Here is a 144,179-nt window from a genome sequence, read left to right on the forward strand (position 1 = left end):
CAGTAAAGGTAAGCCACAGTTTGACAACTCAAAGAACAAAAGAACAAAGAAAGCCTGAGCCAATCCAAATGTACTGTCTAAGCCTGTCAGTCAATTCCTAAGCATCTGTATCCCTCTGCTCCCCACCTACTCATGCATCTGTCCAAACACATCTTAAATGAATCTACTGTGCCTGCCTCTACCACCTCTGCTGGCAACGCGTTCCAACGACCACCGCCCTCTGTGTGAAGTACTTACCATGTGTATCCCCCTTAAACTTTCCGACTCTCACTTTAAAAGCATGACCTTTCGTTATTGAATCCTTCACCCTTTGAAAAAACTTGTCTCTATCCAGCCTGTCTATACCCTTCATGGTTTTGTAAACCTCAATCAGGCCCCCCCTCAATCTCCTTTTCTCTAGTGAAAATAAACCTAACCTACTCAACCTCTCTTCATAGCTAGCACCTGCCATACCAGGCAACATCCTCATAAACCTTCTCTGCACCCTCACCAAAGTGTCCACATCTTAATGTGGCGCCCAGAACTGTACACAGTAAAAACTCAGAGAAAAATAAATCTCATCTTTGTCTTAAATGGGCGACCACTTCTCCTGAGATTATGTCCTCTAGTCCTAGATTATTCCACAGGGTGAGACAACCTCTCAACATCTACCCTATCAAAACCCCAGAGAGTCTTATATATTGCAACAAGGTCTCCTTTCATTCCTCTAAACTCCAATGAATAAAAGACCAACCTACTCAACCTCTCTTAAGAAAATCCCCCTCTTATCCAAAATAAATCTAATGAACCTTCTCTGAACTGCCTGCAATGCCAATACATAAGATTCCTGAGGTAAGTGGGCTGAAACTGTACACAGTATTCCAGACATTCTCTGAATAGTGCCCTGGTATTTTTTTTTAGATTAGATTACTTACAGTGTGGAAACAGGCCCTTCGGCTCAACAAGTCCACACCGCCCTGCCGAAGCGCAACCCACCCATACCCCTACATTTACCCCTTACCTAACACTACGGGTAATTTAGCATGGCCAATTCACCTAACCTGCACATCTTTGGACTGTGGGAGGAAACTGGAGCACCCGGAGGAAACCCACGCAGACACGGAGAGAACGTGCAAACTCCACACAGTCAGTCGCCTGAGGCGGGAATTGAACCCTGGTCTCTAGTGCTGTGAGGCAGCAGTGCTAACCACTGTGCCACCATGCCGCCCACACGTATATTTCTGGCAAGACCTCCCTATACTACACTCCATCCCCTTTGAGTTAAAAGTGCCAGGCGATTTGCCTTTCCTAATGCCTGCTAACTGGATGACTAAAGAAGTTGAGGGTTTGGTTAAGAAAAAGAAGGAAGCATATGTCAGGTATATATAAGATAGATCGAGTGAATTCTTAGAAGAGTATAAAGGCTGTAGGAGTATACTTAAGAGGGAAATCAGGAGGGCAAAAGGGGGACATGAGATAGCTTTGGCAAATAATTAAGGAGAATTCAAAGGGCTTTTGCAAATACATTAAGAACAAAAGGGTAACTATGGAGAGAAGAGGGTCTTTTAAAGATCAGCAAGGCGGCCTTTGTGTGGAGCCGCAGGAGATGGGGGAGATACTAAATGAGTATTTTGCATCAGTGCTTACTGTGGAAAAGGACATGGAAGATATGGAATGTGGGGTAATAGATGGCGATATTTTGAAAAATGTCCATATTACACAGGAGGAAATGCTGGATGTCTTGAAATGCATGAAAGTGGATAAATCCCCAGGACCTGATCAGGTATACCCTTGAACTCTGTGGGAAGCGAGGGAAGTGATTGCTGGGCCCCTTGAGGAGATATTTGTATCATCGATAGTAACCAGTTAGGTGTCGGAAGACTGGAGGTTGGCAAACATAGTGCCACTATTTAAGAGAGGTAGTAAGGACAAGCCAGGAAACTATAGACTGGTGAGCTTGATGTCGGTGGTGGGCAAGTTGTTGGAAGGAATCCTGAGGGACAGGATGTACATGTATTTGGAAAGGCAAGGACTGATTAGGGATAGTCAGCATAGCTTTTTGCATGGGATATCATGTCTCACAAACCTGATTGAGTTTTTTGAAGAAGTAACAAAGAGGATTGATGAGGGCAGAGTGGTGGACGTGATCTATATGGACTTCAGTAAGGCATTCGACAAGGTTCCCCATAGGACACTGGTTAGCAAGATTGGATCTCTTGGAATACAGGGCGAACTAGCCATTTGGATACAGAATTAACTCAAAGGTAGAAAACAGAGGGTGGTGGTGGAGGGTTGTTTTTCAGACTGGAGGCCAGTGACCAGTGGAGTGCCATAAGGATCGAAGCTGGGTCCACTGCTTTTCATCATTTATATAAATGATTTGGATGTGAGCACAGAAGGTATAGTTAGTAACTTTGCAGATGACACCAAAATTGGAGGTATAGTGGACAGCGAAGAAGGTTACCTCAGATTACAATGGAATCTTAATCAGATCGGCCAATGGGCTGAGGAGTGGGAGATGGACTTTAATTTCAATAAATGTGAGTGCTGCATTTTAGGGAAAGCAAATTTTAGCAGGCCTTATACACTTAATGGTAAGGCTCTCGGTAGTGCTGCTGAACAAAGAGACTTTGGAGTGCAGGTTCATAGCTCCTTGAAAGTAGAGTTGCAGGTAGATAGGATAGTGAAGTAGGCATTTGGTATGCTTTCCTTTATTGGTCAGAGTATTGAGTACAGGAGTTGGAAGTTCATGTTGCGGTTGTACAGGACATTCGTTAGGCCACTTTTGGAATATTGTGCGCAATTCTGGTCTCCTTCCTCTCAGAAGGATGTTGTGAAACTTGAAAGGGTTCAGAAAAGATTTACAAGGATATTGCCAGGTTTGTAGGATTGAGCTATTGAGACAGGTTGAGTAGGATAGGTCTGTTTTCCCTGGAGCGCCAGAGGCTGAGGGGTGACCTTGTAGAGGTTCATAAAATCATGAGGGGCATGGATAGGGTAAATAGAAAAGGTCTTTTCCCTGGGGTGATGGAATCCAGAACTAGAGGGCATATGTTTAGGGTGAGAGGGAAAAGATATAAAAGAGACCTAAGGGGCAATGTTTTCACACAGAGGGTGGTGCGTGTGTGGAATGAGCTGCCAGAGGAAGTGATGGAGGCTAGTACAATTGCAACATTTAAAAGGCATTTGGATGGGTATATGAATAGGAAGGGTTTGGAGGGATATGGGCTGGGTGCTGGCAGGTGGGACTAGATTGGGTTGGGATATCTGGCTAGCATGGACGAGTCGGGCTGAAGGGTATGTTTCCGTGCTGTACATCTCTATGAGTCTATGATTCTATAAATATTTATGCTACATTTTGTACTCATGCACCAAGATGCCCAAACCCCTCTGTGCTGCAGCTTTCTCCAGGTTTTGTCCAGTTAAACTTTATTGAGCTCTGCTATTTATCCAGGTTATGTGTGTAACCACAGAATTCCCTACGTTATATCACATCTACCAAGGTTTTGCCCAATCATTTAATCTGTCTTTCTCCCTCTACAAACTTGTTATGCTATCCTCATTACTTGTCTTCCTGTCTATTTTGTGTCATCTGCAAACTTGGTGATATTTCATTCGTTCCCAACATTCAAGCCATTAATATAGATTGTAAATATTTGTGGCCTGACACTGTTCTTTGTAGCACTTCATCAGTTATAGATTGTCATTCTGAAAATGACCCCTTCATCCAAATGCTGTCTTCTATTACTTAGCTGATTCTCTATTACACCCTCAACACCATGTACTTTTACCTTATGTGTGGTGCTTTATCTAATGGCTTTTGGAAATCCAAATAAACTACATCTATTGGTTCCCCTTTATCTGTCCTATTTGTTACCTCCTCAAAAGAACTGTACAGAATTTGTCAGGGATGATTTCCCTTTCACAACACTATGCTGATTCAGTCTGGTTTTTATTATCATTCCAAATGCTCTGCTAATATATTCTTTAAAGTAGCTTACCCTCTGTCATTGGGAAATTGCTATTTTCCCAATGACAGAGGTTAAGCTAACAGAACTAGAGATAACTGATTTTCTCCTTCCCTTTTTAAACAAAGGTGTTACGTTAGCAGCTTTATAATCCTCTGGGACATTTCTTGATTCTAAGGATTCTTGGAAGTTACTGACAACTGCATCCACCGTCTTTGTGATTACTTCTTTTAAAATCCTAAAATACATCCCATCAGGGCCAGGGGAGTTATCTACTTTTAGCTTTATTACCTCTCCCAGAGAATGTATTTCAGAATATGTCATACCAATTCAACTCAGAAATTAAATTTTAAAGATGTATTGGTTACAACTTAAAACACTAAAGCCTTTAGCCACTATTAGGTCATCTATGATTCTTCAATGGCTTTGGGTGCATCAGGTTAAACCACCCTTCAATGAGAAAAATGAACTTATATCATGTTGGGTACTTGCACGACCAAAGTGCCTAATTTCCATCTCAGGTAAGAGTAATTTATACAAGATTATATATTCTATAACTATATGATTAGTGGCATTCCCTGGATTGAATTTCCAGGCGAATAGGTTGAATATAAGTAAATTTTAACAAGTAATGGAAAGAATTAATCGGAATTAAATTGACCAGGTCTACCTGAGTGCATGGTTTCCACCCCAAAGTATTGAAGCTACAAATGATGAAGTGTAGATGCACTGATTATAATTTTCCAGTGGTGTCTTGATTCATTTGGAATTGGAACATCACAAAAGTTATTCCTGAAAAAAAAGGAATGAGAATGAAAAATCAATGCAGGCGTGACAGTTTAGCATCAATTATTGGAATCTAACCTCAGAGCGATTGAGCAGTTAGTTATGATGAGCTGCTCAGAAACAGTTGGCTTGGAAATAATATAATCCATCATGAATCTCATTGAATATTTTAAGAAACTTAAACATGGAATTCCTACAATGTGAAAGCAAGCCATTCAGTCCATACCAACCCTCTGAAGGGTAATGCACTCAGACCCACCCCTCTACCCTATAACACTCATTCCCCAGGGCTACACCACCCAGCCTGCATTTCCCTGGATACTGTGGACAATTTAGCATGGCCAATCCACCTCACCTGCTCAACATTGGACTGTGGGAGGAAACCCTTGCATACACAGGGACAATTTGCAAACTCCACACAGTTACCCAAGAGTGGAATTGGACCCAGGTGCCTGGCACTGTAAGGCAGCAGTACTAACCAATGAACCACAGTGCCTCCCACTGTTTTGGTGGACAAGAAGATATCTATGGATCTTTTCGAGAAGACTTCAGGATAATATTTAATAAGGTTTCATACAAGAAATTATTAGTAAAACCAAAAATGCAGAATTGGAGGTAATCTTATGAAATGCTTGGAAAATAGGATACAGGGATTATTTTTAAAGGAAACTTACTCTTCAAGCATGTGAAGTGGCTAGAGCAGACGCAGACAACATTCACAATAATAGATCCAGTGTCGGTAGATTAGAGATAATGGGACTGTTCACCTTGGAGCAGAGAAATATTGAGATTTGATATATTAATAAAAAGTTATTAGTGATCTGGTTTGAAGATAAGGAAAAACTATTTCTGTTATGGTTCTGTTCGCCGAGCTGGAAATTTTTGTTGCAAACGTTTCGTCCCCTGTCTAGGTGACATCCTCAGTGCTTGGGAGCCTCCTGTGAAGCACTTCTGTGCTGTTTCCTCCGGCATTTATAGTGGCCTGTCCCTGCCGCTTCCGGTTGTCAGTTTCAGCTGTCCGCTGTAGTGGTTGGTATATTGGGTCCAGGTCGATGTGTTTGTTGATGGAGTTTGTGGATAAGTGCCATACTTCTAGGAATTCCCTGGCTGTTCTTTGTTTGGCTTGCCCTATAATGGTAGTGTTGTCCCAGTCGAATTCATGTTGCTTGTCGTCTGCGTGTGTGGCTACTAAGGATAGCTGGTCGTGGCGTTTCGTGGCTAGTTGATGTTCATGGATGCGGATCGTTAGCTGTCTTCCTGTTTGTCCTATATAGTGTTTTGTGCAGTCCTTGCATGGGACTTTGTACACTACATTAGTTTTGCTCATGCTGGGTATCGGGTCCTTGATGCCATCAAGACACTATTCAAAAGGCCCACAACACACTGCAGCACACCAGAACTGCAAAAAGAGGAAGAGGAACACCTGTACAAGGTATTCGCCAAAAACGGATACCCACGCAATTTCATCAACAGATGCCTAAGAGAAAGACAACGGAATGAGGACATGCCGCAACCCAAAGGACTAGCCACACTACCATACATCAGGAGCATTTCAGAACTGACAGCCAGACTACTGCGACCACTAGGACTCAGACAACAACTCACCAGAACGAAGGACCCGATACCCAGCATGAGCAAAACTAATGTAGTGTACAAAATCCCATGCAAGGACTGCACAAAACACTATATAGGACAAACAGGAAGACAGCTAACGATCCGCATCCATGAACACCAACTAGCCACAAAACGCCACGACCAGCTATCCTTAGTAGCCACACACGCAGACGACAAGCAACATGAATTCGACTGGGACAACACTACCATTATAGGGCAAGGCAGCATCCAGGGAACAGGAGAATCGACGTTTCGGGCATAAGCCCTTCTTCAGGAATCAGGGCTTATGCCCTGAAGAAGGGCTTATGCCCGAAACGTCGATTCTCCTGTTCCCTGGATGCTGCCTGACCTGCTGCACTTTTCCAGCAACACATTTTCAGCTCTGATCTCCAGCATCTGCAGTCCTCACTTTCTCCTCATTATAGGGCAAGCCAAACAAAGAACAGCCAGGGAATTCCTAGAAGCATGGCACTCATCCACAAACTCCATCAACAAACACATCGACCTGGACCCAATATACCGGCCACTACAGCGGACAGCTGAAACTGACAATCGGAAAGCGGCAGGGACAGGCCACTATAAATGCCGGAGGAAACACCACAGAAGTGCTTCACAGGAGGCTCCCAAGCACTGAGGATGTCACCTAGACAGGGGACGAAACGTTTGCAACTAAAATTTCCAGCTCGGCGAACAGAACCACAACAACGAGCACCCGAGCTACAAATCTTCACCCAAACTTTGAAAAACTATTTCTATTGGTTGAACATTTGAAAACCAGAACACTTTAATTCAAGCTAATTGACAAAAGGGAAATAGCAACATGAGAAAAGCCCTGTCTACACGCGGTCAAGAACTGGAATACACTGTGCGAGTGCGATGGATACATAGTCAACTGAGAATGTCAAAAGTGCAATTGGATAATTATCTAAAGAAGGAGAAATTTGCAGGACTAAAAGGATAAAGTGTGGGAATGGCTTAAGGTAGATTGCTCATTCAGAAGAGCAGCACAGGTATGATGGGCTAAATAGCCTCCTGCTGTAACCATTCTATGATTCATACTAATGACCAGATAACCCCATCCTATGATGTTGATCGAGGGTAAAATATTGGTCTGTACGAGAGATAATTCTCCTCCTCTCTGTTGTAACACTGTAACTTTTGTATCCATTAGAAGTGACAAATGAGGCCTTGATTTGTTTCATTAATGACAGCATCACTGACAATGCAATACTCCCTTGGTAGTGCACTGAAAAATTAGAACTGTTTTTTGTGTTTGAGCCTTGGAGTGGGACTTGAACTCAAAACCTTGAGATTAAAGGGTGAGTGTGAAATCAATTAAGTCACATGTGACACAAAATCTGGGATACGTTCTTGACGATGACAGATTGAATGCTGTGCAGGTAAAAGGTATATGGATATGCAAGTGTGTAGATGACTAAAATAGATATAAAAATTTTAAAAGCCAAGTAGAAAGCTGCCCTTTATTCAATGGGGTTGAAGTATGAATTTAACAAAGTGATTTCCCTGATCCAGGAAAGTCTCCTCTACTACATAACTGGAAAGAATATAAAATGGAGTGATTTCATCAATTTCAAAAATATGAACAAGTTGGATAGATGTGAAATTTTCCCACTTGAAAGCTGATGAGTAATTCAAAGTATTAAGGTTTTAAAAAGAGATGTCTAACATATGGAATCAGAACATTTTTGATGTCATGTGCAAAATTCTAGAGACAGGCATCAGTTAAGGTGAAAAATAGAAAATGGGAAATTCAGGCAACATTTTTTTCAATAATAGAATGATGAACATATAGGGCGGCAAGGTGGCTCCAGATTGAATTTCCCCCTCACACGACTGTCTGTGTGGAGCTTACGTATTCTGTCAGTGTCTTTATGGAATCCCTCCAGGTGCTCCAGTTTCCTCCCACAATCCAAAGATGTGCAGGTTAGATGGAATGGCCAGACGAAATTGCCCATAGTGTCCAGGGAAGTGCAGACCAGGGGAATAAGCTGGGGTAATTGCTAGGTTACAGGGATAGGCTAGCAGGGTTTGTCTAGGTAAGATGCTCTTCAGAGGATTGGTGTGGACTTGATGGGCCAAATGGCTTCTATGATATTGAGTGGTGTAACAATAGAATTGGAGGATTCAAAAAGTGCTAGACAAATCTTTAATAAGATCAGTTATAATATTTAGGCATGCAATGTAATATTGCAGCATGTTGAATAAATAGATATGTGATCTAATGTTCTATTCCAGACTGAAAATTACTATATTGAGGAATTTGTCCTAAATGTATTTTATTCCTAACAATGTACTGGAGAAGGAAGTTATACATGTGCAGTGCGGCTATCTTTATTATCTACATTCTCTACATATTTATACATTAATTTGGAATACCATTGGGTGAAATATTGACCAGAAATTGAACTGAACTAGCCATATAAATACTGTGGCTACAGAAACCAGACAGAAGTTAGGAATCCTGCAACAAGTAACTCACTTCCAGACTCCCCAAAGACTGTTCACAATCTACAAGGCACAAGTCAGGAATATAATGGAATATTTCCCACTTTTCTGGATGAGTGAGCTCGAACAACACTTGTGAAATGTAACACTGCCCAGGGCAAAGCCATCTGCCTGACTGGAGCCACACCCACTCCCTCCACCACCCAGGTCCAGTAGCAGCAGTGCATCACCTTCAAGATAATTTTCAGAAATTTAAAAGCCCCTTTACAAATCATCTTCCAAATCCATGACCACTATCATTTGGAAGGAGCAGGGTAGTAGATACATGGGAACACCATCAATAGCAAGGTTTCCTTCAAGCCTGTCACCTCCTGACTAGTAAACATATTGCTGTTCCTTTAATGTTGTTGGGATAAGATTCTGGAATTCTCTCCCTAATGACATTTTGGGTCTACCTGAGGCAAATTAACTATGATGGTTCAAAAAGGCAGCTCACTTTCTGAAGGGTAACTGGGGATGGGCAATAAATGCTGGACCAGCCATTGATGCCCACAGTCCATGAATCAATTAAAAGAAAAGAATTAGTTCATAACCATGTTTGATGCCACACGGAATTGGCAACTTTATCTATGAGGGAAGGCATAATTAAAATACCTTGTGACATTGACCCACTCACCTTTAAAATAGACAGCTCTGTACTCTGTACAATCATGGTCAATACATTTGGAAGGCCTGCAGTATATAACACATTCTGTGCTGCTGCTCAGTGAACCAACAGCTCCAGGGACACAACATCTGTGCTCAACTAGGCAAAGCTTGGAGAGATGTGCTTTGTGATGCATGCTGTCTGAACAAATTTGCCCTTGCTCACTTATAAGTCACAAACTGAAAATCAAGATATTGGTGGTAAGGCGTGCCAAAATATAAGTATCTGTGTGAGTGAACCATTTGCAATGCCCTTGCTCTCCTTTATGCTCACTGTTGTCCTCCTCTGTAAAACAGAGCAAAACAGACTCATGAATGAGTATGATGCCATGTGTTGGTCTAATGGATAGTATTTGTTGAAGATGAATTTCAGATGAGGCATGTTATTGTATTAGGATGAGGTAAAGGGACATGAGAGGTGGAGACTATTGCAAGTGCATAAACAAAGACGTTGAGTACCTGTAGGTAATGTGAAAGAATAGCTCTGGGACAGCAGAACAAGGTGGTAGGGTGATGCATGTAGCAGAATGTAAATTAACGTGCAACTTAATTTACCATTCCTGACCTTGTTAAGTCATTAAAGTACTACCTTAACCGCATCCTGGGATTTGCAGCTATATTCCTGCTGTACCCCTAATGGGAGAAAGCAAGGACTGCAGATGCTGGAGATCAGAGTCAAGAGTGTGTTGCTGGAAAAGCACAGCAGGTCAGGCAGCATCCAAGCCCATCATCAGGAATGAGGTTTGTGGGCTGGGGGATCTGAGAGATAAATAGAAGGGGGTGGGGCTGGGGGAAGGTAGCTGGGAATGTGATAGGTAGATGAAGGTGAGGGATGATGTTGATAGATCAGAAAGGAGAGTGGAGCGGATAGGTGGGAAGGAAGATGGACAGGTCAAGAGGGCGGTGCCAAGTTGGAGGTTTGGGATTGAGATAAGAGGGAAAATGAAGAAACTGGTGAAATCTACATTGATTCCGTGTGTTTGCAGGGTCCCAAGGTGGAAGATGAGGCATTCTTCCTCCAGATGTCAGGTGGTCACGGAGAAGGCCCACGTGTGAAGTGGGAGGGGGAGTTAAAGTGTTTGGCCACAGGGCGGTCGGGTTGGTTGTTGCGGGTGTCCCAGAGATGTTCTCAGAAATGACCCGCAAGTTGGCATCCTGTCTCCCCAATGTAAAGGAGACCACATTGGGTGCAATGGATACATTAGATGACGTATGTGGAAGTACAATTAAATTTAGGTTGGATGCGGAAGGATCCTTTGAGGCCTTGGACAGAGGTGAGGAGGAAAGTGTGGTGCAGGTTTTGCACTTCCTGCATTGACAGGGAACGGTGCCAGGAGTCAGTGGTTGTGTGAATCTGACAAGGGAGTCGCAGAGGGAATGCCGCCTGGACTACACCTCGTCCCACCATGTCTCCTGTAAAAATGCCATCCCTTATTCCCAATTCCTCCACCTCCACTACATCTGCTCCCAGGAGGACCAATTCCACCATAAATTGAATCAGATGGCCTCCTTCTTCAAAGACTGTAATTTCCCCTCTCACATGGTCGATGATGCCCTCCAGCACATCTCCTCTACTTCCTACACCTCTGCCCTTGAACCCTACCCCTCCAATTACAACAAGGACAGAACCCCCCCCCCCCTTATCTTCATCTTCCACCCCATCAACGCTCAGATATCGCATCATTCTCCGCCACTTCTGTCACCTACAAACAGACCCCACCAATAGGGATAGATTTGCCTACTCACCCCTATCTGTGTTTCGGAGAGACTATTCCCTTCATGTTCCCTGCACCCACACTCCCTCCCCACACCTCTGTTAAAGGCCCCAAAGGATCCTTCCACATCCGACAGAAATTTACTTGTACTTCCACACACGTCATCTACTGTATCTGTTGTACCTGATGTGGTCTCCTCTACATTGGAGAGGCAGTGCGCCAACTTGTGGATTGTTTCCGACAGCAATCCAAAGATGTGCAGTCAGGTGAACTGGCTATGCTAAATTGCCCATAGTGTTAGGTGCATTAATCAGTGGGAGATATAGGGTAGGGGAATGGGTCTGGGCGGGTTACTCTTCAAAGGGTCGATGTGGACTTGTTGGGCTGAAGGGCCTGTTTCCTTACTGTAGGGAATCTAATCTAATCAAACATCTGCCCAAACCAACCCCACCACTTCCTGGTGAAGGGCTTACGCCCGAAACGTTGATTCTCCTGCTCCTCAGATGCTGCCTGACCTGCTGTGTTTTTCCAGCATCACATTCTCGACTCTGCACCCCTTATGGGCAACGTCCAAACAATCCCAATGCAAATAAATATTAATAAGAATGGGTACTAAAGAAAGTTAGGAATGTGGGGATGGTGCAAAAGGCAGAATTGAGGTAGGAGACCAGCTATTATCATGCTGAAATGACAGAGTAGTCTTGAATGTTGGGTGGCCTGCCCATACTCCCATGACTATATTCTTATATTCATCCTGTCAGAGGTTTACTACTCCTACTATTGTACTTCACATCTTCCTCTTCACAGCTACTCAGCAAATCTAGGGGGTTGTCAATGCAGCAGGGCCCAGCCTTTGAAAATTGTGAGGAAATTCAAAATTTACTGTTCGTCAAAGTTGGGCACAATAGTTATATGCCATTGGATTAATCTAAGCATGAAGATATCAAATCTGACAATGGCATTTTCTGTGTCTGTTCTAAAAATATTGGAAATAAAATGAATTGGTATTAGAAAAAGTGGTCAGAACAGCATAGCTGGTCCACTAAGGGCATTTAAGAAGTAAATCATACCCTTTTAAAACCTGGTCTACCAAATGTTTGACTCAAATTTCAAGTTAATATGAGTATCTCTTATCACCCAATTATAGAATAATTACAGCACAGATCGTGGCCATTCAACTCATCATGAGAGCAAAAATGACACACAACTAGTCTCACGTTGCACTTGCCCATCCTTTCCTGGTAGCCTCTCATTTTTTAATATTCTTAAAATGTTAATCTAAGCATCTCTTTAAAATCTAAGATTGACCCTGCACTCAACATATTCTCAGGTGTTTCATTTCAGATCCTAACTACTTGATCCGTATATAAAATGTTTCCTCATGCCATCATCTTTTTTTTTTGTCAAGCAGCTTAACTGTGTCACCTGGTTCTCTGTCCTTCTAACAATGGAAACAGGCTCTCCCTATTTATTCTGTAAACCCCATCAGAATTTTGAACTCCTCTATCAACTTTTCCTCTCAACTTTTTCTCCTCTGAGGAGAACAGTTGCAGTTTATCCAATTGATCTTCATAACTGAAATTGCTCATTTGTGGAACCAGTGGGAGGACTGACAGTGAGGATTAGGGTCTCCAGGGAAGGTAAACTTAAAATCATACAAACTTACCTCGTGAATAGGTGGCACACACGCTGAGCAGGAATGGACACAGGACTGCTGAGTAAGTGAAGTCAAATATTAAGGTGGTTGCATTACCCAAAACACTATTCATTTAGTGTTTCCCACCCATTCTCTTCCACTAACCAAAAAAAAGGTGCTGTGCGCCAGATTGGTAAGGTAACTAATTTTTAAAAAAATTCTTTATTTTTCTAAAGTCTCACTGGGAATGGAGGTTAGGGCAGTGGAATGTTCCTCCTGCAGAATGTGAGAGGTAACGGTCACCACGAGTGTCCCTGCTGACTGCATATGCAGTAAGTGCACCCGACTGCAGCTCCTCGAAAACCACATGAGGGAACTGGAGCTGGACCTGGATGAACTTTGCATCATTCGAGAAGCAGATGGGTTATTGAAAGAAGTTACAGGGAGGAAGTCACAACTCAGGTACAAAAAGAGGCAGATGGGTTACTGTCAGGGGATGGAAAGGGAACTGGCAGTCAGCACCACTGTGGCTGTTCCCCTCAACAACAAGTATACCATTTTGGATACTGCTGGGCGGGGGGGGGGGGGGTGTGTGGAATCTTACCGGGGGTAAGCCATAGGATTCATGTCTCTGGAACAGAGTCTGTCCCTGTTGCTCAGAAGGGAAGGGGGAAGATGAGCAGAGGATTTAGAGGAGATTTCTTAGGATGTTACCTGATATGAAGGGAAGGTCTTATGTGGGCAGGCTGAGGGACTTGAAGCTGTTTTCTTTAGAGAGAAGAAGGTTGAGAGATGACTTAATTAAGACATATAAGATAATCAGAGGGTTAGATAGGGTGGAGTAAGAGTCTTTTTCCTCAGATAGCGATGGCTAGCATGAGAGGATATCGCTTTAAATTTCAGGGTGATAGATATAGGACAGATGTCAGAGATAGTTTCTTTACTCAGAGAATAGTAGGACCATGGAACACTCTGCCTGCAACAGTGGTAGACTCACAAACCTTAAGGGCATTTAAATGGTCATTGAATAGACATACGGATGAAAATGGAGTAGTGTAGGGTTCAGATTGGTTCTACAGTTTGGCACAACATCGAGTGCCGAAGGGCCTGTACTTCACTGTAATATTCTATGTTCTCTGGAATCATATTTGTAAATCCATCAAAGTCATGTTATGTTCTTTCCAAAATGTAACTCCCAGAATTGGATGCAACATGCCAGCTCAGATCAAACAGTGTTTGTTAAAAGTTAATCATAATCTTTTCACCTCCATTTCTGGAGAGTTACAATTCTGTATGTCCTATCACCTCAACAATTTTGTGCATATACTCTCTATTCAACTTTCCCTCTAAGGTGCGTAGAATCACAAGCATGGTCATTCGATGTTTTACACAGCATTGGGTTTTGGTTCTGGAAGTTGCTACTGCATGCGAGCTTCTGGGCCCCACACAGTTCAAAATAAAATGAGAGAGAATGCTGTCTACATTAGCTTTGAAATGGCATTGAAAGCTATTCAGCAATATTAAACCAAATCATCATCACCGAGACAAAATTTGGGATTGTCTACGTAGTGATATTGTGGGAGCTCCTTGTCTGGGTAGATTGCACTGGTCCAACTTTCTCACAGTGGGAGAGAATGGCCAATAAATGATGAACATACAGTGAGTCATACAGCATACAAATAGGCCCTTCAGTCCACCATGTTTATGCCAAGAAGCATCACACCAAAGTACACTAATGCTATTGCTGTGAAGTTGAAGTTGTGTACTGGAAGGAGAGTGAATGCTGTTCTGCACTCAGAGCATACAAGCATCTGTGTCATGTGACTAGATAACAGTCTTGGAGTGTACTAGAAAATTGAAAATATATAACATTTGGCTGTGAAATGGATACCTGAGTTCGTTGTTGTTTTGACAACAATTCAAATTTAACCAATTAGTTTAAATTATGCCCCAGGATACTAAAATCTAATCGAGTTTAAATTTATTGTTTGCCAATAATAAATCAATAAGATGATCCATTGTTGGCAATATAAAAAAGGCAGGCATTTTGAAATGATAGAGCAACTGCCATTGAAACAGACACAAGAAATTAGCAAAGGAACCTTTTCCTATGAAATGTATTCGCAGTAAAAAGAAAGAAAACAACCTTCAGCCAGAAGAAGACTGACATCAAGTTGACAGCAGCTCTATAGTTTTAAAAGTAAATTGATGAAATTATAATGAGTATTAAACATGCTTGTGATTCTATGCAACTTAAAGGGAATGTTGAATATTGGAACAGCACATTGTTATAGGGTTGGAGGCAGGTAATAAGCAGTTAAGAGAAAGGAGGGTTAGAGTTGTGAATAGTTAATATTCATTTTTAGAGTTAAAGAATAAATTGATCTTATTTTCTTTAAATAGTAGAATTTGGGAGTTCTCTGTCACTTGAATTTTAACAGATTAATAGGCGAGGTGAGCTTTTCTGGATGTTTGATTCAATTAACAGAGGGTTTCACTGCCGTGTCGTAACACTATTTATTTGCACTTGGTTCATGGCCTACTGAGCCTGGCAGTTTAAGTAATTGCTATTTTTAAGTACACTTGAAGACCACATTGTAAGACTGAATACTCTGATTGCCAATCTGCAAGCTGATTCTAAATGCCACCAAATGATTCGTAGAGTTTATGTTATTAAAATGCAATTGAGTTGCCATGGATTTAAGAATTAGATATTGCTTTTAAAAATGATTTAGAGCAAATGTTATTCATTAATTAAACAAAGAAATTTGCCTCCAATTATAATACAGTATATCTATTGTTTGTTGTTTCACAAATGAAAGAAATAACTGCTTACAAATTGAATAAATGGTAAACTTTAACACTGGGAAAGGTTAAGAATGCACAAAAGAAGCAGGATCAAACAATCTCATCTTCCGCCTCGGGACCCTCCAACCCCATGGCATCAATGTAGATTTCACCAATTTACTCATTTCCCCTCCCCCCACCTTATCCCAGTTCCAACCTTCCAGCTCAGCACCACCCTCATGACCTGTCCCACTGTCCATCTTCCTTCCCACTATCCGCTCCACCCTCCTCTCAGACCTAATACCATTAGCCCCACTTCCATCTACCTACTGCACTCTCAGCTACTTTCGCCCAGCCCCACCCATCTCCCATTTATCTCACCAGCCCCTAGGCTCAGAGTCTCATTCTTGATGAAGGGCTTTTGCCCGAAACGTTGACTTACCTGCTCCTGGGATGCTGCCTGACCTACTGTGCTTCTCCAGCACCACAATCTCGGCTCTAATATCCAGCATCTGCAGTCCTCACTTTCTTCTAATATGACCCATGTGACTATTCCACTATTCATTATAATCATGGCTGATCTTGACTTTCAATTCCATTGTCCTGCCCTCTTTCAATATCCATTGAGATTCCTTTAGAGACAAAACATGTCCGTCCCAGCCTTAAATGCATTCTATTTTTGGAGCATCTTCTTTGTGGGAGATAATTCCAAACGTTCACACCCTTTAAGTTAAGAAGTTTCTCCTCAATTTCTTAAAAGATTATCCTTTTATCCAGTGTCTAAAACCCTGTGTTTTAATCTCCCAACCAGTCAAAATAACCATTCCTGTCTCGCTTGTCAAGCTCCTTCACAATAGTGCACCTTTTAATAAGATTATACCTCATTCTTTGAAATTCTTAGTTATATGGGTTCAATTTACTTAGCCTCTCAACTTTCTCATCCCATGGGAAAAAATACTGGGTGAACTTTTGCTGAACAGCATTGTAAACAATATTCTGCTTCAAGTATGGAATCCAAAACTGCACAGAATATTTCAGATGTAGCTTATCAAAGCATTATACAACTGCAACAAGATTTCTTTTTACTCCTATACACGAATCCCCTTGCAGTAAAGGCCAATGTGCCATTTCCTTATTATTTGCTGTATCCGAATGCTGACTTCTTGAGTTTCTTGTATGATCATGCCCAACTCTCTCTGAACATCAACATTTAAAGTTACACACCATTTTAAAAATTATTCTGCTGACCACCAAAGTGAATAATTTCACACTTTCCCCAAGATATACTCTAGTCTTCATCTTTGCTTTCATTCTCAAAAAATCCATTTATCTATACATTTTGGAAGCCTCAATGTCTTCCTCACAACTTCTATTTGAACCTAGTCTTTAAACATCTGAACTTAAGTACATTATTTTCTGTCTGTCCTTCCAAGTTATTAAGCCCAGAATTGACCCCTGCAGAATTCCTGTATTTAAAGCCTGTCAATTTTAAAATGCCCAGCCTACTCTTTGCTTCTTGCTTAATAACCAGTCCTTTATTTGTGCTAATACATTATTCATAACTCCATCAACCTATATCTTGCCTTTTAACCTTTGGACCATGGTACCTTAGCAAATGGCTTTTGGATGTCCATATGCACCAGATTTCCTGATTACCTTTTATGTCCCACCCTCACTCATTCTATTCATCTATTGAAATATTACAAGCTCGAAGTTCCCTTCTGTATCCCATGCAGTTGAATGTGAATGCAAGAGGGACTTACATTAATCAACTGCTTACACAGTGCAGGCTTAAGACATCTGCAGTCTCGAAGTTCACGTGGTTCACTGTGGTTCACATGCAGTGATAAATTATGTCAAACAGCAAGCCCGGCCACAAATAATATTGTGCACATCATTGATCATTAAAGATTAATCACCAGCTTCTCTGTGAAGGAGAAGTATTCACAGGCGAACTAGCATTCCACAATTTGTAAACACATGGCTAGGTCTCAGACATTGCATAATGTGCTGAAGCTGATTTCCTCAACTGTAAAGTATTTCAAAATATCTTCTTATATGGAATGCAACTTTGCTTGTGTCATGTATGGAATGGAGTTGTGGAAGGAAGTATCATTGTAAATGTATTAGAAACAATCTCCTATTGTATGTGCATGACATGGCTTGTGCAATGGACAGCTGAAGAAGGTATGCGGCGTGAAAGCTCCCATCTTGAAGCATTCCATTGCTCTTCTTCTTGGATGCTTTCATGTCAAAATATATAGAGGATGATAGAAAATTGCAATTTATTGGGGACTGCTGACTGCTCACATTGTTAAGGAGCTGCCCATTTCTGATATATTCCCCATAAAGGCTCATTGCAACCATCACTTTTGGATCCAGACCTAGCAGATGGTATTTTCTCTGTGACCACTGCACTATGAGTAGCCATCAGAAGCGATGAGGACCACATGCGTCTGGAAGCTCAGGGCCAGCAGCGTATTTCCAGCAGTTGTGGAGCAGCCATCTAACGCAGAGTTTCCAGCAAAAGGTCCTCTCGTGATGCACAGAGTGTGCAGGAGGTCCTCACCCTTTCTTCTTCAATGAAAAGCCTTTCATATGAACCAGATGACCATGACAGAACTGTATCATCTACAGGAGCATTCAAGATACAGGAACTATAGATTATACAGGGGTAACAGTAAGAGCATCATAATTATAAAACAAGAAGCTTCATTCATTGGAAAATGTTCCATTCACTCAATGTCCAACTCAACTGCGATCATCATGACCATATCTTAGATCCCTATGTATTTCACAGCACTCAGGTTCCTTCTTCATTTCAAAGATTGCATGTCTTACAAGACCATCAAACCATAAGACATATGAGCAGAAATTAGGCCATTCAGTCCATCAAGTCTGCTCTACCATTCAATCATGGCTGATATGGTTCTCAACCTCACTCTCTCCCCTTAACCCTTGACCACTTTGACAATCAGGAACCTATCTAATTCAAGGATGGCCTCTGGGAGGCAAGGGCTATACATTCTCACTATCAAAGCTCCATTATGCATCTCTGAATTGTGCAAGTGTGTATATATAATGCAATATCTTCTTTCCAGCAGTCTCTCAAATGGTACAGGTACAAGTGGTGTCCATCTTTCTACAAAAAAGATGGTAAGTGGCACGTTAATCTGAGGACAGAGCTTGATAAGATGGGGACAGCATCAAATGTGAGGGATGTTATAAAATTAATTGAGGCATATTTGGTAAAGTATGGAGAGAAATGTTGCTGAACCATACAATATTTCATAAACAATGAGCTGCTGACATTTGTTGAACTTCAAACTGACTTGGGTGTCCACATTCATGAACCGCTGAAAAGGAACGTGAGAACATAACAAGCAATTAAAAGGCAAGTGGCACATTGGCCTTTCTTACAAGAAGACGTGAGTATAGGTGACTTATTGCAATTATGTAGAACATTGGGAAGATGATACCTGGTCCATTTTATTTAAATGTATTCAGGGGTCTGAGTATCACTAGCTGGGCCAGCATTTGTTGCCCATCTCTAGTTGGCTTTGAACGGAGTGGTGAGCTGACTTCTTGGTGTAGGTAAACCCACAAAGGCATGAAGGGTAAAAAGTAGTTTCAGGATTTTGACTCAGTGACAGTGAAGAATGGTGATATATTCCCAAATCAGGGAGAATTTGCAGGTGGAGGTATTATCATGTATCTGCTACCCTGCTATTTGGGTCCTTATCGGTTTGGAAAGTGCTGTCTAAGGAGCTTTGCTGAATTTTTGCAGCGTATCTCCTAGACTACTGCTATTTACTGTCAGTGATGGAGGGTGTAGGTGCCTTGCTGCTTTGTTCTGGATGGTGTGAAGCATCTTGTGTGCTGTTGGAGCTGCACTCGTCCAGGTAAGTGTGCAGTATTTCATCACAGCTCTGACTTGTGTATTACAGGCGATGGACAGCCTTTGGAGGATGTAAATGAATGAATGAAGACAAAAAAAGGTATAGATAAGGACATAATGTAAACTTCCAAGGTGTAATTCAGTCATAACCTTTAATTATCTTTAAAACAAAGTATATTAATGTGTACTGTTTTATTAAAAATCAGCAACAGTGCCAGATGGGGAATTGACCTGAGCATATTTATTACTTGTCAGTGTTCAGCCAAATAATTAGAGTCAGGTCACAGAAAAATGGGAGTTAGAAGTTGGCCTTGACCCTATGCTCAGACGAGGTAAAAACAATGACTGCAGATGCTGGAAAGCAGATTCTGGATCAGTGGTGCTGGAAGAGCACAGCAATTCAGGCAGCATCCGACGAGCAGCAAAATCGACGTTTCGGGCAAAAGCCCTTCATCAGGAATAAAGGCAGAGACCCTGAAGCGTGGAGAGATAAGCTAGAGGAGGGTGGGGGTGGGGAGAGAGTAGCATAGAGTACAATAGGTGAGTGGGCGAGGAGATGAAGGTGATAGGTCAGGGAGGAGAGGGTGGAGTGGATAGGTGGAAAAGGAGCTAGGCAGGTCGGACAAGTCCGGACAAGTCAAGGGGTCAGTGCGGAGCTGGAAGTTTGAAACTAGGATGAGGTGGGGGAAGGGGAAATGAGGAAGCTGTTGAAGTCCACATTGATGCCCTGGGGTTGAAATGTTCTGAGGCGGAAGATGAGGCGTCCTTCCTCCAGGCGTCTGGTGGTAAGGGAGCAGCGGTGAAGGAGGCCCAGGACCTCCACGTCCTCGGCAGAGTGGGAGGGGGAGTTGAAATGTTGGGCCACGGGGTGGTTTGGTTGATTGGTGTGGGTGTCTCGGAGATGTTCCCTAAAGCGCTCTGCTAGGAGGCGCCCAGTCTCCCCAATGTAGAGGAGACCGCATCGGGAGCAATGGATACAATAAATGATATTAGTGGATGTGCAGATAAAACTTTGATGGATGTGGAAGGCTCCTCTAGGGCCTTGGATAGAGGTGAGGGAGGAGGTGTGGGCACAGGTTTTACAGTTCCTGCGGTGGCAGGGGAAAGTGCCAGGATGGGAGGGTGGGTCGCAGGGGGTCGTGGACCTGACCAGGTAGTCACGGAGGGAACGGTCTTTGCGGAAGGCGGAAAGGGGTAGGGAGGGAAATATATCCCTGGTGGTGGGGTCTTTTTGGAGGTGGCAGAAATGTTGGCGGATGATTTGGTTTATGTGGAGGTTTGTAGGGAGGAAGGTGAGCACCAGGGCCGTTCTGTCCTTGTTATGGTTGGAGGGGTGGGGTCTGAGGGCGGAGGTGCGGGATGTGGACTAGATGCGTTGGAGGGCATCTTTAACCACGTGGGAAGGGAAATTGCGGTCTCTAAAGAAGGAGGCCATCTGGTGTGTTCTATGGTGGAACTGGTCCTCCTGGGAGCAGATATGGCGGAGGCGGAGGAATTGGGAATACGGGATGGCATTTTTGCAAGAGATAGGGTGGGAAGAGGTGTAATCCAGGTAGCTGTGGGAGTCAGTGGGTTTGTAAAAATTGTCAGTGTCAAGTCGGTCATCACTAATGGAAATGGAGAGGTCCAGGAAGGGGAGGGAGGAGTCAGAGATGGTCCAGGTAAATTTAAGGTCAGGGTGGAATGTGTTGGTGAAGTTGATGAATTGCTCAACCTCCTCGCGGGAGCACGAGGTGGCGCCAATGCAGTCATCAATGTAGCGGAGGAAGAGGTGGGGAGTGGTGCCGGTGTAATTACGGAAGATCAACTGTTCTACGTAGCCAACAAAGAGACAGGCATAGCTGGGGCCCATACGTGTGCCCATGGCTACCCCTTTGGTCTGGAGGAAGTGGGAGGATTCAAAGGAGAAATTGTTAAGGGTGAGGACCAGTTCGGCCAAACGAATGAGAGTGTCATTGGAAGGGTACTGTTGGGGACGTCTGAAGAGGAAAAAATGGAGGGCTTGGAGGCCCTGGTCATGGCGGATGGAGGTATAGATGGATTGGATATCCATGGTGTAGATGAGGCGTTGGGGGCCAGGGAAACGGAAGTCTTGGAGGGGGTGGAGGGCGTGGGTGGTGTCTCGAACGTATGTGGGGAGTTCCTGGACTGGGGGTGTTAGGACAGTGTCGAGGTAGGTAGAGATGAGTTCAATGGGGCAGGAGCATGCTGAGACAATTGGTCGGCCAGGGTGGTCAGGCTTGTGGATCTTGGGAAGGAGGTAGAACCGGGCAGTGCGGGGTTCCTGGACTATGAGGTTGGAAGCTGTGGGTGGGAGATCTCCTGAGGTGATGAGGTTCTGTATGGTCTGGGAGATGATGGTTTGGTGATGGGGGGTGGGGTCATGGTCGAGGGGGCAGTAGGAAGAGGTGTCCTTGAGTTGGCATTTGGCTTCAGCGGTGTCGAGGTCAGTGCGCCAGACTACCACTGCGCCCCCTTTATCCGCTGGCTTAATGATGAGATTGGGATTAGAGCAGAGGGATTGGAGGGCTGCGCGTGGTAAGGGTGAGAGGTTGGAGTGGGGGAGGGGGGTCGACAGGTTGAGGCGGTTAATGTCCCGGCGGCAGTTGGAAATGAAGAGGTCGAGGGCAGGTAATAGGCCAGCGCGTGGTGTTCAGGTGGATGCAGTGTGTTGGAGGTGGGTGAAGGGGTCCTCGGAAGGTGGGCGGGAGTCCTGATTGTGAAAGTAAGCTCGGAGGCGGAGGCGGCGGAAGAAGTGTTCGATGTCACGGCGTGTATTAAATTCATTGATGCGTGGACGGAGGGGGATGAAGGTGAGTCCTTTGCTGAGGACTGATCGTTCGTCCCCAGTGAGTGGGAGGTCTGGAGGGATGGTGAAAACTCGGCAGGGCTGGGAGCTGGGATCTGGTGTGGGTGTGGAGCTGGGAGTGGGGTCGGAGCCAGTACCCGGAGTGGGTATGATGGTGGGGGGAATGGGGGTGGAGGCATGAGCAGGGGTAATGTTCCCCTCGTGGTTCTGGGGGGGGTGGGGATAGTGACAGTGGGGTCATGGGGGGCGTGTCAGCAGAATGCAGGTGAGTGGCGCTGGTGGGTTCGGAAGTCATGGCAGACACAGCAGTAGGGGTGGCGGAAGTCACTGAGCGTGTGGCATCGGCGATGATGTGAGGGCCGGAAGTGGCTGTGGGAGTGGCCATGATGGGGGCGGAAGTGATATCATCAATCAGCGTGGGGGTGGTAGCTGCATCAGCCGCATGGCTAATGGCGTTATGCTCAGACTGCCCATTCTCAGTGATATTGTCTGAATTGAGAAGGGATAAAAAAATGTTGCTTGTTCAAACTGATAAGATATTAAAATGATACCCAAATTCAAATGTTATTGATTCTAATGACAACATTGCTTCTTTATATATAGTCAGTTCTGATATAATGCATGTTTCTTTAACACAAATTGGCTTTACACGATTGAAGAATTAAGACCGTTATTTGTAGAATGTGAACTCACCTTACCTGTATTGGCTATAACACGATTGCAGTCCCATCAGTTTAAATGGTACTGCTATTACACAACTTTCTTATAACACAGGGGAACGGAACTGTCGTGTTATATCAGAACAGATTGCATACAATTTCTAAAAATAAATCTGCAAAGTCTAACATTGGTGAATGCCCAGAGCTCAGATGTTCTTTCTCTTTTAAAGAAAAACTGTGGTTTGCAACATTCTTCCTCCTTTCTGCTTGTCTGCATTCTAGACAAGTTTCCCATGAATAATGTCCCCACACGGGAGATTTTTGGCAGAGTACTCAATTACAAAATACTGCTGCAATACGACACTTTCCCGAACGTGTCCCACCTGCTACGTCTTCTGTCACAATCAATTCAATAGTTAACAGTCAAAAAACAAAAATGTTGACACTTAGAATTAATTGTTGTCAAACAGCGAGACCTAGGGGTGCAGATACATAGTTTGTTGAAAGTGGCATCACAGGTTAACAGGCTGGTGAAGAGATGTTTGGCACACATGTCTGCACCAGTCGCAGCATTGAATACAGGAGTTAGGATGTCATGTTGCAGCTGTACAAGACGTTGGTATGGCCACATTTGGAGGACTGCCTACAATTCTAGTTGCCCTGCATTGGAAAGGATGTTATTAAAGTAGAAAGAGTGCAAAGAAGATTTACAAGGATGCTGAGACTGGAGGGTTTGAGTTATAACGAGAGGCTAGATAGACTAGAACTTCTTCCCTGGAGCATAGGAAGTTAAGGAGTGACTTTGTAGAGGTTTATGAAATCATGAAGGGCTTAGATAAGGTGGATAGCTAAGGTCCTTTCCTCAAAGTAGGGAGTCCAAAAGTAGAGGGCATAGGTTTAAAATGAGAGGGGAAAGATTTTAAAAAGGGACCTGAAGGACAACTTTTTCACAGAGGGTGGTGTGTATATGGAATGAGCTGCCAGTGGTAGTACAGGCAGGTATATAATTACAACATTTCAAAGACACTTGGACAGGTATATGGATAGATAAGGTTTAGAAGGCTATGGGCCAAATGCAGCCAAATGGGATTATTTCAGTTTAGGAAACCTGTTTGGCATGCACTCTTAGGCCAAAGGATCTGTTTTCGTGCTGCGTGACTCCAAGACTCTAAAAATGGAATACTGATGATTATTCTACTGGGAACTGTTGTGATGCAGCTGACCCTACTTCTGTGCCACAATGTCTCAATTCAAGCCCTACCTTTGTCCCAGACATGTGTCGTAACTTGTCTGAACAGCTGGATTAAATAAAAAGATCTGAGTTCTTCCATTTTAAGGGGAGGTGGTAGCGTATTGTTAATGTCACTGGTCTAGAAATCCAGAATATAATGTTCTGAGAACATAGGTTCAAATCACTGGTGAAATTTAAATTCAACAAACATCTGGGATAATATAACTCTGCTGATTTTCTTAAAAACCCGTCTGATTCTCTAATATCCTTTAATCCTTTTGCATGTGACCTACAACAATGTGTTTGACTCTTACTGGCCTCTGGGCAGTTAGGGGGCAGACAATAAATACCGGCCCAGCCAGTGACACCAACATCCTATAAACAGGTAAAAGAACATAAACATTTCAGAACAGAGTGACAAACATTCTTCCTGAAATCAGAAAATAGAAGAACCTGGTTGGCTGCAAAACCTCTCTCTTGTAAGCATTTATACGTAGCTACATAAAGCAAGGCCTTCTGGAACTATACCTCACAAAGTACGAAAGATTACTGAGCAAATGGGGGCAATGAAAACTTTCAAATTCTCCTTGATAGTGCTGTCTAATACACAAATCAGAAGCAAATTATAGATCCTCGCACTTGAAGTTTTGCACAGACTCAGAGAGACTCTCCATTTTGGTTTAAGTAGCAATACAGGCACAAATCCAGAAGTCTTACCTCCAGCCTGGCCTCTGCTGTTTTTGAATGGGAGTGGGATGGGAATGGAAGAATGTTCTAATTTGAATATCTATTGTTTTCAGGTGCAAGTATACATGTAGCAGTAAAGCTGCCTTCAGTCAGATTCAACATTCGTTAGTGACATGTCCAAGACTAATCATATAGTCATTGAGTCATAGAGATGTACAGCATGGAAACAGACCCTTCGGTCCAACCCTTCCATGCTGACCAGATATCCCAACCCAATCTAGTCCCCCCTACCAGCACCGGCCCATATCCCTCCAAACCCTTCCTGCTCATATACCCATACAAATGCCTTTCAAATGTTGCAATTGTACCAGCCTCTACCACTTCCTCTGGCAGCTCATTCCATACAAGTACCATCCTCTGCATGAAAAAGTTGCCCCTTAGGTCCCTTTTATATCTTTCCCCTCTCACTCTAAACCTATGCCCTCTAGTTCTGGACTCCCCCACCCCAGTAAAAAGACTTTGTCTATTTATCCTATCCATGCTCCTCATAATTTTGTAAACCTCTATAAGGTCACCCCTCAGCCTCTGACACTCCAGGGAAAACAACCCCAGCCTGTTCAGCCTCTCCCCATAGCTCAAATCCTCCAACCCTGGCAACATCCTTGTTAATCATTTCTGAACCCTTTCAAGTTTCACAACATCTTTCCGAAATATGAAGCAATACATTTTGCAAGGGAAAAGGTTATAGTAAATGGTAGGATCCTGAGGAACATTGATATACAGAGGGGTATTGTGGTGCAAGTCCATAACTTCCTGAAAGTGGTAACTCAAGTGGATAAGGTGGTAAAGAAGGTGTCTGGCATGCTTACCTTCATTAGTCTGGGCACTGAGTATTAAGGTTGTCAAGTCACATTGCAGCTGTATGGAACTTTAACTGGAGTATTGTGTGCAGTTCTGGTTGCCACACTGCAGGAAGGATGTGAAAGCTTTGGAAAGAGTGTAAAAGAGGTTTACCAAGATTTTGCTTGGATTGTAGAGTATTAGCCACAAGGAGAGGGTGAATAAAATTGGGTTGTTTTCATTAGAGCAGAGGCTGAGGGTGGCGTGATACAAGGTTTTAAAATTATGAGAGGCCTGGATAGAATAGATTGTCAAGAGTCTTTTTCCCAGGGTGGAAATATCAAATACTAGGGGGCATAGGTTTATGCTGAAAGATGGAAAGCTTAAAGGAGATATCAGAGGCAAGGTTTTTTTTATGCAGAGGGTGTAATGTAACAGTGAAGCTGTCAAGTCTTTTACATCTTTAGCTCTCTAAATCTTTGTGAAAAATATCTCTGTGGTTGGAAAAATAGTGCTTGCTATTTCACTCTGTGTATCTCATAACAAAAAATGGAGTTCACAAACCATCCGCATAGATAGGATCTTATCAGGTCACAATTTGATTAAGACCTCTAAGTACTTATAATGGCTTTGAGGTTGGCCTAAGGAAATTAAATGAATGGAATTTTCAAAGTGAATGACTTAAGCAACGAATTTATCACTAGTCATCTAAAAACTTTATTTATTCTCAGCATTGAGGTCTGCCTATGTCAGATACTGGGTGAGATAACATGGAAGATGGAAGAGCAAAGATGTCAAGCATGAATTGGCACTAAGTTGGCAGAGGGCCTACATATGGGTGTGCAGAGGTGCATAAGTTGGCATACAGTCATAGAGTTATTGTCATAGTGATCTGCAGCATTGAAAGAAGACCCTTTGGTCCATTGCATTCATGCCACTCTAAAACAGCCACATAACTATTCTAATTCCATGTGAAAGTACAAGGCCCAAAGCCTTGTATGCCTTAGCATCACAAGAGCACATCTGAAGACTACTTAAATGATACGAGGATTTTTGCCCCTATGAAATATTGTATAAACATAGGAACATAGAAAGAGAAGCATACCATACCATTGGGCTGTTCTGCCTTTCCACTAGCTCAGAGTAATCATACAAATTAGCAGTCAGCATGAAGATTATGAGTTGCATACATGCGAAATAATAGTATCAGTTAATTGCACATCCTGATCCAAGTTCCTGTTTTCAGGACTATCAAATGGATTTTGGTATGCAGTTTCATTCTGAATTACTTTCTGTGACATGCACTTCCTTCCACGATTAGAAAAGAAAATGAAAAAAGAGGTCTTTAAAAAACAGAAGTAAAGAGGTCACTGCTGCAACAAGCTTCCCATCTATGAGAATATTCGATATTATAGCAGAGGTGGAAGAAACACTTGCTGACCACGGATACTGAATTACTGCAGCAAACCAATGGAGAACTGATTGCTTATTGATAACAAATGAAGCAAAAGCATGCTTGAATTTTCTACATATCATTTAACCTGCCTTCAGATTGAAAAGCTTGTATAGTTTTCTGCGATTAACTTTAGCTTTCCTGCTATCATTGATGGTAAAGTATTAGATCCAGAGCATATCAGAGATCCCCTGATATGGCCTATTCAAATGACTTCCTCAGGAAGCTTAAGCATAAAATTAGTAAAACAAAATTTAACATTTAAAGGAGCATCTCACAAATCACATTGTTGCTGAAAAGATTGAGCCGTATTCTTGACACTTGTTATGAAGTTGAAGGCATGTACTGTATCTTAAAAGAGAGTGAAACCTGAAAGCTGGCAAGTACCTATCATGTGACTGACTAGCAGTCACAGAACGTCCTGGAAAATTGAAAGATGTATCATTTAGCTGTTACCTACATACCTCAGTTGTTTTCACTGCAGTTTGAATTTAACTGATTAGTTTAAATTATTCCCCAATATATTAAAATCTAACCTATTTTTTCCCAGGGTGAAGGATTCAACAACGAGAGGTCACGCTTTCAAGATGGTGGTGCTCACATACATCTACTGTCCCAGGCAGTAGTGTTCAGGGTTGGGAGATCATATCAATGGTGCCAAGGTAAGTTACTGCAGTGCATCTTGGATCTGTTCTTTACCATTGCTACTGTATGTCAATGAATGATGGAGGAGGCAAAATGTTTAAGACGTTAGATGGAGAGCTGATCAAGCAGGCCTCTTTGTCCAGAATGGTGTTAAGTTTGAATGGTGTTGGAGCTGCATTCATTCAGCTACATGGTGAGTATTTCATTACACTCCTGTCTTGTGTCTTGCAATGGTGAAGGATAGTGTATGGGTTAGAGGGGAACTTGTAGCTGGGTAGGATTTAGGAAGTCAGGAAATGAGTCAGTCACCATAGAATTCTCAGCCTCTGACCTGTTCATATAGTCATTGTATCTATACAGCTGGCCCAGAAATCATTCCAGGCAAAGGTAACCATATGGATGTTAATAATGGGGAAATTTAAGAGATGGTAAATGTCAAGGGATGATGATTGGACTCTTCGCTGCACATGGTCATTGCCTAGCTACCTCGTGTGGCATGAACATTCTTTGTTACTTAGAAAGCTTCAACCTGAAAGCTATCTAGGTCTTGCTGCACATGATCACAGAATGTTTCAGTAACTGAAGAGACATGATTTTTTAAAAAATTCATTCATAGGATGTGGGTGTCACTGGCCAGGCCAGTATTTCCTACCCTTCCCTAATTGCCCTGAGGGCAGTGAAGTGTCAATTGCATTGCTGTGGGTCTGGATTCTCGAGTAGGTTAGATCAGCTAAGGATGGCAGCTTCCTTTCTTGAAGGACATTTGTGAACCAGATTGGTTTTTGTGACTAAAATCTGAAAGAACTACGGATTCTGTAAATCAGAAACAAAAATAGAAATTGCTGGAAAACCTCAGCAGGACTGGCAGCATCTGTGGAAAGAAATCAGAGTTAATGTTCCAGGTCAAGTGACCCTTTGAGCGAAAAGTTCTGAGGAAAGGTCACGCAACCCGATATATTACCCCTGATTTCTCTCTACAGGTCCTGGCAGACCTTCTGAGCTTTACAGCAATTTCTATTTTTGCTTCACATTTTCTGACAATTGATAATGGTTTCACAAATATCATTAGATTATTAATTCCAGATTTTTATTAAATTCAAATTCCATCACGATGGCCCCCAGAACATTACTAGGGTCTCTAGATTAAAAGTCTAGCAATAATGCCACTAGGCCATCATCTCCCCAATAAATATAAATGAAAACTACACAGTCATCACCATCTTTACTCTGTTTTATGATAGAGCAGCTGAGGATGGTTGGGACTACACCTTCTGTAGAGATGACCTGGAAATAAGGTGACTGACATCCAACAATCACAATCATCTTCCTTTGTGCCAGTTTGATTCCAACCAGAGGAGAATATTTCTGTGTTTCCCACTGACTTCAAATGTTATTTATAATGCTGTTGATTAAATGCATCCTCGATGCCACTTTTCCCTCACACCTCGTGAGTTCAACTCTGGTCAAAGTTAGGATTAAGGCTGTAATGTAGTCAGGAACAGAGTGGTATTGGCAGAACACAGTGTATTGGAAAGTGTTGACATGCAGGTGTTGCTTTGTAGCACTGTTGATGTCACCTTCCATGACTTTGTTGATGGAGTTGTAATTTACCAGATTGAATTTTCATTCTTTTTGAGAACAAGCCATACCTCAGCAATTTTCCACATTAACAGGTAGCAATCCATTCTGTCACTGCATTGGCACAACTTGAATAATGGTGGGCAGCTAGTTCTGGAGCATGAGTCCTTAATACTGCTGTTAGACTGTTGTCAGGCCCTTGGTGATGACCCATGCCTTCAGCTGTTTCTTTATATTACATGAAGTTAAATAGATGAATTAAATTGATTAAAGACTGGCATCAGTGAAGCTGGGAACCTCAAAATGAAGCCAAGATGGAACATCTACTTGGCACTTTGAGATAAAGGTGCTTACAATTTTGCATGGGTGTGCTGAGCTCTCCAAATATTCATGTTGGAGATTTGTTGTGAAATCTGCTCTTCCATTTGATTGTTTGTACATCCACCTTTTTATGACCAGATGTGGCAGGACTGCAGAGCTTTTATGGTTCACTGGTCATGGGATAGCTTAGCTCAAGAGAAAGTGAGGACTGCAGATGCTGGAGATCAGAGCTGAAAATGTGTTGCTGGAAAAGCGCAGCAGGTCAGGCAGCATCCAAGGAGCAGGAGAATCGATGTTTCGGGCAGGAGCCCTTCTTCAGGGCTCATGATTTCTGAAGAAGGCCTCATGCCCGAAATATCGATTCTCATGCTCCTTGGATGCTGCCTGACCTGCTGCGCTTTTCCAGCAACACAATTTCATAGCTTAGCTCAATAAATTACAAGTTGTTTCTGCCACTTGGCATGTAAGTAGTCCTGTTTGGTAGCTTCACCAGGTTGACACCTCATTTTTAGATATGCCTGGTACTGCTTTGAGCATGGCCTCTTGCACCATTCATTGAACCAAGGTTGTTTCCCTGTCTTGATGGTAATGATATAGTTAGGAGATATGCTGAAGAGTGACATTTCAGATGATTGTTGAATACACAGTTCTGCTGTGTTCATGGTCCGCAGCAATTTACGGTCACCCATCTTTGAGCTGTATTGCATTGCCAATCAAAAAATGTACAAAAACAGGTTTCACCATTTTGTATAAATAAACCTAAATTTTACCACCATATTACAATGACAAAAAGAAAGAAACCAAATGGCCCCACTCCGGATTCATGTGTTCAGAAATGGAAGCTGCAAATATCCTCTGTCTATTTCTAAACTGAACCAATATTTCTGTCAGCAAACACACACGGATAACTTAAAGGAATATTCTCCTCCCACAATCTATCTCTATGGCAATATGGTGTGCCTTAGAATGGTTTCAAGCAAAAGTGTATACAAATTATTTATTTTATCTTCAATACAATTCTGATTGTGTAACCAATATAAATAATTTATGTGTCCACAATGATTTCTCCAGCTTTTTTGACTCTATCAAGCAACTCTTCAGGCATAAGTACCTTTTCTTTTTTCCTTGTTCATGTAATTTGCAGATGAGAAAATCAAATCTTTCATTGAATGAAGGATAGGCCTTTGATCTCCAATACAAGTCCAAAAATTGTTCTCTCATTTTTCAAGATTCACACTTCCAATTCTGATCTTGGACAATAAAAATAACATTGACTTTTAACTTTAATTTATCCAATCTTGACTGAAGTGCACTAATTTGAGATGTCTACCTATTTTGTAACCATACACTCATGCTTATCTACAGTGAAAACGGAATTCCTAAAACTATATGTAAAACATGTCAGAGTGTCGACATGGATATTACCATTACACGTGGGGACACCACCCAACATGTGCATGGCAGCTACTCATGTGGCTCTGCCAACATTGACGATCTCATACGCTGCAGGTAAGGATGCTGCCAGGCATGGTATATTGGCGAGACCATGCAGACGCTATGACAATGGATGAATGGACACTGTGTAACAATCCCAGCCAGGGATGTTTTCTCCCAGTTGAGGAACACTTCAGCGGTCAGGTTCATTCAGCCTTGGATCTTCAGGTGACTGTCCTCCAAGGCAGACTTCAGGATACACAACAATGCAGAGGCACTGAGCAGAGGCTGATAGCCAAGTTAGGAACCCATGAGGATAGCCTCAACCTGGATCATGGGTTCATGTCACACTACAGATGACCCCACTACACTATACACACTCACACATGCAAGTGCACATACACACACACACACTCTTACACACAATCACAGTCACACAGACCCTCTCGCATCTAGACGCTGTCTCTCAGATACACATACACACCTACACTCACACTCAAGTGCACACCCTCTCACAGGCATATACTCCATCACACCCATGCACACACTCTGTGAAGCACAAACACACACACTCTGTCACTCTCTCTCTCTCTATCACCCATGCGCGCATACACATATGGGGTGAATTTGCATTTTCGGATTGGTATTTGCAGATACATTTTATTTTGTTCAAAAAGCACACATAATCTACAGACAGTCAGTCCATGTGACATTTTATAAATTTCTACTTTGGAAATAGAACCAGTCTGACTCAAGATTAAAATACAGATTACAACTTTACAACTTTACAACTAACCTTACAACTTCAATGCATTGTCTGAGCTGAGATATCACTTTTTATTGAAACCTTAAGTAATCTCGGGAATGTGACTTGAAAGAAGTTCAGGAATTTATATATTAATGAATCAAAGCCTTCAACACCATTCTAAGTGATTAAAGACTTAACAGCAATCTAGAGATTTGTTCCACGCATTGCTTCAGTTTGATCTTCAGATTGATCTTTTACTATAAATTCTGTGTCCTATGATCCTGCCCCACTAGCTACCTGATGAAGGTGCAGTGCTCTAAAAGCTTGTGTTTCCAAGTAAATCTGTTGGACTATAACTGGTGTTGTGTGATTTTTAATTATTTCTAAGATAGGCATCCTTTTAGATTAAGTTTTTGACATTGTTTCGTGTAAAGCAACAGAAGAAGTCTGAACAAATATAACTGATGCTGTGCATAATAACCAAAAAGAATACAGATTCCAGATAGTTCAAACTTAATAAATATTTATTACCCCTGGTTTTGATCAATGGTGATCTTTACGTTGTTTTTATGGAAGTTTTATTGTCAGATAAATCTACGAGTTTCACCAATAAATAATTTTCATAAATTGTTGTGTATAAGAAAATCTGGGATATGAGACAACCCAATTTTTATGACACCAAAATGAACATTTAATATAAGTCAAGCCACATTTAGGACTATACTTTCATCAGAAGTTTGTTGCAACACCCTCCACCCCCATTTCCCGATGCAAAGTGGGTAAATTTCTACATAATGCAGATAGGTGCAGAACAGATGCAAAGTCAGGAGTGTTGTCCAATCAGTTATACAAGAAATGCTGGGAGGATTCACTTGACAGTGAAGATATGGGCATGATAAGGCACATGGGAGGCCCTGACATCTCTATTTAATTCAAGGAGCTTCAAGGGCCAGGCAGATGAACTTAGAGCATTGATCAGCATATGGGACTATGATACTATTGCAATGTTTTAAGGAAGGGCAGCTCAACATTCCAGGGTTCAGAAAGTCCAGATGGGATGGGGTTGGGGAATGTAAGAGAGATCGGTATTGCATTATTGATCAAGGAAACCATCACTGCAGTAATGAGGATACTTTAGAAGGACTGTCAAATAAGGCATCTGGGTAGAGCTAAGAAATAAAAAAGGTGTGATTACATTGTTGGGAGTATACGGCAGGCTTTCCAACAGTCTGAGGGAGATAGAGAAGTGTGAGGTGAAAAAGGTTATTGTTGGAGGGAATTTCAACTTTGCTAACATTAACCAGAATCACCTTCATGTGAAAGCATTAAGACAGGATGGAATTTTTAAAGTATATCCAGCAGAGCTTTTGTGTCAGTACATAGAGAGTCCTACTAGAGATGGGGCAGTGCCAGGCCTTATTGTGGGGAATGAAGCCAGTCTGGTGGCTGAAATTTCAGCAAACGAGCATTTTGGGGACAATGACACTATGTTTCGAAGTCATTATGGAATTGGATAAGGATAGTGCAGAGGTTAAGTGTCTAAATTGGAGTGAAAAGGTCAATTTCAATTTCATTCGACAGGGTCAGTCAAACAGACTGGGAGCAGTTGCTTACAGGTATGTCTAATTTTGGGAAGTGAGAATTTATTTTAGAAGTCGTACCATGAGAATTCAGGGCCAGTCTTTTCCTCTAAGAGTGAAGGGCAAGAGCAGCAAGGCCAGGGAACCTGGGTATCAAGAGATAGCAAGAGTTTGATAAAGAAAAAGAAGAAAGCATATGTCAAATATAGTGCATTAAAACAGGCAGCACCCTTCAGAAGTATACAGAATGTAGGGGTTTGCTTAGGAAAGAAATTAGGAGTGAAAAGAGGTGACATGAAACTCCAAGTATGTTAGGAGTAAGAGGATTAACAAGGAAAACGTGGCAGCCTATTAGAAACCAAAGGGTTAAAGTATGCATGGAGCCAGTGGATGCAGGTGAAATCCTAAATGAATGTTTCTAGTCTGTATTCACATCGGAGGTGTGATGTGCTCCATTTTGGAAAGGCAAATCAGGACAGGACTTATGCACTTAATGAGAAGGTTCTGGGGAGTGTTGCTGAACAAAGAGACCTTGGAGTGCAGGTTCATAGCTCCTTGAAAGTCGAATTGCAGAGAGATAGGATAGTGAAGAAGGCATTTGGTATGCTTTCCTTTATTGTCAGAGCATTGAGTATAGGAGTTGGGAGGTCATGTTGCAGCTGTACTGGACATTGGTTAGGCTACTTTTGGCATATTGTGTACAATTCCAGTCTCCCTACTGTAGGAAGGATGTTGTGAAACTTGAAAGGGTTCAGAAAAGATTTACAAGGACATTGCCAGGGTTGGAGGATTTGAGCTATAGGGAGAGGGTGAATAGGCTGGGGTTGTTTTCCGTGAAGCATCGGAGGCTGAGGGGTGACCTTATAAAGGTTTATAAAATCATGCGGGGCATGGATAGGGTGAATAAATAAGGTCTTTTGCCTAGGTTGGGGGGAGTCTGGAACTAGAGGGCATAGGTTTAGGATGAGAGGGGAAAGATATAAAAGGTACCTAAGGGGAAACCTTTTCACGCAGAGGGTGATGAGTGTATGGAATGAGCTGCCAGAGGTGGAGGCTGGTACAATTACAACATTGAAAAGGCATCTGGATGGGTATATGTATAGGAAAGTTTCAGAGGGATATGGGCCAAATGCTCGCAAATGGGACTAGATTATTTTAGAATATCTGGTCGGCATACACAAGTTGGACTGAAATGTCGGTTTTTGTGCTGTACACCTCTATGACTATATGAGGAAAGAAATATTGTAGTTGGGATTTTATTGGGATGTTGAGGTTCTAGACCATGTTAAGATTAACCAGGAGGAGATATGATGGCAGTTTAATGGGCATAAAGATGCATGAAACCCCAGGGCCTGATGAGATATATCCCAGGCTGCTACTGGAGGCAAAGGAGAAAATTATGTGGGTCCTGGAGGAGATATTCAATATTCTGATGGTTGCAATGTCGTTCCTTTGTTCAAAAAGGACAGTAGGATAAACCTGGAAATTAGAGACCAGCTACTCTGATGTCAGTGGTTGGGAAATTATTGGAAAAACTTCTGAGCGACAGGATTAATCAACACTTGGAAAGGCAGAGATTGGTCAGGCATAGTCAAAAGATTTATCATAGGGCGATCCATCTGAATAATTTAGTTGAGTTTTTTTTTAAATGATCATTAAAAATATTGATGAGTGTTGTACCGTTGATGAACCTCAGGAAGATCGTTGACAAGGTCCCACACGGAGGGTTGCTCCAAAAGAGAAGAGCCGATGGGATCCAAATCAAGTCGGTAACTGGATCCAAAATTACAAAAGGCTTACAAAAATGATGCAAAGGGTGATGGTTAAGGAATGCTTTTGTAATTGGAATCCTGTGACCAGTGGTATACCACCGGGATCAGTGCTGGGACCCTTGCTGTTTGTTACAATGACTTGGATGTGAATGTAGAAGGTATAATTTATAGGTTTGCATATGACACAAAATAGGTGGTGTTGTTGCTAATGATGAGGATGGTCTGAGGTTGCAAATGCAAATGGATTTAACCTAATTAAGTGTGCGGTAATGCATTTTGGGAGGTCTAATAAGGGAAGGATATTCTCAATGATGGTAGGTCAGATTAAAAGGACCTTGGTATACAAGTTCATAGATCCCTGAAGGTGTCCTCACAGGTAGACAGGGCAGTGAATAAGGCATATTGGATGCTTGCCTTCATTAGCTGTGGCGTAGAATATAACAGCAAGGAAGTGTAGTTATAACTTTATAAAATATTGGTTAGGGCACAAATGGAATATTGTGTCCAGTTCTGATTGCCGCACTATTGAAAGGAAGTGATTACACTGGAGAGGGTAGAAAGGAGATTCACCACAATGTTGTCTGGGATCAAAAAAATTCTGTTAGGAGAAGAAACAGGATAGGCTGTGTTTGGTTTCCTTGGAGAAGAGGAAGCTGAGGGGGGATCTGACTGAGGTATCCAACATCGTAAGACGGTAGATTGTGAGAATCTTTTTCTCCATGGCAGACATATCTAAAGCCAGACAGCACAAGTTTAAGGTGCATAGGAATTGTTGTAGAGGAGATCTGAGAAATGTGTTTTTCACCAGAGAGTGGTAGGAATATGGAAAGTGCTGCCTGAAAAGTTGGTGGAGTCAAACAGTCCCGCAACATTTAAGAAGCATCAGGATGGGTACTTACAATGCCTAGTGCAGATAGATGAGCTTAGTGCAGTTTATGTTGGTCAGCATAGATATGGTGGGCCAAAAGGTCCTGTTTCTACTCTTTAACATGGAAGTAAAGCTCTATCTACACTGTCTCCATCAAACACTCCCAGGATGGGGACAGAGGGGCTATTTCTAAGCTGTACAACTCTATGGCTTTCTAAGAACCTAGGTCTTTTCATTTTACCTTCACTTCAAGAAATGACTCAATTAACCAAATGACAGGGACAATGTCACCTTGGATAAAAAAAAGAAAGAACTCAGCTCCTAAAGCATCTTTTGGCACAAACAAAGAAAGAACTTTGGAGTTTGGGGGGGGGGGGGGGAGGGCACCCTCTTGTGGTACAGTGGCAGTCCCTTAACCCGGACCAGAGAGGCATTGTGGGGAATTCAACCTCACTCACAGGAAGAGGAAGATGGCTGGGAGGAAGGGGAGGGGGAGGAAAAAGAACTCAGCTCTTCATTTCATTATTCTCCCCATATAGTCTAATTAACTGCTTAAACAACAAATAAATATAACACTGTCCATTATGTACATAATAACAAAAAATATAGGTGCTAAGATTCAAGGGAGGGGAAAAATCTTTATTTTTAAGAAAATCAACTGCCAAATAAGTCACAAACCACCTTTGGAGCAGGTGGAACTTGAACCCAGGCCTCCTGGCACAGACAGAAGGACACTACCACAACACCCAGAACTAAAAGAAAAGTCAAGTCAGATTTGAATTTTCAACTCTTTTTCTCTCTCCACAAATGCTGCCAGACCTGTTGAGATTCTCCAACATTTTCTGTGTTGGCTCCAGATTTTCAGCACCATTGTATTTTGCTTTTAAGTTACAAGCACTGTCCACCAGGGGCAGTGCAACACTAAGAAATGAAGGAAAAGTAGGTGCAGAAGGAAGGGGATTTGAAGTGGTGTAGTAATGGGAGATAATGGATTTCACGCCCTGCATTTACTATCTCTCTCTAAAGACACCCAGATAACCAGAAACCTAGCTTTTTTGTGTTGTTTTTTTTTAGAAAGAAATAGCACACCAGGGAAGAAACCAGCTCCTTTTTTGAAATAAAAGTAACAGAACTAAATCAAAATTTTATTCAAGGGGAAATATTGCACCGCCTCCCCCTTAACGCTCAGCTATTGCAGAATGCTTCACTGCACCTTTTAAGAAGCCAGTTCTAATTTTTTTCCTTATTTTGGACACCCAGCACAAAATTATTAATGCATCTGATTTAATTTTAGCAACTAACTAAAACTGCCCACCAAGGGCAATACAATAAGTGACAAAAAAAAATTAAAATGGCAGGAGACAAGGGAATTAAATCAAAATGGAGTTGTTTGGTGGTAGAGGGAATGGGGAGTGGGGTGGAGTTGGAAGTAATGTAACCGAGTCTCCTTGGTGCCCACCTATCTCTAAAGGTTTCAAGAACTTAGCTATTCTAAACATTTTTTGAATTAACCTGTTTATATGTGTCACCTCAGAAGCACATGGGATTTGAACCCAGACCAGACCAGAACCAGTGACACAGGAATAGGTACAAGCTATTCTCCCCATGTCACTTTCTAAGCATTTCTAAGTATTCAGTGCATTTCTTTCATTTCTTTTCAAAAACCCACCACGAAAATCACTAAAATTAACAAAGCAACACAAACAACAATGAGCAAGTATTGCTTACCAGAATCAGTACAACTAAAATAAATAAAAAAACAGTTGGAAGAGAGGGAATGGACTGAATGAAAATGAAGTTAGAACGGGAGACAATAGATTCCAGCCCCTGTGGCAACCACCTCTGTCTGAAGGCCATCTGGGTGTGGATAATGCGATGTGAAAAAACTCAGATCGTTTTATTTCTTTTGAGAAACCCACCACCATATTAACTAATTCAAATACCGAAAAAGTGACAATTAACAAGTACTATGTGCTAGAGACACTGCAACAAATATAAGAATAAAGCAACTGGGTCACAGGAAAAGAGCAAGGACTAATGGAAAATGGTCCTGGAGGAGGAAATAATGGCAGTGCCCATCTCTAGTTGAATGCTTCGAGGGTGCTGCTGGTGGACATTGTATGCTCCCTTTTGTTATGGACTAAGCCAGACCACTCAAAACATTCTTAAGCAGGCAGCCCCAGACCATAACTTTGCAATTTGTTTTAGTAAGTGTACAGGGAAAATTACCCGGATTAAGTTACTAGGTTGACTACTAAATTTTAAAACAGACAAAAATTTATTCACAAAATTACACAATGAAACACGAAGAACTGAATAAAGAACCCTTACAGAACTCGGTCTATCCAACTGGACTTAATTATGCTGTTCCCAATATACAGAACAGTCCCAATAAGCAAACTCCCTTTAAAAACCAGAAGAATGGATCACATATTTGCAGGTTGAAGTTGAAGGGCAGAAAGAGCGAGAGAGTTTCCACACCGCTCCCTGTTGAACATCCAACCATTTCCAGACTGGACTAAAACTGTTCAGTTCAGCTCAGCTAGAGAGCCGACCATTCCCCTTTCATTATACAGGTCACTGCTAAAACATGACCACTTTGACCTGAAGTCTCATCTGTTTACATATAAACAAAAGGCCTCTCAAAATCCTTTTCATCTGTGTACTTAACTAGACTGATCAGAGCTGGCCTGGTTTATTACCCACTGAAAAAAAATCAAGGACTGAGTCTCCTTGAGACAAGGAACAGCCTTTAGAAAAAAAAAGACTAGCTTTTGTGACACTTTCCAAGAGCACCCCAGCACAAATAGAGTTGCAGAAGAGAGGCAGCAGTAAGGAACCATGACCTCCTCCATGACCTGGGCCCAGGAGCAGGCCCAAGAGAAGGTTCTCCCAGTTGCCCTCTCAGGCGTATGTTTGCTGCAGGAAGAAGCTGTCTTCAGTTCCAGCTTAAAAGTTGAAGTTACAAGTGATTTAAACTAAATTGATGTTAGGTACAGGGATTCTGCTATAAGAAGTGTTTTGGGCACTGTAACAGGGGTGTGTTTTTGGGCACTGTACTGGGGGGTGATTGAGCACTGTACCAGGGTGTGTTTTTGGGCACTGTACCAGGGTGTGTTTTTGAGCACTGTACCAGGGGTGTGTTTTTGAGCACTGTACCAGGGGTGTGTTTTTGGGTACTGTAACGGGAGGTGTTTTTGAGCACTGTACCGGGGTGTGTTTTTGAGCACTGTACCAGGGGTATGTTTTTGGGCACATTTCCAGGAGTGTGTTTTTGGGGATTGTACCATGGCGTGTTTTTGAGCACAGTACCAGGGGTGTGTTTTTGGGTACTGTACCAGGGGTGTGTTTTTGGGCACTTGTACTGGGGGGGGTTCTTGGGTACTGAACCGGGGGGTGTTTTTGAGCACTGTACCAGGGGTGTGTTTTTGGGCACTGTACCAGGGGTGTGTTTTTGGGCACTGTACCAGGGATGTGTTTTTGGGGACTGTACCAGGGGTGTGTTTTTGGGTACTGCACTGGGGGTGTTTTGGGGACTGCACCAGGGAGTGTTTTTGGGTACTGTACTGGGGGGTGTTTTGGGGGACTGTACCTGGGGTGTGTTTTTGGGGACTGTACCAGGGTGTTTTTGAGCACTGAACCAGAGTTGTGTTTTTGGAGACTGTACCAGGGGTGTGTTTTTGAGCACTGTACCAGGGGTGTGTTTTTGGGCACTGTACCAGGGTGTGTTTTTGAGCACTGTACTAGGGATGTGATTTTGGGCACTGTACCGGGGGTGATTTTGAGCACTGTACCAGGGGTGTGTTTTTGGGCACTGTACCAGGGTGTGTTTTTGAGCACTGTACCAGGGGTGTGTTTTTGGGTACTGTAACGGGGGGTGTTTTTGAGCACTGTATCAGGGGTGTGTTTTTGGGCACTGTAACCAGGGTGTGTTTTTGAGCACTGTACCAGGGATGTGTTTTTGGGCACTGTACCAGTGGGCTGTTTTTGAGCACTGTACCAGGGGAGTGTTTTTGGGCACTGATCCAGGAATGTGTTTTGGGGGACTGTACCAGGGGTGTGTTTTTGGGCACTGTAACGCGGGGTGTTTTTGAGCACTGTACCAGGGATGTGTTTTTGGAGACAGTACCAGGGGTGTGTTTTTGAGCACTGTACCAGGGGTGTGTTTTTGAGCACTGTGCCTTGGGTGTGTTTTTGGGTACTGTACCAGGGGTGTGTTTTTGGGCACTGTACCAGGGATGTGTTTTTGGGCACTGTACCAGGGGTGTGTTTTTGGGCACTGTACCAGGGATGTGTTTTTGGGGACTGTACCAGGGGTGTGTTTTGGGGCACTTGTACTGGGGGGGGTGGGGGGAGGGGTTCTTGGGTACTGAACCGGGGGGTGTTTTTGAGCACTGTACCAGGGGTGTGTTTTTGAGCACTGTACCAGGGGTGTGTTTTTGGGCACTGTACCAGGGATGTGTTTTTGGGGACTGTACTGGGGGGTGTTTTAGGGGACTGTACCAGGGGTGTGTTTTGGGGTACTGTACTGGGGGTGTTTTGGGGACTGCACCAGGGAGTGTTTTGGGTACTGTACTGGGGGGTGTTTTGGGGGACTGTACCAGGGTGTTTTTGAGCACTGAACCAGGGTTGTGTTTTTGGAGACTGTACCAGGGGTGTGATTTTGAGCAATGTACCACAGGTGTGTTTTTGGGCAGTGTACCAGGATGTGTTTTTGAGCACTGTACTAGGGATGTGATTTTGGGCACTGTACCGGGGGGTGATTTTGAGCACTGTACCAGGGGTGTGTTTTTGGGCACTGTACCAGGGTGTGTTTTTGAGCACTGTACCAGGGGTGTGTTTTTGGGCACTGTACCAGGGTGTGTTTTTGAGCACTGTACCAGGGGTGTGTTTTTGGGTACTGTACCAGGGTGTGTTTTTGAGCACTGTACCAGGGTGTGTATTTGGGCACGGTACCAGGGTGTTTTTGAGCACTGTACCAGGGATGTGTTTTTGGGCACTGTACCGGGGGGATGTTTTTGAGCACTGTACCAGGGGGGTGTTTTTGGGCACTGTTCCAGGAGTGTGTTTTTGGGGATTGTACCATGGCGTGTTTTTGAGCACAGTACCAGGGGTGTGTTTTTGGGTACTGTACCAGGGGTGTGTTTTTGGGCACTTGTACTGGGGGGGGGGGGGGGGGGGGGGTTCTTGGGTACTGAACTGGGGGGTGTTTTTTGAGCACTGTACCAGGGCAGTGTTTTTGGGCACTGTTCCAGGAGTGTGTTTTTGAGCACAGTACCAGTGGTGTGTTTTTGGGTACTGTACCAGGGGTGTGTTTTTGGGCACTGTACCAGGGGTGTGTTTTTGGGCACTGTACCAGGGATGTGTTTTTGGGCACTGTACCAGGGGTGTGTTTTGGGGCACTTGTACCAGGGATGTGTTTTTGGGGACTGTACCAGGGGTGTGTTTTTGGGCACTGTACCAGGGATGTGATTTTGGGGACTGTACCAGGGGTGTGTTTTTGGGTACTGTACTGGGGGTGTTTTGGGGACTGCACCAGGGAGTGTTTTTGGGTACTGTACTGGGGGGTGTTTTAGGGGACTGTACCAGGGTGTTTTTGAGCACTGAACCAGGGTTGTGTTTTTGGAGACTGTACCAGAGTGTGTTTTTGAGCACTGTACCAGTGGAGTGTTTTTGGGCACTGTTCCAGGAGTGTGTTTTTTAGGGATTGTACCATGGCGTGTTTTTGAGCACAGTACCAGGGGTGTGTTTTTGGGTACTGTACCAGGGGGTGTTTTTGGGTACTGTACCGGGGGGATGTTTTTGGGTACTGTACCAGGGATGTGTTTTTGGGCACTTGTACTGGGGGGGGGGGGTGGGGGGGGGGTTGCTGGGGTTCTTGGGTACTGAACCGGGGGGTGTTTTTGAGCACTGTACCAGGGGTGTGTTTTTGGGGACTGTTCCAGGAGTGTGTTTTGGGGGATTGTACCATGGCGTGTTTTTGAGCACAGTACCAGGGATGTGTTTTTGGGTACTGTACCAGGGGTGTGTTTTTGGGCACTGTACCAGGGATGTGTTTTTGGGGACTGTACCAGGGGTGTGTTTTTGGGTACTGTACTGGGGGTGTTTTGGGTACTGTACCAGGGGTGTGTTTTTGGGCACTGTACCAGGGATGTGTTTTTGGGGACTGTACCAGGGGTGTGTTTTTGGGTACTGTACCAGGGGTGTGTTTTTGAGCACTGTACCAGTGGTGTGTTTTTGGGCACTGTACCAGGGATGTGTTTTTGGGGACTGTACTTGGGGGTGTTTTAGGGGACTGTACCAGGGGTGTGTTTTGGGGTACTGTATTGGGGGTGTTTTGGGGACTGCACCAGGGAGTGTTTTGGGTACTGTACTGGGGGGTGTTTTGGGGGACTGTACCAGGGTGTTTTTGAGCACTGAACCAGGGTTGTGTTTTTGGAGACTGTACCAGGGGTGTGATTTTGAGCAATGTACCACAGGTGTGTTTTTGGGCAGTGTACCAGGATGTGTTTTTGAGCACTGTACTAGGGATGTGATTTTGGGCACTGTACCGGGGGGTGATTTTGAGCACTGTACCAGGGGTGTGTTTTTGGGCACTGTACCAGGGTGTGTTTTTGAGCACTGTACCAGGGTGTGTTTTTGGGCACTGTACCAGGGATGTGTTTTTGGGGACTGTACTGGGGGGTGTTTTAGGGGACTGTACCAGGGGTGTGTTTTGGGGTACTGTATTGGGGGTGTTTTGGGGACTGCACCAGGGAGTGTTTTGGGTACTGTACTGGGGGGTGTTTTGGGGGACTGTACCAGGGTGTTTTTGAGCACTGAACCAGGGTTGTGTTTTTGGAGACTGTACCAGGGGTGTGATTTTGAGCAATGTACCACAGGTGTGTTTTTGGGCACTGTACCAGGATGTGTTTTTGAGCACTGTACTAGGGATGTGATTTTGGGCACTGTACCGGGGGGTGATTTTGAGCACTGTACCAGGGGTGTGTTTTTGGGCACTGTACCAGGGTGTGTTTTTGAGCACTGTACCAGGGTGTGTTTTTGGGCACTGTACCAGGGTGTGTTTTTGAGCACTGTACCAGGGGTGTGTTTTTGGGTACTGTACCAGGGTGTGTTTTTGAGCACTGTACCAGGGTGTGTATTTGGGCACTGTACCAGGGTGTTTTTGAGCACTGTACCAGGGATGTGTTTTTGGGCACTGTATCGGGGGGATGTTTTTGAGCACTGTACCAGGGGGGTGTTTTTGGGCACTGTTCCAGGAGTGTGTTTTTGGGGATTGTACCATGGCGTGTTTTTGAGCACAGTACCAGGGGTGTGTTTTTGGGTACTGTACCAGGGGTGTGTTTTTGGGCACTTGTACTGGGGGGGGGGGGGGGGTTCTTGGGTACTGAACCGGGGGGTGTTTTTTGAGCACTGTACCAGGGCAGTGTTTTTGGGCACTGTTCCAGGAGTGTGTTTTTGAGCACAGTACCAGTGGTGTGTTTTTGGGTACTGTACCAGGGGTGTGTTTTTGGGCACTGTACCAGGGGTGTGTTTTTGGGCACTGTACCAGGGATGTGTTTTTGGGCACTGTACCAGGGGTGTGTTTTGGGGCACTTGTACCAGAGATGTGTTTTTGGGGACTGTACCAGGGGTGTGTTTTTGGGCACTGTACCAGGGATGTGTTTTTGGGGACTGTACCAGGGGTGTGTTTTTGGGTACTGTACTGGGGGTGTTTTGGGGACTGCACCAGGGAGTGTTTTTGGGTACTGTACTGGGGGGTGTTTTAGGGGACTGTACCAGGGTGTTTTTGAGCACTGAACCAGGGTTGTGTTTTTGGAGACTGTACCAGAGTGTGTTTTTGAGCACTGTACCAGTGGAGTGTTTTTGGGCACTGTTCCAGGAGTGTGTTTTTTAGGGATTGTACCATGGCGTGTTTTTGAGCACAGTACCAGGGGTGTGTTTTTGGGTACTGTACCAGGGGGTGTTTTTGGGTACTGTACCGGGGGGATGTTTTTGGGTACTGTACCAGGGATGTGTTTTTGGGCACTTGTACTGGGGGGGGGGGGGGGTTGCTGGGGTTCTTGGGTACTGAACCGGGGGGTGTTTTTGAGCACTGTACCAGGGATGTGTTTTTGGGCACTGTACCGGGGGGATGTTTTTGAGCACTGTACCAGGGGAGTGTTTTTGGGGACTGTTCCAGGAGTGTGTTTTGGGGGATTGTACCATGGCGTGTTTTTGAGCACAGTACCAGGGATGTGTTTTTGGGTACTGTACCAGGGGTGTGTTTTTGGGCACTGTACCAGGGATGTGTTTTTGGGGACTGTACCAGGGGTGTGTTTTTGGGTACTGTACTGGGGGTGTTTTGGGGACTGCACCAGGGGTGTGTTTTTGGGCACTGTAACCAGGGTGTGTTTTTGAGCACTGTACCAGAAATGTGTTTTTGGAGACTGTACCAGGGGTGTGTTTTTGAGCACTGTACCAGGGGTGTGTTTTTGAGCACTGTACCATGGGTGTGTTTTTGAGTACTGTAACGGGGGGTGTTTTTGAGCACTGTACCAGGGATGTGTTTTTGGGCACTGTACCAGGGGAGTGTTTTTGGGCACTGTTCCAGGAGTGTGTTTTTGGGGATTGTACCATGGCGTGTTTTTGAGCACAGTACCAGGGGTGTGTTTTTGGGTACTGTACCATGGGTGTGTTTTTGGGCACTGTACCAGGGATGTGTTTTTGGGCACTGTACCAGGGATGTGTTTTTTTTTTAGATTAGATTAGATTAGATTAGATTACAGTGTGGAAACAGGCCCTTCGGCCCAACAAGTCCACACCGGCCCACCGAAGCGAAACCCACCCATACCCCTACATTTACCCCTATTCTAACACTACGGGCAATTTAAAATGGCCAATTCACCTGACCCTGCACATCTTTGGACTGTGGGAGGAAACCGGAGCACCCGGAGGAAACCCACGCAGACACGGGGAGAACGTGCAAACTCCACACAGTCAGTCGCCTGAGGCGGGAATTGAACCCGGGTCTCTGGCGCTGTGAGGCAACAGTGCTAACCACTGTGCCACCGTGCCGCCCACAGTTTTTGGGGACTGTACCAGGGGTGTGTTTTGGGGCACTTGTACTGGGGGGGAGGGGGGGGGGGTTCTTGGGTACTGAACCGGGGGGTGTTTTTGAGCACTGTACCAGAGGTGTGTTTTTGAGCACTGTACCAGGGGTGTGTTTTTGGGCACTGTACCAGGGATGTGTTTTTGGGGACTGTACCAGGGGTGTGTTTTTGGGTACTGAACTGGGGGTGTTTTGGGGACTGCACCAGGGAGTGTTTTTGGGTACTGTACTGGGGGGTGTTTTGGGGGACTGTACCAGGGTGTTTTTGAGCACTGAACCAGGGTTGTGTTTTTGGAGACTGTACCAGGGTGTGTTTTTGAGCACTGTGGCAGGGATGTGTTTTTGGGCACAGTACCGAGGGAGTGTTTTTGGGCACTGTTCCAGGAGTGTGTTTTTGTGGATTGTACCATGGCGTGTTTTTGAGCACAGAACCAGGGGTGTGTTTTTGGGTACTGTACCAGTGGTGTGTTTTGGGGCACTTGTACTGGGTGGGGGGGGGGGGGGGGGGGGGAGGGGGGGTGTTCTTGGGTACTGAACCGGGTGGGTGTTTTTGAGCACTGTACCAGGGGTGTGTTTTTGAGCACTGTACCAGGGGTGTGTTTTGGGGCACTGTAGCAGGGATGTGTTTTTGGGGACTGTACCAGGGGTGTGTTTTTGGTTACTGTACTGGGGGGTGTTTTGGGGGACTGTACCAGGGTGTTTTTGAGCACTGAACCAGGGTTGTGTTTTTGGGTACTGTACCAGGGAGTGTTTTTGAGCACTGTACCAGGGTGTGTTTTTGGGCACTGTACCAGGGTGTGTTTTTGAGCACTGTACCAGGGATGTGTTTTTGGGCACTGTACCGGGGGGATGTTTTTGAGCACTGTACCAGGGGAGTGTTTTTGGGCACTGTTCCAGGAGTGTATTTTTGGGGATTGTACCATGGCGTGTTTTTGAGCACAGTACCAGGGGTGTGTTTTTGGGTACTGTACCAGGGGGTGTTTTTGGGTACTGTACCAGGGGTGTGTTTTTGGGCACTTGTACTGGGGGGGTGTGGGGTTCTTGGGTACTGAACCGGGGGGTGTTTTTGAGCACTGTACCAGGGGTGTGTTTTTGGGCACTGTACCAGGGGTGTGTTTTGGGGTACTGCACTGGGGGTGTTTTGGGGACTGCACCAGGGATGTGTTTTTGGGTACTGTACTGGGGGGTGTTTTGGGGGACTGTACCAGGGTGTTTTTGAGCACTGAACCAGGGTTGTGTTTTTGGAGACTGTACCAGGGGTGTGTTTTTGAGCACTGTACCAGGGGTGTGTTTTTGGGTACTGTAACGGGGTTGTTTTTGAGCACTGTATCAGGGGTGTGTTTTTGGGCACTGTACCAGGGTGTGTTTTTGAGCACTGTACCAGGGATGTGTTTTTGGGCACTGTACCGGGGGGATGTTTTTGAGCACTGTACCAGGGGAGTGTTTTTGGGCACTGTTCCAGGAGTGTGTTTTTGGGGATTGTACCATGGCGTGTTTTTGAGCACAGTACCATGGTGTGTTTTTGGGTACTGTACTGGGGGGGAGGCGGGGGGGGGAGTGGTGGGGTTCTTGGGTACTGAACCGGGGGGTGTTTTTGAGCACTGTACCAGGGGTGTGTTTTTGGGTACTGTAATGGGGGTGTTTTTGAGCACTGTCCCAGGGGTGTGTTTTTGGGCACTGTAACCAGGGGTGTGTTTTTGAGCACTGTACCAGGGATGTGTTTTTCGGCACTGTACCGGGGGAATGTTTTTGAGCACTGTACCAGGGGAGTGTTTTTGGGCACTGTTCCAGGAGTGTGTTTTTGGGGATTGTACCATGGATGTGTTTTTGAGCACAGTACCAGGGGTGTGTTTTTGGGTACTGTACCAGTGGGTGTTTTTGGGTACTGTACCAGGGGTGTGTTTTTGGGCACTTGTACTGGGGTTGGGGGGTCTTGGGTACTGAACCGGGGGGTGTTTTTGAGCACTGTACCAGGGGTGTGTTTTTGGACACTGTACCAGGGATGTGTTTTAGGGGACTGTACCAGGGGTGTGTTTTGGGGTACTGTACTGGGGGTGTTTTGGGGACTGCACCAGGGAGTGTTTTGGGTACTGTACTGGGGGGTGTTTTGGGGGACTGTACCTGGGTGTTTTTGAGCACAGTACCAGGGTTGTGTTTTTGGAGACTGTACCAGGGGTGTGTTTTTGAGCACTGTACCAGGGGTGTGTTTTTGAGCACTGTACCAGGGGTGTGTTTTTGGGCACTGTACCAGGGGTGTGTTTTTGGGTACTGTACAGTGGGTGTTTTTGGGTACTGTACCAGGGGTGTGTTTTTGGGCACTTGTACTGGGGTTGGGGGGTTCTTGGGTACTGAACCGGGGGGTGTTTTTGAGCACTGTACCAGGGGTGTGTTTTTGGACACTGTACCAGGGATGTGTTTTTGGGGACTGTACCAGGGGTGTGTGTTTTGGATACTGTACTGGGGGTGTTTTGGGGACTGCACCAGGGAGTGTTTTTGGGTACTGTACTGGGGGGTGTTTTGGGGGACTGTACCTGGGTGTTTTTGAGCACTGTACCAGGGGTGTGTTTTTGAGCACTGTACCAGGGGTGTGTTTTTGGGCACTGTACCAGGGATGTGTTTTTGGGGACTGTACTGGGGGGTGTTTTAGGGGACTGTACCAGGGGTGTGTTTTGGGGTACTGTACTGGGGGTGTTTTGGGGACTGCACCAGGGAGTGTTTTGGGTTCTGTACTGGGGGGTGTTTTGGGGGACTGTACCAGGGTGTTTTTGAGCACTGAACCAGGGTTGTGTTTTTGGGTACTGTACCAGGGGTGTGATTTTGAGCAATGTACCACAGGTGTGTTTTTGGGCACTGTACCAGGATGTGTTTTTGAGCACTGTACTAGGGATGTGATTTTGGGCACTGTACCGGGGGGTGATTTTGAGCACTGTACCAGGGGTGTGTTTTTGGGCACTGTACCAGGGTGTGTTTTTGAGCACTGTACCAGGGGTGTGTTTTTGGGCACTGTACCAGGGTGTGTTTTTGAGCACTGTACCAGGGGTGTGTTTTTGGGTACTGTACCAGGGTGTGTTTTTGAGCACTGTACCAGGGTGTGTATTTGGGCACTGTACCAGGGTGTTTTTGAGCACTGTACCAGGGTTGTGTTTTTGGAGACTGTACCAGGGGTGTGATTTTGAGCAATGTACCACAGGTGTGTTTTTGGGCACTGTACCAGGATGTGTTTTTGAGCACTGTACTAGGGATGTGATTTTGGGCACTGTACCGGGGGGTGATTTTGAGCACTGTACCAGGGGTGTGTTTTTGGGCACTGTACCAGGGTGTGTTTTTGAGCACTGTACCAGGGTGTGTATTTGGGCACTGTACCAGGGTGTTTTTGAGCACTGTACCAGGGATGTGTTTTTGGGCACTGTACCGGGGGGATGTTTTTGAGCACTGTACCAGGGGGGTGTTTTTGGGCACTGTTCCAGGAGTGTGTTTTTGGGGATTTTACCATGGCGTGTTTTTGAGCACAGTACCAGGGGTGTGTTTTTGGGTACTGTACCAGGGGTGTGTTTTTGGGCACTTGTACTGGGGGGGGGGCGGGTGGGGTTCTTGGGTACTGAACCGGGGGGTGTTTTTTGAGCACTGTACCAGGGCAGTGTTTTTGGGCACTGTTCCAGGGGTGTGTTTTTGGGCACTGTACCAGGGATGTGTTTTTGAGCACAGTACCAGGGGTGTGTTTTTGGGTACTGTACCAGGGGTGTGTTTTTGGGCACTGTACCAGGGGTGTGTTTTTGGGCACTGTACCAGGGATGTGTTTTTGGGCACTGTACCAGGGGTGTGTTTTTGGGTACTGTACTGGGGGTGTTTTGGGGACTGCACCAGGGAGTGTTTTTGGGTACTGTACTGGGGGGTGTTTTAGGGGACTGTACCAGGGTGTTTTTGAGCACTGAACCAGGGTTGTGTTTTTGGAGACTGTACCAGAGTGTGTTTTTGAGCACTGTACCAGTGGAGTGTTTTTGGGCACTGTTCCAGGAGTGTGTTTTTTAGGGATTGTACCATGGCGTGTTTTTGAGCACAGTACCAGGGGTGTGTTTTTGGGTACTGTACCAGGGGGTGTTTTTGGGTACTGTACCGGGGGGATGTTTTTGGGTACTGTACCAGGGATGTGTTTTTGGGCACTTGTACTGGGGGGGGGGGGGGGTTGCTGGGGTTCTTGGGTACTGAACCGGGGGGTGTTTTTGAGCACTGTACCAGGGATGTGTTTTTGGGCACTGTACCGGGGGGATGTTTTTGAGCACTGTACCAGGGGAGTGTTTTTGGGGACTGTTCCAGGAGTGTGTTTTGGGGGATTGTACCATGGCGTGTTTTTGAGCACAGTACCAGGGATGTGTTTTTGGGTACTGTACCAGGGGTGTGTTTTTGGGCACTGTACCAGGGATGTGTTTTTGGGGACTACCAGGGGTGTGTTTTTGGGTACTGTACTGGGGGTGTTTTGGGGACTGCACCAGGGGTGTGTTTTTGGGCACTGTAACCAGGGTGTGTTTTTGAGCACTGTACCAGGGATGTGTTTTTGGAGACTGTACCAGGGGTGTGTTTTTGAGCACTGTACCAGGGGTGTGTTTTTGAGCACTGTACCATGGGTGTGTTTTTGGGTACTGTAACGGGGGGTGTTTTTAAGCACTGTACCAGGGATGTGTTTTTGGGCACTGTACCGGGGGGATGTTTTTGAGCACTGTACCAGGGGAGTGTTTTTGGGCACTGTTCCAGGAGTGTGTTTTTGGGGATTGTACCATGGCGTGTTTTTGAGCACAGTACCAGGGGTGTGTTTTTGGGTACTGTACCAGGGGTGTGTTTTTGGGCACTGTACCAGGGATGTGTTTTTGGGCACTGTACCAGGGATGTGTTTTTTTTTAGATTAGATTAGATTAGATTAGATTAGATTACAGTGTGGAAACAGGCCCTTCGGCCCAACAAGTCCACACCGACCCACCGAAGCGAAACCCACCCATACCCCTACATTTACCCCTATTCTAACACTACGGGCAATTTAAAATGGCCAATTCACCTGACCCTGCACATCTTTGGACTGTGGGAGGAAACCGGAGCACCCGGAGGAAACCCACGCAGACACGGGGAGAACGTGCAAACTCCACACAGTCAGTCGCCTGAGGCGGGAATTGAACCCGGGTCTCTGGCGCTGTGAGGCAACAGTGCTAACCACTGTGCCACCGTGCCGCCCACAGTTTTTGGGGACTGTACCAGGGGTGTGTTTTGGGGCACTTGTACTGGGGGGGAGGGGGGGGGGGGGTTCTTGGGTACTGAACCGGGGGGTGTTTTTGAGCACTGTACCAGGGGTGTGTTTTTGAGCACTGTACCAGGGGTGTGTTTTTGGGCACTGTACCAGGGATGTGTTTTTGGGGACTGTACCAGGGGTGTGTTTTTGGGTACTGAACTGGGGGTGTTTTGGGGACTGCACCAGGGAGTGTTTTTGGGTACTGTACTGGGGGGTGTTTTGGGGGACTGTACCAGGGTGTTTTTGAGCACTGAACCAGGGTTGTGTTTTTGGAGACTGTACCAGGGTGTGTTTTTGAGCACTGTACCAGGGATGTGTTTTTGGGCACAGTACCGAGGGAGTGTTTTTGGGCACTGTCCCAGGAGTGTGTTTTTGTGGATTGTACCATGGCGTGTTTTTGAGCACAGAACCAGGGGTGTGTTTTTGGGTACTGTACCAGTGGTGTGTTTTGGGGCACTTGTACTGGGTGGGGGGGTGGGTGGGGGGGGAGGGGGGGGGGGTGTTCTTGGGTACTGAACCGGGTGGGTGTTTTTGAGCACTGTACCAGGGGTGTGTTTTTGAGCACTGTACCAGGGGTGTGTTTTTGGATACTGTAGCAGGGATGTGTTTTTGGGGACTGTACCAGGGGTGTGTTTTTGGTTACTGTACTGGGGGGTGTTTTGGGGGACTGTACCAGGGCGTGTTTTGAGCACTGAACCAGGGTTGTGTTTTTGGGTACTGTACCAGGGTGTGTTTTTGAGCACTGTACCAGGGTGTGTTTTTGGGCACTGTACCAGGGTGTGTTTTTGAGCACTGTACCAGGGATGTGTTTTTGGGCACTGTACCGGGGGGATGTTTTTGAGCACTGTACCAGGGGAGTGTTTTTGGGCACTGTTCCAGGAGTGTATTTTTGGGGATTGTACCATGGCGTGTTTTTGAGCACAGTACCAGGGGTGTGTTTTTGGGTACTGTACCAGGGGGTGTTTTTGGGTACTGTACCAGGGGTGTGTTTTTGGGCACTTGTACTGGGGGGGCGTGGGGTTCTTGGGTACTGAACCGGGGGGTGTTTTTGAGCACTGTACCAGGGGTGTGTTTTTGGGCACTGTACCAGGGGTGTGTTTTTGGGTACTGCACTGGGGGTGTTTTGGGGACTGCACCAGGGATGTGTTTTTGGGTACTGTACTGGGGGGTGTTTTGGGGGACTGTACCAGGGTGTTTTTGAGCACTGAACCAGGGTTGTGTTTTTGGAGACTGTACCAGGGGTGTGTTTTTGAGCACTGTACCAGGGGTGTGTTTTTGGGTACTGTAACGGGGTTGTTTTTGAGCACTGTATCAGGGGTGTGTTTTTGGGCACTGTACCAGGGTGTGTTTTTGAGCACTGTACCAGGGATGTGTTTTTGGGCACTGTTCCAGGAGTGTGTTTTTGGGTACTGTAATGGGGGTGTTTTTGAGCACTTTCCCAGGGGTGTGTTTTTGGGCACTGTAACCAGGGGTGTGTTTTTGAGCACTGTACCAGGGATGTGTTTTTCGGCACTGTACCGGGGGAATGTTTTTGAGCACTGTACCAGGGGAGTGTTTTTGGGCACTGTTCCAGGAGTGTGTTTTTGGGGATTGTACCATGGCGTGTTTTTGAGCACAGTACCAGGGGTGTGTTTTTGGGTACTGTACCAGTGGGTGTTTTTGGGTACTGTACCAGGGGTGTGTTTTTGGGCACTTGTACTGGGGTTGGGGGGTCTTGGGTACTGAACCGGGGGGTGTTTTTGAGCACTGTACCAGGGTTGTGTTTTTGGAGACTGTACCAGGGGTGTGTTTTTGAGCACTGTACCAGGGGTGTGTTTTTGGGCACTGTACCAGGGGTGTGTTTTTGGGTACTGTACAGTGGGTGTTTTTGGGTACTGTACCAGAGGTGTGTTTTTGGGCACTTGTACTGGGGTTGGGGGGTTCTTGGGTACTGAACCGGGGGGTGTTTTTGAGCACTGTACCAGGGGTGTGTTTTTGGACACTGTACCAGGGATGTGTTTTTGGGGACTGTACCAGGGGTGTGTTTTTGGATACTGTACTGGGGGTGTTTTGGGGACTGCACCAGGGAGTGTTTTTGGGTACTGTACTGGGGGGTGTTTTGGGGGATTGTACCTGGGTGTTTTTGAGCACTGTACCAGGGGTGTGTTTTTGGGCACTGTACCAGGGGTGTGTTTTTGAGCACTGTACCAGGGGTGTGTTTTGGGGCACTGTACCGGGATGTGTTTTTGAGCACTGCACCAGGGGTGTGTTTTTGGGTATTGTAACGGGGGGTGTTTTTGAGCACTGTACCAGGGGTGTGTTTTTGGGCACTGTTCCAGGAGTGTGTTTTTGGGGATTGTACCATAAGACCATAAGACCATAAGACAAAGGAGTGGAAGTAAGGCCATTCGGCCCATCGAGTCCACTCCGCCATTCAATCATGGCTGATGCGCATTTCAGCTCCACCTACCAGCGTTCTCCCCGTAGCCCTTAATTCCTTGAGACAACAAGAATCTATCAATCTTGGCCTTGAAGACATTTAGTGTCCTGGTTTCCACTGCACTCCGTGGCAATGAATTCCACAGGCCCACCGCTCTCTGGCTGAAGAAATGTCTCCGCATTTCTGTTCTGAAATGACCCCCTCTAATTCTAAGGCTGTGTCCACGGGTCCTAGTCTCCTCGTTTAACTGAAACAATTTCCTAGCATCCACCTTTTCCAAGCCATGTATTATTTTGTACGTCTCTATTAAGTCTCCCCTTAATCTTCGAAACTCCAACGAATACAATCCCAGTATCCTCAGCCGTTCCTCATATGTTAGACCTGTCATTCCAGGGATCATCCGTGTGAATCTCCGCTGGACACGTTCCAGTGCCAGTATGTCCTTCCTGAGGTGTGGGGACCAAAACTGGACACAGTACTCCAAATGGGGCCTAACCAGAGCTTTATAAAGTCTTAGTAGTACATCTCTGCTTTTATATTCCAACCCTCTTGAGATAAGAGACAACATTGCATTCGCTTTCTTAATCACGGACTCAACCTGCATGTTTACCTTTAGAGAATTCTCGACTAGCACTCCCAGATCCCTTTGTGCTTTGGCTTTATTAATTTTCTCACCATTTAGAAAGTAGTCTATGCTTTTATTCTTTTTGCCAAAGTGCAAGACCTCGCACTTGCTCACGTTAAATTCCATCTGCCATTTCCTAGACCACTCTCCCAACCTGTCAAGATCCTTCTGTAGCCTCCCCACTTCCTCAGTACTACCTGCCTGTCCACCTAACTTTGTATCATCGGCAAACTTCGCTAGAATGCCCCCGGTTCCCTCATCCAAATCGTTAATATATAATGCGAACAGCTGTGGCCCCAGCACCGAACCCTGCGGGACACCGCTCGTCACCGGCTGCCATTCTGAAAAAGAACCTTTTATCCCAACTCTCTGCCTTCTGTTAGACAGCCAATCCTCAATCCATCCCAGCAGCTCACCTCGAACACCATGGGCCCTCACCTTGCTCAGCAGCCTCCCGTGTGGCACCTTATCAAAGGCCTTTTGAAAGTCTAGATAGACCACATCCACTGGGTTTCCCTGGTCTAACCTACTTGTTACCTCTTCAAACAATTCCAACAGGTTTGTCAGGCATGACCTCCCTTTACTAAATCCATGTTGACTTGTTCTAATCAGACTCTGCTCTTCCAAGAATTTAGAAACCTCATCCTTAATGATGGATTCTAGAATTTTACCAACAACCGAGGTTAAGCTGATTGGCCTATAATTTTCCATCTTTTGCCTTGATCTTTTCTTGAACAAGGCGTGTTTTTGAGCACAGTACCATGGTGTGTTTTTGGGTATTGTACCAGGGGGTGTTTTTGGTACTGTACCAGGGGTGTGTTTTTGGGCACTTGTACTGGGGAGGGGTGGGGTTCTTGGGTACTGTACCGGGGGGTGTTTTGGGAAACTGTACCAGGGTGTTTTTGAGCACTGTACTAGGGGTGTGTTTTTGAGCACTGTACCAGGGGTGTGTTTTTGGGCACTGTACCATGGTGTGTTTTTGAGCACTGTACTCGGGATGTGTTTTTGGGCACTGAACCGGGGGGTGATTTTGAGCACTGTACCAGGGGTGTGTTTTTGGGCACTGTACCAGGGTGTGTTTTTGGGCACTGTACCAGGGTGTGTTTTTGAGCACTGTACCAGGGATGTGTTTTTGGGCACTGAACCGGGGGATGTTTTTGAGCACTGTACCAGGGGAGTGTTTTTGGGCACTGTTCCAGGAGTGTATTTTTGGGGATTGTACCATGGCGTGTTTTTGAGCACAGTACCAGGGGTGTGTTTTTGGGTACTGTACCAGGGGGTGTTTTTGGGTACTGTACCAGGGGTGTGTTTTTGGGCACTTGTACTGGGGGGGCGTGGGGTTCTTGGGTACTGAACCGGGGGGTGTTTTTGAGCACTGTACCAGGGGTGTGTTTTTGGGCACTGTACCAGGGGTGTGTTTTTGGGTACTGCACTGGGGGTGTTTTGGGGACTGCACCAGGGATGTGTTTTTGGGTACTGTACTGGGGGGTGTTTTGGGGGACTGTACCAGGGTGTTTTTGAGCACTGAACCAGGGTTGTGTTTTTGGAGACTGTACCAGGGGTGTGTTTTTGAGCACTGTACCAGGGGTGTGTTTTTGAGCACTGTACCAGGGGTGTGTTTTTGGGCACTGTACCAGGGTGTGTTTTTGAGCACTGTACTAGGGATGTGATTTTGGGCACTGTACCGGGGGGGTGATTTTGAGCACTGTACCAGTGGTGTGTTTTTGGGCACTGTTCCAGGAGTGTGTTTTTGGGGATTGTACCATGGCGTGTTTTTGAGCACAGTACCAGGGGTGTGTTTTTGGGTACTGTACCATGGGTGTGTTTTTGGGCACTGTACCAGGGATGTGTTTTTGGGCACTGTACCAGGGATGTGTTTTTTTTTTTAGATTAGATTAGATTAGATTAGATTAGATTACAGCCCAACAAGTCCACACCGACCCACCGAAGCGAAACCCACCCATACCCCTACATTTACCCCTATTCTAACACTACGGGCAATTTAAAATGGCCAATTCACCTGACCCTGCACATCTTTGGACTGTGGGAGGAAACCGGAGCACCCGGAGGAAACCCACGCAGACACGGGGAGAACGTGCAAACTCCACACAGTCAGTCGCCTGAGGCGGGAATTGAACCCGGGTCTCTGGCGCTGTGAGGCAACAGTGCTAACCACTGTGCCACCGTGCCGCCCACAGTTTTTGGGGACTGTACCAGGGGTGTGTTTTGGGGCACTTGTACTGGGGGGGAGGGGGGGGGGGGGGTTCTTGGGTACTGAACCGGGGGGTGTTTTTGAGCACTGTACCAGGGGTGTGTTTTTGAGCACTGTACCAGGGGTGTGTTTTTGGGCACTATACCAGGGATGTGTTTTTGGGGACTGTACCAGGGGTGTGTTTTTGGGTACTGAACTGGGGGTGTTTTGGGGACTGCACCAGGGAGTGTTTTTGGGTACTGTACTGGGGGGTGTTTTGGGGGACTGTACCAGGGTGTTTTTGAGCACTGAACCAGGGTTGTGTTTTTGGAGACTGTACCAGGGTGTGTTTTTGAGCACTGTACCAGGGATGTGTTTTTGGGCACAGTACCGAGGGAGTGTTTTTGGGCACTGTTCCAGGAGTGTGTTTTTGTGGATTGTACCATGGCGTGTTTTTGAGCACAGAACCAGGGGTGTGTTTTTGGGTACTGTACCAGTGGTGTGTTTTGGGGCACTTGTACTGGTTGGGGGGGGGGGGGGGAGGGGGGGTGTTCTTGGGTACTGAACCGGGGGGGTGTTTTTGAGCACTGTACCAGGGGTGTGTTTTTGAGCACTGTACCAGGGGTGTGTTTTGGGACACTGTAGCAGGGATGTGTTTTTGGGGACTGTACCAGGGGTGTGTTTTTGGTTACTGTACTGGGGGGTGTTTTGGGGGACTGTACCAGGGTGTTTTTGAGCACTGAACCAGGGTTGTGTTTTTGGGTACTGTACCAGGGTGTGTTTTTGAGCACTGTACCAGGGTGTGTTTTTGGGCACTGTACCAGGGGTGTGTTTTGGGACACTGTAGCAGGGATGTGTTTTTGGGGACTGTACCAGGGGTGTGTTTTTGGTTACTGTACTGGGGGGTGTTTTGGGGGACTGTACCAGGGTGTTTTTGAGCACTGAACCAGGGTTGTGTTTTTGGGTACTGTACCAGGGTGTGTTTTTGAGCACTGTACCAGGGTGTGTTTTTGGGCACTGTACCAGGGTGTGTTTTTGAGCACTGTACCAGGGATGTGTTTTTGGGCACTGTACCGGGGGGATGTTTTTGAGCACTGTACCAGGGGAGTGTTTTTGGGCACTGTTCCAGGAGTGTATTTTTGGGGATTGTACCATGGCGTGTTTTTGAGCACACTACCAGGGGTGTGTTTTTGGGTACTGTACCAGGGGGTGTTTTTGGGTACTGTACCAGGGGTGTGTTTTTGGGCACTTGTACTGGGGGGGCGTGGGGTTCTTGGGTACTGAACCGGGGGGTGTTTTTGAGCACTGTACCAGGGGTGTGTTTTTGGGCACTGTACCAGGGGTGTGTTTTTGGGTACTGCACTGGGGGTGTTTTGGGGACTGCACCAGGGATGTGTTTTTGGGTACTGTACTGGGGGGTGTTTTGGGGGACTGTACCAGGGTGTTTTTGAGCACTGAACCAGGGTTGTGTTTTTGGAGACTGTACCAGGGGTGTGTTTTTGAGCACTGTACCAGGGGTGTGTTTTTGGGCACTGTACCCGGGATGTGTTTTTGGGGACTGTACCAGGGGTGTGTTTTTGGGTACTGAACTGGGGGTGTTTTGGGGACTGCACCAGGGAGTGTTTTTGGGTACTGTACTGGGGGGTGTTTTGGGGGACTGTACCAGGGTGTTTTTGAGCACTGAACCAGGGTTGTGTTTTTGGAGACTGTACCAGGGTGTGTTTTTGAGCACTGTACCAGGGATGTGTTTTTGGGCACAGTACCGAGGGAGTGTTTTTGGGCACTGTTCCAGGAGTGTGTTTTTGTGGATTGTACCATGGCGTGTTTTTGAGCACAGAACCAGGGGTGTGTTTTTGGGTACTGTACCAGTGGTGTGTTTTGGGGCACTTGTACTGGGTGGGGGGGGGGGGGGGGGGAGGGGGGGTGTTCTTGGGTACTGAACCGGGGGGGTGTTTTTGAGCACTGTACCAGGGGTGTGTTTTTGAGCACTGTACCAGGGGTGTGTTTTGGGGCACTGTAGCAGGGATGTGTTTTTGGGGACTGTACCAGGGGTGTGTTTTTGGTTACTGTACTGGTGGGTGTTTTGGGGGACTGTACCAGGGTGTTTTTGAGCACTGAACCAGGGTTGTGTTTTTGGGTACTGTACCAGGGTGTGTTTTTGAGCACTGTACCAGGGTGTGTTTTTGGGCACTGTACCAGGGTGTGTTTTTGAGCACTGTACCAGGGATGTGTTTTTGGGCACTGTACCGGGGGGATGTTTTTGAGCACTGTACCAGGGGAGTGTTTTTAGGCACTGTTCCAGGAGTGTATTTTTGGGGATTGTACCATGGCGTGTTTTTGAGCACAGTACCAGGGGTGTGTTTTTGGGTACTGTACCAGGGGGTGTTTTTGGGTACTGTACCAGGGGTGTGTTTTTGGGCACTTGTACTGGGGGGGCGTGGGGTTCTTGGGTACTGAACCAGGGGGTGTTTTTGAGCACTGTACCAGGGGTGTGTTTTTGGGCACTGTACCAGGGGTGTGTTTTTGTGTACTGCACTGGGGGTGCTTTGGGGACTGCACCAGGGATGTGTTTTTGGGTACTGTACTGGGGGGTGTTTTGGGGGACTGTACCAGGGTGTTTTTGAGCACTGAACCAGGGTTGTGTTTTTGGAGACTGTACCAGGGGTGTGTTTTTGAGCACTGTACCAGGGGTGTGTTTTTGGGTACTGTAACGGGGTTGTTTTTGAGCACTGTATCAGGGGTGTGTTTTTGGGCACTGTACCAGGGTGTGTTTTTGAGCACTGTACCAGGGATGTGTTTTTGGGCACTGTACCGGGGGGATGTTTTTGAGCACTGTACCAGGGGAGTGTTTTTGGGCACTGTTCCAGGAGTGTGTTTTTGGGGATTGTACCATGGCGTGTTTTTGAGCACAGTACCATGGTGTGTTTTTGGGTACTGTACTGGGGGGGAGGGGGGGGGGGGGAGTGGTGGGGTTCTTGGGTACTGAACCGGGGGGTGTTTTTGAGCACTGTCCCAGGGGTGTGTTTTTGGGCACTGTAACCAGGGGTGTGTTTTTGAGCACTGTACCAGGGATGTGTTTTTCGGCACTGTACCGGGGGAATGTTTTTGAGCACTGTACCAGGGGAGTGTTTTTGGGCACTGTTCCAGGAGTGTGTTTTTGGGGATTGTACCATGGCGTGTTTTTGAGCACAGTACCAGGGGTGTGTTTTTGGGTACTGTACCAGTGGGTGTTTTTGGGTACTGTACCAGGGGTGTGTTTTTGGGCACTTGTACTGGGGTTGGGGGGTCTTGGGTACTGAACCGGGGGGGTGTTTTTGAGCACTGTACCAGGGGTGTGTTTTTGGACACTGTACCAGGGAGGTGTTTTAGGGGACTGTACCAGGGGTGTGTTTTGGGGTACTGTACTGGGGGTGTTTTGGGGACTGCACCAGGGAGTGTTTTGGGTACTGTACTGGGGGGTGTTTTGGGGGACTGTACCTGGGTGTTTTTGAGCACAGTACCAGGGTTGTGTTTTTGGAGACTGTACCAGGGGTGTGTTTTTGAGCACTGTACCAGGGGTGTGTTTTTGAGCACTGTACCAGTGGTGTGTTTTTGGGCACTGTACCAGGGGTGTGTTTTGGGTACTGTACAGTGGGTGTTTTTGGGTACTGTACCAGGGGTGTGTTTTTGGGCACTTGTACTGGGGTTGGGGGGTTCTTGGGTACTGAACCGGGGGGTGTTTTTGAGCACTGTACCAGGGGTGTGTTTTTGGCCACTGTACCAGGGATGTGTTTTTGGGGACTGTACCAGGGGTGTGTTTTTGGATACTGTACTGGGGGTGTTTTGGGGACTGCACCAGGGAGTGTTTTTGGGTACTGTACTGGGGGGTGTTTTGGGGGACTGTACCTGGGTGTTTTTGAGCACTGTACCAGGGGTGTGTTTTTGAGCACTGTACCAGGGGTGTGTTTTTGGGCACTGTACCAGGGATGTGTTTTTGGGGACTGTACTGGGAGGTGTTTTAGGGGACTGTACCAGGGGTGTGTTTTGGGGTACTGTACTGGGGGTGTTTTGGGGACTGCACCAGGGAATGTTTTGGGTACTGTACTGGGGGGTGTTTTGGGGGACTGTACCAGGGTGTTTTTGAGCACTGAACCAGGGTTGTGTTTTTGGGTACTGTACCAGGGGTGTGATTTTGAGCAATGTACCACAGGTGTGTTTTTGGGCACTGTACCAGGATGTGTTTTTGAGCACTGTACTAGGGATGTGATTTTGGGCACTGTACCGGGGGGTGATTTTGAGCACTGTACCAGGGGTGTGTTTTTGGGCACTGTACCAGGGTGTGTTTTTGAGCACTGTACCAGGGGTGTGTTTTTGGGCACTGTACCAGGGTGTGTTTTTGAGCACTGTACCAGGGGTGTGTTTTTGGGTACTGTACCAGGGTGTGTTTTTGAGCACTGTACCAGGGTGTGTATTTGGGCACTGTACCAGGGTGTTTTTGAGCACTGTACCAGGGTTGTGTTTTTGGAGACTGTACCAGGGGTGTGATTTTGAGCAATGTACCACAGGTGTGTTTTTGGGCACTGTACCAGGATGTGTTTTTGAGCACTGTACTAGGGATGTGATTTTGGGCACTGTACCGGGGGGTGATTTTGAGCACTGTACCAGGGGTGTGTTTTTGGGCACTGTACCAGGGTGTGTTTTTGAGCACTGTACCAGGGTGTGTTTTTGGAGACTGTACCAGGGGTGTGTTTTTGAGCACTGTACCAGGGGTGTGTTTTTGAGCACTGTACCATGGGTGTGTTTTTGGGTACTGTAACGGGGGGTGTTTTTGAGCACTGTACCAGGGCAGTGTTTTTGGGCACTGTTCCAGGGGTGTGTTTTTGGGTACTGTACCAGGGGTGTGTGTTTTTGGGCACTGTACCAGGGGTGTGTTTTTGGGCACTGTACCAGGGATGTGTTTTTGGGCACTGTACCAGGGGTGTGTTTTTGGGTACTGTACTGGGGGTGTTTTGGGGACTGCACCAGGGAGTGTTTTTGGGTACTGTACTGGGGGGTGTTTTAGGGGACTGTACCAGGGTGTTTTTGAGCACTGAACCAGGGTTGTGTTTTTGGAGACTGTACCAGAGTGTGTTTTTGAGCACTGTACCAGTGGAGTGTTTTTGGGCACTGTTCCAGGAGTGTGTTTTTTAGGGATTGTACCATGGCGTGTTTTTGAGCACAGTACCAGGGGTGTGTTTTTGGGTACTGTACCAGGGGGTGTTTTTGGGTACTGTACCGGGGGGATGTTTTTGGGTACTGTACCAGGGATGTGTTTTTGGGCACTTGTACTGGGGGGGGGGGGGGGGGGGTTGCTGGGGTTCTTGGGTACTGAACCGGGGGGTGTTTTTGAGCACTGTACCAGGGATGTGTTTTTGGGCACTGTACCGGGGGGATGTTTTTGAGCACTGTACCTGGGGAGTGTTTTTGGGGACTGTTCCAGGAGTGTGTTTTGGGGGATTGTACCATGGCGTGTTTTTGAGCACAGTACCAGGGATGTGTTTTTGGGTACTGTACCAGGGGTGTGTTTTTGGGCACTGTACCAGGGATGTGTTTTTGGGGACTGTACCAGGGGTGTGTTTTTGGGTACTGTACTGGGGGTGTTTTGGGGACTGCACCAGGGGTGTGTTTTTGGGCACTGTAACCAGGGTGTGTTTTTGAGCACTGTACCAGGGATGTGTTTTTGGAGACTGTACCAGGGGTGTGTTTTTGAGCACTGTACCAGGGGTGTGTTTTTGAGCACTGTACCATGGGTGTGTTTTTGGGTACTGTAACGGGGGGTGTTTTTGAGCACTGTACCAGGGATGTGTTTTTGGGCACTGTACCGGGGGGATGTTTTTGAGCACTGTTCCAGGAGTGTGTTTTTGGGGATTGTACCATGGCGTGTTTTTGAGCACAGTACCAGGGGTGTGTTTTTGGGTACTGTACCAGGGGTGTGTTTTTGGGCACTGTACCAGGGATGTGTTTTTGGGCACTGTACCAGGGATGTGTTTTTTTTTAGATTAGATTAGATTAGATTAGATTAGATTACAGTGTGGAAACAGGCCCTTCGGCCCAACAAGTCCACACCGACCCACCGAAGCGAAACCCACCCATACCCCTACATTTACCCCTATTCTAACACTACGGGCAATTTAAAATGGCCAATTCACCTGACCCTGCACATCTTTGGACTGTGGGAGGAAACCGGAGCACCCGGAGGAAACCCACGCAGACACGGGGAGAACGTGCAAACTCCACACAGTCAGTCGCCTGAGGCGGGAATTGAACCCGGGTCTCTGGCGCTGTGAGGCAACAGTGCTAACCACTGTGCCACCGTGCCGCCCACAGTTTTTGGGGACTGTACCAGGGGTGTGTTTTGGGGCACTTGTACTGGGGGGGAGGGGGGGGGGGTTCTTGGGTACTGAACCGGGGGGGTGTTTTTGAGCACTGTACCAGGGGTGTGTTTTTGAGCACTGTACCAGGGGTGTGTTTTTGGGCACTGTACCAGGGATGTGTTTTTGGGGACTGTACCAGGGGTGTGTTTTTGGGTACTGAACTGGGGGTGTTTTGGGGACTGCACCAGGGAGTGTTTTTGGGTACTGTACTGGGGGGTGTTTTGGGGGACTGTACCAGGGTGTTTTTGAGCACTGAACCAGGGTTGTGTTTTTGGAGACTGTACCAGGGTGTGTTTTTGAGCACTGTACCAGGGATGTGTTTTTGGGCACAGTACCGAGGGAGTGTTTTTGGGCACTGTTCCAGGAGTGTGTTTTTGTGGATTGTACCATGGCGTGTTTTTGAGCACAGAACCAGGGGTGTGTTTTTGGGTACTGTACCAGTGGTGTGTTTTGGGGCACTTGTACTGGGTGGGTGGGGGGGGGGGGGGGGGAGGGGGGGTGTTCTTGGGTACTGAACCGGGGGGGTGTTTTTGAGCACTGTACCAGGGGTGTGTTTTTGAGCACTGTACCAGGGGTGTGTTTTGGGGCACTGTAGCAGGGATGTGTTTTTGGGGACTGTACCAGGGGTGTGTTTTTGGTTACTGTACTGGGGGGTGTTTTGGGGGACTGTACCAGGGTGTTTTTGAGCACTGAACCAGGGTTGTGTTTTTGGGTACTGTACCAGGGTGTGTTTTTGAGCACTGTACCAGGGTGTGTTTTTGGGCACTGTACCAGGGTGTGTTTTTGAGCACTGTACCAGGGATGTGTTTTTGGGCACTGTACCGGGGGGATGTTTTTGAGCACTGTACCAGGGGAGTGTTTTTGGGCACTGTTCCAGGAGTGTATTTTTGGGGATTGTACCATGGCGTGTTTTTGAGCACAGTACCAGGGGTGTGTTTTTGGGTACTGTACCAGGGGGTGTTTTTGGGTACTGTACCAGGGGTGTGTTTTTGGGCACTTGTACTGGGGGGGCGTGGGGTTCTTGGGTACTGAACCGGGGGGTGTTTTTGAGCACTGTACCAGGGGTGTGTTTTTGGGCACTGTACCAGGGGTGTGTTTTTGGGTACTGCACTGGGGGTGTTTTGGGGACTGCACCAGGGATGTGTTTTTGGGTACTGTACTGGGGGGTGTTTTGGGGGACTGTACCAGGGTGTTTTTGAGCACTGAACCAGGGTTGTGTTTTTGGAGACTGTACCAGGGGTGTGTTTTTGAGCACTGTACCAGGGGTGTGTTTTTGGGTACTGTAACGGGGTTGTTTTTGAGCACTGTATCAGGGGTGTGTTTTTGGGCACTGTACCAGGGTGTGTTTTTGAGCACTGTACCAGGGATGTGTTTTTGGGCACTGTACCGGGGGGATGTTTTTGAGCACTGTACCAGGGGAGTGTTTTTGGGCACTGTTCCAGGAGTGTGTTTTTGGGGATTGTACCATGGGTGTTTTTGAGCACAGTACCATGGTGTGTTTTTGGGTACTGTACTGGGGGGGAGGGGGGGTGGGTGGTGGGGTTCTTGGGTACTGAACCGGGGGGTGTTTTTGAGCACTGTACCAGGGGTGTGTTTTTGGGTACTGTAATGGGGGTGTTTTTGAGCACTGTCCCAGGGGTGTGTTTTTGGGCACTGTAACCAGGGGTGTGTTTTTGAGCACTGTACCAGGGATGTGTTTTTCGGCACTGTACCGGGGGAATGTTTTTGAGCACTGTACCAGGGGAGTGTTTTTGGGCACTGTTCCAGGAGTGTGTTTTTGGGGATTGTACCATGGCGTGTTTTTGAGCACAGTACCAGGGGTGTGTTTTTGGGTACTGTACCAGTGGGTGTTTTTGGGTACTGTACCAGGGGTGTGTTTTTGGGCACTTGTACTGGGGTTGGGGGGTCTTGGGTACTGAACCGGGGGGTGTTTTTGAGCACTGTACCAGGGGTGTGTTTTTGGACACTGTACCAGGGATGTGTTTTAGGGGACTGTACCAGGGGTGTGTTTTGGGGTACTGTACTGGGGGTGTTTTGGGGACTGCACCAGGGAGTGTTTTGGGTACTGTACTGGGGGGTGTTTTGGGGGACTGTACCTGGGTGTTTTTGAGCACAGTACCAGGGTTGTGTTTTTGGAGACTGTACCAGGGGTGTGTTTTTGAGCACTGTACCAGGGGTGTGTTTTTGGGCACTGTACCAGGGGTGTGTTTTTGGGTACTGTACAGTGGGTGTTTTTGGGTACTGTACCAGAGGTGTGTTTTTGGGCACTTGTACTGGGGTTGGGGGGTTCTTGGGTACTGAACCGGGGGGTGTTTTTGAGCACTGTACCAGGGGTGTGTTTTTGGACACTGTACCAGGGATGTGTTTTTGGGGACTGTACCAGGGGTGTGTTTTTGGATACTGTACTGGGGGTGTTTTGGGGACTGCACCAGGGAGTGTTTTTGGGTACTGTACTGGGGGGTGTTTTGGGGGACTGTACCTGGGTGTTTTTGAGCACTGTACCAGGGGTGTGTTTTTGGGCACTGTACCAGGGGTGTGTTTTTGAGCACTGTACCAGGGGTGTGTTTTGGGGCACTGTACCGGGATGTGTTTTTGAGCACTGCACCAGGGGTGTGTTTTTGGGTATTGTAACGGGGGGTGTTTTTGAGCACTGTACCAGGGATGTGTTTTTGGGCACTGTACCAGGGATATGTTTTTTTTTTAGATTAGATTAGATTAGATTAGATTACAGTGTGGAAACAGGCCCTTCGGCCCAACAAGTCCACACCGGCCCACCGAAGCGAAACCCACCCATACCCCTACATTTACCCCTATTCTAACACTACGGGCAATTTAAAATGGCCAATTCACCTGACCCTGCACATCTTTGGACTGTGGGAGGAAACCGGAGCACCCGGAGGAAACCCACGCAGACACGGGGAGAACGTGCAAACTCCACACAGTCAGTCGCCTGAGGCGGGAATTGAACCCGGGTCTCTGGCGCTGTGAGGCAACAGTGCTAACCACTGTGCCACCGTGCCGCCCACAGTTTTTGGGGACTGTACCAGGGGTGTGTTTTGGGGCACTTGTACTGGGGGGGAGGGGGGGGGGGGTTCTTGGGTACTGAACCGGGGGGTGTTTTTGAGCACTGTACCAGGGGTGTGTTTTTGAGCACTGTACCAGGGGTGTGTTTTTGGGCACTGTACCAGGGATGTGTTTTTGGGGACTGTACCAGGGGTGTGTTTTTGGGTACTGAACTGGGGGTGTTTTGGGGACTGCACCAGGGAGTGTTTTTGGGTACTGTACTGGGGGGTGTTTTGGGGGACTGTACCAGGGTGTTTTTGAGCACTGAACCAGGGTTGTGTTTTTGGAGACTGTACCAGGGTGTGTTTTTGAGCACTGTACCAGGGATGTGTTTTTGGGCACAGTACCGAGGGAGTGTTTTTGGGCACTGTTCCAGGAGTGTGTTTTTGTGGATTGTACCATGGCGTGTTTTTGAGCACAGAACCAGGGGTGTGTTTTTGGGTACTGTACCAGTGGTGTGTTTTGGGGCACTTGTACTGGGTGGGGGGGGGGGGGGGGGGAGGGGGGGTGTTCTTGGGTACTGAACCGGGGGGGTGTTTTTGAGCACTGTACCAGGGGTGTGTTTTTGAGCACTGTACCAGGGGTGTGTTTTGGGGCACTGTAGCAGGGATGTGTTTTTGGGGACTGTACCAGGGGTGTGTTTTTGGTTACTGTACTGGGGGGTGTTTTGGGGGACTGTACCAGGGTGTTTTTGAGCACTGAACCAGGGTTGTGTTTTTGGGTACTGTACCAGGGTGTGTTTTTGAGCACTGTACCAGGGTGTGTTTTTGGGCACTGTACCAGGGTGTGTTTTTGAGCACTGTACCAGGGATGTGTTTTTGGGCACTGTACCGGGGGGATGTTTTTGAGCACTGTACCAGGGGAGTGTTTTTGGGCACTGTTCCAGGAGTGTATTTTTGGGGATTGTACCATGGCGTGTTTTTGAGCACAGTACCAGGGGTGTGTTTTTGGGTACTGTACCAGGGGGTGTTTTTGGGTACTGTACCAGGGGTGTGTTTTTGGGCACTTGTACTGGGGGGGCGTGGGGTTCTTGGGTACTGAACCGGGGGGTGTTTTTGAGCACTGTACCAGGGGTGTGTTTTTGGGCACTGTACCAGGGGTGTGTTTTTGGGTACTGCACTGGGGGTGTTTTGGGGACTGCACCAGGGATGTGTTTTTGGGTACTGTACTGGGGGGTGTTTTGGGGGACTGTACCAGGGTGTTTTTGAGCACTGAACCAGGGTTGTGTTTTTGGAGACTGTACCAGGGGTGTGTTTTTGAGCACTGTACCAGGGGTGTGTTTTTGGGTACTGTAACGGGGTTGTTTTTGAGCACTGTATCAGGGGTGTGTTTTTGGGCACTGTACCAGGGTGTGTTTTTGAGCACTGTACCAGGGATGTGTTTTTGGGCACTGTACCGGGGGGATGTTTTTGAGCACTGTACCAGGGGAGTGTTTTTGGGCACTGTTCCAGGAGTGTGTTTTTGGGGATTGTACCATGGGTGTTTTTGAGCACAGTACCATGGTGTGTTTTTGGGTACTGTACTGGGGGGGAGGGGGGGGTGGGTGGTGGGGTTCTTGGGTACTGAACCGGGGGGTGTTTTTGAGCACTGTACCAGGGGTGTGTTTTTGGGTACTGTAATGGGGGTGTTTTTGAGCACTGTCCCAGGGGTGTGTTTTTGGGCACTGTAACCAGGGGTGTGTTTTTGAGCACTGTACCAGGGATGTGTTTTTGGGCACTGTACCGGGGGAATGTTTTTGAGCACTGTACCAGGGGAGTGTTTTTGGGCACTGTTCCAGGAGTGTGTTTTTGGGGATTGTACCATGGCGTGTTTTTGAGCACAGTACCAGGGGTGTGTTTTTGGGTACTGTACCAGTGGGTGTTTTTGGGTACTGTACCAGGGGTGTGTTTTTGGGCACTTGTACTGGGGTTGGGGGGTCTTGGGTACTGAACCGGGGGGTGTTTTTGAGCACTGTACCAGGGGTGTGTTTTTGGACACTGTACCAGGGATGTGTTTTAGGGGACTGTACCAGGGGTGTGTTTTGGGGTACTGTACTGGGGGTGTTTTGGGGACTGCACCAGGGAGTGTTTTGGGTACTGTACTGGGGGGTGTTTTGGGGGACTGTACCTGGGTGTTTTTGAGCACAGTACCAGGGTTGTGTTTTTGGAGACTGTACCAGGGGTGTGTTTTTGAGCACTGTACCAGGGGTGTGTTTTTGGGCACTGTACCAGGGGTGTGTTTTTGGGTACTGTACAGTGGGTGTTTTTGGGTACTGTACCAGAGGTGTGTTTTTGGGCACTTGTACTGGGGTTGGGGGGTTCTTGGGTACTGAACCGGGGGGTGTTTTTGAGCACTGTACCAGGGGTGTGTTTTTGGACACTGTACCAGGGATGTGTTTTTGGGGACTGTACCAGGGGTGTGTTTTTGGATACTGTACTGGGGGTGTTTTGGGGACTGCACCAGGGAGTGTTTTTGGGTACTGTACTGGGGGGTGTTTTGGGGGACTGTACCTGGGTGTTTTTGAGCACTGTACCAGGGGTGTGTTTTTGGGCACTGTACCAGGGGTGTGTTTTTGAGCACTGTACCAGGGGTGTGTTTTGGGGCACTGTACCGGGATGTGTTTTTGAGCACTGCACCAGGGGTGTGTTTTTGGGTATTGTAACGGGGGGTGTTTTTGAGCACTGTACCAGGGGTGTGTTTTTGGGCACTGTTCCAGGAGTGTGTTTTTGGGGATTGTACCATAAGACCATAAGACCATAAGACAAAGGAGTGGAAGTAAGGCCATTCGGCCCATCGAGTCCACTCCGCCATTCAATCATGGCTGATGCGCATTTCAGCTCCACCTACCAGCGTTCTCCCCGTAGCCCTTAATTCCTTGAGACAACAAGAATCTATCAATCTTGGCCTTGAAGACATTTAGTGTCCTGGTTTCCACTGCACTCCGTGGCAATGAATTCCACAGGCCCACCGCTCTCTGGCTGAAGAAATGTCTCCGCATTTCTGTTCTGAAATGACCCCCTCTAATTCTAAGGCTGTGTCCACGGGTCCTAGTCTCCTCGTTTAACTGAAACAATTTCCTAGCATCCACCTTTTCCAAGCCATGTATTATTTTGTACGTCTCTATTAAGTCTCCCCTTAATCTTCGAAACTCCAACGAATACAATCCCAGTATCCTCAGCCGTTCCTCATATGTTAGACCTGTCATTCCAGGGATCATCCGTGTGAATCTCCGCTGGACACGTTCCAGTGCCAGTATGTCCTTCCTGAGGTGTGGGGACCAAAACTGGACACAGTACTCCAAATGGGGCCTAACCAGAGCTTTATAAAGTCTTAGTAGTACATCTCTGCTTTTATATTCCAACCCTCTTGAGATAAGAGACAACATTGCATTCGCTTTCTTAATCACGGACTCAACCTGCATGTTTACCTTTAGAGAATTCTCGACTAGCACTCCCAGATCCCTTTGTGCTTTGGCTTTATTAATTTTCTCACCATTTAGAAAGTAGTCTATGCTTTTATTCTTTTTGCCAAAGTGCAAGACCTCGCACTTGCTCACGTTAAATTCCATCTGCCATTTCCTAGACCACTCTCCCAACCTGTCAAGATCCTTCTGTAGCCTCCCCACTTCCTCAGTACTACCTGCCTGTCCACCTAACTTTGTATCATCGGCAAACTTCGCTAGAATGCCCCCGGTTCCCTCATCCAAATCGTTAATATATAATGCGAACAGCTGTGGCCCCAGCACCGAACCCTGCGGGACACCGCTCGTCACCGGCTGCCATTCTGAAAAAGAACCTTTTATCCCAACTCTCTGCCTTCTGTTAGACAGCCAATCCTCAATCCATCCCAGCAGCTCACCTCGAACACCATGGGCCCTCACCTTGCTCAGCAGCCTCCCGTGTGGCACCTTATCAAAGGCCTTTTGAAAGTCTAGATAGACCACATCCACTGGGTTTCCCTGGTCTAACCTACTTGTTACCTCTTCAAAAAATTCCAACAGGTTTGTCAGGCATGACCTCCCTTTACTAAATCCATGTTGACTTGTTCTAATCAGACTCTGCTCTTCCAAGAATTTAGAAACCTCATCCTTAATGATGGATTCTAGAATTTTACCAACAACCGAGGTTAAGCTGATTGGCCTATAATTTTCCATCTTTTGCCTTGATCTTTTCTTGAACAAGGCGTGTTTTTGAGCACAGTACCATGGTGTGTTTTTGGGTATTGTACCAGGGGGTGTTTTTGGTACTGTACCAGGGGTGTGTTTTTGGGCACTTGTACTGGGGAGGGGTGGGGTTCTTGGGTACTGTACCGGGGGGTGTTTTGGGAAACTGTACCAGGGTGTTTTTGAGCACTGTACTAGGGGTGTGTTTTTGAGCACTGCACCAGGGGTGTGTTTTTGGGCACTGTACCATGGTGTGTTTTTGAGCACTGTACTCGGGATGTGTTTTTGGGCACTGAACCGGGGGGTGATTTTGAGCACTGTACCAGGGGTGTGTTTTTGGGCACTGTACCAGGGTGTGTTTTTGGGCACTGTACCAGGGTGTGTTTTTGAGCACTGTACCAGGGGTGTGTTTTTGGGTACTGTAACGGGGTTGTTTTTGAGCACTGTATCAGGGGTGTGTTTTTGGGCACTGTACCAGGGTGTGTTTTTGAGCACTGTACCAGGGATGTGTTTTTGGGCACTGTACCGGGGGGATGTTTTTGAGCACTGTACCAGGGGAGTGTTTTTGGGCACTGTTCCAGGAGTGTGTTTTTGGGGATTGTACCATGGGTGTTTTTGAGCACAGTACCATGGTGTGTTTTTGGGTACTGTACTGGGGGGGAGGGGGGGGTGGGTGGTGGGGTTCTTGGGTACTGAACCGGGGGGTGTTTTTGAGCACTGTACCAGGGGTGTGTTTTTGGGTACTGTAATGGGGGTGTTTTTGAGCACTGTCCCAGGGGTGTGTTTTTGGGCACTGTAACCAGGGGTGTGTTTTTGAGCACTGTACCAGGGATGTGTTTTTCGGCACTGTACCGGGGGAATGTTTTTGAGCACTGTACCAGGGGAGTGTTTTTGGGCACTGTTCCAGGAGTGTGTTTTTGGGGATTGTACCATGGCGTGTTTTTGAGCACAGTACCAGGGGTGTGTTTTTGGGTACTGTACCAGTGGGTGTTTTTGGGTACTGTACCAGGGGTGTGTTTTTGGGCACTTGTACTGGGGTTGGGGGGTCTTGGGTACTGAACCGGGGGGTGTTTTTGAGCACTGTACCAGGGGTGTGTTTTTGGACACTGTACCAGGGATGTGTTTTAGGGGACTGTACCAGGGGTGTGTTTTGGGGTACTGTACTGGGGGTGTTTTGGGGACTGCACCAGGGAGTGTTTTGGGTACTGTACTGGGGGGTGTTTTGGGGGACTGTACCTGGGTGTTTTTGAGCACAGTACCAGGGTTGTGTTTTTGGAGACTGTACCAGGGGTGTGTTTTTGAGCACTGTACCAGGGGTGTGTTTTTGGGCACTGTACCAGGGGTGTGTTTTTGGGTACTGTACAGTGGGTGTTTTTGGGTACTGTACCAGAGGTGTGTTTTTGGGCACTTGTACTGGGGTTGGGGGGTTCTTGGGTACTGAACCGGGGGGTGTTTTTGAGCACTGTACCAGGGGTGTGTTTTTGGACACTGTACCAGGGATGTGTTTTTGGGGACTGTACCAGGGGTGTGTTTTTGGATACTGTACTGGGGGTGTTTTGGGGACTGCACCAGGGAGTGTTTTTGGGTACTGTACTGGGGGGTGTTTTGGGGGACTGTACCTGGGTGTTTTTGAGCACTGTACCAGGGGTGTGTTTTTGGGCACTGTACCAGGGGTGTGTTTTTGAGCACTGTACCAGGGGTGTGTTTTGGGGCACTGTACCGGGATGTGTTTTTGAGCACTGCACCAGGGGTGTGTTTTTGGGTATTGTAACGGGGGGTGTTTTTGAGCACTGTACCAGGGGTGTGTTTTTGGGCACTGTTCCAGGAGTGTGTTTTTGGGGATTGTACCATAAGACCATAAGACCATAAGACAAAGGAGTGGAAGTAAGGCCATTCGGCCCATCGAGTCCACTCCGCCATTCAATCATGGCTGATGCGCATTTCAGCTCCACCTACCAGCGTTCTCCCCGTAGCCCTTAATTCCTTGAGACAACAAGAATCTATCAATCTTGGCCTTGAAGACATTTAGTGTCCTGGTTTCCACTGCACTCCGTGGCAATGAATTCCACAGGCCCACCGCTCTCTGGCTGAAGAAATGTCTCCGCATTTCTGTTCTGAAATGACCCCCTCTAATTCTAAGGCTGTGTCCACGGGTCCTAGTCTCCTCGTTTAACTGAAACAATTTCCTAGCATCCACCTTTTCCAAGCCATGTATTATTTTGTACGTCTCTATTAAGTCTCCCCTTAATCTTCGAAACTCCAACGAATACAATCCCAGTATCCTCAGCCGTTCCTCATATGTTAGACCTGTCATTCCAGGGATCATCCGTGTGAATCTCCGCTGGACACGTTCCAGTGCCAGTATGTCCTTCCTGAGGTGTGGGGACCAAAACTGGACACAGTACTCCAAATGGGGCCTAACCAGAGCTTTATAAAGTCTTAGTAGTACATCTCTGCTTTTATATTCCAACCCTCTTGAGATAAGAGACAACATTGCATTCGCTTTCTTAATCACGGACTCAACCTGCATGTTTACCTTTAGAGAATTCTCGACTAGCACTCCCAGATCCCTTTGTGCTTTGGCTTTATTAATTTTCTCACCATTTAGAAAGTAGTCTATGCTTTTATTCTTTTTGCCAAAGTGCAAGACCTCGCACTTGCTCACGTTAAATTCCATCTGCCATTTCCTAGACCACTCTCCCAACCTGTCAAGATCCTTCTGTAGCCTCCCCACTTCCTCAGTACTACCTGCCTGTCCACCTAACTTTGTATCATCGGCAAACTTCGCTAGAATGCCCCCGGTTCCCTCATCCAAATCGTTAATATATAATGCGAACAGCTGTGGCCCCAGCACCGAACCCTGCGGGACACCGCTCGTCACCGGCTGCCATTCTGAAAAAGAACCTTTTATCCCAACTCTCTGCCTTCTGTTAGACAGCCAATCCTCAATCCATCCCAGCAGCTCACCTCGAACACCATGGGCCCTCACCTTGCTCAGCAGCCTCCCGTGTGGCACCTTATCAAAGGCCTTTTGAAAGTCTAGATAGACCACATCCACTGGGTTTCCCTGGTCTAACCTACTTGTTACCTCTTCAAAAAATTCCAACAGGTTTGTCAGGCATGACCTCCCTTTACTAAATCCATGTTGACTTGTTCTAATCAGACTCTGCTCTTCCAAGAATTTAGAAACCTCATCCTTAATGATGGATTCTAGAATTTTACCAACAACCGAGGTTAAGCTGATTGGCCTATAATTTTCCATCTTTTGCCTTGATCTTTTCTTGAACAAGGCGTGTTTTTGAGCACAGTACCATGGTGTGTTTTTGGGTATTGTACCAGGGGGTGTTTTTGGTACTGTACCAGGGGTGTGTTTTTGGGCACTTGTACTGGGGAGGGGTGGGGTTCTTGGGTACTGTACCGGGGGGTGTTTTGGGAAACTGTACCAGGGTGTTTTTGAGCACTGTACTAGGGGTGTGTTTTTGAGCACTGCACCAGGGGTGTGTTTTTGGGCACTGTACCATGGTGTGTTTTTGAGCACTGTACTCGGGATGTGTTTTTGGGCACTGAACCGGGGGGTGATTTTGAGCACTGTACCAGGGGTGTGTTTTTGGGCACTGTACCAGGGTGTGTTTTTGGGCACTGTACCAGGGTGTGTTTTTGAGCACTGTACCAGGGATGTGTTTTTGGGCACTGAACCGGGGGATGTTTTTGAGCACTGTACCAGGGGAGTGTTTTTGGGCACTGTTCCAGGAGTGTATTTTTGGGGATTGTACCATGGCGTGTTTTTGAGCACAGTACCAGGGGTGTGTTTTTGGGTACTGTACCAGGGGGTGTTTTTGGGTACTGTACCAGGGGTGTGTTTTTGGGCACTTGTACTGGGGGGGCGTGGGGTTCTTGGGTACTGAACCGGGGGGTGTTTTTGAGCACTGTACCAGGGGTGTGTTTTTGGGCACTGTACCAGGGATGTGTTTTTGGGGACTGTACCAGGGATGTGTTTTTGGGCACTGTACCAGGGATGTGTTTTTGGGGACTGTACCAGGGGTGTGTTTTTGGGTACTGCACTGGGGGTGTTTTGGGGACTGCACCAGGGAGTGTTTTTGGGTACTGTACTGGGGGGTGTTTTGGGGGACTGTACCTGGGGTGTGTTTTTGAGCACTGTACCAGGGGTGTGTTTTTGGGCACTGTACCAGGGTGTGTTTTTGAGCACTGTACTAGGGATGTGATTTTGGGCACTGTACCGGGGGGGTGATTTTGAGCACTGTACCAGTGGTGTGTTTTTGGGCACTGTACCAGGGTGTGTTTTTGAGCACTGTACCAGGGATGTGTTTTTGGGCACTGTACCGGGGGGATGTTTTTGAGCACTGTACCAGGGGTGTGTTTTTGGGCACTGTACCAGGGGTGTGTTTTTGGGCACTGTACCAGGGATGTGTTTTTGGGTACTGTACCAGGGGTGTGTTTTTGAGCACTTGTACTGGGGTTGGGGGTTTCTTGGGTACTGAACTGGGGGGGGGGGGGAGGGAGGGAGGGGGGCGGTTCTTGGGTTCTTGGGTTTTTGAGCACAGTACCAGGGGTGTGTTTTTGGGCACTGTACCAGGGATGTGTTTTTGGGGACTGTACCAGGGGTGTGTTTTTGGGAATTGTACCAGGGGTGTGTTTTTGGGCACTTGTACTGGGGTGGGGGGAGGAGGGGGGCGGTTCTTGGGTACTGAACTGGGGGGTGTTTTTGAGCACAGTACCAGGGGTGTGTTTTTGGGCACTGTACCAGGGATGTGCTTTTGGGGACTGTACCAGGGGTGTGTTTTTGGGTACTGCACTGGGGGTGTTTTGGGGACTGCACCAGGGAGTGTTTTTGGGTACTGTACCGGGGGGTGTCTTGGGGGACTGTACCTGGGGTGTGTTTTTGGGGACTGTACCAGGGTGTTTTTGAGCACTGTACCAGGGTTGTGTTTTTGGAGACTGTACCAGGGGTGTGTTTTTGGGCACTGTACCAGGGTGTGTTTTTGAGCACTGTACCAGGGATGTGTTTTTGGGCACTATACTGGGGGGCGTTTTTGCGCACTGTACCAGGGGTGTGTGTTTGGGTACTGTACCGGGGGGGTGTTTTGGGGACTGCACCAGGGAGTGTTTTTGGGCACTGTACCAGGGATGTGTTGTTGAGCACTGTTCCAGGGATGTCTTTGGACACTGTACTGTGGGGTGTTTTGGGGGACTGTACCAGGGGTGTGTTTTTGGGGACTGTACCAGGGTGTTTTTGAGCACTGTATCAGGGTTGTGTTTTTGGAGACTGTACCAGGGGTGTGTTTTTGAGCACTGTACCAGGGATGTGTTTTTGGACACTGTAACGGGGGGTGTTTTTGAGCACTGTACCAGGGGAATCTTTTTTGAGCACTGTTCCAGGAGTGTGTTTTTGGCGATTGTACCATGGCGTGTTTTTGAGCACAGTACCAGGGGTCTGTTTTTGGGTACTGTACCGGGGAGTGTTTTTGAGCATGTACCCGAGGTGTGTTTTTGGGCACTGTACCGGGGATGTGTTTTTGGAGACTGTACCAGGTGTGTGTTTTTGGGGACTGTATCAGGGATGTGTTTTAGGGGACTGGACTGGGACTGTTTTGGGGCTGCACCAGGGAGTGTTTTGGGGCACTGTACCGGGATGTGTTTTTGAGCACTGCACCAGGGGTGTGTTTTTGGGTATTGTAACGGGGGGTGTTTTTGAGCACTGTACCAGGGATGTGTTTTTGGGCACTGTACCAGGGATATGTTTTTTTTTTAGATTAGATTAGATTAGATTAGATTACAGTGTGGAAACAGGCCCTTCGGCCCAACAAGTCCACACCGGCCCACCGAAGCGAAACCCACCCATACCCCTACATTTACCCCTATTCTAACACTACGGGCAATTTAAAATGGCCAATTCACCTGACCCTGCACATCTTTGGACTGTGGGAGGAAACCGGAGCACCCGGAGGAAACCCACGCAGACACGGGGAGAACGTGCAAACTCCACACAGTCAGTCGCCTGAGGCGGGAATTGAACCCGGGTCTCTGGCGCTGTGAGGCAACAGTGCTAACCACTGTGCCACCGTGCCGCCCACAGTTTTTGGGGACTGTACCAGGGGTGTGTTTTGGGGCACTTGTACTGGGGGGGAGGGGGGGGGGGGTTCTTGGGTACTGAACCGGGGGGTGTTTTTGAGCACTGTACCAGGGGTGTGTTTTTGAGCACTGTACCAGGGGTGTGTTTTTGGGCACTGTACCAGGGATGTGTTTTTGGGGACTGTACCAGGGGTGTGTTTTTGGGTACTGAACTGGGGGTGTTTTGGGGACTGCACCAGGGAGTGTTTTTGGGTACTGTACTGGGGGGTGTTTTGGGGGACTGTACCAGGGTGTTTTTGAGCACTGAACCAGGGTTGTGTTTTTGGAGACTGTACCAGGGTGTGTTTTTGAGCACTGTACCAGGGATGTGTTTTTGGGCACAGTACCGAGGGAGTGTTTTTGGGCACTGTTCCAGGAGTGTGTTTTTGTGGATTGTACCATGGCGTGTTTTTGAGCACAGAACCAGGGGTGTGTTTTTGGGTACTGTACCAGTGGTGTGTTTTGGGGCACTTGTACTGGGTGGGGGGGGGGGGGGGGGAGGGGGGGTGTTCTTGGGTACTGAACCGGGGGGGTGTTTTTGAGCACTGTACCAGGGGTGTGTTTTTGAGCACTGTACCAGGGGTGTGTTTTGGGGCACTGTAGCAGGGATGTGTTTTTGGGGACTGTACCAGGGGTGTGTTTTTGGTTACTGTACTGGGGGGTGTTTTGGGGGACTGTACCAGGGTGTTTTTGAGCACTGAACCAGGGTTGTGTTTTTGGGTACTGTACCAGGGTGTGTTTTTGAGCACTGTACCAGGGTGTGTTTTTGGGCACTGTACCAGGGTGTGTTTTTGAGCACTGTACCAGGGATGTGTTTTTGGGCACTGTACCGGGGGGATGTTTTTGAGCACTGTACCAGGGGAGTGTTTTTGGGCACTGTTCCAGGAGTGTATTTTTGGGGATTGTACCATGGCGTGTTTTTGAGCACAGTACCAGGGGTGTGTTTTTGGGTACTGTACCAGGGGGTGTTTTTGGGTACTGTACCAGGGGTGTGTTTTTGGGCACTTGTACTGGGGGGGCGTGGGGTTCTTGGGTACTGAACCGGGGGGTGTTTTTGAGCACTGTACCAGGGGTGTGTTTTTGGGCACTGTACCAGGGGTGTGTTTTTGGGTACTGCACTGGGGGTGTTTTGGGGACTGCACCAGGGATGTGTTTTTGGGTACTGTACTGGGGGGTGTTTTGGGGGACTGTACCAGGGTGTTTTTGAGCACTGAACCAGGGTTGTGTTTTTGGAGACTGTACCAGGGGTGTGTTTTTGAGCACTGTACCAGGGGTGTGTTTTTGGGTACTGTAACGGGGTTGTTTTTGAGCACTGTATCAGGGGTGTGTTTTTGGGCACTGTACCAGGGTGTGTTTTTGAGCACTGTACCAGGGATGTGTTTTTGGGCACTGTACCGGGGGGATGTTTTTGAGCACTGTACCAGGGGAGTGTTTTTGGGCACTGTTCCAGGAGTGTGTTTTTGGGGATTGTACCATGGGTGTTTTTGAGCACAGTACCATGGTGTGTTTTTGGGTACTGTACTGGGGGGGAGGGGGGGGTGGGTGGTGGGGTTCTTGGGTACTGAACCGGGGGGTGTTTTTGAGCACTGTACCAGGGGTGTGTTTTTGGGTACTGTAATGGGGGTGTTTTTGAGCACTGTCCCAGGGGTGTGTTTTTGGGCACTGTAACCAGGGGTGTGTTTTTGAGCACTGTACCAGGGATGTGTTTTTCGGCACTGTACCGGGGGAATGTTTTTGAGCACTGTACCAGGGGAGTGTTTTTGGGCACTGTTCCAGGAGTGTGTTTTTGGGGATTGTACCATGGCGTGTTTTTGAGCACAGTACCAGGGGTGTGTTTTTGGGTACTGTACCAGTGGGTGTTTTTGGGTACTGTACCAGGGGTGTGTTTTTGGGCACTTGTACTGGGGTTGGGGGGTCTTGGGTACTGAACCGGGGGGTGTTTTTGAGCACTGTACCAGGGGTGTGTTTTTGGACACTGTACCAGGGATGTGTTTTAGGGGACTGTACCAGGGGTGTGTTTTGGGGTACTGTACTGGGGGTGTTTTGGGGACTGCACCAGGGAGTGTTTTGGGTACTGTACTGGGGGGTGTTTTGGGGGACTGTACCTGGGTGTTTTTGAGCACAGTACCAGGGTTGTGTTTTTGGAGACTGTACCAGGGGTGTGTTTTTGAGCACTGTACCAGGGGTGTGTTTTTGGGCACTGTACCAGGGGTGTGTTTTTGGGTACTGTACAGTGGGTGTTTTTGGGTACTGTACCAGAGGTGTGTTTTTGGGCACTTGTACTGGGGTTGGGGGGTTCTTGGGTACTGAACCGGGGGGTGTTTTTGAGCACTGTACCAGGGGTGTGTTTTTGGACACTGTACCAGGGATGTGTTTTTGGGGACTGTACCAGGGGTGTGTTTTTGGATACTGTACTGGGGGTGTTTTGGGGACTGCACCAGGGAGTGTTTTTGGGTACTGTACTGGGGGGTGTTTTGGGGGACTGTACCTGGGTGTTTTTGAGCACTGTACCAGGGGTGTGTTTTTGGGCACTGTACCAGGGGTGTGTTTTTGAGCACTGTACCAGGGGTGTGTTTTGGGGCACTGTACCGGGATGTGTTTTTGAGCACTGCACCAGGGGTGTGTTTTTGGGTATTGTAACGGGGGGTGTTTTTGAGCACTGTACCAGGGGTGTGTTTTTGGGCACTGTTCCAGGAGTGTGTTTTTGGGGATTGTACCATAAGACCATAAGACCATAAGACAAAGGAGTGGAAGTAAGGCCATTCGGCCCATCGAGTCCACTCCGCCATTCAATCATGGCTGATGCGCATTTCAGCTCCACCTACCAGCGTTCTCCCCGTAGCCCTTAATTCCTTGAGACAACAAGAATCTATCAATCTTGGCCTTGAAGACATTTAGTGTCCTGGTTTCCACTGCACTCCGTGGCAATGAATTCCACAGGCCCACCGCTCTCTGGCTGAAGAAATGTCTCCGCATTTCTGTTCTGAAATGACCCCCTCTAATTCTAAGGCTGTGTCCACGGGTCCTAGTCTCCTCGTTTAACTGAAACAATTTCCTAGCATCCACCTTTTCCAAGCCATGTATTATTTTGTACGTCTCTATTAAGTCTCCCCTTAATCTTCGAAACTCCAACGAATACAATCCCAGTATCCTCAGCCGTTCCTCATATGTTAGACCTGTCATTCCAGGGATCATCCGTGTGAATCTCCGCTGGACACGTTCCAGTGCCAGTATGTCCTTCCTGAGGTGTGGGGACCAAAACTGGACACAGTACTCCAAATGGGGCCTAACCAGAGCTTTATAAAGTCTTAGTAGTACATCTCTGCTTTTATATTCCAACCCTCTTGAGATAAGAGACAACATTGCATTCGCTTTCTTAATCACGGACTCAACCTGCATGTTTACCTTTAGAGAATTCTCGACTAGCACTCCCAGATCCCTTTGTGCTTTGGCTTTATTAATTTTCTCACCATTTAGAAAGTAGTCTATGCTTTTATTCTTTTTGCCAAAGTGCAAGACCTCGCACTTGCTCACGTTAAATTCCATCTGCCATTTCCTAGACCACTCTCCCAACCTGTCAAGATCCTTCTGTAGCCTCCCCACTTCCTCAGTACTACCTGCCTGTCCACCTAACTTTGTATCATCGGCAAACTTCGCTAGAATGCCCCCGGTTCCCTCATCCAAATCGTTAATATATAATGCGAACAGCTGTGGCCCCAGCACCGAACCCTGCGGGACACCGCTCGTCACCGGCTGCCATTCTGAAAAAGAACCTTTTATCCCAACTCTCTGCCTTCTGTTAGACAGCCAATCCTCAATCCATCCCAGCAGCTCACCTCGAACACCATGGGCCCTCACCTTGCTCAGCAGCCTCCCGTGTGGCACCTTATCAAAGGCCTTTTGAAAGTCTAGATAGACCACATCCACTGGGTTTCCCTGGTCTAACCTACTTGTTACCTCTTCAAAAAATTCCAACAGGTTTGTCAGGCATGACCTCCCTTTACTAAATCCATGTTGACTTGTTCTAATCAGACTCTGCTCTTCCAAGAATTTAGAAACCTCATCCTTAATGATGGATTCTAGAATTTTACCAACAACCGAGGTTAAGCTGATTGGCCTATAATTTTCCATCTTTTGCCTTGATCTTTTCTTGAACAAGGCGTGTTTTTGAGCACAGTACCATGGTGTGTTTTTGGGTATTGTACCAGGGGGTGTTTTTGGTACTGTACCAGGGGTGTGTTTTTGGGCACTTGTACTGGGGAGGGGTGGGGTTCTTGGGTACTGTACCGGGGGGTGTTTTGGGAAACTGTACCAGGGTGTTTTTGAGCACTGTACTAGGGGTGTGTTTTTGAGCACTGCACCAGGGGTGTGTTTTTGGGCACTGTACCATGGTGTGTTTTTGAGCACTGTACTCGGGATGTGTTTTTGGGCACTGAACCGGGGGGTGATTTTGAGCACTGTACCAGGGGTGTGTTTTTGGGCACTGTACCAGGGTGTGTTTTTGGGCACTGTACCAGGGTGTGTTTTTGAGCACTGTACCAGGGATGTGTTTTTGGGCACTGAACCGGGGGATGTTTTTGAGCACTGTACCAGGGGAGTGTTTTTGGGCACTGTTCCAGGAGTGTATTTTTGGGGATTGTACCATGGCGTGTTTTTGAGCACAGTACCAGGGGTGTGTTTTTGGGTACTGTACCAGGGGGTGTTTTTGGGTACTGTACCAGGGGTGTGTTTTTGGGCACTTGTACTGGGGGGGCGTGGGGTTCTTGGGTACTGAACCGGGGGGTGTTTTTGAGCACTGTACCAGGGGTGTGTTTTTGGGCACTGTACCAGGGATGTGTTTTTGGGGACTGTACCAGGGATGTGTTTTTGGGCACTGTACCAGGGATGTGTTTTTGGGGACTGTACCAGGGGTGTGTTTTTGGGTACTGCACTGGGGGTGTTTTGGGGACTGCACCAGGGAGTGTTTTTGGGTACTGTACTGGGGGGTGTTTTGGGGGACTGTACCTGGGGTGTGTTTTTGAGCACTGTACCAGGGGTGTGTTTTTGGGCACTGTACCAGGGTGTGTTTTTGAGCACTGTACTAGGGATGTGATTTTGGGCACTGTACCGGGGGGGTGATTTTGAGCACTGTACCAGTGGTGTGTTTTTGGGCACTGTACCAGGGTGTGTTTTTGAGCACTGTACCAGGGATGTGTTTTTGGGCACTGTACCGGGGGTGTGTTTTTGGGTACTGTACAGTGGGTGTTTTTGGGTACTGTACCAGAGGTGTGTTTTTGGGCACTTGTACTGGGGTTGGGGGGTTCTTGGGTACTGAACCGGGGGGTGTTTTTGAGCACTGTACCAGGGGTGTGTTTTTGGACACTGTACCAGGGATGTGTTTTTGGGGACTGTACCAGGGGTGTGTTTTTGGATACTGTACTGGGGGTGTTTTGGGGACTGCACCAGGGAGTGTTTTTGGGTACTGTACTGGGGGGTGTTTTGGGGGACTGTACCTGGGTGTTTTTGAGCACTGTACCAGGGGTGTGTTTTTGGGCACTGTACCAGGGGTGTGTTTTTGAGCACTGTACCAGGGGTGTGTTTTGGGGCACTGTACCGGGATGTGTTTTTGAGCACTGCACCAGGGGTGTGTTTTTGGGTATTGTAACGGGGGGTGTTTTTGAGCACTGTACCAGGGGTGTGTTTTTGGGCACTGTTCCAGGAGTGTGTTTTTGGGGATTGTACCATAAGACCATAAGACCATAAGACAAAGGAGTGGAAGTAAGGCCATTCGGCCCATCGAGTCCACTCCGCCATTCAATCATGGCTGATGCGCATTTCAGCTCCACCTACCAGCGTTCTCCCCGTAGCCCTTAATTCCTTGAGACAACAAGAATCTATCAATCTTGGCCTTGAAGACATTTAGTGTCCTGGTTTCCACTGCACTCCGTGGCAATGAATTCCACAGGCCCACCGCTCTCTGGCTGAAGAAATGTCTCCGCATTTCTGTTCTGAAATGACCCCCTCTAATTCTAAGGCTGTGTCCACGGGTCCTAGTCTCCTCGTTTAACTGAAACAATTTCCTAGCATCCACCTTTTCCAAGCCATGTATTATTTTGTACGTCTCTATTAAGTCTCCCCTTAATCTTCGAAACTCCAACGAATACAATCCCAGTATCCTCAGCCGTTCCTCATATGTTAGACCTGTCATTCCAGGGATCATCCGTGTGAATCTCCGCTGGACACGTTCCAGTGCCAGTATGTCCTTCCTGAGGTGTGGGGACCAAAACTGGACACAGTACTCCAAATGGGGCCTAACCAGAGCTTTATAAAGTCTTAGTAGTACATCTCTGCTTTTATATTCCAACCCTCTTGAGATAAGAGACAACATTGCATTCGCTTTCTTAATCACGGACTCAACCTGCATGTTTACCTTTAGAGAATTCTCGACTAGCACTCCCAGATCCCTTTGTGCTTTGGCTTTATTAATTTTCTCACCATTTAGAAAGTAGTCTATGCTTTTATTCTTTTTGCCAAAGTGCAAGACCTCGCACTTGCTCACGTTAAATTCCATCTGCCATTTCCTAGACCACTCTCCCAACCTGTCAAGATCCTTCTGTAGCCTCCCCACTTCCTCAGTACTACCTGCCTGTCCACCTAACTTTGTATCATCGGCAAACTTCGCTAGAATGCCCCCGGTTCCCTCATCCAAATCGTTAATATATAATGCGAACAGCTGTGGCCCCAGCACCGAACCCTGCGGGACACCGCTCGTCACCGGCTGCCATTCTGAAAAAGAACCTTTTATCCCAACTCTCTGCCTTCTGTTAGACAGCCAATCCTCAATCCATCCCAGCAGCTCACCTCGAACACCATGGGCCCTCACCTTGCTCAGCAGCCTCCCGTGTGGCACCTTATCAAAGGCCTTTTGAAAGTCTAGATAGACCACATCCACTGGGTTTCCCTGGTCTAACCTACTTGTTACCTCTTCAAAAAATTCCAACAGGTTTGTCAGGCATGACCTCCCTTTACTAAATCCATGTTGACTTGTTCTAATCAGACTCTGCTCTTCCAAGAATTTAGAAACCTCATCCTTAATGATGGATTCTAGAATTTTACCAACAACCGAGGTTAAGCTGATTGGCCTATAATTTTCCATCTTTTGCCTTGATCTTTTCTTGAACAAGGCGTGTTTTTGAGCACAGTACCATGGTGTGTTTTTGGGTATTGTACCAGGGGGTGTTTTTGGTACTGTACCAGGGGTGTGTTTTTGGGCACTTGTACTGGGGAGGGGTGGGGTTCTTGGGTACTGTACCGGGGGGTGTTTTGGGAAACTGTACCAGGGTGTTTTTGAGCACTGTACTAGGGGTGTGTTTTTGAGCACTGCACCAGGGGTGTGTTTTTGGGCACTGTACCATGGTGTGTTTTTGAGCACTGTACTCGGGATGTGTTTTTGGGCACTGAACCGGGGGGTGATTTTGAGCACTGTACCAGGGGTGTGTTTTTGGGCACTGTACCAGGGTGTGTTTTTGGGCACTGTACCAGGGTGTGTTTTTGAGCACTGTACCAGGGATGTGTTTTTGGGCACTGAACCGGGGGATGTTTTTGAGCACTGTACCAGGGGAGTGTTTTTGGGCACTGTTCCAGGAGTGTATTTTTGGGGATTGTACCATGGCGTGTTTTTGAGCACAGTACCAGGGGTGTGTTTTTGGGTACTGTACCAGGGGGTGTTTTTGGGTACTGTACCAGGGGTGTGTTTTTGGGCACTTGTACTGGGGGGGCGTGGGGTTCTTGGGTACTGAACCGGGGGGTGTTTTTGAGCACTGTACCAGGGGTGTGTTTTTGGGCACTGTACCAGGGATGTGTTTTTGGGGACTGTACCAGGGATGTGTTTTTGGGCACTGTACCAGGGATGTGTTTTTGGGGACTGTACCAGGGGTGTGTTTTTGGGTACTGCACTGGGGGTGTTTTGGGGACTGCACCAGGGAGTGTTTTTGGGTACTGTACTGGGGGGTGTTTTGGGGGACTGTACCTGGGGTGTGTTTTTGAGCACTGTACCAGGGGTGTGTTTTTGGGCACTGTACCAGGGTGTGTTTTTGAGCACTGTACTAGGGATGTGATTTTGGGCACTGTACCGGGGGGGTGATTTTGAGCACTGTACCAGTGGTGTGTTTTTGGGCACTGTACCAGGGTGTGTTTTTGAGCACTGTACCAGGGATGTGTTTTTGGGCACTGTACCGGGGGGATGTTTTTGAGCACTGTACCAGGGGTGTGTTTTTGGGCACTGTACCAGGGGTGTGTTTTTGGGCACTGTACCAGGGATGTGTTTTTGGGTACTGTACCAGGGGTGTGTTTTTGAGCACTTGTACTGGGGTTGGGGGTTTCTTGGGTACTGAACTGGGGGGGGGGGGGGGAGGGAGGGAGGGGGGCGGTTCTTGGGTTCTTGGGTTTTTGAGCACAGTACCAGGGGTGTGTTTTTGGGCACTGTACCAGGGATGTGTTTTTGGGGACTGTACCAGGGGTGTGTTTTTGGGAATTGTACCAGGGGTGTGTTTTTGGGCACTTGTACTGGGGTGGGGGGAGGAGGGGGGCGGTTCTTGGGTACTGAACTGGGGGGTGTTTTTGAGCACAGTACCAGGGGTGTGTTTTTGGGCACTGTACCAGGGATGTGCTTTTGGGGACTGTACCAGGGGTGTGTTTTTGGGTACTGCACTGGGGGTGTTTTGGGGACTGCACCAGGGAGTGTTTTTGGGTACTGTACCGGGGGGTGTCTTGGGGGACTGTACCTGGGGTGTGTTTTTGGGGACTGTACCAGGGTGTTTTTGAGCACTGTACCAGGGTTGTGTTTTTGGAGACTGTACCAGGGGTGTGTTTTTGGGCACTGTACCAGGGTGTGTTTTTGAGCACTGTACCAGGGATGTGTTTTTGGGCACTATACTGGGGGGCGTTTTTGCGCACTGTACCAGGGGTGTGTGTTTGGGTACTGTACCGGGGGGGTGTTTTGGGGACTGCACCAGGGAGTGTTTTTGGGCACTGTACCAGGGATGTGTTGTTGAGCACTGTTCCAGGGATGTCTTTGGACACTGTACTGTGGGGTGTTTTGGGGGACTGTACCAGGGGTGTGTTTTTGGGGACTGTACCAGGGTGTTTTTGAGCACTGTATCAGGGTTGTGTTTTTGGAGACTGTACCAGGGGTGTGTTTTTGAGCACTGTACCAGGGATGTGTTTTTGGACACTGTAACGGGGGGTGTTTTTGAGCACTGTACCAGGGGAATCTTTTTTGAGCACTGTTCCAGGAGTGTGTTTTTGGCGATTGTACCATGGCGTGTTTTTGAGCACAGTACCAGGGGTCTGTTTTTGGGTACTGTACCGGGGAGTGTTTTTGAGCATGTACCCGAGGTGTGTTTTTGGGCACTGTACCGGGGATGTGTTTTTGGAGACTGTACCAGGTGTGTGTTTTTGGGGACTGTATCAGGGATGTGTTTTAGGGGACTGGACTGGGACTGTTTTGGGGCTGCACCAGGGAGTGTTTTTGGGTACTGTACCGGGGTGTGTTTTGGGGGACTGTACCTGGGGTGTGTTTTTGGGGACTGTACCAGCGATGTGTTTTTGGGGACTGTACCAGGGGTGTGTTTTTGGGCACTGTACCAGGGTGTGTTTTTGGGGACTGGACTGGGGGTGTTTTGGGGACTGCACCAGGGAGTGATTTTGGGGACTGTACCGGGCAGTGTTTTTGAGCACTGTACCGGGGATGTCTTTGGGCACTGTACTGCGGACTGTTTTGGGGGACTGTACCTGGGGTGTGTTTTTGGGGACTGTACCAGGGTGTTTTTGAGCACTGTTACCAGGGTTGTGATTTTGGAGACTGTACTAGGGGTGTGTTTTTGAGCACTGTACCAGGGAGTGTTTTTGAGCACAGTACCAGGGGTGTGTTTTTGGAGACTGTACCAGGGGGTGTTTTTGAGCACAGTACCAGGGGTGTGTTTTTGGGTACTGTACTGGGGGTGTTTTTGGGGACAGTACCGGGGTGGGGGTGGGGATTTGGGGACTGTACCGGGGGTAGGGGTGGGGGGGCACTGTACCGGGGGGGTGTTCTTGGGTACTGTACCAGGGGTGTGTTTTTGGGCACTGTACCAGGGATGTGCTTTTGGGGACTGTACCAGGGGTGTGTTTTTGGGTACTGCACTGGGGGTGTTTTGGGGACTGCACCAGGGAGTGTTTTTGGGTACTGTACCGGGGGGTGTCTTGGGGGACTGTACCTGGGGTGTGTTTTTGGGGACTGTACCAGGGTGTTTTTGAGCACTGTACCAGGGTTGTGTTTTTGGAGACTGTACCAGGGGTGTGTTTTTGGGCACTGTACCAGGGTGTGTTTTTGAGCACTGTACCAGGGATGTGTTTTTGGGCACTATACTGGGGGGCGTTTTTGCGCACTGTACCAGGGGTGTGTGTTTGGGTACTGTACCGGGGGGGTGTTTTGGGGACTGCACCAGGGAGTGTTTTTGGGCACTGTACCAGGGATGTGTTGTTGAGCACTGTTCCAGGGATGTCTTTGGACACTGTACTGTGGGGTGTTTTGGGGGACTGTACCAGGGGTGTGTTTTTGGGGACTGTACCAGGGTGTTTTTGAGCACTGTATCAGGGTTGTGTTTTTGGAGACTGTACCAGGGGTGTGTTTTTGAGCACTGTACCAGGGATGTGTTTTTGGACACTGTAACGGGGGGTGTTTTTGAGCACTGTACCAGGGGAATCTTTTTTGAGCACTGTTCCAGGAGTGTGTTTTTGGCGATTGTACCATGGCGTGTTTTTGAGCACAGTACCAGGGGTCTGTTTTTGGGTACTGTACCGGGGAGTGTTTTTGAGCATGTACCCGAGGTGTGTTTTTGGGCACTGTACCGGGGATGTGTTTTTGGAGACTGTACCAGGTGTGTGTTTTTGGGGACTGTATCAGGGATGTGTTTTAGGGGACTGGACTGGGACTGTTTTGGGGCTGCACCAGGGAGTGTTTTTGGGTACTGTACCGGGGTGTGTTTTGGGGGACTGTACCTGGGGTGTGTTTTTGGGGACTGTACCAGCGATGTGTTTTTGGGGACTGTACCAGGGGTGTGTTTTTGGGCACTGTACCAGGGTGTGTTTTTGGGGACTGGACTGGGGGTGTTTTGGGGACTGCACCAGGGAGTGATTTTGGGGACTGTACCGGGCAGTGTTTTTGAGCACTGTACCGGGGATGTCTTTGGGCACTGTACTGCGGACTGTTTTGGGGGACTGTACCTGGGGTGTGTTTTTGGGGACTGTACCAGGGTGTTTTTGAGCACTGTTACCAGGGTTGTGATTTTGGAGACTGTACTAGGGGTGTGTTTTTGAGCACTGTACCAGGGAGTGTTTTTGAGCACAGTACCAGGGGTGTGTTTTTGGAGACTGTACCAGGGGGTGTTTTTGAGCACAGTACCAGGGGTGTGTTTTTGGGTACTGTACTGGGGGTGTTTTTGGGGACAGTACCGGGGTGGGGGTGGGGATTTGGGGACTGTACCGGGGGTAGGGGTGGGGGGGCACTGTACCGGGGGGGTGTTCTTGGGTACTGTACCAGGGGGGTGTTTTTGGGCACTGTACCAGAGGGGTGTTTTGGGGCACTGTACTGGGGGGTGTTTTTGGGCACTGTACCGGGGGATGTCTTTGGGCACTGTACCAGGGGGTGTTTTTGGGGACTGTACCTGGGGTGTGTTTTTGAGCACTGTACCAGGGATGTGTTTTTGGGCACTGTACTGGGGAGGGAGTTCTTGGGTACTGTACTGTGACCGGGGTGTGTTTTTGGGTACTGTACCGGGGGGTGTTTTGGGGGACTGTACCAGCGAGGTGTTTTTGGGGACTGGACTGGGGGTGTTTTGGGGACATCAACAGGGAGTGTTTTTGGGGACTGTACCGAAGGGTGTTTTGGGGGACTGTATCTGGGGTGTGTTTTTGGGGACTGTACCAGCGATGTGTTTTTGGGGACTGTACCAGGGGTGTGTTTTTGGGGACTGTACCAGGGATGTGTTTTTGGGGACTGGACTGAGGGTGTTTTGGGAACTGCACCAGGGAGTGTTTTTGGGGACTGTACCGGGCAGTGTTTTTGAGCACTGTACCGGGGATATCTTTGAGCACTGTACTGCGGACTGTTTTGGGGGACTGTACCAGGGTGTTTTTGAGCACTGTTACCAGGGTTGTGTTTTTGGAGACTGTACTAGGGGTGTGTTTTTGAGCACTGTACCAGGGGTGTGTTTTTGGGGACTGTACCAGGAGGGTGTTTTTGGGTACTGTACTGGGGTGAGTGTTTTTGGGTACTGTACTGGGGGTGGTTTTGGGGACTGTATCGGGGTGGGGTGAGGGGGGGATTGGGAACTGTACTGGTGGGGGTGTTTTTTGGCACTGTACCGGGGGGGTGTTTTTGAGCACTGTACCAGAGGAGTGTTTTTGGGGACGTTACCAGGGGTGTGTTTTTGGGGACTTTACCAGGGATGTGTTTTTGGGGACTGTTCCGGGGATTGTTTTTGGTGCACTGTACCAGGGGTGTTATTTTGGGGACTGTACCAGGGGATGATTTGGGTATTGAACCATGGGTGTGTTTTTGGGCACTGTACCATGGGGTGTTTTTGAGCACTGTAACAGGGGTGTGTTTTGGGGCACTGTACCAGAGGTGTGTTTTTGGGCACTGTACCAGGGGAGTATTTTTGCGGTCTGTACCGGGGGGTTGTTTTTGGGCACTGTACCAGGGGTGTGTTTTTGGGCACTGTACAAGGGGGGTGATATTGGGGACTGTACCATGGGGTGTTTTTAAGCACTGTACCAGGGGTGTGTTTTTGGGCACTGTACCAGGGGTGTGTTTTGGGGCACTGTACCAGAGGGGTGTTTTGGGGCACTGTACCAGGGGGTGTTTTTGGGGACTGTACCTGGGGTGTGTTTTTGAGCACTGTACCAGGGGGTGTTTTTGGGGACTGTACCTGAGGTGTGTTTTTGAGCACTATACCAGGGATATGTTTTTGGGCACTGTACTGGGGAGGGAGTTCTTGGGTACTGTACTGTGACCGGGGTGTGTTTTTGGGTACTGTACCGGGGGTTGTTTTTGGTGACTGTACCAGGGATGTGTTTTTGGGCACTGTACCAGGGGTGTGTTTTTGGGGAATGTACTATGGGGTGTTTTTGAGCACTGTACCGGGGTGTGTTTTTGGGTACAGTACCAGGGGGTGTTTAGGGGCATTGTACCAGGGGTGTGTTTTTGGGTACTGTACCAGGGGGATGTCTTTGGGTACTGTACCAGGGGGGTGTTTTTGGGCACTGTACCAGAGGGGTGTTTTGGGGCACTGTACTGGGGGGTGTTTTTGGGCACTGTACCGGGGGATGTCTTTGGGCACTGTACCAGGAGGTGTTTTTGGGGACTGTACCTGGGGTGTGTTTTTGAGCACTGTACCAGGGATGTGTTTTTGGGCACTGTACTGGGGAGGGAGTTCTTGGGTACTGTACTGTGACCGGGGTGTGTTTTTGGGTACTGTACCGGGGGGTGTTTTGGGGGACTGTACCTGGGGTGTGTTTTTGGGGACTGTACCAGCGATGTGTTTTTGGGGACTGGACTGGGGGTGTTTTGGGGACAGCACCAGGGAGTGTTTTTGGGGACTGTACCAGGGGGTGTTTTGGGGGACTGTACCTGGGGTGTGTTTTTGGGGACTGTACCAGCGATGTGTTTTTGAGGACTGTACCAGGGGTGTGTTTTTGGGGACTGTACCAGGGATGTGTTTTTGGGGACTGGACTGGGAGTGTTTTGGGGACTGCACCAGGGAGTGTTTTTGGGGACTGTACCGGGCAGTGTTTTTGAGCACTGTACCGGGGATGTCTTTGAGCACTGTACTGCGGACTGTTTTGGGGGACTGTACCAGGGTGTTTTTGAGCACTGTTACCAGGGTTGTGTTTTTGGAGACTGTACTAGGGGTGTGTTTTTGAGCACTGTACCAGGGGTGTGTTTTGGGGGACTGTACCAGGAGGGTGTTTTTGGGTACTGTACCGGGGTGAGTGTTTTTGGGTACTGTACTGGGGGTGGTTTTGGGGACTGTATCGGGGTGGGGTGAGGGGGGGGGATTGGGAACTGTACTGGTGGGGGTGTTTTTTTGGCACTGTACCGGGGGGTGTTTATGAGCACTGTACCAGAGGAGTGTTTTTGGGGACGTTACCAGGGGTGTGTTTTTGGGGACTTTACCAGGGATGTGTTTTTGGGGACTGTTCCGGGGATTGTTTTTGGTGCACTGTACCAGGGGTGTGTTTTTGGGGACTGTACCAGGGGATGATTTGGGTATTGAACCATGGGTGTGTTTTTGGGCACTGTACCATGGGGTGTTTTTGAGCACTGTACCAGGGGTGTGTTTTGGGGCACTGTACCAGAGGTGTGTTTTTGGGCACTGTACAAGGGGGGTGATTTTGGGGACTGTACCATGGGGTTTTTTTAAGCACTGTACCAGGGGTGTGTTTTTGGGCACTGTACCAGGGGTGTGTTTTGGGGCACTGTACTGGGGGGGGTGATTTGGGCACTGTACCAGGGGTGTGTTTTTGGGCACTGTACCGGGGTGTGTTTTTGAGTACTGTACCGGGGGATGTCTTTGGACACTGTACCAGGGGGTGTTTTTGGACACTGTACCAGGGGGTGTTTTTGAGCACAGTACCAGGGGTGTGTTTTTGGGTACTGTACCGGGGGTTGTTTTTGGTGACTGTACCAGGGATGTGTTTTTGGGCACTGTACCAGGGGTGTGTTTTTGGGTACTGTACTGGGGGTGTTTTTGGGGACAGTACCGGGGTGGGGGGGGGGGGGGGATTTGGGGACTGTACCGGGGGTAGGGGTGGGGGGGCACTGTACCGGGGTGGTGTTCTTGGGTACTGTACCAGGGGGGTGTTTTTGGGCACTGTACCAGAGGGGTGTTTTGGGGCACTGTACCAGGGGGTGTTTTTGGGGACTGTACCTGGGGTGTGTTTTTGAGCACTGTACCAGGGGGTGTTTTTGGGGACTGTACCTGGGGTGTGTTTTTGAGCACTGTACCAGGGATGTGTTTTTGGGCACTGTACTGGGGAGGGAGTTCTTGGGTACTGTACTGTGACCGGGGTGTGTTTTTGGGTACTGTACCGGGGGATGTCTTTGGGTACTGTACCAGGGGGGTGTTTTTGGGCACTGTACCAGAGGGGTGTTTTGGGGCACTGTACTGGGGGGTGTTTTTGGGCACTGTACCGGGGGATGTCTTTGGGCACTGTACCAGGAGGTGTTTTTGGGGACTGTACCTGGGGTGTGTTTTTGAGCTGAAACTTTATTGCTGGAACAGCACAGCAGGTCAGGCAGCATCCAGGGAACAGGAGATTCGACGTTTCGGGCACAGGCCCTTCTTCAGGAATGAAGAAGGGCCTGTGCCCGAAACGTCGAATCTCCTGTTCCCTGGATGCTGCCTGACCTGCTGTGCTGTTCCAGCAATAAAGTTTCAACTTTGATCTCCAGCATCTGCAGACCTCACTTTCTCCTCGTGTGTTTTTGAGCACTGTACCAGGGATGTGTTTTTGGGCACTGTACTGGGGGAGGAGTTCTTGGGTACTGTACTGTGACCGGGGTGTGTTTTTGGGTACTGTACCGGGGGGTGTTTTGGGGGACTGTACCTGGGGTGTGTTTTTGGGGACTGTACCAGCGATATGTTTTTGGGGACTGGACTGGGGGTGTTTTGGGGACTGCACCAGGGAGTGTTTTTGGGGACTGTACCAGGGGGTGTTTTGGGGGACTGTACCAGGGGTGTGTTTTTGGGGACTGTACCAGGGATGTGTTTTTGGGGGCTGGACTGGGAGTGTTTTGGGGACTGCACCAGGGAGTGTTTTTGGGGACTGTACCGGGCAGTGTTTTTGAGCACTGTACCGGGGATGTCTTTGAGCACTGTACTGCGGACTGTTTTGGGGGACTGTACCAGGGTGTTTTTGAGCACTGTTACCAGGGTTGTGTTTTTGGAGACTGTACTAGGGGTGTGTTTTTGAGCACTGTACCAGGGGTGTGTTTTGGGGGACTGTACCAGGAGGGTGTTTTTGGGTACTGTACCGGGGTGAGTGTTTTTGGGTACTGTACTGGGGGTGGTTTTGGGGACTGTATCGGGGTGGGGTGAGGGGGGGGATTGGGAACTGTACTGATGGGGGTGTTTTTTGGCACTGTACCGGGGGGTGTTTTTGAGCACTGTACCAGAGGAGTGTTTTTGGGGACGTTACCAGGGATGTGTTTTTGGGGACTGTTCCGGGGATTGTTTTTGGTGCACTGTACCAGGGGTGTGTTTTTGGGGACTGTACCAGGGGATTATTTGGGTATTGAACCATGGGTGTGTTTTTGGGTACTGTACCATGGGGTGTTTTTGAGCACTGTACCAGGGGTGTGTTTTGGGGCACTGTATCAGAGGTGTGTTTTTGGGCACTGTACCAGGGGAGTATTTTTGCGGTCTGTACCGGGTGGTTGTTTTTGGGCACTGTACCAGGGGTGTGTCTTTGGGCACTGTACCAGGGGGGTGATTTTGGGGACTGTACCATGGGGTGTTTTTAAGCACTGTACCAGGGGTGTGTTTTTGGGCACTGTACCAGGGGTGTGTTTTGGGGCACTGTACTGGGGGGGGTGTTTTGGGCACTGTACCAGGGGGAGTTTTTGGGCACTGTACCGGGGGTTGTTTTTGGTGACTGTACCAGGGATGTGTTTTTGGGCACTGTACCAGGGGTGTGTTTTTGGGTACTGTACTGGGGGTGTTTTTGGGGACAGTACCGGGGTGGGGGGGGGGATTTGGGGACTGTACAGCGGGTAGGGGTGGGGGGGGCACTGCACCGGGGGGGTGTTCTTGGGTACTGTACCAGGGGGGTGTTTTTGGGCACTGTACCAGAGGGGTGTTTTGGGGCACTGTACTGGGGGGTGTTTTTGGGCACTGTACCGGGGGATGTCTTTGGGCACTGTACCAGGGGGTGTTTTTGGGGACTGTACCTAGGGTGTGTTTTTGAGCACTGTACCAGGGATTTGTTTTTGGGCACTGTACTGGGGAGGGAGTTCTTGGGTACTGTACTGTGACCGGGGTGTGTTTTTGGGTACTGTACCGGGGGTGTGTTTTTGGGGAATGTACTATGGGGTGTTTTTGAGCACTGTACCGGGGTGTGTTTTTGGGTACAGTACCAGGGGGTGTTTTGGGGCACTGTACTGGGGGGTGTTCTTGGGTACTGTACTGGGGGGTGTTTTTGAGCACTGTACCAGGGGTGTGTTTTTGCGTACTGTACCGGGGGATGTCTTTGGGCACTGTACGAGGGGTGTGTTTTTGGGCACTGTAACAGGGGATGTCTTTGGGCACTGTACCGGGGGGTGTTTTTGGGGACTGTACCAGGAGTGTTTTTGAGCACTGTACTAGGGGTGTGTTTTTGGGCACTGTACCATGGGGTGTGTTTTTTGCGGACTGTATCTTTTTTTTGGCACAGTACAAAAGCTGTTTTTCTTTTCTTTAATTTATAAAGATGTGTTTTGGGATGATATTTCTACTCTATGTTTAAAAACGTCAAACTTGTACTCGTTACATTGTTTCGGATTATTCTATTTTAGTCTTCATTTCTTTTGTTAATAAACTTCCATTTCACAATTAAAGCAAAATCTGCAACATTCCATACTTATTATTCAGCTGTGACCACTTTGTTAAAGCCAAAACAAATAAAAAGGTGATCTATTCAGCCAGGCTGCTGACTGGGATCTGACTTGCCTAGTCATTGCATCAGGTGGATGAGGTTTCGGTGGACCAGGGAATAGCTGGGTTGAAAAATGTGGTGCTGGAAAAACACAGCAGGCCAGGCAGCATCTGAGGAGCAGGAGAATCAACGTTTCGGGCATAAGCCCTTCTTCAGGAATGAGGCTGGTGTGCCAAGCGGGCTGAGATAAAAGGTAGGGGGAAGGGCGCTGGGAATATGATAGATGGAAGGAGGTGAGGGTGAGGGTGATTGGCTGGAGAGGGGGTGGGTCGGAGAGGTCTGGAAGAAGATTTCAGGTCAAGAGGGCCGTGCTGAATCCGGGGGTTGGGACTGAGATAAGGTGCGGGGAAGGGAAATGAGGAAGCTGGAGAAATCTACATTCATCCCGTGTGGTTGGAGGGTTCCTGGGCAGAAGAAGAGGCGCTCTTCCTCCAGGCGTCGTGTGGCCAGGGTCTGGTGATGGAGGAGGCCAAGGATTTGCATGTCCTTGGCAGAGCGGGAGGGGGAGTTAAAGTGTTCAGCCACGGGGCGGTTGGGTTGGTTGTTGCGGGTGTCCCAGAGGTGTTCCCTGAAACGTTCTGCAAGTAGGCGGCCTGTCTCCCCAATGTAGAGGAGACCACATCGGGTGCAGCGGATACAGTAAATGATGTGTGTGGAGGTGCAGGTGAATTTGCGATGGATATAGAAGGATTCATTGGGGCCTTGGAGGAAGGTGAGGGGGGAGGTGTGGGCGCAAGTTTTGCACTTCTTGCGGTTGCAGGGGAAGGTGCCGGGAGTGGAGGTTGGGTTGGTGGCGGGTGTGGACCTGACGAGGGAGTCGCGGAGGGAGTGGTCTCTCCTGAATGCTGATGGGGTGGAGAGGGAAATATATCCCTGGTGGTGGAGTCTGTCTGGAGGTGGCGGAAATGACTAAGGATGATACGATGTATCCGGAGGTTGGTGGGGTGGGAGGTGAGGGCCAGTGGGGTTCTGTCCTGGTGGCAATTGGAGGGGTGGGGTTCAAGGGCAGAGGTGTGGGAAGTGGAGGAGTTGCGGTGGACAGCGTATTCTACCACGTCGGAGGGGAAATTGCGGTCTTTGAAGAAAGAGGCCATTTGAGTTGTTCGGTAGTGGTCTCAATTCAAATGGCCTCTTTGGTATTGTGTTCAGTTCTGGTCACCTTATTATTATATGAAGGATGTGGAAGCTTTAGACAGGTTGCAGAGAAGATTTACCAGGATGCTGCCTGGACTGGAGGGCATGTCTTATGAAGAAAGGTTGAGGAGAGCTAAGGCTTTTCTCATTGGAGTGAAGAAGGGTGGGAGGTGACTTGTTGGAGGTGTACAAGATGACGAGAGGCATAGATAGAGTGAATAGTCAGTGAGGTTTTCTTGGGGCAGAAGTAGTTATCATAAGGGGGTATAATTTTAAAGTGATTGGAGGAAGGTTTAGAGGGGAAGTCAGAGGTCGGTTCTTTACACAGAGAGTGATGGGTGCATGGAATTCACTTCCACTGCTGGCAATAGAATCAGCTACATTAGGGACATTTAAGCGACTCTTGGATGGCACATGGATGATAGTAAAATGAAGGGAATGTAGGTTATGGATTAGTGGTGCTGGAAGAGCACAGCAGTTCAAGCAGCATCTGAGGAGAAGTAAAATCGACATTTCGGGCAAAAGCCCTTCATCAGGAATGTAGATTAGTCTGATCTTAGAGTAGGATAAAAGGTCGGCACAACATCAATGGCTGAAGAGCCTGTCCTGTGTTGTACTATTCTTTGTTCTAATTTGATGCAAGTTTCTGACTCTGGAGATTGGAAGATTTGGGTGGTATCCAAGGTGAGGTATCATTCCCTCCGCACATTTGTAAATGGCAACCACCCACACCAAAAGACGCAGTTAGTATTTTATCCTTTTGGCATATAAGTTAACCCCTGTTTGTCAGAGGATATTTTGAAGTTTCAAAAGGTTGATTCTGTGATACAATCTACCAGATAGGGAAATAAGAATTTTCAATGGGTGCTCATTCATGCCCTAAGGGCAAAGTTAGATCAGCCAGATTCATACACAAATACAGCCTTCAAAGCAGTTGCATGCTCTAAGGGGATATCGACAGACTAAATAATGTAAATTACAGCTTTTCTATACAAAAAAAAATAGAATTAATATATGTTTTGGCATTTTTGCTATCCTATTTGAATCTATAAATGTTTATTTGGCACTTTAATTGTTTGATCAGACCACAATAAGAGAAGGTGGCTTTAAACGGTGGTTAAAGGAAAGGATTAGCTCTGTTGCTCTGGTGTTTACCTCTGTACTCCTGATTTCCTCAGATGCTGTCTACTCTTGCTTGTTGTTTAAATCTGCCACTTTGCTGTTGCTGACTCTAGTATGTTTACTAAATCCACAGAAGTATATGTAATAGGGCAGAATTATGTAAACAAATGTAAATTATTAGGAATACAGGAACGTGTGCAGAGGAGATTTAATAGGATGCTGCCTGGGATAGAACATTTGAAATATGACGAAAGGTTGGATAGAGTTGGAGAGTTTTCTCTGCTCCAATGAAAACTAATGGGTGATCTGATTGAGGGGTACAAGATTATGAGAGGCAAGGACAGGGTGAATAACAACCAGCAGTTCCCCTTAGTTGAAAGTCAGTCACAAGGGGGCACAGTAAGGAGCAAAAGGATTGGGGTGTGTGGTGGTGGTGGTGGGGGTGAGAAAAGCTTTTTGTTTAACCCAGAGGGTGATGATGGTCTGGAATATGCCACCTGGGAAGGTGGAAGGGGTGAGTTTGCCCAAATCCTTTAAGTCATGATTTGGAGATGCCGGTGTTGGACTGGGGTGTACAAAGTTAAAAATCACACAACACCAGGTTATAGTCAAACAGGTTTAATTGGAAGCACACTAGCTTTCGGAGCGACATTCAAGATAATAGGCCAAGTGCTGATAAATGGGATTAGGTTGAAGGTCAAGGTGTTTATCATAATTGGTGCAGACTTGATGGACCGAAGGGACTCTTCTCCACTGTTTGGTTCTATGATTCTAAGAACAGGCCTTTTCAAATCGCTCAAATCGTTCAATAATTTCATGGTTGACCTGTCAATCATTTAACTCCAGGCAACCTAAAATATCACAAAAGTTTATCAAAGTCGCTTAAATAAGTGCAATTATTTTAGTATCGATTGTTAATTTGCAGAAGAGGATTCCAAAATTTTACCATCCTTGACATGAAGGAGTGTTTCCCAATTCAATCAAAACAAAGGTCTGATTCTATTTTGTTTTACCATGGCCCTAAATCTGGATTCCTCAAACTAAAAAGAAATATGTTTTTTCCCAATCTAACTACCTGTTCCCTCTAAAACATTTCCCAAACATTGGGGCAACACAGTGGCTCAGTGGTTAGCACTGCTGCCTCAGCACCAGGTTCACTTCCACCCTTGGGCACTGAGGCAGCAGTCTGTGTGGAGTTTACACGTTCTCCCCATGTCTGCGTTGGCTTCCTCCAGATGCTCCGGTGTACTCCACAGTCCAAAGGTGTGTAGGTTAGGTGGATTGGTCTTGGTAGTTGCAGAGTTACAGAGATAGGGTAGGGGCATTGGTATAAATGGGATTTGTTTTGGAGAGTTAATGTGGACTCAATGGGTTGAATGGCCTGCTTCCACACTGCAGAGTTTCTATGAAACAACTCATCCATTAGCCTTCTGAATTCAAGGGAATACAACATTAGCATGTATAATCTCTCCTTTTTATTTAAGCCTTGCAGTCGAGACATTATTCTGGTTGCTCTCCAGACTCCATCCCAGACCAATAGATACTTCCTTTGTTGTTGTACCCAGAAGTATACAAAGTTCTCCAGCTATAGCCTACCATGGTTTTGTGTCACTAAAATTTGATTTCTGCTTCTTGTATTCTAGTCTTTTATATTTAAAAAGTATCATTTTATCGGCCTTTTTAGATTATTTTCTGCTCCTGTTCATGATATTTTAATCAACAATGTACCTGATTCTCCATATCTATTTGGACCTGCACTATTGCTAACTTTTCACCATTGAGAAAGTATCCTGTTCTACCCTTCAAGGCAAAGTAAATGACCTTACATTCGCTAACACTGAAATTCATTTACTACAACTTTACCCATTCGCTTAATTCATCAACATTTTATTTTTAATGTTATCCTCAAATCATATTTATTCGTGTCTTAATGGTAAATTCAGGGAATTAACGTCACCCGAATCAATTGTCAGTGGCAGACATTGGAGTTAATTCTGGTGACTAGAATTAATGGACCTATTTTGACTTTGGGCAATAGTCTAAAATAAGTAACGTTAGCTCAGTGACCTGTGAAACAGCTTTCCTAATTTTCACCATCATTGACTTCAATAGAATTAAAAAAAAACATTGAGGAATGGAAAGGCATTTTTGTGTCGCTGAGCAAGTTTCACCTGTTGTAAATTATTACTCAATGTCAAAATTATCCTTGATATACATTAGTTAGTTTTTTTTTTCTATCTTTTTGTATAGTTATACTGGAGCTTGAATCATCTCAAGGTCAAACTTTGTCTGTCTTGTACCAAATTAACTAAACATAATTATGATGATAAGCATGTTTTATATAATGTGGAAAGCCATATTTTTACATTCTAGGTGGAACATAAAAACTAACGTTTTAAAGTACTTATTTTAACAGTGGTTAAGCAATATCAAACGAGCCATTTCTAATCATATGAAGTAACTCTCTTGCTGTTTTCATTAACCCAGAGAATATGTCTCTTTTACTCCACACCCCTAGGAAAGAAACTTACATGAGATTTGAATGAAATTCCACAATATAATCATTCTTACGATTCAACATTAAGTGCAGTGAACTGAATTAGTTGTGAATTGATAAGTGCATAGAATTGTTGAATAGCCTTTAGCAATGTATCGACATATGTAAAAGTTGAATGACTTCCTGTTTTTTTTAATAACAATGCCAACCTTCACCACTAACTGTAATAATGACAATACACAGCAAGAGCTATTTCTCTGAATTAGTTCTGTGATCGGCTCCATATTATTATTTCAGAAAAAAAAAGATTTTGAAATCCTATGGACCAGTTTATTCCAGCGATTCATGAGTCAAGAACTCTGCATGCCAATCTTTGTATCACTAACTCTACCATTAGTTAGCCTCAGGTTGCTCCATTCCCATTGACACGGGTGCCTTCAGAGGGCAAGAAATGCATAGAAATGAAAAGGCCCCAGGTCTAACTGCCAAGTTATCCATGGCAGTAAACCCATGTGTCTAGTTAGGTTTTCTATAAGCAGCCACCAGATATTCTAATCCAGTTGGAAACATTTCAATTCAAGATGATTACATTTTATTTTGGGGGGGTTTTACATTAGCTTCTGGTATCAGGAGCTTTTCATCTCATACAAAGTTAGACAAGGCTCTGTGAAGACTTCCCACATTATTGTCTACCTGCTGATGTTTCATGTCCATAAAATTGTGAGGAATTGTGAGGAACTTTCTCAGTCCTTTGAAGCTTAATTAGAAATAATGTTCCCTCTTCAGATGTGTTTAGAGACAATGAGCCTCTTCCTATTTCAAAACATTCCGAACCAGGAGACATAGCCCAAGTCTGAAATGTTGCATACAAATATAAAACAGTTAGTATCAGGTTTAGTATCATCGTTTACAGCAAGTAGGTCCTGCATTAAATTTTATGCTTCTCTTCTTAATATTAGAATATCAAGATCCTTTTGATACCATGTCAGGTCAGAGAAAGCAGAATTTTTCATCTGTTCTTAAGGTGAAGCTAGTTTGTATGGGCAATAGAGCTAATGAAGTATGACATGTTGAGGAAATAACATTCCAGTACTTTCAGACTGGAAGTATTCCATTCAGCAGCATGGGGTACTTCTGATGAGTTTGTCCATATTCCAAGAGAATAGAAAAAATATGCAGGAAAATATTTTAGCAATAATGAAGCAGGAGAATGATGTTCTGCCTTTTGTTCAAGAGATCAGAAAATTCTTCATTTCTGTTTAGTTTTGCAGAGACACTGTCAGATGTGACAGCAAAAAAATCCTATAAGTTCTTACTTTTCAGGTCAGTCATAAATGTCATCATGATCTTAGCAACTGTGACAGTGTTCCAATAAGAAGTTAGACTCATACAGTTTGGATAACAGTGTTTGTAGCCCTATCATCATGTATAACATAACAATAAGCATCGTTTATTAGTTACTAATAAGTAGTTTGATCTGCATTTTTATCAAGACCTAAAAAATCCAAAGAAGAACATTATGGAGCAGAGAATTTGATGGAATAGTAACGTGAAATAATTGATAATGAATAGTCAGTCCATTTTCTTCAATATTAGCGACAAGCTGCAAATTTATGATGATCCATTTGATGATCTTTCATGACAGGCTTTTATCCAAGAGTCTATTTGATATGTGCTTGAGGTCGCATTTTTGAGATTCCAAGACTCCTTCATAGAACTCTCCTCATTTTGCATATGCAAAGAGGTTTTCAATTCAAGATATAACTGCCTTGGGTGAAAAGTATTAGTCATGATAAACTTATTGCAATCTTCATGTAACTGTAAAAGGGCCAGAGAAGCCCTTATTTCCATATTTCATCGTCTTAAAAAAGTGCTGCTCCATTTGCAAATGCAGAAAATCTCGAGCAAAGATTAATTCTTTCATGCAGCAATCAAATTGTTTCCAGTAGATGTAAACACATTGGAAGTTAGGTTTAAACTCATTTATCAGTTGGTCAAATCAACAGCTATCAAGAAGATTTCACTGAAACATAGATGGTGATCAGACCCTGTCATAAAGAACACAAAGAACAAGAGTGAAGTTCCGACCATACAGTCTGTTGCCCAAACATTCAATAAAATCATGACCAATCGTCAGCCTTAATGTCACTTTCCCAATCGATCTAAAGCCTTGATTCCCTGAGCATCGAAATGTGTGCGTATCTCAATATTGACTAAGCATCAACATCCTCTTGATTGGCAACGATTCCTAATCTTTGCGTGAAGAAATTTCTAGGAAGTGTTCTAATTGACTCACCCCTTATTCTGAGATTAAGACCTTTAGTTTCCTCGAGAGATCTTATACATCTTTGTGGGAATTTACTCAATCTTTTAAATTCTGGCAAGCTGTAGGATCTTTGCCATTTATATTCACATCAGTTCAGATTGAGGTGCTGGAAGACTTATCGCTGAAGCAGGTTTGTTTATTAGCAAAGATGAAGATTACAATCATGGAAATCATGTTTTATAAAAAGGAGTATGACACAAGAGTCTCCAACTCCAGGTTATAGTTTTCTCCTAAATGCTAAGGGTATTGTTCAAGATTTGCATTTTCAGTTCAAACCTTTTCAGTTAGGTTTCTACCTCTCCTTACAGCACTAAAATGGCCCCAATCACAGCCACAAACAACCTTCTTTGTGACAGGAACTATGCTAGATTATCTCTACTTCTCTTTGTCTTTTACCCTAATTTCAGATAATGATCATGTGCTATCCATGATATATTTTCCTGATCATGGCATCGTCCTCACTTGGTTCCCTTCTTATTCATCCAAGATAGCCAAAGCATGTATAAAAATTGCCTTCTCAGACAAGCCTTTCACTAATACCTGGGTCTTCATGAAGGATCCTTGAGGTTGTACAGGATGTTGGTGAGGCCTCTTCTGGAGTACTGTGTGCAGTTCTGGTCACCCTATTATTAAACTGGAGAGGATTCAGGAAAGATTTACCAGGAAGTCACCAGGAATGGAACATTTGAGATATAAAAATAAGCTGGAAAGACTGGGACTTTTTTCACTGGAACATGAGAGGTTGACAGGTGACCTTGTTGAAGTTTACAAAATCATGAAGCGTATATATAAGGTGAATGACAAGGGTCTTTTCCCTAGAGTGGGGGAGTTCAAAACTAGGGGCCTCATTTTAAGGTGAGAGGAGAAAGATTTAAAAAAGGCATGAGGGGCAACTTTTTAAATGCAGAGTGGTTTGTGTGTAGGAAGTGGTGGGTGCAGGTACAGTTATAACATTTAAAAAGACATTTGAATAAGTTGAATATGAAAGGTTCGGAGGGATTTAGGACAATTGCAGACAGATGGATCAGTTTAGTTTGAGAATGTAGTTGGTGTGGACTGGCTGGACTGAAAAGTCTGTTTTCATGTTGTCTGACTCCATGACTTTGTTTTTCCTTTCCTCCCATGATTTAACTGAAGGCTGCGGTTTGGATAGCATTAATGTAGTCTTGTCCAATCAGACAGTGTTTGTACATTAGGGTGTGCAGAGCCCCAGATAGAATGATTAATTTCAAATGAACAGATGACAGTTTAAGAGCTAGTTTCTTAATGAGATTGAGAAATAAACTATCGACAGGATATTGGTTCCTGCATCAGGTTTTGAAATTTACATTGGAAAAAAAATTGTCTTGATTTTTAAACTTGTCATCCTCTTTCATCTCCAAAATATTAAAAATATTTTGGTCTAACACAGGAACCTGCTGATTCTGCCGGTGTCACGCCTGTATCATGTAGCTGTAGTGTTTATTGTCAAATGCACTGTGTCTGCCTAGGCAGTTGGCCATGACTTAAAGTGAAGTCCATGGGGCACTAAGGGAAGCCTCCCATATCAGAGATTCACTGATGATGTTACCGAATATGGGGACAAAAAGTCTGAAAACAAACCTTTAAACTCAGCAAGCTAATTTACATACCTATCATCAATCTGAGCTACAAATCTTCTCAAAAATTGCTATCCTATACCAGTGTCAATCTTCAGCCACAGTCAAGCATTATGTCACTCAGGCAGTCAATGCCTTTGCATTCTAGGAAGCAGGTCCTGGTCAGTCCTTCACCTCCCTAATGGTCAGCCTGAGGAGGCGGACTGTCACAGTCATGGATGCGTGCAGCCAGCAGTCAGGGATCACGCAGGTCTCAGCCAGTACTGGCTGGTCAGGTCACTCAGGAGGATGGGCCACAATCACGTCATCGGGTCGGTCTGCAGAAAGTAAGAAGAGGAGGAGGTTGTAGATTGTGGGGGTGGGCCGAAGGGATGTGCAGTTTGGTACCACCTGCCAGTCTTTGGAATAGCCAGCCTCCATAGCTGGTAACACTGGAAAGAGTGTAAGACAATATATTTGGCAAATGCACTTTTTAAAGCATTACTCATATTTTGCATTACTAAACAAGTATTTATTTAAAACAATTGTATATATAATTTAATAGTAGATAACCAGCAGGCACACCATGAAAAGAGATGTCATACAAGGCAGTTAGTACCCAACTGTACTAGTTAGCTGACATCATAAGATAAGTTCAATCTATCAGGATAGAAAAAGGACTGTTTCTGGCAGAAGCTATCCTACTGGGTCTGTATCTAGGTTGTGTACCAGAGCATTTTAATCGAGTAATGTGTATCTGTTCATAAAGTGTAACTCAGATTAATATGACTAGCTGTTATTATGAAGTATATAATAAAACTTATGTTTATCAATTTTGAGCCTAGCTTTTACCAAAGATATTCTGCAGCCATCTTTTCCCATTCTGTATCAGAAACATAGTCACAGGATCATAGAGTTATGTAGCATGGAAATAGATTCCTTCAGTCCAAGTCATCCACAACAATCAGATATCCCAATCTGACATGGTCCCATTTGCCAGCATTTGGCCCATATCCCTCGACACCCTTCCTCTTCATGAACCCATCCAGATGCCTTTTAAACATTGTAGTTATACCTGCCTCCAGCACTTCCTCTGGCAGTTCATTCAATATTTGCACCATCCCCTGCATGAAAAATCTGCCCCTCAAGTCCTTTTTAAAAATCTTTTCCCTTTCACCTTAAACCTATGCCCTGTAGTTATGAACTCCCTTATCCTGGGAAAAAGACTTTTGCTTTTCACCCTATCTATGTCCCTCATGAATTTATAAATCTCTATAAAGTCACCCTTAGCCTTCAACATTCCAGGGAAAATAGCTCCAGCCTATTCAACCTCTCCCCAGCCTATAGCTCAAAATCTCCAACCCTGGCAACATCCTCTTAAATCTTTTTTGCACCCTTTCAAATTTAACAACACCTTTGCCAGAGCAAGGAGACCAACGTTGTATGCAATATTCTAAACATGGCCTCACCAATGTCTTGTACAGCAGCACCAGGACGTCTCAACTCTTTACTCAATGCATGACCTATGAAGACAAGGGTACCAAACGCCTTCTTCACTACCCTGTCTAACTGTGATTCCACGTTCAAGGAACAAGTCCAACAACAGTCAGAATGATTGGTAGCAGTGAATCTAACCAAGTCATATCGGATGGTTTTGCTGATCCCAGTCAGAATAGATGCTGGCACAGGTGGTATCTGGAAACACACCAATAATGCAGGTTTTTGGAAAAACACAATCTTCCTCAGAGAAAGGCTTCTTTAAGAGAATGTTTATGAGTGCCAAAATGGATTAATTGTTCCACGTTAAATGGATCATTTGCTCAGTTAATCCCATTTACAAAATCCATTTGTTGTGTTATATATTTGACATCTGACATGTTGAGTAATGTTGGAAAATGTTAGACCTGAGTCATACACATAAATTGAAGGACACCTCACATCAGTTGTTATTAATTGGCTGAAAATGAATGATTATTTGGTGGAGCTTTTTCCTCCAGGTTTTAATTTGAATGAAAATAGGTTTCAGATAGAAGGTAGAAAGTGAAATGTTTTTTTAGATTAGATTAGATTACAGTGTGGAAACAGGCCCTTCGGCCCAACAAGTCCACACCGACCCGCCGAAGCGAAACCCACCCCATACCCCTACATTTTACCCCTTACCTAACACTACGGGCAATTTAGTATGGCCAATTCACCTGACCCTGCACATCTTTGGACTGTGGGAGGAAACCGGAGCACCCGGAGGAAACCCACGCAGACACGGGGAGAACGTGTAAACTCCACACAGTCAGTCGCCTGAGGCGGGAACTGAACCCAGGTCTCTGGCGCTGTGAAGCAGCAGTGCTAACCACTGTGCCACCGTGCCGCCCACTCATTTTCCTGTCTCCACAATAAAGTAGTCTTGATGCAGAGACTAAAATGGGTTACCAAAAAGAAAAAGTCTGGCAAAGTGTTTTGTACAGGGGTTATCATGATAGATTACTACACAATTGTACAAATATTGAAAACAAATATGAAAATATGACCTGAGCATTTGAGATGGTGATTTATTTTAAAAAGCATAAGGACGGCTATGTGACTCACAAATATAGCGATTTATAGAGTAGCAGGAGGTCGGGCTGCCTGACAAAAAGTCAAGTGACAGCCCCACAGCTGCTGGACCCTGATCATGCAGTTAATTGACTGTAGTCATAAACTTGTGAAACGTTGCACTTGGAATTGCATGGTAGAATAGAGCTGAGTCAGCACAACTTTATCAAGGGGCGGTCACGTCTAACAAATCTGTTTGGAATTCTTTGAGGTGGTAATGAGTAAGTTAAGCAAAAAAAAGAGCCAGTGAGTGTGATTGATTTGGATTTCCAGACTTCTTTTGACAAGATGCCACGCAGTGAACTACTAAATAAGATGGAGCCCCAGACGTTTCCAACTGATTGGATGGCCCATATTTAAGTACATAAAAGACTTCAACTGTCCCAAGGGTGGGTTGACCATCTGCTACCACCCCTAGTGGGAACTACATCTCCACCAATCCAAGAGATTGTATGGATCGCTCTCACCTAGGACTTGCTTCACAGTAAAATTTCAACAACTGAGAGTGCTTACACTTTCTGCAAACCAGTCTACTATCCTTCCACCCCATTTTTAAAATCATACCAAACATTGTACATGTAATTCATGGAATAATAGCCTGATGTTCCCATCCACTATAAACTCCACTAGTCCCTGTGATTCCAAACACCACCACAAGATTGGTTTGAATGACTGTCAACAATGTTACAAACAACACTGGACAGTGATCACAGGCGTGTGGCCACTTCTCACCATCAAGCTCTGCAGAAAGGCCTATACTTCAAGCCTCCTCAGAGGTAGTGTGCAAAGGTGATGTATTACTTCAACGAAAGTGCATGACCTCTAATGTGACGCATAGCTCCTGTTCATAGGCGTGGGAGGTCTCTGTGCCTCATTAAAGGAGTTGCCTGTCTTTTGTCAGGAATGGGTCAAAGTACAAAATGTAGTTGCCTCCTCACAGCTACAGCTGCTGAGGATTAAAAAAAAGAGTTCTATTAGCACAGAGCTACAGCTAAGGTGTCCCCACCTCTACTATGACTGATTGATATTTCTGGAGAAAGAGGACTCAAGCTACAAAGAGACATGGAGATCACAAGGCCATAAGATGTAGGAACAGAATTAGGCCTGCTCCACCATTTGATCATGGTTGATATGCTTCTCAACCATATTCTTCTGCCTTCTCCCCGTAATGCTTGATCCCCTTGCTAATCAAAAAAACAGCTCTGTCTTAAATGCACTCAATGACTTGTCCTCCATAGTGATCTGTGGCAATGACACACCACCTTCTGACTGAACAACTTCCTCCTCATCTCAACTCTAAAGGGCCATTCCTTCGCTCTGAGGCTGTGCCCTCAGGTCCTAGTCTCTGACACTAGTGGAAAAATCTTCCCCACATCCACTCTTTCCAGGCATGTCAGTACTGTGCAAGTTTCAATGAGATAAACTTCCTTATCTTTCTGGACCTCCATCGACTACAAACCCAGTATTGTCAACCATTCCTCATATGACAAGCCCTGTATTCCTAGGATCATTCCTGCAAACATTCTCGAGATTTCCTCCAAGGCCAGCATAGCCTTCCTGAGAGACGGGGCCCAAAACTGCTCACAACATTCCAAATGCGGTCTGACCAGAGCCTGATGCAGCCTCAGCAGTACATCTCGGCTCTTGAATTCTAGTCCTCTCAAAAATGAGTACCGACACTGCTTTTGCCTTCTTAACTACCAACTGAACCTGCATGTTAACTTTAAGAGAATCCTGAATTAGGGCTCCCAAATCCCTTTGTCTTTCAGATTTCCAAAGTTTCATCCCTTTAAAAAAAACGACCTGTGCCTTTATTCTTCCAACTCACACTTTCCAGCATTGTATTCCACCTGTCATTTCTTTGCCTACACTCCTAGCCTGTCAAAGTCTTTCTGTAGCCTCCCTTTTTTCTCATTACTACCTATTCCTCCAACTATCTTTGTGTCATCTGCAACCTTGTCCATTAGCTATCCTTTATCGAATAGCCCACCATCTCCTCAAAATATTCTGACAGATTTGTCAGACATGACCACCTCTTCACAAAGTTGTATTTACTCAGCACTATTTTACCATATACCTCCAAGTACTCCTTAATCTCATTCTTAATAACAGATTCTGAAATCTTACCAAAGATAGAGGTCAGGCCATCTAACTTATATTTATCTGTCTTCTGCCTCCCTCCTTTCTTAAACAGGGGTATTATTTTAGCCATTTTCCAGTCCTCTAGGACCTTCCCTGTCTCCAGTGTTTTCTAAAAGATCGCCACCATTGCCTTCACAACCCCGTCAGATTTCCCCTTCTGTTCCCAACTCTCCTGAAGTTTTGGGATGCAACGAGTGTCTTCCACCATTAGGATTGATGCAAAGTACCTATTTAGTTACTTCGCCATTTCTTTGTTACCATTGCTATGTCTGCAGCCTCATTTTCCAGTGGCCCAGTGTCTACTCTTGCCTTTTTCTTGCCTTTCCTATATCTGAAAAAAGCTCTTGCAATCTTCTTTTATATTACTAGGTAGCTTCCTGTCATATTTCATTTTCTCCCCCCTTACTGTTTTTTTTAATTATCCTCTGCTGGTTTTTAAAAACTTCCCAATCCCTTGGCTTCCTACTAATCTTCACCACATTATATACTTTTTCTATTGCTCTTATGCTGTTCTTGACTTCCTTTCCCAGCCACGGTTGCCTTGACTGCTCTTTAGTATGTTTTGTCTTTGTTGGGATGAATTTCTGTTGTGCCTCCCAAATTGTCTCCAGAAATTCCTGTCATTGCTTCTCCACGATCTCCAAAGCTAGGCTCCCATTCCAATCAATACTGGCCAGCTCCTCCCTCACGTCTTTGTAGTTACCATGACTCAATTGTAATTCCATTACCTCGGATTCCAGCTTTTACCTCTCAAACTGTCGGGTGAATCCTATCATATGGTCACTGCCTCCTAGGGTTTAGCTCCCTTAAGCTCCCTTATCAAATCTGTTTCATCACACATCACCAAATTCAGAATTATCCTTTTCCAAGTGGGCTCTACCACAAGCTGCTCCAAAAAAAAAACCCATTTCATAGGCATTCCACAAATTCCATTTCTTGAGATCTGCTATAACCTAATTTTTTCAGTCCACCTGCATATTGAAGTGCCCCATGATTATTGTAATAGTCTCTTTCTTACATGCCTTTTCTCTCTCCTGATTTACTTTCTTCCCCACATCCTGACTACTGCTGGGAGGCCTGTACACAACTCCCATCAGAGCCGTTATTTCCTTTGGGGTTCCTCAACTGTACCCACACAGATTCTACACCTTCCAATGCAAATCATTTCTTGCCATTGATTTAATTTCACTTCTTACTAACAAGGAAATCCAACCCAACTGCCTGTCCTTTCGATAGGACGTGTATCCTTAGATCTTTAGTTCCCTAGCTCCCATCCCTGATCCCCTTGCAGCCACATCGCTATGATACCCACAACATTGAAGTTGGCCGGAACAATCTGCTCTACCTTATTTCATATACAGCGTGCATTTAAGTACAACACCCTCAGTCCTGCATTGACTGCCCCCCATCTTATAATTGTCATCTTACCTGCTGGGCCTGAAGTCAGATTCCTGACCCTTTCCATACTCTGTCCTATTACTTGTTCTGGAAACTTTAATAACCTCTGTTGATCCTTTGACATTTTCCACATTTTTCCATGCAACTGATGCTGCAAACTATAACCCCACCCCCCACTATTTAGTTTAAATCCCTTTCACACCTCCATTAATGCGATTCTTAAGGACTCGGGCTCCAGAAGGGAGCCTGTCCCATCAAAACAGCTCCCTCCTTCCCCAGTATTATATCACAGAGCTTGTATTGCAGAGCTGTGATCAGTTTGCTCATCTTCATTATAGTCCCCATTCCCGTCTACACAGGGAACAAGAATTTCAAACCTGATTGACAAGCTCAAGGGTTGAGGGATCCTTCAGCACTACTTCCTGGATGCCTCTATCAACCTCGTTCATAGTCTCACCCTCCTGTCCCTGACCAATGACCAAATTTGAGGTAGTTAATCGAAGGGGTGTGACTACTTCCTGAAATACAGTATCAAGGTAACTCTCCCCCGTCCCTGATGTGCCAAGATGCTTGAAGCTCAGACTCCAACTCATCAACTCTGAGCCTGAGTTCCTCAAGCAACCAACACTTGCCACAGATGTGGGTACTATGAACCATGATGGGGGTCCACCAACTCCTACATCATGCAGTTACTCACTTCACCTGCATCCATATTTTATTGGCTTATATACAGTCAGAATGATACAGCATGGAAACAGACCCTTCAGTCCAACCAGTCCATGCTGAACATAACTCCAAACTAAACTAGTCCCACCAGCCTGCTTCAGGTCCATATCCCTCCAAACCTTTCATTTCACATACTTACCCAAATGTCTTTTAAATGTTGCAATTATGCCCACATTCAACATTTCCTCAGAAGTTCATTCTATGGAACCTATTTTTTTTTAAATTCGTACTGTTTTGCGACCTGTCAATATTTCTCTTAGTTATCTGAAACAAACCTATTCTAGGTAGTCAAATTGGCAGCTATTACCAATGAATTGACAGTTTCCTGTGATCTCATCTTAGGTTTGTGCTTGGTCCCTGATCTTATGCTTCACTTCATCCTGTTCGAAAGAAACCTTTCAATCTGCCAAAAGAGAAAGCAAAAAGCACATTTTCCCAGCTGCACTGAACTCCCACGCTATCCACGTCCCCAGGGACTGTGTCTCACTCCAGATCTGATCTCTCCCTCTTGACCATGCACAGCTTACTGATCAACAGCGAATGTTCCAAATAAAAAAAATAAAACTCACGGTGAAATGCCAGAAGTTAACCAGTTATTTAATAATAACTGTTATTATAGGGTGGCACCATGGCTCAGTGGTTAGCACTGCTGTTTCACAGCACCAGGGACCTGGGTTCAATTCCTACCTTGGACGACTGTCTGTGTGGAGTTTGCACGTTCTCCCTGTGTCTGTGTGAGTTTCTTCCCATAATCCAAAAATGTACAGGCTTGGTGAATTGACCATGCTCAATTGCCTATAGTGTTAGGTGTTTCCTCCTCTTCTACAAGAATCTCAGGGAGTCCCTCTCCCACTGCAACTCTACTTTCTCCCCACCGCTAGCTTATCTCTTCAGGCTCTCTGCCTTTATTCCTGATGAAGGATTTTGCCCGAAACGTCGATTTTACTGCTCCTCGGATGCTGCCTGAACTGCTGTGCTCTTCCAGCACCACTAATCCAGAATCTGGTTTCCAGCATCTGCAGTCATTGTTTTTACCATAGTGTTAGGTGCATTAGTCAGGGGCAAATATAGGGTCTGAGTGGGTTACTCTTCAGAGGGTTGGTGTGGACTTGTTGGGCTGAAGGGCCTGTTTCCAGACTACAGAGAATCTAAACTAATTATAATATGACAAATCATCAACTAACTTGCTTTTTAAAATTGTGCTAGCAATAGTTTTTTCTGACAGTTCCAATTAACTAAATCTTCCCAGACCCAGAATGATGTGCATAATGGAAAGTTAGTTGGGAAAAAGTATGGCTGGCAATATCGAAGAAAAGTTTAGTTATTTTGGATAGAGCAGCTCAAGACCAGTTTTGCACCCAACATTTTCACAGCGAGATGAGATTCTCACTAATGAGCAATAGGAGGCCTATTTTCACACAATTACATCTCATAACTATCTATTTTCACCTTGTTTATATGCAATTTGCTACTCTCTCATACAGTGGAGAGAAACTAGTCAGCAACAATTCCCAAACTAAATATCTGAGTGAGTACTTGAAGACAATTCTTGCTCCCATGGGTCTCCATAACGATCATCAGTCAGTGCGCACTGCAACGAATACATCCTTCATCAATGCTGTCCTCTGGAGATCGCTGACACCTGGCGTTATAGACTCAAAGAGTTACAACAGTCTGGAAATGTTAACTCTGTTTCTCTGCCCACAGATGCTGCCAGAGTCTCTCAGTGTGTGGAGGAATGTGTGCAGCATCATCAGCAGGTTGCGTCAGTACTGACCCTTCTCTGAGCTACGAACCCATTCTGTTCCTTATCCTTATCTTTCCTGTCCGGGAGCAGCAGGTGACAGAGCAGAGGTGATGTTGGAGACAGGGAAGGTAAGAACTTAGTATATATTTGGGCAGCAGCTAAACCTGAGATACTACACGTATAATATCTCCCTCCCACCCAACCTCCACTAACGAGAAGAAAATGGACTTTGTAAGGTAAAGTCTTTTTTTCTTTATTTTCTTTCATATGTTAAAGTGCATTGTTTGTTTTTAGCTAGTTGATATAAAGCTAAGGCTTACAATGGCAGGGGACCTCAGACCCGTGGCCTATCCCTCTTGCTTGATGTGGGAGCTCAGGGATGTGGCTGACATCCCTAACTCTTACACTTGCAAGAAGTGTGTCCAGCTGCAGCTCTTGTTTGACCACATGACGACTCTGGAGCTGCGGATGGACTCACTGTGGAGCATCCGCGATGCTGAGGAGGTCATGGATAGCATGCTTAGTGAATTGGTCACACTGCAGGTTAGGATTGCTGAGGGAGACAGTGAATGGGTGACCAAAAGGCAGAGCAAGAGTAGGAAGGCAGTGCGGGTGTCCCTTGCGGTCATCTCCCTCCAAAACAGGTATACCGTTTTGGATACTGTTGGGGGGAGATGGCTCACCTGGGGAGGGCAGTAGTTGCCAGGATCATGGCACCGTGGCAGGCACTGCTATTCAGAAGGGCGGGAAAAAGACTCATAGGGCCATAGTCATAGGGGATTCTATTGTGAGGGGAGTAGATAGACAGTTCTGTGGCCGAAAACGGGACTCCCGGATGGTATGTTGCCTCCCGGGTGCTCGGGTCAGGGATGTCACCAATCGGCTGGAGAGAATTCTGAAAGGGGAGGGTAACAGCCAGTTGTCTTGGTGCATAAGTAAAAAACGCGATGAGGTCCTGAAAGCAGAATTCAGGGAGCTAGGAGAGAAGCTAAAGAGGGGGACCTCAAAGGTAGTGATCTCAGGATTACTACCAGTGCCATGTGCTAGCCAGGGTATAAATGAAAGAATGGGAAGGATGAACAAGTGGCTTGAGTGATGGTATAGGAGGGATGGGTTCAGATTTGTGGGACTGGTTCTGAGGAAGGTAGGACTATTACAAATTGGACGGTCTACACCTGAACCAGATTGGAACTAATGCCCTTGGGGGAGTTTTTGCTACTGCTGTTGGGAAGGCTTTAAGCTAATGTGGCAAGGGGCTGGGAGCCAAAACAGAAGACTATGAGACAGTGAAGTGGAAACTGGAGACTGTGAGGATCACAAAATTAGGAGAAGAGTAGGCAGAGAGCAAATGAACACAAAAGAACTAACGGCCTGAACTGAATATACTTTAATGCAAGGAGTATAGTGGGTAAGGCAAATGAATGTAGGGCTCGAATTGGTACCTGGGAGTATGGCGTTATTGCGATCACAGAGAATTGGTTGAAGGAAGAACATGATTAGCAACTAAACGTTCCAGGATATAGATGCTTCAGACAGGACAGGGAGGGAAGTAAAAGCGGGGAGGAGTTGCATTGCTGGTCAGGGACGATATCACTGCTGTGCTAAAGGAGGACACTATGGAGGGCTTGAGCAGTGAGGCGTTATTGGTGGAGCTGAGAAATAGGAAAAGTGCAGTTACATTGGTGGGGCTGAAATATAGGCCTCCCAACAGTGAACATGAGGTAGAAGAATAAATAGGTAAACAGAAAGATGTAGAGGCAATAGGGTAGTGGCGATGGGAGATTTTAATATTCCCAACATTGACTGGGATACACTTCGTGTCAGAGGTCTGAATGGAGCAGAGTTTGTAAGGGGCATCCAGGAAAGTTTTCGAGAGCAGTATGTCAATAGTCCAACTAGGGAAGGGGCCATATTGGACCTGGTATTGGGGAATGAGCCAGGTCAGGTGGTAGAAGTTGCAGTGGGGGATTTCTTTGGGAATAGAAACCACAATTCTGTAAGTTTTAGAATACTCCTAGACAAAGATGAGAGTGATCCTAAGGGTAAGAGTACAAAACTGGGCCAAGGTTAATTAGATCAAAATTAGGCAGGAGTTCAGAAATGTGGATTTGACACAGCTATTTGAAGGGAAGTCCACATTTGATATGTGGGAGGCATTCAAAGATAGGTTGAAGATTGTGCAGGATAGGCAAGTCCCTTTGAAAATCAGGGATAGGAAAGGCAAGATTCGTGAGCCGTGGATGACAGGAGAAATTGTGCAACTGGCCAAGAGGGAAAGGAACCATACATAAGGTCTCGGCAGCTAAGAACAGAACGGGCCCTGGAGGAATATCGGAAGAGTAGGGCCAATCTTAAACGAAGAATCAAGCAGGCTAACAGGGGTCATGAAATAACTTTAGTGAGCAGAATTAAGGAGAATTCCAAGGCCTTTTATTTTTATATAAAAAGCAAGAGGGTAACCAGAGAAAGGGTTGGTTCATTAAAGGATAAGGATGGAAGGCTGTGTGTCGAACCTGAGAAAATGGGTGAGATACTCAATGATTACTTTGCATCAGTGTTCACTGAGGAGAGAAACAAGATGAATGTTGAGATTAGAGATAGACATTTGTTTAATCTGGATCACGTTAACAAAAGGAGGGAAGATGTGTTGCGTAGGCTAAAGGATATTAAGGTGGACAAATCCCCAGGACCGGATGGGATCTATCCCAGGTTGCTGAGGGAGGAGAGAGAGAAAATAGCTGGGGCCCTGACATATATCTTTGTAGCATCCTTAAACACAGGTGAGGTGCTGGAGGACTGGAAGGTTGCTCATGTTGTCCCCCTGTACCAGAAGGGTAGTAGGGATATTCCAGGTAATTACAGACCAGTAAGCTTGACATCAGTGGTGGGAAAGTTGCTGGAGAAGGTACTGAGGGATAAAATCTATTTATATTTGGAAAAGAGTGGGCTTATCAGTCACAGGCAACAAGATTTTGTGCGAGGGAGATCGTGCCTTACCAACTTAATAGAGTTCTTTGAGGAAGTGACCAAGTCGATAGGTGAAGGATGGGCTGTTGATGTCATATACATGGACTTTAGTAAGGCATTTGATAAGATTCCTCATGGTAAACCAATGGAGAAAGTGAAGTCACATAGTGTGCAGGGTGTTCGAGCTCAGTGGATAAAGAACTGGTTGAGCAACAGAAGACAGAGAGTAGTAGTTGAAGGGAGTTTCTCAAAATGGAGAAAGGTGACCAGTGGTGTTCCACAGGGGTCAGTGTTGGGCCACTGTTGTTTGTGATATACATAAATGATCTGGAATGGGGCATTTTGGTATGATCAGTAAGTTTGCAGATGACACGAAGATTGGTGGAGTAGCAGAAAGCATAGGGGACTGTAAAAGAATAGAGGATAATATAGATAGACTGGAGAGTTGGGTGGAGAAGTGGCAGATGGAGTTCAATCCAGGCAAATATGAGGTGATGCACTTTGGGAAGTCTAATTCTAGAGCGAACTATACTGTAAACAGAAGAGCCTTGGGAAAAGTTGATGGGCAGAGAGGTCTGGGAGCTCAGGTCCATTGTTCCTGAAGATGGCTGCACAGGTGGATAGAGTGGTCACGAAGTCATATGGTATGCTTGCCTTCATTGGACAGGGTATTGAATATAAGAGCTGGCAGGTCATATTAAAATTGTACAAGACTTTGATTTGGCTGCATTTAGAAAACTGTGTGCAGTTCTCGTCACCACATTAGCAAAAGGATGTGGATGCTTTGGCGAGGGTGCAGAGAAGGTTTACGAAGATGCTGCCTGGTATGGAAGGTTCTAGCTATGAAGAGAGGTTGACTAGATTAGGATTGTTTTCATTAGAAAAAAGGAGATGGGGGGCTGATTGAGGTCTACAAAATCAAGAAGGGTATTGACAGGGTAGGTAGAAATAAGCTTTTTCCCAAGGTGAAGGATTCAATAATGAGAGGTCATGCGTTCAAGGTGAGATATGAAAAGTTTAAGGGGGATATACATGGCAAGTACTTTACATAGAGGGTGGTAGGCACCTGGAACCAGCAGAGGTAGTAGAGGCAGGTATGGTAGATTCATTTAAGGTGCGTTTGTTCAGATGCATGAGTAGGTGGGGAGCAGAGGGATACAGATGCTCAGGAATTGGGGGATACATTTAGACAATGAATTTGGATTGGCTCAGGCTTGGAGGGCTGAAGGGCCTGTTCCTGGGCTGTATATTATCTTTGTTCTTTGTTCTCATCTTAAGGTCCTGCAGAGAGCTATGGGAGGGATGTTGCTCACAGTGACTGCCTTGCTAAGGAGGCAAAGGCTGATGGGAAAAGAGCAGGAGTGACAGGAAGCCCCCCTATCCAGGAGCAGAGGCTTGGGACAGCCAACTCATGGAGAGGATGCAGCTGAAAGACCCCTCAGGGTGTGTTTGTGTCACAGGAAGGCAGAGTCCTTTGCTCTCGAATCCATTTTCTTGGTGTGAAAGTGCAGTGCCAATAAAGTATCTATCTGAAATTAAACTGCATGAGCTGCTTAAGCAGGACATGAGACCTGCAGGAGTCTGGGGTTGTGTGTGAGAGAGTGAGAGTGAGACAGAGATTGAGAGAGAGTGTGAGAGAGAGAGTGAGAGTGTGTGTGTGTGAGTGTGAGTGTTTGTGTGAGTGTGTGTGTGTGGGGGGGGGGGGGTGGGGGTGGAGTTGGTGTGGGGGAGGTGGTGTGAGCGGGGTTGAAAGTGGCATCCTCTCCCGGTGCCTGTGAAGGCAACAACTGCTTGAACATCTGAGAGACTGATTTCTTCCAGGGAGTGCCAGATGACCTGGTGGGATCTCTCAGTCATGCTCCCACAAAATAAAAAATGCAACAAATAAATTATAGAAATAATACATCTCAGAAAGGGGCCATTCAGCCCATCTTGTCCATTTTGACCCAAAGACACCCAGACGCCCTTTCTAATCCCATCTTCCAGCACATGACCCATAGCCCTGCAGCCTACAGCACTTAAGGTGCAGTTTATTCCATATGTCTTTGTGATAACCTTATCTACCTGTACTGCTACACTTAGGGACCTGTGGTACACCAAGAATTCTCACTTCATCGAAGTCTCTCATTAGATGTCCACTTATTGTTTATTCCCTTTTACTGTTTGATCTCCCAAAATGCATTACCTCACACATATCAGAGTTGAACTCCATCTGCCACTTTCCTGCTTACACCACCATTCCAAAGTGTTTTGGAGCTCACAGCTGTCTTCCATAGTACCTACTATGCAGTCAGTTTTCACAATAGCTGTGAAATTCCCATTGTGCCCCCCATATTCTAATCCAAATCATTAAAATATAAAACAAATGGTAGGAATTCCAACACAGAGTCCTGGAGAACACCATGTGAGATATTATATTGTAGGTCCCTTCCCTAGCTCACTCACAAGAACCATTACACTTTGGATCCTAATTGACACATTATTCTGTATCCCATGGGTTTTTACTTTTTTTTGACCAGTCTGGCATTGGGGCTTTTGTCAAACTGGATAAAGAGTGGAGGTCTGACTCTTCAGCATCTGCAGTTCTCATCATCTCCAAGTATTTTGTCAAATGCCTTACTAAAATGCATGTAGACAACATCCGCTGTACTACCCTCATCGACCCACCTTGTCACTTCCCCAAAGATTTCAATCAAATTTGTAAAGGTCTGACCTTCCCTTAACAAAGCCATGCTGACTAACCCAGACAATACCATGCCTGTCTAAGTTCACCTGATCTCTCAGGATTAATTCTAACAATTTACACACCACTGAAGCGTTGTCTCCACAATGCGAGATTGGTGATCAGCCAACATTTAAAGATGGCACTGACCCTCTTGCCAGTCCATTTTGATCTATCTGGTGCATGACTCTTTCTTGAAGCTACAATGAGATGATAGTTTGTTTCTATTATCAGAGGAGAGGAACACCATTGGGGTATGATATAAATTCAACCAGCAAGTTTGGGAAGATATAGCAAAAAATTCTCATTGTCCTCACAAAGGGAAACCCTCCAAGAAATGACAAAACTGATACTTTGCCAAAATACTATTCAACCCTACATACTCCTTGACCTTATTGTGAGCAAAGAAGAAATTTCACTTACATAATGTCTTCCACAAATTCAGAATATTCCAAAGTACTTTACAGGCAGCAAAACAATGAAAATGCAGAGCTACTCTTGTAATGGAGGAAATTTGGCAGACAGTGTATGCAGCAAGCTTCCATAACCAACAACAACAAAATCCAAATCATCTCAGTTAGGTGTTGCTCGAGTCCAGTCAAGAGGGGAGAAAGGCCTCATTTTAAATATACGCAGTTTCTGGAGATCAAACCTCAAAAGGACCATGAAATGTCTGCAGAATTGATAAGAAAATATCTCACCCGATGTTTTTCTTTGTCCACTCAAAGTAGTTTTTAAAAAATAATGTTTTGAATGACTAGGCTTGCTTCTAATTTTTTTGATCCTATGTGATATAGAAGTGGTACAAAGGCAACCTGCTTCCAACTCTCCTCAGTCCTGTTTCATCCTCAAGTGACAGCAGGATAGACTGCAGAATTCATCAGGATTGTTTGGAATGCTCTTCCAAATTTCTTTCAAAATCCTGGCAAAGCCTTTCATTTACTGAGACCAATGTTATGAATGATGATGAGATGCCAGACTCAGTGGCCTATGCAAATGGTCAATTACTCAAACTGTTTTCCAAGGTAATCTGATCACAACAGCAATAAAGATCCTTGCTTGGTATAAAAGCTAGACAAAAAAAAATAGGAATACCCTTTATTGAATCCACAACTGTATTGCTAAAAATATCAATATCCCTGTTACTTAATTCAAAGTGAAGCCAGCCACCAGTTACTTACTCCCAGAACCCATTCTTGTTTGTGCTGATTTGCATTGTTCAGACTGATAATTATTACCTCAGATGTGAGCCACACAGATTTATTAGATTCGGGCATTTACATTCCAAGTGAAGCAGCAGCAATGGCCTTTTGAGGCTTGCCAATTTGAGCAAAGCATCCTTTGTTGCTTGGCAACAATACCTTACATTGCTAAAGGGCAACTGCATGCTTGCACTAATAATTTGGTGATGGCTCAGTTCCAATATATGATAGCTGCTGTTTTTGCTGTGGTTTTCCCATTTATACAACAGTTAACTCATTTCTTAGGCAAAAGACAATTGCACTATTCCAAATATCAAAATGCCCACTGATGTCAAATGCTGGCAAAAATATATGTCACCAAATCATAATGGCATCAAAGATAGGTTATACCTGTTGATGTCAATCATGCTAACATAGGCATTAAACCTTGCAGTGTAAATTCAATGCCGAAATGAAGCTACAGATCATTATAGATAAGAAAACTAGTAAGTTCAGAAATTTATATAAGCATTTTAATCTTGGCGTATAAAAAATTTGTTGTGAAGTTTTAAGGCCATAAAGCATCCAAAATAATTTCCAAATAAATATGTAAATGAAGCATACAATAAAAGAGCTGGTTGCCTCTAAATGTTTCTCAAACCTGACTTCTTACAACTACATTTTTGAAAAGTAGGTATTAAATCTGAATAAATTACAGAACCATTTCACAATTTATACAAAATGTATTAAAGCTTCACAATGATTTCAGGGAAGGCAGTTTTTAGTTGGAAATCTTTAAAATGTATTAGTTTATTATACGATAAAGGCAGCAACAAGAAATTTTAATTGAAATTCAGGTCGAGTGCTGTAAAAGCCAAAAATAAAATCATGATTGCATTACCTTACTAAAGGTTTCTTTCCTAAAGTGTCAATGTACTATGAAATACACACTTTAGCATATTCCACTAATGGAAACAAAAGCAAAGGAATACATCTGCTTTTGACTATTCCCTAATGCAGTTCATAATTCGTTATCAATGCTTCAGTCTCATTATAGGATTGCAAAGGCAGATGAGACCACAAATGATGTTATTATCATTGAAGATTGCTGACTTTGTTATGGTGCTCAACATGACCACCAACTTTCTTAAGTCTGGTTAGAGACCCACAAAAACTTTGTCTTGAAAAACTAGATAGAGAGAGATCCAGGTACTTATTAAAAAAATAAAGCCTCAAGATTCCATGGTTTTGAATAAATATTACTGCACAAAGTTAGAACAATAAGATGTACAATACATGTACAACTTACTTCTAACACCTAGAACTAAATGTGCGGTAGATCTCGTTAAAAGCCAGTGATCAAACACCCCATAGCCACTATCATTGGGATTAAGACAGGTTCCATGGATTTTTCAGCAACTATCGCTAGACCTTGTCATTGAATTAATAGTCTAGCGATAATACCCCGAGACCCAGGTTCCTCATTTTTATAATTATAATTCCTCACTTTTGCCAATTCTGCCTTCAACCCCTCTCTCCAGAGCTGTCACATCACAGACTACCTCACTGATTACTCCTGTTGTAGTCAATCATCCTCTGATCCTGGGAGCACACTCCCCTAGATTCAGTAGATTGCTTTCCAGTACAGGCATTACTCCAGCTTTTTGCTAACAGTCATCTCCACCATGGTAGTTCTTTTCTGACATTTTCCCCTGTTTTCTAATCTTGCTTTGTATAAAAGAAAAGTATGGCCTTTTCCATTCCCATTCTTAGTTATACTGATGCAATAGTGGCACCTGGCCTCTTGTGAGCTATTACATTATCCACAATTTTTGTAGCAAGGGTTTAGAAACCTAGCTGTGGAATAACTGTTAGAACAATTTCTGCTGGAGTTCTAATAGCAAATATATTCAACTATTTTTTATTTCTTTTCCAATTTTGTCTCACAATACTTGGCCTTCTCAGCAACGCAGCTCAAAAACCAGAAATTTTACCATGAACCTACCCTTGTCTCATAGAGTCATAGAGATGTACAGCATGGAAACAGACCATTCAGTCCAACCCGTCCATGCCGACCAGATATCCCAACCCAATCTAGTCCCACCTGCCAGCGCCCGGCCCATATCCCTCCAAACCCTTCCTATTCATATACCCATCCAAATGTCTTTGAAATGTTGTAATTGTACCAGCCTCCACCACTTCCTCTGGCAGCTCATTCCATACATGTACCACCCTGTGCGTGAAAAAGTTGCCCCTTAGGTCTCTTTTATATCTTTCCCCTCTCACCCTAAACTTATGCCCTCTTGTTCTGGACTCCCCCATCCCAGGGAAAAGACTTTGTTTATTTATCATGCCCCTCATGATTTTGTAAACCTCTATAAGATCACCCCTCAGCCTCCAATGCTCCAGGAAAAATGGCCCCAGCCTATTCAACCTCTCCTTTTAGCTCAAATCCTCCAACCCTGGCAACATCCTTGTAAATCTTTTCTGAACCCTTTCAAGTTTCACAACATCTTTCCAATAGGAAGGAGACCAGAATTGCATGCAATGTGCCAACAGTGGCCTAACCAATGTCCTGTACAGCCGCAACATGACCTCCCAACTCGTTCACATCCTTACTTGCTATCTCCTTTGGACCCCTGATCGGTAAATCCAACTTGTGCTGAGTGACTTATTGAAAGTGCTGTAGTAGTTGCCTCCTCCATTGCTGGACAGAAACAAATATTGTCAGCTAACAAGACTTGGTTCAAAATGTTGGCGGAGCATAGCATTCATTTTATAGATGGGCTCATTGAATCAAAGTAGTTGTGTGATACCTGATTCATTCTCTTATTCAGGCTTCTGATTGTTGTTTCAACTGCTCAAACTACTGCTATTCCAGGAGGAAATCTTTATTTTACACATGCATGTCTATGATGTGTTAGAAATTGTAATGAAAATAAATTGAATGATAAATAAAAGACTTTGAACTAAGTGTGCCATGAAATCCGAGATTGATGGCTTGCTGAATACAAAAGGAAAACAATGGACACCATAAGAGGATTTCATCACAGCATACAACAAATACAATTAGAATACTGTACATTTCCTTTTAAGAAGAAAAATGATTCAGTACATAACACGTTGTGTAAAAGATCACTAGTTCAAAAACATGTGACAATTCTTTCATCGCTTTTAAAACTGCCAGCACAATGACTTAAATCACATCAAGATTAACAACTTCTCTTTAAGGATATGCCTTGGATCAGCATAGCAACACCTGGACACCATTAAACCTTAGAATGACAAATCCACTGATGGTGCACACTGCAGCATCTACTAGATGCAGTAATTTGTCAAGCTTCCTTCAACAGTAACTTCCTGTGATTTGGAAGAACAAACGCACAGCAACACCAAAAGCTGCAAGTTCCCATTCAAGTCACACACCATACTGAGATGGGAGTATACCACTATTCCTTCATCATCTGTATGTGGATATCTTGCACAAGGACTACTCACCATCACATTTTCAAAGGTAATCATCAACAAATGGATAGAATTAAGTAAATCATTGTCTTATCAATGCCCACTTCCCATCAAATTTTAAAGTAAACATGATGCCAAAATGGTGCATACAAAAGTTCTAAATCTCCTATCTCCAAAGAAATGGACAATTATTAACCAGATTTTCATGAAGGTGATTTCACTTTCAGACGTCGGAATAAATTTGCGCCTTATTGTTGATATATTTAGCACAGACAGTAAAACCAGATAAGGTGGAGGATCATTTCTGTTAATAACTCCACTTGCTTTAATTTGTTAACTTAATTAAGAGGAAAGTCAGAAGGATTCTGTTACAGCTGCATGAACTGTCTGATTCTCTTCTCAGCATGTCATTGGTAATGCTTGATGCCAATGCAGTGAAGGTGCAAATCTGCTCCACCTACTGCAGAACCCACTGCTCCGACCATAAATTTATCTTGAGCTCTCCTTTCTGATCTGCATCCTTAACAGTTTTTGCCAATATCCAAAGGAAAACCAGCTTACACACCTCCTGCTAAATAAGCAGACATTAACATTTGATCATAAACTGTGAAATTAGTTAACCTATTGAGTGGCACTCTGAGCAAGTCTCTATGAGACATGAAAAAATATTTGTTTTAACACAAGCCAACCAGTTGGTATTATAGCCACTATCGTGAGGTATTATTATTTAAGACATGTATCAACTCAGTTGGTAAATTATATTAAAGGTAAGGAAGAGGCGTTTTTTTGCAAATTGAGGAATTTTGACTTAATTTGATCCAATCTATGCTCTTTGCTATTGGAATACTCAGGAACAATAAAAATATTCAACCAGAGAATGTTCATAAATGGTAGTATGTTATACCATCCCAAAAAAATGTCTAACCTCAGAAATAAAACTGTTTTGAACAGTGTTACTTTATTCATGTTTCTTACAAAATTGTTTTCCTTCTATAGTTTGAATTTTTACTGTGGGTTTAATGGTTGTTTGTCATTGCTTAACATGATGTAATATCAAATGTCCTTTTGAATTCATAGTAGACATTCCCAGTCATTTGTCAGCATGAATTGTTCACCTCCTCTTAAAAGGTTGGTGAGGATGAGATATATGTTCCCCACTGTTCCTGGTGATCAAACTAATGCATTTAATTGTCAGTGCTACTTTATATAGGAAACTTTGGCAAAAATGTTTTGGATGGATGCATGTTTGGTCCTTGGTAATCTTTTAAATATTGCATTTAAAATTTATTTAATACATACATTCTTACATATTTTAATCGCATTGAATATTTTTCAATCCTGGTTCAGCACTGTTACCTCCCATCCATAACAACTGCCTTCTCATTTTATGAGATTCATTTTTTGGGGGGAAAATGTTTTTGTAAACCAAATTCTTTGCTCTGGAAATTTACTGTAGAAACCAATGTAAAAATATTGTCCTTTTAAAAGAATCTATAGCAACAATGCAGAGGTAAAAATTTATAACCATGAACCACCTCAAGCTAATTTTGGAAACTGTACCATGTTAAAAGATCTTTAATGATGTAGTCTGTGCCTTTATTCATAAAGATATGGATCCAAAATCAACAAGTTTCCAAATGTAAAAGGAATTAACTACTCACACACGCTATCACAATGTCATAGAAATCCTACAGAATGGAAGCAGGCCATTTGCTCCATCAAGTCCACATCAACCTTCTGAAGAGCATCCCACTCAGACACACCCCTGTAACCTTGCATTTCCCATGGCAAATCCGCCTAACCTGCACATCTTTGGACTGTGGGAGGAAACTGGCAAAGATTGTGCATGACTACTCCTGCAGAGGTTCTGGCGAGCTTTTTAATGAAGCAAATGAGGGCTGATAAGAATGCACACAAAATGATTGGTGTCCTGAGAATCCTATCAAAAGCCTACAAACGATGTCAAGCAGCACAGAAGACTCTGGCATGAATTTTCCACTTGGCCTTTGCACAGACTAGAATCAATTCTTTCCAACCGGGAAGTGGCAGTCAACTTCATCAACACATATGAGATTCACATCCACGATTCAGTACCTGATATTCCACATCTTAACTTCATCTCAACAACTCAAAACAAAGCAGTACAAGGTCAGGCTGAAGTCTTGCAAGGTTAGTTTGCTGTCAACACAACTGCTGATCACAGTGTTTTAAAAAAAAGTGTGAGGGGTCTTATAGCAGTCCAAGCAATCACTCCTCCAATACAATACTAGGTTACTGAGGCACTGTCCTTGGGTAGTGGCAGTGGATTTATGATCAAGAATTTGCTGTTCTCTTTCACAATGACATAATTCATTCATTTACTTCTATCACTCCACTATGTCAGCCAGGCATCAGTGATATCTAAGCCATGATTGAACTGGACATTCAAGAGGCAGCTGGGATCAGGACTTAATATGGCCCACCAACTGCAGAAGCAGACAGAGATGGTCACAACGGAGTAAGAATGTACATGTGAGCTGGTTATAAGGCCAGCCTTAATTCTCCATGATTTCCTATTCATTGCTTTTAAAAAAATGAATAAACCCTTATTTCTTATTCTAGACATGCCCCATTCCCTTCTCCACGCATTTTCATTCCCTTTATGACTCCATGCTACCTCATATCCCAATGTCCTCATCATGTCCACACACCCCAATCTTTGCCACTCACCCAATGTCAACTTGATGAAGGGCTTTTGCCCGAAATGTCAATTTTCCTGCTCCTTGGATAATGCACCTGCTGTGCTTTTCCAGTACCACTCTACTCCAGACTCTGATTTCCAGCATCTGCAGTCTTCACTTTTGCCCAATGTCAACTGTGGGCAGGCTCGGGATCTATTGTGAACCCGAACCCTAAACCTAACTCATGGGGTTGAAAAATATGTACGATCCTCACAATCTATAGAAATCTCGCTCATGCATACTTAATACTGAAAGAAACATCATGGTGGGGAAGCTATTATCCTTGTGAAGTTATGTGCTCCCTTTATCTAATTCTACTAGCAAAATAGAATGAACTGCAGTTAATAATCAATGAAGAGACAGCATCAATGACCTTACTTGTCCAACCCTAGATGGCAACTTGCAGAATATTGGAAATATGTCCAACTCTAGCCTAGAAGAAGCCAAATAGATAAAAGATCATTGCCACAGTCACCTTCATTTGGCAAATAGACTTGTCAAAATGCTTATTTTGTAACTCTGACAGAGGCTAGCTAGCTCAGCACGTCCTGTGCAAAGTTGCATGCCATGTTGTATTCAGCTACGTAATGATTAAATCTGACAATCCTTCAGCAAACTGATCATTTAAATTTTATGATGTTATTTGTCTCCTGACTGTTCCTACGTTTACAAATTCAAGTTTAGTCTGTATTGAAAAACAGGCGAAAGATTTGTGTGCAATTATAATCTTGGACAGTTCAAAAGCACTAGCTAATTACTTGCTCACTTCACACCTGCTGAGGATGATGAGTGCAAACAGTATTTGCATTCTAATGAAGTCATCACCACCTAGAAAAAGTACACTTAAAAGGCCATTTCACTTGCTCAGGATAAGTGTCCTTTCTGTCTGCTCCAACTGAGCAGGTTCAGTTCAGGAATCATCAGCTCCCAACAATTTCAGCCCTGGTAAATAGTATCCCCAGTTTTGATGCCCACCCATCTGATTCTAATAACAAACTCAAAAGTGCCTTCCCTTTAATGTAAAACTTTGAACTTAAGCTTATGTCTAATGAAATATTTGGACTTCCAAATGGTATTTGAAACAGTGTCACATAAAATTAAGGTTTATAGCTTTGAAGGTATGTTGAAAAAAGAAGCACAACAAGCTGGTAGAGATGGTCAGTGAATAAATCACAGCTGAAGATTCTGGGGAATCACAATACACCTTCATTTTGCCAGTAGCAGCAGCAATGGGAGGAGCAACAGCGAGGACCAGGGGCCTGCCAGGAAGGTAAGTTTAAAATTATATAAACTTACCTCGTGAATCGGCGGAGCACATGCTGAACAGGAGCAGACACAGGACTGCTGAGTAAATGAAGTAATATATTTCGATGATTGCGTTACCTGAAACACTACTTAGGTCATGTCTCCCGCCCATCCTCCTCCTCTAACCAAAAGTAAAGGTTCTGTTCGGTAAGGTAAGGTTACCCTGTTTTTTAATTCTTTATTTTTCTACAGTCTCTTTGGGAATTAAGAATAGTGGGAATTGTAGTTAGGGCAATTGAATGTCTCTTCTGCAGAATGTGGGAGGTCGGGTCACCAGTAATGCCTCTGCGAACTTCATCTGTGGGAAGTGCACCCAACTGCAGCTCCTCAAAAACTGCTTTAGGGAATTGGAGCTGGAACTAGATGAACTTCAGATCATTCGGGAGGCAAAGGGAGTCATTGAGAGATGTTACAGGAAAGTAGTCACCTCTCAGGTGCAAGAAAGAGACAGATGGATTACAGTCAGGGGACGGAAAGGGAACTGGCAGGCAGTGCAGGGATCCCCTGTGGCCGTTCCCTCAATAACAAGTATACCATTTTGGACACTGGGGGGGGGGGGGGGGAAACGACTTATCAGGGGTCAGCCATGGGGTACGGATTTCTGGCATAGAGTCTGTCTCCATTGCTCAGAAGTGAAGGGGGGAGATGAGAAGAGCATTAGTTATTGGGGACCCCATAGTTAAGGGGACAGATAGGAGGTTCTGTGGGAATGAGAGAAATTCATGGTTAGTGTGTTGCCTCCCAAGTGCCAGGGTTCGTGATGTCTCTGATTGTGTTTTCGGGATTCTTGTTGGGCAGGGGCTGCAGCCCCAAGTCGTGGTCCACATAGGCACTAACTACATAGGTAGGAAAAGGGATGGGGATTTAAGGCAGAAATTCAGGAAGCTAGGGTGGAAGCTTAGTGCTAGAATAAACAGAGTTGTTATCTCTAGTGTTGCCCGTGCCACCAGCTAGCAAGGTGAGGAGTAGGGAGAGAGAAGAGTTTAAGACATGGATACAGGGATGGTGCAGGAGGGAGGGTTTCGGATACCTGTATAATTGGGGCTTATTCTGGGGTAGTGGGACCTCTACAAACAAGATGACCTACAACTGAACCAGAGGGGTACCAATATGCTGGTGGGACATTTGCTAATTCTCTTAAACTAATTCAGCAGGGGGATGGGAACCTAAATTGTAGTTAGTATATATAAGAGGTTGAGAGGAGTGAGGTCAGAAATATGGTTTCAAGTGTTATGAACATGTGGATATACCCTTTTTTATAGGTATTTTTATTGAAAAAGAACATTTTTGAGATTTTTTTACAAAATTACAAAAATAATACAAATAAGAGTATTCCACTTTACAATATGATAACAGCACCAATATAAAATGAAATAAATAAAAAATGAATAAAACCCAACTGACTACTAATCTATTCTACCAACAACCAAAACATAAAATAGGATATCAAACATTACTAACAATAAACAACAAAGTAATTAAATAACTAGATACATGCTCAAAATAGATTTATATCAAGTAATAATAGAACCTGTATTTATATGGGATTCCTCCTCCCGGGGTCCCCGAACCGGCCAGAACCATTACCACAGCTAAACAAAAGCCCTGGACAATATGGCCGAAATATCTGTGTCAATATAGTTCAAAAAGGACTGCCAAGCTTTATAAAATAATTCCATTTTTTGGTGCACCATATTCGTGAAGAGGTCAGTGATATATTCCATGATTATCCTGTGCCAGTTTGAAAGTCCTGAGGGGCCTTTGGATATCAATTCACAAAAATATTTTTCGGCGCACAAAAGGAGAGGATAGAAAATAATTTCCTCCCATATACATCCAGGGAGGGAACATTTGGAGAGCCCAAAAGTGGGGACATTGGATCTGATCTAATCTCCATACCCAAAATCTCTTCAAGGCTTTTGCTACTTTATCCCAATACCTACGTATCTTATGGCATGTCCATAGACAATGTGTGAGAGTGCCATCTTCTATTTGACATTTAGGACACATTGGGGATGTTCCTGCCTTGAATTTTGCGAGTCATTCAGGTGCCACGTGAGCCCTGTGAAGTATCTTTAATTGAGTAGCCCGAGTTCTGTTACAGATAGAGATCTTCCTGGCATTTTCCCAGACGTCCTCCCATATTTTTAAAGAGATTTCCAACCCTAATTCTTGATTCCAGGTTTTATCTAGTCATTTCATGTCCTTCGAGACCTTATTGTATAGTGAATGTTAAAGAGTACTGACCGAGGACGGCCCCATTGACCATACGCTCTCCTTTCCCTATCCGATTTGTAAGGGTTGACTATCAGTGTGGTCTTCTTCTGTATAAAGTCTCGTATTTGAAAAAAATGAAAGAGGTCCTTGTTAGGCAGTCCAAACTTCTGGTGTAGCTGCTCAAAGGGCATCACAACCTCCCCATTGAATAGATCTCCCAAGCAGGCGATACCTCTTGACTTCCAAATTTTAAATGTAGCATCTGTTAACCCTGGCTGAAATCCCGGTGCTCCCACTATAGGCGTATAAGGGGAAATTTTTTGCAGATTACCCTCATCTTGTCGCATTGTCCTCCAGGCTTTAATTGTATTTAGTACAATAGGATTTTTAGAATAGTTCATAATAGCTTTCATCTTGTCCATAGATAATAGATTGATGAGGAGACCTTTTGCTTGGGAGGAATAAATATCTAACCAAATTGATTGTGGGTCACAAGAGACCCAATCAGCTACGTAAGATAATAAGGAGCTCAACTGGTACCTCCTGAAATCTGGAAAGTCCAGTCCTCTCCTTGCTTGTGGGAGCTGCAGCTTTTCTAATTTGATAAGAGGCCGTCTATGATTCCAAATAAAGAAACCAAGCCAGCCATAAAGCTTATGCAACGCCAGTCTCGGCAGCATCGGGGGAGCATTCTCAGAGGATGTAGAAGACGAGGTAGGATATTCACCTTAACTAAGGCTACTCTGCCTAGCCAGGATATTGGGAGATCTCCCCAGTGTTGAAGGTCCTGCCTTATTTTCTCTAATAGGTGTACGTAATTGGATTTATATAGCTGACCAAATACTGGAGTAATAAAAATATCTAAGTACAGAAAACCTTCTCGTGACCACTGAAAGGGAAAGCAAGATCCATCCGGTAAGTTGAATATACTGGTAAGGCCTCCCACCGGCATGGCCTCCGATTTCATAAAATTGATTTTGTAACCTGAGAACATACCGAATAAATTGACCAGTTGAATTAAGCAGGGCACGGATGCCAAAGGATCACTTAAGAAAAGGAGGACATATCCGCAAAGAGAGTAATTTTGTGCTTGCCCGATCCAACCCTCGGAGCCGTTATATTAGGGTCAGTTCGTGTAGCTTCTGCTAGTATTTCAATCACTCGCGTAAATAGTAATGATGAAAGAGGACATCCCTGACAACAGCCCCTGCCAACACTAAAGCTATCCGAACTTAAGCCATTGGTGATCACCGCTGCTTTGGGATCATTATATAATACTGAAACCCATTTTGTAAAGACCTCTCCAACACGGAACCTTTTCAATGTATAGAAAAGATACGGCCATTCTACCCGAACAAATGCCTTCTCTGCATCTAGGGAGACAACTAAACCCAGTATTGTTCCCTGTTGACAGGCTTGTATCATATTTAAGACCCTTCTAATGTTATTAGTTGACCTGCGACCCTTTATAAACCCCATCTGGTCCTCTTTTATAATGAATGGTAAAACCCTCTCTAGTCTTAATGCTAACATTTTTGAAAGAATTTTAAAATCCACATTTAACAAGGATATGAAGAGCAATCTTCTGGGGCCTTTCCCTTCTTAAGAACGACAGAAATATTTGCTTCTCTGAACGAAGGTGGGAGGCAGCCCTAACTGTGTGAGTAATTGTACATATTTATGAGTGGCCCAGCCAGTTCCCCTATAAATTCTTTATAGAACTCAACCTGGAATCCGTCTGGCCCAGGCGCTCTGCACTCTGAAGCTACCTAACCACATCCTGTACTTCTTGGATTGTCAAGGCGGCATTCAAGATCGATACCTGCTCCAAGGTGAGGCCCAGAAGGGCCAAATTTTTAAAGAAGGACTCCATCTTCCCAGTTCTATTCTCACAGTCCTGTGACTTATACAATTCAAAATAGAACATTCTAAAGGCTGTATTAATCTTTTTTACAATCACAAGTCAGGGTACCAGCGCTTTCTCTAATGGACATAATGGCTTGGGGAACCTTTTTCTGTTTGGCAAGCTACACTAGATATCTGCCAGGCTTATTGCCATATTCAAATAATCTCTGCTTTGCGAATAATAGTTCCCTCTTTGCTATTTGGATAAGTGCAGTATTCAAGGCTGCCCTAAGGGCTGTGACCCTTTGTAGCTTAGTAATGGAGGGCATGTCAACGTACACAATTTCAGCTGCCTTCAAGCGAGCCTCGAGCAGGCTCTGTTGTTCTCCCTTTTGTCTTTTCTGGGGTGCAGAATATGAGATGACCAAGCCTTGAACATATGCCTTAGTGGTCTCCCACATCATCGAAGGCTTACTAGCCGTACCTGAGTTAATATCCCAGAAGGTTTTGAATTCCTGTGAAAGATACTTTATAAATTTGCTGTCCTTCAATAAGAAAGAATCCATATGCCAATGTCGGGGGCTTATCCCATTATCCCTAGTCTTAACTTCCATATATACTGTGGCATGATCAGAACTAGTTATATTACCTATTTTACAAGACAGTATTGAATTCAAAAGGGTCAAGGGGGCAAAAAAACATATTAATTCTGGTATGGCACTTATGTGGGTTAGAATAGAAAGTAAAGTCTCTACCCTGGCGGTGAAGACACCTCCACACATCTACTAGTCCTAGCTCCTTGTTCAGATCCACCAATTGTCTAGATCTTAGAGATATACCCGTAGTGCTCCTAGGTATCCTATCCATCTCTGGGTCAATAATACAGTTAAAATCTCCCCCTATACTTATATGGCGGACCATGAAAGCCATTAACTTAGAGAATGCTTCCTTTACAAATTCAAAAGGGTGTGCTGGGGGACAATAAAGATTCAAAATTCTGTATTTCTCTCCGTGTATTAGGGTTTTGATCAATACATACCATCCAGACTCATCTTTTATTGGGCTTAACATTTAGAAAGGAAGATTCTTCCAAATAAGAATGGCTACTCCCCTACTTTTTGAGCTGAAAGATGAAAAGAATGCCTGACCAAATCCACCCTGTTGTAGCTTTGAATGTTCTTTATCAAGTAAATGTGTCTCCTGTAAGAGAGCTACATCAACCCTTTCTTTTTTAAGACTTGTTAATACCTTTTTCCTTTTGATTGACGAATGGCTCCCCTTGACATTCCAGGTGCACCACTTATGTGAATGGCTAGCCATGATTGTCCAGGCAAGCCCGAGACCCCCCCCCAGGAGGAAGAATCCCACCCAAAACACCCTGAGTAAAGAACATGAAGAATTCACAAATAAAAAAAACTCTAAAACTTTTAAATCGATACAATTAAGAACTACTACTAAATAAAAATAACGGAAAACATATTTGAAAGGAGATTTTCCCCCTTGCTCCCAAGGGGCATAACCACCTATCAATAAACCCACCATAACTTCTCCCAACTAGGGCCATGCCCTCAGTCCAGGCACTACAAAATGGAGTGAGTAAATTCAAATGTCTTATAAAACAGGAGTTAAAAGTGAGTGTCCACCCCCCCCCCAACCCCCCACCCCCCCACCCCCCACACCCCTCCCCCCAGGGAAAGATGAGTAAAAGAAAGATGGAGAAAGAAAGAAGGGTAAACAAAGGGGGGGCAAAATAAAGTCCTTATCCATACAGTTCAAGTCCTGCAGTCTATTTGAGAGAGTCCAAGAATTCTTTTACTTTCTCCGGTGATCCAAAGTTATATACAGATCCTCCATGGCTGAAGTGCAGCGTTGCCAGATATCACATGGAGTATTGAATATTTAAGTCTTTCAGATGCTTCTTCGCCTCATTGAATGCCCTCCTCCTGCGGGCCTCAACTGGAGAGAAGTCCTGAAACAGCATTATCTTGGAGCCCTTATACATCATGGCCTGGGGATCCAGGACTTTGGAAGCCTCTAGGAACATTTGTTTTTCTTTATAACATTGAAGTCGGACTAGAACCGGGCGGGGGCGCTGGTCCGACCCGGGCCTACGCACAGCAACCTGGTGGGCCCACTTCACCAGCACCCCGCCCAGCTGTGACTCCAACTTCAATAATTGTGGGAACCAACACTCCAAGAAATCCACAAGCTGGCCTTCCTCTTTCTGTTCGGGAAGGCCCAGCAACCGAATATTTTTCCGACGGCCCCGATTATCGAGGTCGTCGATGTACTCCTCCAGGGTCCGGGCTCATTGCTCCAGAGCTCGGACCGGACCCCCGGATGACACAGCAGCAGTGTCCGAGGGCGCGACCCATTGCTCAGCCCCTCCAGTGCGCTGCTCGAGTATTTCGACCTCTCGGTCATGCTGCCACCTGGACCGGGCCTCCTCTTCTCCTGGAGTTTGACGATCTTGGAGATCAGGCTCGCCTCTGCAGGTGAGTCCTCCGAGGTGGCCGTGGATGACCCTGCTGCTGCGAGTGGAGGTGGGGAGGCGTCCCTGCCTGTTGCGAGCTGCGGGAGTTTTTGCCCTTAGTTATTTTTATAAAAAGGTTCAAACTATTAAAGTTTGATGTGAAATGACTAAGCCTGCTGGGCAAAAGCTATCCTGAATAATTTACAAGGTGAGGTGAAGGTGGGCACCCCACTTTGCCCGGGTCTTAGGCAGACTCAGACCTACTGGATCATTGCCATTTTGGATCTTCTCCATGGGTATACCTTTAAGAGAGTTAAAAGCAGCAGAACTACTGGAACCAGCACCAAGAGTACTCAAAAATGGGAACAATGTAACACTGGGTCAAACTACTCAATTTGTTCGTTGTTTGAAACAAATTCAAATTCGGCCAATCAGTTTAAATTATACCTGAAGCATATCAAACTCCAATCAAGTTTGAACTGAGTATATTGACAATCTTAAAAGTCAATGACACAATCTGATGCTCTGGAGTATAAGGCCGGGGAAAATGGAACAGTTGAGGGGAGATTTGTGGGCGGCACGGTGGCACAGTGGTTAGCACTGCTGCCTCACAGCGCCAGAGACCCGGGTTCAATTCCCGCCTCAGGCGACTGACTGTGTGGAGTTTGCACATTCTCCCCGTGTCTGCGTGGGTTTCCTCCGGGTGCTCCGGTTTCCTCCCACAGTCCAAAGATGTGCAGGTCAGGTGAATTGGCCATGCTAAATTGACCGTAGTGTTAGGTAAGGGGTAAATGTAGGGGTATGGGTGGGTTGCGCTTCGGCGGGTCGGTGTGGACTTGTTGGGCCAAAGGGCCTGTTTCCACACTGTAAGTAATCTAATCTAATCTGCCACATCCTAGCATGTGAGAGACTACTTGAAAAAATATCCCTCTTAAAAGTCCCTTTTCAATCAGTAACCTGTGACGTAGAAATTCCTAACAAGGTGAAAAAAAAAGACACAGGAAGATCCGAAGACATGAATCTACAGTTGCCTGGTTTTGACATAAGAAGTGTTGTTTTATAAATTTTAACTGGAGTTTTATTGGACCACCATTTTAGAAGGGAAGCTAAAAGATAAGTTAGAGAAATGAATTGTAAATAGTGGTTCGTTAATTATTCTCTGTTATACTTTAAGTAATAAAGTTGTTAACTTTTACGTTAAATAGTTCGTAGCAACTTGATTTTTACAGATTATTGCATGGGATGCATCTTTTCTGTGTTGCTGGTTTTAACTTAAGCAGGACGGTTTACCTCATGTTGTAACAGTTTGGGGGCTCGTCTGGGATTTGGAGGTAGGTGAGCACTTTGGTGATAGTGACCACAATTTGCTTATGTTTATGTTAATAACGAAAAGGGATAGGTGTTTAATGAAGGACAAGAATTATTGCTGGGGAAAGGCAACTATGACTGCTTAGGCAAGATTAGGATGCATAGGATAGGGACAGAAACTGCAGGGGATGGGCACAATTGAAATGTGGAGCTTATTCAAGGAACAGCTATTGTGTGTCCATGATAAGTATGTACCTGTCAGGCAGGGAGGAAGTGGTCGAGCGAGGGAGCTGTGGTTTACTAAAGAAGTTGAATCTCCTGTCAAGGAGATGAAAAATGCTTATGCTAGGATGAGACGTGAAGGCTCAGACAGGGCATTTGAGAGATACAAGTTCATCAGGAAAGACCTAAAGAGAGAGCTAAGAAGAGCCAAGAGGAGACATGATAAGCCGTTGGCAGATAGGATCAAGAAAAACCCTAAAGCTTTCGATAGGTATATCAGGAATAAAAGAATGACTTGAGAAAGTTTAGGGCCAACCAAGGATAGTAGTGGGAAGTTGTGCATAGAGTTCAAGGAGATAGGGGAAGTGCTAAATGAATATTTTTCGCCAGTATTCACACTGGAAAAATACAATGTTGTCAAGGGGAATACTGAGATACAGGCTACTAGACTAGACGGGATTGACGTTTAAAGAGGGAGATGTTAGCAATTCTGGAAAGTGAGAAAATAGATAAGTCCCCAGAACCAGATGGGATTTATCCTAGGATTCTCTGGGAAGCCAAGGAGGAGATTGCCGAGCCTTTGGCTCTGATCTTTATGTTGTCATTGTCTACAAGAATAGTGCCAGAAGACTAGAGAATAGCAAATGTTGTCCTCTTGTTCAAGAAGGGAAGTAGAGAAAACCCTAGAAATTATAGACCAGTGAGTGTTACTTCGGTTGTTGGTAAAGTGATAGAAATAGTTATAAGAGATAGGATTTATAATCATCTAGAGAGGCATAAGTTGATTAGGGATGGTCAACACAGTTTTGTGAAGTGTACCTCACAAACCTTATTGAGTTCTTTGAGATAGTGACCAAACAGGTGGATGAGGGTAAATCAGTTGATGTGGTCTATATGGATTTCAGTAAGGCATTTGATAAGGTTCCCCACGATAGGCTATTGTACAAAAAATGGAAGCATGGGATTGTGGGTGATTTGGCGATTTGGATCAGAATTGGCAAGTTGAAAGAAGAAGGTGGTGGTTGGAGTTCAGTTACTAGTGGTGTATCGCAAGAATCTGTTTTGGGGCCATTGCTATTGTCATTAATTTAAATCCCCTAGATGAGGGTGTGGAAGGATGGGTTAGTCAAATTGTGAATGACACTACGGTCGCTGGAATTATGGATAGTGCTGAAGGATTTGCAGGTTATAGAGGGACATAGAATAGCTGCAGAGCTGGGCTGAGAGATGGCGAATGGAGTTTAATGCTGAAAACTGTGAGGTGATTCATTTTGGAAGGAGTAACAGAAATGCAGAGTACTGGACTAATGGTAAGATTCTTGGTAATGTAGATGAGCAGAGACATCTCGGTATCCATGTACATAGATCGCTGAAAGTTGCCCCCCAGGTTGATGGGTTTGTTAAGAGCGCACACGGTGTGTTAGCTTTTAGCAGTAGAGGAATTGAGTTTTGGAGCCATGAGGCCATGTTGCAGCTGTACAAAACTGTGGTGCGGCTGCACTTGGAGTGTTGCATACAGTTCTGGTCATTGCATTATCAAAAGGATATGGAAGCTTTGGAAAGGGTGCAGAAGAGATTTACTAGGATGTTGCCTGGTATGGAGGGAAGGTCTGATGAAGAAAGAATGAGGGACTTGATGCTGTTTTCACTGGAAAGAAGAAGGTTAAGAGGTGACTTCATTGAGACGTATAAGATAATCAGAGGGTTAGATAGGTTGGATAGTGAGAGCCTTTTTCCTCAGATGATGATGGAGAAGAAGGGAATGATCAAAAGAAATGATAATTCCCACAGACTAGCAGCATCATAGCAATAAAACAACTGGGAAAACTGAGAGTATGCAATGACACAAACAAATCTAAATAAAGCCCTGAAGATAACTCATTGCCTCAAGCCAACCAATGAAGGAATTTTTGTCACAACTTGCAAAGAATAAAATCTTCACCACTTTTGATGCAAAGGATGGTCAAAGTTTGTGAAGCTGGATGAAAGCAACTACTTTCCAATTACATTCTGAGTGCCAAGGGAAATGCAGGCAGCTGGGCACGCTCCTTGGCATGTCCACTGCTCCAGAAGAGTATTAAGAGATGCTGGTCTTCCAGTATATAGATAGAGAGACAACATGGAAAAGACTATTGCTGACCATGATAAAAATCTGATGCACCTGAATTTGAACAAGATGAAATTACAGTTCAAGATGCTCCGTGTCAAGTAGGTGGACAATATACTTTGACCAGATTCCAAAAAGACAAGTTGTGGCTGTGATGAAGCAACCAACAGAATTGAAAACAGTACAACAATTCATTAGATTCATTAAACATTTGGCAAAGTTCTTGCCCAATTTGTTGTCAGAGTATAAACAATTATGCCAGTTTATGACCCCATTTGCAGAGTGATATTGAGGCACTGAACATGAAGAACAAAAGAACACATTTATTAAACTCAAGCAACTAGGCTTGGCAATGTTAGTGTTGAAATACTATAATGTAAATGATGAGGTCACCCTGCATTATGATGTCAGTGAGGCAGGACTTCAAACAACCCTAAAGTAGCAAAGTCAATGAGTTTCTAACACAAACAGAAAGGCGTTATTTCCAAATTGAGGAAGAGAAACTAACCATTGTCTTTTCTTGTGAATATTCTCATCAACACCTTCTTGGAAGAGTAAAATGACAGTCAACAAAGCACTTCAAAGCATTTTCCTCGAGCTGTAATTATCTGCTCTAAAACATCTGCAAAGAATCGTAATCCATTTACAGAAATATCACGAGACGTTCAAGCAAGAGGAGCAGAGGCATATTACAGACATGCTGTTGACAGCAGCCTTCCTGATGAAGGAAGGGAGAATGCTACGACAGAGTGTGAAATCTTCTAGCTTTGACAGCAGCTCAACGTACTCTGGAAGTTATCAACTTGGCAGAGAAACTGAAAATAGCAGACAAGCATATTGCTCAGATCAAGTAAACTATCCAACAAGATGCAAATCTCCAACTATACAAGGATAGCCAGAGCTCACCTATTGCTGTGAGAGTGTATTGTGCATGTCGATGTGAATTGTCAATTCAAGACAGAAAATAGTCATCACTATGAAGGAGTTGAGAGGAGCAATCCTAAAGCACATTCACAGAAACCATTAAGGAATTGAATCAAGTCTGAGGAAAGCAAGAGATGTGCTTAACTGGCCAAACATGAACAACAAATCAGGAACCATATCAGCCAGATCAGGGCTTTGTAATGAGTTCCAAGCAAGCCGGAGAGCCACTTATGATATTCAACATCCTAGACAGACCATGGATGAAGCTGGGAGCAGATCTCTTCACATTCCTAAGAACAGACGATCTCATCACAATAGACTACCATTCTGATAATGAGGAGATAGACCAGCTGCCTTCAATTATTCCTGATGAAGGGCTTCTGCCCAAAACGTCAATTTTTCCTGCTCCTCAGATGCTGCCTGACCTGCTGTGCTTTTCCAGCACCATTCTAATCTTGACAGCTGCCTGCAATGACTACTGCTGAGATCGTTGAATGTCTAAAAGCACACTTCACCCGTTATGGCACTTCCGACTTGCCATGAACAACAATTGCCTTCTGTTTACAAGTGAAGAATTCAATCTCTTTGCAAATGAATAGGTAATTCAACACATCACTCCTCACTGATCCCCAGTCAAATGGAAGGACTGAAGTGGCAGAGAAAAATCACCAAAATATTCATTGAAAGATTGAACAAGTCCCACAAAGATGAATATAAGGCAATTCTTGAATAGAATACACACCTAGAGAAGACTTGGAAAGCATCCAGCACAAGGATTAATGTCATACCACACAAAAAGCATTGGCAAAACAGTTACTGAAGACAAAAGCAGTAATAGGTGTGAGTGACAAAAAAAATCAAAGTGCAATGTCAAAAAGTCAAATTTCATTTTGGCAAAACTGCTCAATCATTGAGCAATGGAGAAACATTCAAGGTACAAGCATTCCACCATCTTAACAAACCCTGCCCCAATAGCAACTTGGAAAATCTGTAGGGCAGTTGTCACTTCAATTGTATGTGGTGGAAGTGAATAACCAGACATACCATTGTAACTACCAGCATATACGCCTAACTGCAGAGTCTGTTCCCTGACTGCAGACAGCTGATCAGAAGTAGGTGAATGCACTATGCACACATTACACATCAGACCCAGTGGTCAACAACAGCTCACCAAAAAATGTAAAACAACTGCAGCTACTATAATAACATTAAATTACTCAGGAACAACACTTCATTGTGAAACAATGTTATGCAAATGTAGAGCCAAATTCAACACCATAAGAGACCAGAATGATTTTAAGCATCTTGCATGCACTACACATGAAGAGACTGAAGGTAATGAATTGTTACAGTACAAAAACAATTGTATATTTCATTAGTAACTGCAATAGCTAAAGTATATGTGATAATGGATGCATGTTTTTGTACAAAGTGGGGGATTTAAATGCAATCATGCACAATACTGTCCTAGCCTGCCACAGTCATGCAACGTCTATCATGAGACATGCACTCTATAGGCAGATAATTTCAATAAAAGCCTTATGTTGAAGCATGATGTGCTGTACCCTCACAATGAGAAGTAAGTTGAAAACTGTGCCACATGGTACCAGTAATTTTGAACTAAGCGATTAGAATGATATTGAAGAATCTATGACTGATCTTGAGAGATATAAAGTTGAATTCAGACTGGTGCAGATCCAGTAATTTAGCATCTTAGGACTGGATTATTGTTAACAGTCCATGTTTGCTTTAGTTACACCTCCATTTTAAATTCCATGTAAAATTAGCTAAAAATAGCATAGTAACAAAACAAAAAGATAAACCAAGTATTAAATTGATATTTTCTGGGAAATGAGAGACAGGATAATTAAGCTTAAAGTAATCACAAGTAATTGTCTTGCATTTTATTTTGTGATGATACAGTTAGATTACTTACAGTGTGGAAACAGGCTCTTCGGCCCAACAAGTCCACACCCTCCGAAAAGCAACCCGCCCAGACCCATTCCCCTACATCTAACACTACGGGCAATTTAGCATGGCCAATTCATCTAACCTGCACATTTTTGGACTGTGGGAGGAAACCGAAGCACCCGGAGGAAACCCACGCAGACACGGGGAGAATGTGCAAACTCCACACAGACAGTTGCCTGAGGCGGGAACTGAACCCGGGTTCCTGGAGCTGTGAGGCAGCAGTGCTAACGTTTATCAGGTAGTTGCATCATTATTTACAACACAATAAAATAAGTTACTACACAGTGCCTATACTTAAATACCAAATGAAATTATATTTTCTAATTTTGGAAGTTGTGCTCCAGAAGCACTGCACATTTATGTTTGAAACTCAGATAAGCAAGTGAAAAATTGAATTCTGCAGGATTCCACCTGGAGAGACCATGGCCGATTGCCATGCCCAATTTTGAAATGTAAAATTCTAACAGACAACTTTTAGCCCCAACAGCACAAACTTATTAAAGTTTTCTTAAATTTGCACCAGTGTAACATGTAGTCAACTAAAAAAGATGAAAATATGCTTCAGATGCTGGAGATCTGAAACAAAACACAGCAAGTGCTGGAAATACTCATGAGGTTAGACAATATGTTATTGCACTTAGATGCATCATACTAGAAATCAAACCCCACCACTCATGCAGCTGTCACAAAAGTTGAATATTTTACAGAAGTACACAACATTCCTCAATTACCTGTCATTTAGATTGAAATTGACTGAAAGCTATGGGTCAGGTTTCTGTATTTAACAAGAATTTTTATTTATTACAAATAAATGGACTTTAACTAAAAGTAAGCAATTATAAATCTATAACCTGTATGACTCTATTTGTTAAAACTTTGGTCCCTATAAAAATACTCTCCATTCAGACGCTGACAGGAAAACAAAACATGAAGGTTTCAGGCAGAGAGAAAAACGATGTAATTACTTCAGTGGTCTCTGTTCACAGGATCTGTTGAGATGGTCCTTGTGCTGATCAGATGTGCTTCTTGGTCTTCCTTCTGATAGTTCCACTGGTTTGCACTGGGGAAGAGCTCAAAACTTCTAGAACAGTAACTGATGCCTAATTAAAAGTCACAGCTCATAGCAACTGCTGAGGAAAAGATAAACTGGTTTTCTTCATACTAAAAGTAGCTTTTATTGCAGAGTACAGAGAGAGTGCTCATGAGGTGAATAGGCCTGAAAATTATTCACATTCCCAAGCCATTCACCTACCTGAGAAAAGATGACAGGACATTGGTCTGTTGACTAGTAGCCTGTTTTTAATGAATGCTCTTTTTATAGACATCCTTTCGACATTGGCTTGTCTGCAAATTACACTTCAACTGCTGTTAGAACCAGTAGCTGTGCAAACAATGCTTACAGTGAATGCCAGGTTACTTGCTTTCAAAGTATGCAGCAAACCCCAAACATTCCTTCCATTTAAAAACAGTTACTTTCTCATTTCAGTCCAAATTTAAAAGTACAGAAGAGTAAAAAAAAACTTTAGAGCGAAACAGACTGTGAGAATTCAAAGTTTCATTAACATGGAGTATTAAATGATGTAAAAAGAAGTATATTCCATTTATTAGATGCCCTAAAGTGTCGAAACAGGCCCAACCAGTCTACACCAACCCACCCAGACCCATTTCCCTCTGACTAATGCATCTAACATTATGGGCAATTTACCAAAGATTAGATTACCTACAGTGTGGAAACAGGCCCTTTGGCCCATCTAGTCCACCCCCACCCTCCTAACTAATGCACCTAACACTACAGGCAATTTAGCATGGTCAATTTACCTAACCTGTACATCTTTGAACTGTGGAAGGAAACCAGAGCATCCCCATGCAGACTCCACACAGACAGTCACCCAATGCTGGAATTGAACCTGAGACCCTTGGCGCTGTGAGGCAGCAGTGCTAACCACTGAGCCACCGTACCACCGACTAAAACTTTATGAATTATCTTTATCTTGCATATCTTCTATTATAGTTCATGAATGATTAGCTGAGTAGTTTGCCTGAAAAATAATCAATTATGCTTGAAAAACAGCTGCAGTTTCTCTTAAAGCAGGACCTTAGTTGGAGAATGTGCTTGTTTTTGTTGTTAGGCCCTGTTTCACTCAATGAAATATCTGCACGGTGGTCTGTGTTTTCTGTTGCACAAACCATCAACAGTAATATTTTATGACAGACATTTTAAAGTACAACCCCAATTTGTTTTTTTTCAGGAAGTAATTCCAGCATTAAAGTGATGGCAATGAAGTTAGAATTAATAATAGGAGAGTAGTTAGTTAATCATAATCCATTCAAATCACAAATGCAGAAGGTGTCGCATAGCACATGAGGGGGGACAATGGACTGCAATTGCATTGCACTTTTCACTAGTGAATGCATCAATGTACTTTATAATCAAGAAATTACTTTTGAAGTGCCGTCCCTTTCGTATTATGGGAACTGCAGCAGATTTGTGCTCAGAAAATCTATTCAAACAATAATTTTGTAACAGAGCTGAAAATGCGTTGCTGGAAAAGCGCAGCAGGTCAGGCAGCATCCAAGGAGCAGGAGAATCGACGTTTCGGGCATGAGCCCTTCTTCCTGAAGAAGGACACATGCCCGAAACATCAATTCTCCTGCTCCTTGGATGCTGCCTGACCTGCTGCGCTTTTCCAGCAACACATTTTCAGCTCTGATCTCCAGCATCTGCAGTCCTCATTTGCTCCCAGAATAATTTTGTAACAACCAATTTGATTTTTTTTCCCGTGATTTTGATTGGAGGGCTAATTATTGTCCAGGACATCAGAATACCATCAGCTGATCACTTCCAAAATAGTTCCCTGGGTAAATTTTACTCTCATTTGAGACCATCTGTTTAATGGCCAATAAATGGCTATTTTTGAAGGTATATAGGTTCAAATGTATACTTTTGAGTTGAGGAACATGTGTTACCTGTTCTATTTTGTGATAGATTTTACCTTGATGTGAAAATGACACATTAAAAATAATGTGCAAGGAATGTAAAAATAAGTTTTGTAAAGTGAAGGAGTTTGTTTTTTTGAAAATGACATATCTATTCAGTAAAAGCTTTTGGGTTAGAAATTGAAATAAAATGGATTGCAGTAAACCTGAAAATAATAGTTCCCTGGGATATTTTCCATTTACTTAAGACATCAGAGGGTCGTCAGTTTAATATATGATCTAAGAGTCAGCATCTCAGCACAATGCAGCATTGTTCAGTACTGCACTGCAGTTTCAGCATAGGTTTTAGTGCTCAGGCTTTGGTGCGGGACTTGAATATCCTGCAAACAAAAAAAGCAAGACAATACCAATGCAACAAATTGCTACCCCATCAGTTTACCCAATTGTCAGGGAGGAAATAATTTCTGAACCTGAGGGTTTATCTCATCATCTAAATTGTAAATTGTAAAAAGATGGTGCCCCAGCACAGACCCCTATGGGACTCCACTTGTCACATCCTGCCAGTCGGAGCAAGAATGATTTATGCATATTCTTTGTTGCTTGCTAGCCAGTCAATGGATATATGCAAACGTGTTTCCCTACACACCATATGCTTCTACCTTGCACAATAGCCTTTCATGCAGCACTGTGTCAAATGCCTTCTGGAATTCAAAGTACAATACATAAACATATACTTATCCACAATGTATGTTACTCCTTCAAAGAAATCTAATCACTACCTCTCGCTAACAAAACCATGCTGACTTTTTCCAATTATCTTGAATTTTTCCAATGTCCAGGAACAGATAACTTTGTGGATCATCTTCACTGAGTGTCTACCTCTGGGGAGTCAATATAAATCTCTAAGCTGTCACTCTCGAATGACTTCCTTCCTCTTTCGTTTGGATGGAACCTGATCCGAGCGTGATTTTATTTTGAAGCAAGAAAAATATTGAACCTAACTGGCTTTTAATCCAGACAGGAATTTGAACCACTAGCTTGTTTTTCCACTTTAGTTTAAGATGAATCTCAGTTCAAATTAATTGAAATCCTGCTTTATTGCTTATTTACAAAGTTGCAGTGACTGTATAATGTTACATTCTCATGCCTGCTTTGATTAAAAGGTTTAAATTTCTCATTCAATCCAAACAGATAGGTTCACTAGAAGAAACTCTTCCAAGGATATATAATAGAAAGTACTGTAGAGGTTCTTAAGGGCTGTACTTTTATCTGTGTTTGAATCTATATAATGCACTAGCAAGAGATGGATTGAAATTCATTGAGATAGAGCTGATTTTATTTAATGAAACTATTGTGCATTTGGTGAGATTTTGTACACGATGCTTTCGCTGATATGAAGGTGGCTTCTGCAGTGGTCTCAATGGAGGTCATAGTATGTTTTCCTCTTTCATACTTTTTCTTTAAACGATTGACACCATGCTGGCAGTCATTTGCTCACCTAATATTTACACCTATGATTGCCCTTAATGAAATGGCGAGCTAAATTTTGTGCGATGACACAAAGACCTCCAGCTGGTAACTGGAATGACCCCAGCTCAGAAAAACCTCATAGATAATGTCATTTTGAGAGTGAGAGGTATCAGGTAGCTGCCAGTGCAATTTGAATTGATCTCTCGTCCTGGAGGGATGCAGTTTGTCAAGGTAATGATACACAAAGCTGAAGGTAACTCATTTGCCTCTCGAGTCTCTGTACAGAATAGTTCTCCTACCACTGACTGGCTGTGATTGTTGTCTCTTTAGTTCTGGTCCTCATACAGCTGCAGGCTCCTCACCTACCTGGACCACACGTTGCTGGACAGCTGACCACTTCTGTTGTCTCTTCACTGGAAGAATCTCTTCCAGACTACACAATTCCACTGGGAACAGTGATCACTCGATTCCGCCGCTGGAGTTCTTGCCCTACTGGATATCCCTGTCTCCAGGCCCCTTTCCAGCTCTCGTTCTCCTCGTTAATGATGGCAGCATAAAAACAGTGAATAAAGCTGATTGAATTTCTGCCACCTCCAGAAGCAGACTTTACGATATGTGGCCATGTTTTGATTCTCCTCATATCTGGCATAAGTCACTGCCAACATTTTTGCATGTAACTACTGACCAATGCTGTGGGTATTGTAATATTACAGACAACTGCATCTTTTACAAGCTCCTTAGCTTGTTAATTTCTTGATTCAGAATGGCAGGCAGACTTTGTTTTCAGGCACTGGCTCATCTATCTATAATGTGGGAGACTGATGGGATGTGGTCAGATAGCTAACCAGCTATCATAGCACCATAAAAACTGAAAGAACCGCGGATGCTGGAAATCAGAAACAAAAACAGAAATTGCTGGAAAAACTCAGCAGGTCTGACAGCATCTATGCAAACTGGAAGGTCAGCACCTCATTTTCTGCTTGGGAACTCTATAGCCTTCTGGACTCAATATTGAGTTCAACAACTTTAGGGCTTGAGCCTCTCCCATGCCCTTACCCCAAACCCCACACACCAGGCCTTGTCCTCAAATGGTCTGTTGTTACACACAGCCCATTGGTAGCCACTAACTGTCCCCATTGATAGCTATTCACTCTCCTGGCCTGACCATTATATGCACCTTTGTCTGTCTAACTGTTCTTTTCTCTCCTTGGGCTTTATCTGCACCTATCACTTACTGCTTACCCCCTCCCCTCACCCTATCTCCTGCATAAAAACTGACATTTTCCTAACTACCATTGGTTCTGAGGAAGGGTCACTGAATCCAAAATGTTAACTCTGATTTCTCTTCATAGATACTGCCAGATTTGCTGAGGTTTTCCAGCAATTTCTGTTGATCACAGAACCATATTATAGATAAATGCAGTGGTGGGGACATGGGCAAGAAAATTCCATCTGACTTCTGGTTAGAGCACCCACTGTCAATGTGTGAATGCAGGTGTTGAATGGTAAGCAGGTAAAAAGAATTGAAAAGATTCTAAATGGAGAGCAAAAAGCTGCAATTGCTGGATGTCTGAAACAGTCAATGAAAAATACTGGAAACATATAACAGATCAGTCCACGCCTGGTGGACAGCTGAGCCTGACATGTGTACCTGAGTGTCTCAGTAAATTTGATGCCCTCACCTAACCATGTGTATCGGGAGAGCATGTGCAATCTTGGTATACGTGATGAAATTGCAGCTTGTGGTTATTTCCGTGATTAGCTTCCAGCTCTAAAAAATAAAACCACTACATACATTGTGCAAGGAAACGTGGCTTGAAGAAGATGACAAGCAAACTAAAATGTATGCCCTCAGCTGAACCTGATT

General features: G+C 45.3%; 1 long non-coding RNA gene across 1 annotated transcript; it reads left to right on the plus strand.

Moving 5' to 3' along the window:
* Positions 1 to 27,797: 27,797 nt before the first annotated feature.
* On the plus strand, positions 27,798 to 114,807 carry LOC148152140 (uncharacterized). The gene is made up of 3 exons (XR_015758161.1): positions 27,798 to 27,895; positions 110,439 to 110,606; positions 114,724 to 114,807. It is a non-coding gene; the product is annotated as an uncharacterized LOC148152140 (long non-coding RNA).
* Positions 114,808 to 144,179: the final 29,372 nt, after the last annotated feature.

The sequence above is a fragment of the Chiloscyllium plagiosum genome, unplaced genomic scaffold (assembly GCF_037043375.1).
Source record: "Chiloscyllium plagiosum isolate Xiang-an unplaced genomic scaffold, Cpla_swu_hap1 HiC_scaffold_1, whole genome shotgun sequence".
Lineage (NCBI taxonomy): Eukaryota > Metazoa > Chordata > Chondrichthyes > Orectolobiformes > Hemiscylliidae > Chiloscyllium > Chiloscyllium plagiosum.